Genomic DNA, 144,179 nt, shown 5'->3' on the forward strand with positions numbered 1-144,179 from the left:
GAGTTGCTCTTCTCGTCTCCAGTTTAGATTCTGTCTGCTGCATCATGGAAAGAGACATATTATATGGTCTGAGCTCTGTGAAAGTGACTCGAAAGACCACATACCAGAGTTGAGGGGAAGCACGCCAAGTCTTGCATATGGTAACATTAGTGTTCTCCCACCCACCTCCCCTCTCCTCCCCTCCCACATAATGCATGTCTGAACAGCAGCCCTTCTCTACCAGATAATTTCACAAAAAACTCATCACTTTTCATTGTTAGAATCTCCTTTTTATGAGACACCTTCCTTCCATCCTGTATGGACACTGAACCAGTGTCGTGTGTTGAGGTCTGAGGATGGGAAGGCACTTTCTATTGAGCCCTGTCCCGCCTCAGACACTGTCTGTGTCAGGTCATGCTAGAACTAAATGCTGAGGAGCTGTCCAGGTGATTTGTCTTGTACCATTTGTGAACTGTACACTCCGACAAGACCAGCCTTAAGTACATGTCATATTTTGAAAGGCTCTCGTTTGCAGTTGTTGAACTTTTGTGACATTTTTTCAAATTTTAGGCAGTCCATTAAGCCAAGGAAATGAAGTTCACCAAGGTGGTAAAACCTGGCTCGCATCTGAACATTGATATTGTCCAGTATGTTGTAGTAGATTCTCCCCCTCTCTACTCTGATCGGCTGTTTACTATGAGTTTTGCGTTCTGCCATTCCCAGTTCATTGTATTTCTGATCAAATCGCTCATAGAAACTATCCAAGTCTTGTCACTGACATTCCAGTAATTTAATTATATCGCTGATACAGGTACGACAGAAACCAATATCCATCACTTCTTCTGCAGAACATGGAAGAGTGGTTTAATTGGAAATTCCTTCATAGGCCATGAGCAAAAAGCATGGTGGCGGCCTCTAGATGGGTTGTTTTCATCTGTTTTCAATTACAAACTCCTTCTGCAGCTGGATAAAAGCCAGTGTCCCTTTTGTTAGGAAAGTGAGCTTCTTGGTATGTATGTGCTGTGTTGGTTGCTGGTCTGGTAAAATTGTTGTAAAGTATTTTGTAGCTGGTCCTGCTGAGGTATGTGTATGCCAAAAGGACTGTTTGTGATTATTTAAATTGTTCACTTTAAGTTAGTAATTATTCTGTTTTTGTTCCTGAAGGGGAAGGCACCTTGGGGGTGTTTAGACAAGAGGCCTGCTGGCATACATATACCCGTAGTATGTACTCTGTCTATGCACACTAGGTAAGACCTGGGCGGACCATCCCCTGTATTTTTGTTAGTGCGCCAGGTGGCGTTAAGAATAAGTCAGTCGTGGATAGGTAGGTAAGGTAGGAGAGGGGGCTCTTTAACTTTAACTTTCTTTGCTTTGGTTCTGTCCAGCCCCTTTCCCCCAAATTACCGTGTGAAGGAAGAATAAATTCCCTGTTAAGGGTAATATTCTCTGCCTCTGTCATCCTTACCCACACCTACAGTCACATACCTGTTTCACTCCAGTGGAGTTCAGTGTTGCAGGGTGTTGCGTTCCCTCCTTCAAGAGGCGTGCGTAACCCAGTCACACGTCCAGTGGCAATGTGCCAGGGAGTCTAAGTCATTGGTCGTAGTCTGGATGCCAGATGTTTAGCTAACACTCAAAATATTATCAGATGAATAAGAGTAGCAAGGAATGGAATGACAGAGGCTTTAAAGCTCAACAGACTGGTACTACTTAGACTACTTTTGCTCTCGAGTGGCGCAGCGGTCTAAGGCACTGCATTTCAGTGCTAGAGGCATCACTACAGACTCCGGTTCTCCGATTAATTCTTAACTGACTTAAATTCATTCTTAACTGACTTGCCTAGTTAAATAAAAAAATGTATAAAACATTCAGGAGTCATTGAATTTCCTTGAGTTTCAGAGGGATGTTGCAATGCTGTTCTCTACTTCTAAACACTTCTGAACCAGTGTGTTGTAATTGAAATATCTACATTCCACCATGTGGGAAAGAAAAGCCCTGGCATTATTAAATCATGGTTTGTTTAAAGACTCCCAAAACAAACTATAATGAGGGTAATTTATCAGTCTGTGTGTGTGTGCCTTGCGAGGAAAATCCACTGACTGTCCCTGTGACTCAATAAATAGTTTTAGTTTAGTTTAGTTTATTTTATTTTTACAGGGACAGTGCACATTAATCAACGTTTCAGTAAAAGTGCCGGTTTTAGCCAGCCGGCTAATTTTCAACCGCAGTCCCTGGGCAGGTTATTAAAAACAATTACAATATAGACAATAGCACCATAGACATAGCAACATAGCAACATAGGACAAGCAAGACATAGCATACAGACAGAGCAACATAGGACAAGCAAGACGTAGCATACAGACAGAGCAACATAGAACAAAAAGCAGCAAGACAAAATTCATAAAAGCAACAGAGTGTTTCCACACCTCACAAGCTACAGACAACAGACAACATGGAAAGCGGCAACACACAGCTAGGGACCATGTTCACAAATCTGATTGACCTTTAGCCATGTCTTCAAGCATTTTGTGAAAGTGTGATATGTGGTGCAGTCATGTGTGTCTGATGGCAGTGTATTCCAGACATGGGAAGCTCTCACAGAGAATGCAGATTTACTAAAGGTGCTTTTCCTTAGGGGAACTATACAGTCACCTCTCATGGCAGACCTTGTGGATCTGCTGCCATATGTCTGGGTTTTCTGTTTAACAAAAATATTGAGTGGAGGGGGAGCCAGGCCATTAAGGATCTTGAATACAAGACATGCGTCGGTGTATTGCACAAGATTTTCCCAACTCAAGAGCTCATGTTTTCTAAGGATGTGACAATGATGATGGCTATTGGGCTTCCTATCAAGCACTTTGAGAGCCTGTTTGTAGACAGACTGAATAGGTTTTAATGTTGTACAGCAAGCTTGGGCTCAACTAGTCAAGCAGTATGTTAAGTGGGGGAGTATCATAGATTTGAAGTACAGTTTTGCTACCTCTGTAGTCAAACAATTTCGTATAAATCGGAAATTAGCTAGATTGAATTTAGTTATTTGAATTACCATTTTCACATGCTTTTTAAAAGAGAGGTTGGAATCAAGTATGATGCCAAGGTACTTAAAATCGGATACCACCTGGAGCTTCTCCCCTGACACATAGACATCTGGCTCTGTAGCATCTGTTGCCCTCTTTGTGAAGAACATGCAAACAGTTTTTTTCACATTGAGATGCAAACACGAGTCACTGAGCCACTTTGTAACCTGGACCATTACAGTAGTGAGTTCTTGTGCAGCTTGTTGTTTGCTCTCGGGTCAATGAAAGGAAGCAACTCAGGTCAATGAAAGGAAGAGTGTTATAACACTAAATTATTTCACTGTGTTACTGAGCAGATGTGATTCCTAATAATGCATTTCCTATTGGGCTAACAATTAAGACGTTGGCTTCTTCTGTGAGAGACCTGGGTTCAAATCCCGCCGGTGACATCCCTGTGACTGTCAATGGGTGGGTGTAGCTGGTGCCTAGAAGTCAGGTGCGGGAGAGCAGAGAGTGGACAAAGCACTTTACTAAGGCAATCATTTGCACAGAACGCAACTGCTTCACAAAACAAATGTCCAACGAACAAGTGAGGCAGCACAAAGTACAAAAACCTAAGTACCAAGTACCGGCTGCCACAAACCACTGGTAATAAAACAAAACCTGGCGCAAACCAGCCGGAAGTGTGCCAACCTTGACAATAAACAATTTCACACACAGACATGGGGGGGGGGGGACAGACGGTTAAATACACAACAAGTAATGAGGGAAATGTAAACCAGGTGTGTGGGAAAACAAGACAAAACAAATGTTAAATGAAAGGTGGATCGGCGATGGCTAGAAGACCGGTGAAGTTGACGAACGCCGCCAGAACAAGGAGAGGAACCGACTTCGGTGGAAGTCGTGACAGTGCCTCAAACAATACCTATGGATAACACTGATATTTCTTATTTGCAAGGACAAATTGGTTATTAGTCTTTCATTGGAAGCATTTCTAAACCACCCACTACTTTCAAGCATGGTTGAGATGCTTGTCCTTGATGGCTTAACAAAGTCTTCAGAGCTGCCAAACTGACAAGGGTCTTATGTTAGGGAAGTGTGTGTTCGTTTGTTTGTGTGTGTCTGTGTGCAGGCAAACACTCTTGTTCATTGACGCTTGTAGAATCTATGCCTGTCAGGATTTGGCCAGGGTTGTTCCGGTTTTTGGTCACTAGACGCCCCCATTGTGCCTTTTGACCTTTTGTTTTCCCTTGATCCCCATTATTATTTGCACCTGTGCCTCGTTTCCCCTGATTGTATTTAAACCCTTTGTTTTCCTCAGTCCTTTGCTCTGTGTTTGTATGTTAGCACCCAGCCCTAGTACTCTGTGAACTCTTTTTGATCCCGGTGGAATTCTGTTTTTTTTGTTCTTGTTTGTTTGTTTTTGAATATCTTTTGAGGCTTTTTGTGCTTTACCTTCCACCTTGTGGATTTACCTTTTTGTCTTGGAGGATTACCTTTGTTCTTGTGGAATTCCTTTTGAGGTTGTGGAGTTACATGTTTTCCTGAAGAACTTCACTTTTTACTTCATTAAATACACCGTCTCAAGTATTGCTGTGTCTGCCTCATCTTCTGGGTTCTGCCGACTATTCGTGGCTCAGTTGGTTTAGTGACTGTTTCTCACTCCGGAGACCCGGTTTCGTAACCGGGTCCTGACAATGCCCTGATGCATCGAAGACACTTGTTTTTTTTTACATTTATTTAACCTTTATTTATACAGGTTTTTCTCATTGAGATAAAATCTATTTTTCAAGAGAGACCTGGTCCAACAGCAGCAGGGGGAATACAGTTTCAGACAAAATAACTTACATACACTAACACAACATTAAACAAAGCACACATACAGTGCAACAATTATATATCAGTCAAAAAAACAGGAATATCATAACTAAAAAACAGCTGTCCTAATGACAATTACAGTCCTCTATGATATTTACATTGATCAAGTGTTTAAACTCCATCAATGTGACTACATCATCACATTTTAAAATGTTCAGGAGAGAGTCCCAGGACCATGAAGCTGAGGAACTAAAACTATTTCTACCATGACCTGTTCTAATTCTTGGTACTGTTAAAGCAAATGAGAATGGGACAGGAATTTATATGTATTTACTGACCTGATTTAAAAAATAACAGAGATAAAGTGGCATTTTACCCAGTATGGCCTTATAAACCAGTGTTTAAGCCTACGCAAGGTCCGTAGAGATAAGTATGGATTTTTGATTGGTAATGAACCTGAGGGCTGCATGATATACTGAATCAAGTACACTCAGTGTAGTGGTTGAGGCCTGCATATATACAGTATATATATATATATATATATATATATATATATATATATTTATATATATATATATTTACTCAAATCTGCAACCACCAGTAATGTACATCGTACCAGCTCCTTCCTCGCCTCCAGGGAAATAAATGCCTTATGCCGGTAATAAAAACCTATCCACATGAATAGTGAAGCTCAGCTTGTCATCAGCCAGCACTCCCAAATATTTGTACACTTTGACTTGGTCTATAGTTAAAATTCACTCAGGCGCCGACAGAGATGGCCGCCTCACTTCGCGTTCCTAGGAAACAATGCAGAATTTAGTTTTTTTATGTGTTATTTCTTACATTGGTACCCCAGGTAATCTTAGGTTTCATTAAATACAGTCGGGAAGAACTACTGAATATAAGAGCAACGTCAACTCACCATCAGTACGACCAGGAATATGACTTTCCCGAAGCGGATCCTGTGTTCTGCCTTCCACCCAGAACAACAGAATGGATCCCAGCCTGTAAACCAAAACAAAGACGTCGTAAAAGAGGGAAATGAAGCGGTCTTCTGGTCAGGCTCCGGAGACGGGCACATCGCGCACCACTCCCTAGCATACTACTCGCCAATGTCCAGTCTCTTGACAACAAGGTTGATGAAATCCGAGCAAGGGTAGCATTCCAGAGGGACATCAGAGACTGTAACGTTCTTTGCTTCACGGAAACATGGCTCACTCGAAAAACGCTAATGGAATCGGTGCAGCCAGCTGGTCTCTTCACGCATCGCGCCGACAGAAACAAACATCTTTCTGGTAAGAAGAGGGGTGGGGGCGTACACCTTATGATTAACGAGACGTGGTATAATCACAACAACATACAGGAACTCAAGTCCTTCTGTTCACCTGATTTAGAATTCCTCACAATCAAATGTCGACCGCATTATCTACCAAGGGAATTCTCTTCGATTATCATCACAGCCATATATATTCCGCCCCAAGCAGACACATCGATGGCCCTGAACTAACTTTATTTGACTCTTTGCAAACTGGAAACCACATATCCTGAGGCTGCATTCATTGTAGCTGGGGATTTTAACAAGGCTAATCTGAAAACAAGACTCCCTAAATTGTATCAGCATATCGATTGCGCAACCAGGGCTGGTAAAACCTTGGATCATTGCTATTCTAACTTCCGCGACGCATATAAGGCCCTCCCCCGCCCTCCTTTCGGAAAAGCTGACCACGACTCCATTTTGTTTTCTCCCTGCCTACAGACAGAAACTAAAAACAAGAAGCTCCCGTGCTCAGGTCTGTTCAACACTGGTCCGACCAATCTGATTCCACGCTTCAAGACTGCTTCGGTCACGTGGACTGGGATATGTTCCGCATTGCGTCAAATAACAACATTGACGAATATGCTGATTCGGTGAGCGAGGTCATTAGAAAGTGCATTGATGATGTCGTTCCCATAGCAACGATTAAAACATTCCCAAACCAGAAACCGTGGATTGATGGCAACATTCGAGTGAAACTGAAAGCACGAACCACTGCTTTTAACCAGGGAAAGGTGACCAGAAACATGACCGAATACAAACAGTGTAGCTATTCCCTCCGCAAGACAATCAAACAAGCTAAGCGTCAGTATAGAGACAAAGTAGAGTCACAATTCAACGGCTCAGACACAAGAGGTATGTGGAAGTGTCTACAGTCAATCACTAACTAACTTTTTTGCCCGCTTTGAGGACAATACATTACCACTGACACGGCCCGCAACCAAAACCTGCAGACTCTCCTTCACTGCAGCCGAAGTGAGTAAAACATTTAAACGTGTTAACCCTCGCAAGGATGCGAGACAAGCTGGCTGGTGAGTTGACGGACATATTCAATCAATCCTTATCCCAGTCCGCTGTTCCCACATGCTTCAAGAGGGCCACCATTGTCCCTGTTCCCAAGAAAGCTAAGGTAACTGAGCTAAACGACTACCGCCCCGTAGCACTCATTTCCGTCATCATGAAGTGCTTTGAGAGACTAGTCAAGGACCATATCACCGCCACCCTAACTGACACCCTAGACCCACTCCAATTTGCTTACCGCCCAAATACAGTGGGGCAAAAAAGTATTTAGTCAGCCACCAATTGTGCAAGTTTTCCCACTTAAAAATATGAGAGAGGCCTGTTATTTTCATCATAGGTACACTTCAACTATGACAGACAAAATGAGAAAAATAATCCAGAAAATCACATTGTAGGATTTTTAACGATTTTACTTGCAAATTATGGTGGAAAATAAGTATTTGGTCACCTACAAACAAGCAAGATTTCTGGCTCTCACAGACCTCTTTAAGAGGCTCCTCTGTCCTCCACTCGTTACCTGTATTAATGGCACCTGTTTCAACTTGTTATCAGTATAAAATACACCTGTCCACAACCTCAAACAGTCACACTCCAAACTCCACTATGGCCAAGACCAAAGAGCTGTCAAAGGACACCAGAAACAAAAGTGTAGACCTGCACCAGGCTGGGAAGACTTAATAGGTAAGCAAGTGGTCACCTGATGCTCCCAGAGAGATTCTCGTGTAAAATACAGAGGTAACCATTACTCCAATCGGTCCGACTGAAAAACGAATTGTCCCGATGGATATATTATCAAATAGATATTTGAAAAACACTTTGAGGATTGATTATAAACAACGTTTGCCATGTTTCTGTCGATATTAATTTAGAATATTTTTAGCCGTTTTCGTGATTGCAATTTCCGGGAGATTTCTCAGCCAAACGTGGAGAACAAACGGAACTATTTCGCCTACAAAAATAATATTTTTGGAAAAAAGGAACATTTGCTATCTAACTGGGAGTCTCGTGAGTGAAAACATCCAAAGCTCATCAAAGGTAAACGATTTATTTTGATTGCTTTTCTGATTTCCGTGACCAAGTTACCTGCTGCTAGCTGGACAAAATGCTATGCTAGGGTATCGATAAACTTACACAAATGCTTGTCTAGCTTTGGCTGTAAAGCATATTTTGAAAATCTGAGATGACAGGGTGATTAACAAAAGGCTAAGCTGTGTCTCAATATATTTCACTTGTGATTTTCACATATAGGAATATTTTCTAGTAATATTTATGTCTGTTGCGTTATGCTAATTAGTGTCCCGCTCACGGGATGGGGTGTCACTAGAGGTTACATGTCCAGGCCCGTCTGAAGTTTGCTAGAGAGCATTTGGATGATCCAGAAGAAGATTGGGAGAATTTCATATGGTCAGATGAAACCAAAATATAACTTTTTGGTAAAAACTCAACTCATCGTGTTTGGAGGACAAAGAATGCTGAGTTGCATCCAAAGAACACCATACCTACTGTGAAGCATGGGGCTGGAAACATCATGCTTTGGGGCTGTTTTTCTGCAAAGGGACCAGGACGACTGATCCATGTAAAGGAAAGAATGAATGGGGCCTTGTATCATGAGATTTTGAGTGAAAACGTCCTTTCATCAGCAAGGGCATTGAAGATGAAACGTGGCTGGGTCTTTCAGCATGACAATGATCCCAAACACACCGCCCGGGCAACGAAGGAGTGGCTTCGTAAGAAGCATTTCAAGGTCCTGGAGTGGCCTAGCCAGTCTCCAGATCTCAACCCCATAGAACATCTTTGGAGGGAGTTGAAAGTCTGTGTTGCCCAGCAACAACCCCAAAACATCACTGCTCTAGAGGAGATCTGCATGGAGGAATGGGCCAAAATACCAGCAACAGTGTGTGAAAACCTTGTGAAGACTTACAGAAAACTTTTGACCTCTGTCCTTGCCAACAAAGGGTATATAACAAAGTATTGAGAAACCTTTGTTATTGACCAAATACTTATTTTCCACCATAATTTGCAAATAAATTCATTAAAAATCCTACAATGTGATTTCTGGAATTATTTCTCATTTTGTCTGTCATAGTTAAAGTGTACCTATGATGAAAATTACAGGCCTCTCATCTTTTTAAGTGGGAGAACTTGCACAATTGGTGGCTGACTAAATACTTTTTTGCCCCACTGTATATACTTATTGTGGGAAGCTTGTGGAAGGATACACGAACCGTTTGAACCAAGTTGAACAATTTAAAGGCAATGCTATAAAATAATAATTGAGTGTATGTAAACTGAAAGAAATAAAATCTGAAATAAATCAGTAATATTTTTCTGATGTTTCACATTCTTAAAATAAAGTGGTGATCCTAACTGAACTAAGACAGGGAATTGTTACTAGGATTAAATGTCAGGAATTGTGAAAAACTGAGTATAAATGCATATATAATAGTGAGAGTTATAGGGATATTAGGGAGAGGGATATGTTGGTGCAGACCAAAGCGCAGTGTGGTACGTGTTCATGTTGTTTTATTTGAACAGAAACACTCAAAAAAATAACAAGGAGAGTGAATGTCACGCCTTGGTCTTAGTATTTTGTGTTTTCTTTCTTTATTTGGTCAGGCCAGGGTGTGACATGGGTTATTGTGGTGTGTTTTTTGTCTTGGGGTTTTGTGGGGTGTCTACGTAGTCTATGGCTGCCTAAGGCGGTTCTCAATCAGAGTCAGGTGATTATCGTTGTCTCTGATTGGGAACCATATTTAGGCAGCCATATTCTGTGAGTGTCGTGGGTGATTGTTCCTGTCTCAGTGTGTATGTATTCACCAGATAGGCTGTCTAGGTTGTCACATTCCGTTTCTTGTTTTTGTATTTGTCGTGTTTATTTCATTCATTAAACATGTATCGAACTAACCACGCTGCATTTTGGTCCGACTCTCCTTCGACGGAAGAAAGCCGTTACAGTGAAACTAAAACTAAACAGTCCTTAAGGTGCAGCAACACAAAACAAAAAAACAACAACTACCCACACCCATAGTGGGAAAACAGGCTGCCTAAGTATGGTTCTCAATCAGAGACAACGATAACCAGCTGCCTCTGATTAGGAACCATACCAGGCCTAAACATAGAAACACAACACCTAGACATACAACATAGAATACCCACCCACATCACACCCTGACCAAACGAAAAATAGAAACATACAAAGCAATCTACGTTCAGGGTGTGACCGTTGGCACAAGCAGACAACACAGTTTCAAAAAGTTAAACCACGCCCTTCCTTCGTCATAGCAGAACACCTTTAGACACAGCTGAACAGATTGTGCAGATGCATGTGGAATATCCGTCATAAAACATTGCTTTAAAAAAACGTCATGAAGTTTTGAGTTAATGTTCTGTTATAGTAGAGAATACTTGTCTCCATGAGAAGATGGCTTCATTGTCTGGTGAGTGCCTGTTAATTGTGTTAATTAAATAGAACATATCTGAAATTACATTATGGGGTGTTTTCCCAGACAGAGGGTGTTATTTTGTTGTTATATTGTCAACAAAGCATCATGAGAGAATTATTATGTCAAGTTTTCAAACTATCGGTTGTTTGTTTGGGAAGATGTATAAAGTGATCTGTGTATTTGAAAAACAGCATAAATACACCAATTTCCCTTTTGCATGTAGATTCACTACTGTATAGTTAGTTCTATTTTTAAAGGGATCCACTATGGCTCCAAGCCAAAGAACCATTATTTGGTACTATATACAGTAGAGCATTATTGTGTGTAAGAAGATGCAATGTGTGTGATCATTACAATGTAGAGGCAGCAGGAGGCTTAAAAGCATTGGGCCAGTAACCAAAAGGTTGCTGGTTAGAATCCCCGAGCCGACTAGGTGAAAAACAGATTTTCCCTTGAGGAAGTAACCTACCACTTCTAGCTGCTGTAAGTCATTCTGTATAAGAGTGTCTGCTAAAATGTAAACAACAACAAGTAGGTCTTTGTGTGTCGACCCAGGTCACCGTCAAGCCCTGAGCAACACAGGAGACAGGCCAGCAAGCAACGTTTTAGAGATTGGGGTTGTTTTTGTTAACTTTAGTAAATGGATCATGTACTGTAGCTTCACAAGATAGGCAATATTTTCGAACTATGCAACTTTAGTGTTGTTCAATATAATTGTTTTGTTTTCACTGTTATACTTGTAAAATAAGAATTGTGCACAGACATGTTTTTTTTGTCCTACTAGATCTGCAAGAAAGTTCTAGTGTATTCCCTCTATCCTTCGACTGATGTTGAATGTAGACAAAGATTTCTTTTTAAGTCTATGGATGAAAATAGATTTTCCTAGTGTTTAATCTTCATAAAAACATTTAACTCAATAGGTTAACACATTTTTAATGTACTGTAGATATTTTGAAAATGTTCCATGCAACAAACATCTTCCAGCATTTAATCTCAAGGGTATTTCATCTCAACAGTATGTTATCATACAACTCTAACCTTTCTGTTTGGTTTTATGGCTGTCATGTAACCAAGGTACTGTATGACAAGTCATGTAATTAAGTGGTTCTACAGAGAGAACAAGAGAGACAATGGCTGTGTTTCATTCCAGGAAGATGTTCCCTCCCTTATTGTTATGCAGGTGAGTGAGGACCCAAAAGCGACTTAACAGAAACAGAGTTTATTCAAGTCCAAACAGAAAACGACAAATCCTGAATCCTTAACAGGAAATGTCCAAACGGGGAATAACAGAAATCCTCTAGTCTGTAGAGGGGAATAACAGGAGAAGCGGCCACAGACTGCAGGTCGCTTCGGGTAGGCGCAGGCCGTAGCAGACAGAGACACCTGCTCACTCGCAGCATCTGATGAAGGCAAAAACATGACGGAACAAGAACACAGCACAGCAAACATCAAACAAGGATCCGACAAGGACAGAAGCAGACACAGAGAGAGAAATAGGGACTTAATCAGAGGGCAAAATAGGGGACAGGTGTGAAAGAGTAAACGAGGTAGTTAGGAGAATGAGGAACAGCTGGGAGCAGGAACGAAACGATAGAGAGAGAGGGATAGAGAGAGAGGGATAGAGAGAGAGGGATAGAGAGAGAGGGAAAGAACCCTAATAAGACCAGCAGGGGGAAACGAATAGAATAGAAAGCACAGGGACAAGACATGACAATATATGACAAAACATGACAGTACCCCCCCACTCACCGAGCGCCTCCTGGCGCACTCGAGGAGGAACCCTGGCGGCAACGGAGGAAATCATTGATCAACGAATGGTCCAGCACGTCCCGAGAAAGAACCCAACTCCTCTCCTCAGGACCGTAACGGGAAACTATGAAGAGGGAATCTAGGGCAATTACTATTATAAAAATGAGACACGGGTAGAGAACTGTAAGAGTTAGAGCAATCAGGACCAAACAGGCCAGGAGAGTAACAACTAGGGACAGACTGAGACACAGCAAGGCTAAGACCAGGAACAGGAGAGAGGCGGTGGCTGTGGACAGACTGAGACGCAGGAACAGGACCAGGAGAGATGCGGTGGCTGGGGACAGACTGAGACACAGCAAGGGCAGGAGCAGAAGCAGGAAGAGAGTTACCGGACTTAGTCTGCGCGCAGTCCGAACAAGCAGCCACGAAACGGCGCGTGTCACGCTCCTGATTAGGCCACCAAATACGCTGGCGAATAGAAGCAAGCGTACCCCGAACGCCGGGTTGGCCAGCTAACTGGGCAGAGTGAGCCCACTGAAGAACGGCCAGACGAGTAGAAACGGGAACGAAAAGAAGGTTACTAGGACAAGCGCGCGGCGACGGAGTGTGAGTGAGAGCTTGCTTTACCTGTCTCTCAATCCCCCAGACAGTCAACCCGACAACACGCCCTTCAGGGAGAATCCCCTCGGGGTCGGTAGAGGCTACAGAAGAACTGAAGAGACGGGATAAAGCATCAGGCTTGGTGTTCTTAGTGCCAGGACGATAAGAAATCACGAACTCGAAATGAGCGAAATACAGCGCCCAACGAGCCTGACGCGCATTAAGTCGTTTGGCAGAACGGATGTACTCAAGGTTCTTATGGTCAGTCCAAATGACAAAAGGAACGGTCGCCCCCTCCAACCACTGTCGCCATTCGCCTAGGGCTAAACGGATGGCGAGCAGTTCGCGGTTAGCCACATCATAGTTACGTTCCGACGGCGACAGGCGATGAGAAAAATACGCGCAAGGGTGGACCTTATCGTCAGTATGGGAGCGCTGGGACAGAATGGCTCCCACGCCCACCTCTGACGCGTCTACCTCGACAATGAACTGTTTAGTGACGTCAGGTGTAACAAGGATAGGAGCGGATGTTAAACGCTTCTTGAGGAGAGCAGTACAACAATTATACGACCGGTGAGGAGGAAGGGAGGTGGCTCTGGACCGACTGAAGACCATGCGCAGATCATGATATTCCTCCGGCAATCCTGTCAAATCACCAGGCTCCTCCTGTGAAGAGGGGGCAGAAGAAACAGGAGGAAAAGCAGACATTAAACATTTCACATGACAAGAAACGTTCCAGGAAAGGATAGAATTACTAGACCAATCAAAAGAAGGATTATGACACACTAGCCAGGGATGACCCAAAACAACAGGTGTAAAAGGTGAACGAAAAATCAAAAAATAAATGGTCTCACTATGGTTACCAGATACTGTGAGGGTTAAAGGTAGTGTTTCACATAATATACTGGGGAGAGGACTACCATCCAAGGCGAACATGACCGTGGGCTCCCCTAACTGTCTGAGAGGAATGTCATGTTCCCGAGCCCAGGCTTCGTCCATAAAACAGCCCTCCGCCCCAGAGTCTATTAATGCACTGCAGGAAGCTGCCGAACCGGTCCAGCGTAGATGGACCGGCAAGGTAGTACAGGAACTTGACGGAGAGGACAGAGTAGTAGCGCTTATCAGTAGCCCTCCGCTTACTGATGAGCTCTGGCCTTTAACTGGACATGAAATGACAAAATGACCAGCGGAACCGCAATAGAGACAGAGGCGGTTGGTGATTCTCCGTTCCCTCTCCTTAGTCGAGATGCGAATACCCCCCAACTGCATGGGCTCAACACCTGAGTCAGTGGGGAAAGATGGTAGTGTCGGGGAGAGGGGGGACACAGTTAACGCGAGCTCTCTTCCATGAGCTCGGTGACGAAGATCTACCCGTCGTTCTATGCGAATAGCGAGTTCAATCAAAGAATCCACGCTGGATGGAACCTCCCGGGAGAGAATCTCATCCTTAACCTTAGCGTGGAGTCCCTCCAGAAAACGAGTGAGCAACGCCTGCTCGTTCCAGTTACTGGAGGCAGCAAGAGTGCGAAACTCTATAGAGTAATCCGTTATGGATCGATTACCTTGACATAGGGAAGACAGGGACCAGGAAGCTTCTTTCCCAAAAACAGAATGATCAAAAACCTGTATCATCTCCTCAAAGTTCTGATACTGGTTAGTACACTCAGCCCTTGCCTCCCAGATAGCCGTGCCCCACTCCCGAGCCCGTCCAGTAAGGAGAGATATGACGTAGGCGATACGAGCAATACCCCTGGAGTACGTGTGGGGCTGGAGAGAGAACACTATATCACAATGGGTAAGGAACGAGCGACATTCAGTGGGCTCCCCAGAGTAGCACGGTGGGTTATTAATTCTGGGCTCCGGAGACCCGGAAGCCCAGGAGGTAACCGGTGGATCGAGGCGGAGATTGTGAATCTCCTCCGAGAGGCCGGAGACTTGGGCGGCCAGGGTCTCAACGGCATGTCGAGCAGCAGACAATTCCTGTTCGTGTCTGCCTAGCATCGCTCCCTGGAACTCGACAGCAGAGTAGAGAGAATCCGTAGTCGCTGGGTCCATTCTTGGTCGGATCCTTCTGTTATGCAGGTGAGTGAGGACCCAAAAGCGACTTAACAGAAACAGAGTTTATTCAAGTCCAAACAGAAAACGACAAATCCTGAATCCTTAACAGGAAATGTCCAAACGGGGAATAACAGAAATCCTCTAGTCTGTAGAGGGGAATAACAGGAGAAGCGGCCACAGACTGCAGGTCGCTTCGGGTAGGCGCAGGCCGTAGCAGACAGAGACACCTGCTCACTCGCAGCATCTGATGAAGGCAAAAACACGACGGAACAAGAACACAGCACAGCAAACATCAAACAAGGATCCGGCAAGGACAGAAGCAAAAACAGAGAGAGAAATAGGGACTTAATCAGAGGGCAAAATAGGGGACAGGTGTGAAAGAGTAAACGAGGTAGTTAGGAGAATGAGGAACAGCTGGGAGCAGGAACGAAACGATAGAGAGAGAGAGGGATAGAGAGAGAGGGATAGAGAGAGAGGGAAAGAAACCTAATAAGACCAGCAGGGGGAAACGAATAGAAGAGAAAGCACAGGGACAAGACATGACAATATATGACAAAACATGACACTTATGCTCTCATCACCTCCTCTTCACAGACTGGATATGCCAAAACAATGTGGCAGTTTGTCTCAGATCTGTGAAGTGGAGTGAAGAACGAGGGCATAGTGAAGTGAAGATTTTCCTGGAATGAAACACAGCCAACACCTGCATGGAACACTGACAATCTAAACATACTTTGTTTACATACTTCAGTACTAGTTGAGTTCAAACTCTAATGGAAAGGATGTATGATGTCTACGAGGACCATCCCAGAGGGAAATCTGAACAAAACTATATATGTAGAGAGAGAGAGAGAGAGAGAGAGAGAGAGAGAGAGAGAGAGAGAGAGAGAGAGAGAGAGAGAGAGAGAGAGAGAGAGAGAGAGAGAGAGAGAGAGAGAGAGAGAGAGAGAGAGAGAGAGAGAGAGAGAGAGAGATTTCATTTTGGAACATGCAGACACATTACATTTTCAAAAGCCACGCCAATCCTACCTCATAACAGACAACCTTTAGACACAGCTGACCAGATTGTAGCTCACTGTGGAATATCCATCATAAAAATCGAATTCAGTTTTACGTTCACGTTCTGTCATTTGAGGAGAGGATACTGACTTCTAGACTATGGAGTCCTTGACTAGAGGAACCAGGTTTAGATGGTTATCACCTGAGTTTTTTTTTAGAAGTCTGGGATGGACGACAAATATTTAATTTTCAGAAAGCTGAAAAATAGGCTTTTTAGGTGAGCACTGATGCCGCCCTATGATAAGTAGTCCCCACTTTGTCAAAGGCAGGGACACTGTCAAGCCCTGACCTTTAGTTATCTTTATTTTCTTTATTATTTTGGTTAGGTCAGGGTGTGACGAGGGTGGTGTCTAGGGTTTTTTGTATTTCTATGGGGTTTTGTTATGTCTAGGTAAATTTACAATAACCCAAAAAAGATTGTATCCTCGTTTTGAGAAACCTGGATAAGATGCCTGGCATATGATGATCTTAGACGGGATACTGTTGCATGTAAACATCTTATCCCGTTTACTGTTGTTTTTCGTGGTCTACGCAGTTTCAGTTTCACATATCATGGGTGTGTGTAATCTTGTTTTCATCTAATTTTCAAACAAATCACTTCAAAATGTAGGTTACTTGCGCAGTTCAATCCATCATAATTTATTCATTTATTTTGCTGATACTCTGTACTGGACCGTATAGCCTACTGGCTTCATTCACCCCTAATTTAGACAACTTTCTGCTTATAACTTCTGCAGTGTCAACAAACACAAACATACCTGTACAACTGAGGATATAGAATGTTCTGTTTTTTCCGTTTTGAGCCAAAACAGCTGAGAGGAGATTGTTTATCGTCCAATTCCATGGCACAAGGTTGTACAGTATGGGCTAATACTGTATAAAAACAACGCAAGTTTCAACACTTTGTGCTTTTTGTCTTAAATTATTCTTGCCACAAACCATTTAGTTTAATAAACCCCTTAATTACATGACTTGTCATACAGTACCAATGACCTTGGTTATGGTTATATGACAGCCATAAAACCAAACATAATGGTTAGAGTTGTGTGATAAAATGAAGTTTACAGCTGTTGAGATTAAAACCTGTTATAGCTAGCGTTCCCCTAGGGGAACACCCCCCCCCCCTTTCACACATTAACAAGTCCAATACAGCAAATGAAAGATAAACATCTTATTAATCTACCCATCATGTCCAATTTTTTTTACAGTGAAAACACAACATATATTTATGTTAGATCACCACCAAATTCAGAAACACACACAGCCATTTTTCACAGTCACAAAAGCAGAAATATAGATCAAATGAGTCACTAACCTTTGATTATCTCCATCAGATGACACTCATAGGACATCATATTATACATGTATTGTGTGTTAAGTTCGATAATATGCATATATATATATATATATATATATATAAAATCTCAGTTTACATTGGGGCATTACGTGCAGTAATGTTTTGATTCCAAAACATCCGGTGATTTTGCAGAAATACTCACAATAAACATTGATAAAATATGCAAGTGTTATTCACAGAATTAAAGATAAACGTATCCTCTATGCAACCGCTGTGTCAGATTTCCAAAAAACTTTACGGAAAAATAATAATCTGAGAACGGCGCTCAGAACCCAAATTAGCCAAAGAAATAGCAGCCATTTTGGCGTCAACAGAAGCTACAAAAAACACTAAATATTCACTTACCTTTGAATATATTCATCAGAAGGCAGTTCCAGGAATCCCAGTTCAACAATAAATGACTGATTTGTTACATAAAGCCCATCATTTAGCCATTTGTTGTTAGCTTGTTCAGCCCAGCATTCAATCCTCAAAAAGCACGAGCAATTCCTCCAGACAAAACTCAAAAAGTTCCGTTACAGGTCCTAGAAACAAGTCAAATGATGTATGCAATCCATATTTAGGATGTTTTAAACATTAACCAGCAATAAGGTTCCAACCGGAGAATTTCATTGTCTGAAGAAACGCATTGGAACGAAAGAACACTCTCTCGTGACCGAGCGCAATGAGACCGAGGCTTTCTGCCAGACCACCCACTCAAAGAGCTATTATGAGCCCCTCCTTTATAGTAGAATCATACAACCAGAATCTAAAGATGGTGACATCTTGTGGAAGCCCTAGATAGTGCATGCTCATCCATATCTAAGATGGACATCAAATGGCACTGTTTTCAAAATTAAGTTCTCACTTCCTGTTTGGATTTCTTTTCAGGTTTTTGTCTGCCATATGAGTTCTGTTATACTCACATACATAATTCAAACAGTTTTAGAAACTTCAGAGTGTTTTCTATCCACCAGTAATAATAATATGCATAAATTCCAATCTGGGAAAGAGTAGGAGGCAGTTTACTCTGGGCACGCCTTTCATCCAAAAGTGAAAATGCTGCCCCCTAGCCCCAACAAGTTTTAAATACCCTTGAGATTAAATTCTGGAAGATGTTGCATGGAAAATTGTAAAAGTATCTACAGTACATTAAAAATGAACCTATTGAGTTAAATGTATATAAAGAGTAAACACTAGGAAAATCTATTTTCATCCATTTCAAAGATAAAAAAAATCTTTGTCTACTTTCAACATCAGTCGAAGGACAGAGGGAATACACTAGAACCTTCTCGCAGATCTGGTTGGACAAAAAAACATTTCTCTGTGCCCAATTCACCCCCCCCTGCCGTGTGAGGGCTAGATGCTAACATATTTGCTAGTGGACACTAGCTACCGGCAAGCTAGCTATCGGTAGCTAGCTTGCTACTTTGCATGCCAATTTCATAGATATAGCGAGCTCGTGACATCATTATGCTAGCTAGTTATCCACAGTGGGATAATTTGTTTTCCCTTGTCGCATCTGTGCTTCTTCTGTTTTCCCTGTGCTTATTGCACCAATAGACCCGTGAGCTGGCTGTGTGCTGCTTGTTCTAAATATAAAACAGTTGTCACGGCCCCTCCTCTGCAGTGCAGGGGCGGTTCCTCCTGCAGGCAGAGGAGGGTCGTTAGTGATTGGAGTCACCTGGGCTCAGGGTATTTAAATGGCTTCACAAATCACTCTTGTCTCTCTCTCTCTCTCTCTCTCTCTCTCTGCTCCTCCAGGTATGATCCTGTTTTGTTTGTTCCTTTGTAGATTTGCATAGTTTTCACTCAGTCATATTCACACACACAGATTCATGCATTCCTGCACTTTACATACAGCTTACATTATGATACTTTCACACCTCATTCCTTTTCTTTGTTTAAATGTAATTGTTTTGGTTTACAATAAAGAACCTTTTTTGATTGGCCTGTACCTGTTGTTCGTGTCCCCTCATTTGTGCCACAGGCTATGAGCCGGCCTGTGACACAGTACAGTGGTGTGTTTATTCTTTTTTTTCAAATGCACAGACCACTTTATACATCTTCCCAAAGAAAAAATTGGTCATTTAAAAATGTGAAAAATCTTTATGCAATGAAACATTTTTACCCTAGTTCTCTTTGTCATTCCACGTACTCAAGTGACTTCAAGTGACATTTAGTGGTTTGCCTGAACACAGAAACAGTTGCTACAGTCTGTACAGTTTCTTTGCTTTCACTCTGATCATAAACCTGCACTTAGGGCACATATGAATGACTTTTTACTGAATATAATATAAGACAATTGTTTCACAAATAGATGTATTGGATTATACGTATTGGAGTATTATTTTGTATAAGCCTTCATTATAAAAAAAACAGGAATAGTGTAATCTGATTAAGTTTATATTTGATTAGTTGTTCATTATTGCTTTAACTGACTTAAATAAATGGGTTTTGAGAAGGAAGTGAAGAGAGATTAGGGGTAACATTTCTCTCCCTGACTGAGATTCAACCACGTCACAGAACCTAGTAACACAGGGGAAGTAGCCCTCTTGAACGCAGCTCTGTTTGATAACTGATCACTTTCAGTTCGGTTGAGAGACTGAGTGTGAATCGAGAAGTGAATTGAGTAAAGTTTACAATGAATGGAGCAAAAAGAAAGCTGAAAGAATGGAGCAAAAATAAAGCTGAATGAATGGAGCAAAAAGAAAGCTGGAAGAATGGAGCAAAAATAAAGCTGAATGAATGGAGCAAAAAGAAAGCTGGAAGAATGGAGCAAAAAGAAAGCTGAATGGATGGAGCAAAAAGAAATCTGGAAGAATGGAGCAAAAAGAAAGCTGAAAGAATGGAGCAAAAAGAAAGCTGAAAGAATGGAGCAAAAACAAAGCTGGAAGAATGGAGCAAAAAGAAAGCTGAAAGAATGGAGCAAAAACAAAGCTGGAAGAATGGAGCAAAAAGAAAGCTGAAAGAATGGAGCAAAAACAAAGCTGGAAGAATGGAGCAAAAAGAAAGCTGAAAGAATGGAGCAAAAAGAAAGCTGTCTGAAATTGGAGTGGATGATGAAAGTAGGCCTTTGGATAAGGATTTGTTTCTTATTGGGCTGTTTTTTTAATAGGGAATGTTTTTTGGGAAATCTGAGTAATTACTGTTATATGGGAGATCTGAATAAGGAATTATCTAGGCAATCCATTTGAGGTCTCAAAGGAGGTGAAGTACTTGGAAAAGTGGAGTCAGAGTGACCAGGAGTGGGCTCGTTCTGATTAGTTGTATTTCTGAAAAACCGAAGGAAATTGCATTAGGACTCACAAGAATCGCGAATTCCAAAGTAAGATGCTTTGAATTTTGAGTTAGGGCCCCTATTAAAGGAGTAATCTCTGAAGTCCCTAAGGAAGTTGGGGCTGAATACCTAAAGAAAATAATCCAAAGAGTGGTTTGTGCCTATCGCCTGATCCAAATTGCACATACCTACATATGTGAAGCTAGACTACAATATGTAAGGTGTGCAGTAAGAGCATCCGTCCCCAAACTACAGTGCAAAAACTGCAAAGACTTTGGCCATGTTGCAATTGTTTGTAGAAGGATGGTGAACACTGAAGATCGGTGTATAGGGTGTTGCAACTATCGTGGGGATCATGAATTCATGGAGTGCCCTATAAGTGTGAAAGAGGTGGAAGTGACAAAAGTCGGGGCGATACATCGGATACCTTATGTAGAGGACATTAAATGGGGGGGGGGGTCTTATCTTCTTGCGTTGACAAGGGACGTACTGTATAATATTGGCTTAGTTAAACAATACAATCAGTGTGCAGTTGCCTCATTTCAATGTCTTCATTTCGATGGATTGTCCCCTCATTTGTTCTGCACTGTGTTTGGGAAACGCTTCCATTTGTGTCCTTTCTCCCATTCATGTTCACTGGTTTTGAAATGGTACCATAGCCAGCTTTCTTTTTCAACTTTTCTATCTCTTTATTTCTCTTCTTCGTCTCTTCCATCCAGTATTTTCTCTCCACATTTGTTTCCTCATTGCTTTCCTTTTCTAGCAGAGTTTTCTGTTTGTCTTCTGGAGATTCTGGACAATCGGTTGGGATCTGACCGTCTACTTTTGGCTGACTAAGAAGAAACTTTACTCTTGCTATTTCCTCATGCTTCTGTTTATTGATCTCCTCCAGTTCTGTGATCTCCTGATAGGACTCCTACTATTCATCATTGATACATGCTAAAAGGCGTGACTTCATGTTTTGAATTGTTGTCAAAATGTCAAAGTGTTATCTTATTGTTCAATCTCTTCGATGTTATAATCTCAGGATCGATGGCTTCTTGCTCCATGTAGAAATTCTCACATGGGTTTAAAAAATGTTTCTCCCCAATAAAATCTTTTTCTCCCCAATTTCGATCTTGTCTCATTGCTGCAACTCCCCAACGTGCCCGAGAGGCGAAGGTTGGGTCATCAAATCAAATCAAATCAAATCAAATGTATTTATATAGCCCTTCGTACATCAGCTGATATCTCAAAGTGCTGTACAGAAACCCAGCCTAAAACCCCAAACAGCAAGCAATGCAGGTGTAGAAGCACGGTGGCTAGGAAAAACTCCCTAGAAAGGCCAAAACCTAGGAAGAAACCGAGAGAGGAACCAGGCTATGTGGGGTGGCCAGTCCTCTTCTGGCTGTGCCGGGTGGAGATTATAACAAAACATGGCCAAGATGTACAAATGTTCATAAATGACCAGCATGGTCGAATAATAATAAGGCAGAACAGTTGAAACTGGAGCAGCAGCACGGTCAGGTGGACTGGGGACAGCAAGGAGTCATCATGTCAGGTAGTCCTGGGGCATGGTCCTAGGGCTCAGGTCCTCCGAGAGAGAGAAAGAAAGAGAGGAGAGAATTAGAGAAGTCACACTTAGATTCACACAGGACACCGAATAGGACAGGAGAAGTACTCCAGATATAACGAACTAACCCTAGCCCCCCGACACATAAACTACTGCAGCATAAATACTGGAGGCTGAGACAGGAGGGGTCAGGAGACACTGTGGCCCCATCCGAGGACACCCCCGGACAGGGCCAAACAGGAAGGATATAACCCCACCCACTGTGCCAAAGCACAGCCCCCACACCACTAGAGGGATATCTTCAACCACCAACTTACCATCCTGAGACAAGGCTGAGTATAGCCCACAAAGATCTCCGCCATGGCACAACCCAAGGGGGGGCGCCCACCCAGACAGGATGACCACATCAGTGAATCAACCCACATCAGTGAATCAACCCACTCAGGTGACGCACCCCTTCCAGGGATGGCATGAGAGAGCCCCAGCAAGCCAGTGACTCAGCCCCTGTAATAGGGTTAGAGGCAGAGAATCCCAGTGAAAAGAGGGGAACCAGCCAGGCAGAGACAACAAGGGCGGTTCGTTGCTCCAGAGCCTTTCTGTTCACCTTCCCACTCCTGGGCCAGACGACACTCAATCGTATGACCCACTGAAGAGATAAGTCTTCAGTAAAGACTTACGTAAAGGTTGAGACCGAGTTTGCGTCTCTGACATGGGTAGGCAGACCGTTCCATAAAAATGGAGCTCTATAGGAGAAAGCCCTACCTCCAGCTGTTTGCTTAGAAATTCTAGGAACAATTAGGAGGCCTGTGTCTTATGACCGTAGCGTACGTGTAGGTATGTACGGCAGGACCAAATCAGAGAGATAGGTAGGAGCAAGCCCATGTAATGCTTTGTAGGTTAGCAGTAAAACCTTGAAATCAGCCCTTGCTTTGACAGGAAGCCAGGGTAGAGAGGCTAGCACTGGAGTAATATGATCAAATTTGTTGGTTCTAGTCAGGATTCTAGCAGCCGTATTTAGCACTAACTGAAGTTTATTTAGTGCTTTATGCGTCCTCCGAAACATGACCCGCCAAACCGTGTATCTTAACACCTGCCCGCTTAACCCAGAAGCCAGCCACTTTGTTTAACTAAGCCAACGTACAATACAAAAAGTTTGGTGAATTTTGGCCCATTCCTCCTGACAGAGCTGGTGTAACTGTGTTAGGTTTGTAGACCTCCTTTATTGCACACGCTTTTTAAGTTCTGACAACAAATTTTCTATGGGATTGAGGTCAGGGCTTTGTGATGGCCACTCCAGTACCTTGACTTTGTTGTCCTTAAGCCATTTTGCCACAACGTGATGGTGCCAGTGATAGTTTTTGCAACTGCACTTGCAGAAACTTTCAATGTTCTTGAAACTTTCCAGATTGACTGACCCTCATGTCTTAAAGTAATGATAGACTGCCGTTTCTCTTCGCTTATTTGAGCTGTTCTTGCCATAATATGGACATGGTCTTTTACCAAATAGGGCTATCTTCTGTATACCCCCCTACCTCGTCACAACACAACTGATTGGCTCAAACGCATTAAGAAGGAAATAAATTCCACAAGAAGTAACACCTGTTAATTGAAATGTATTCCAGGTGACTACCTCATGAAACTGGTTGAGAGATTGCCAAGAGTGTGCAAAGCTGTCATCAAGGCAAAGGGTGGCTATTTGAATAATCTCAAATATAATAATTGGTTACTGCATGATTCCATGTGTTATTTCATAGTTTTGATGTCTTCACTATTATTCTACAATGTAGAACATAGTAAAAAATAAAGAAAAATACTTCAATGAGTTGGTGTTCTAATGTCACGCCTTGGTCATTGTATTTTGTGTTTTTGTTATATGTTTGGGTAGGCCAGGGTGTGACATGGGTTTATATGTTGTGTTTCGTATTGGGGTTTGTATTATTTGGGATCGCGGCTGATTAGGGGTGTTGTTAGGCTTGGCTGCCTGAAGCGATTCTCAATTAGAGTCAGGTGCTTATCGTTGTCTCTGATTGGGAACCGTATTTAGGCAGCCTGAGTTTCGCTTTGTATTTCGTGGGTGATTGTTCCTGTCTTTGTGTAGTTTCACCAGATAGGCTGTAATTAGTTTCACGTTCCGTTTGTTGTTTTTGTATTTAGTTATTTCATGTATCGTTTCGTTTTCTTCATTAAAGATCATGAGTAACAAACACGCTGCATTTCGGTCCGACTCTCTTCTTTCAACAGACAAACGCTGTTACAGCTCTCCCTCTTCCACCCTCTGTCTCTCACTCTCCCGCCCTCTCTCTCTTTCTCTCGGACAGACAGAGGGGAGAGAGAGAGAGATTAGTATCAAAGAATACTGTTTTCCCTTTTGAATGGTGAGCTCAACCATTGCAAAGTATGTAAACAAAGTGTTCCTTTAGATTTTCAGAGGTTTTGACACCGTATTGTGTCTGCAAGCACCTCTCTCTCTCCCTGCCTTTGTTCACTCCCCTTCACCGATCTGAAACAACTGGGTAGGTTTACATGTGTTCACACCTCCAGTCATATCAGATCTGTGAAGCGGAGTCAATGAGAGCAGATCCTCCTGAATAGAAACTAAGCAACGCCACAACGCATATTTTTCCACGTACACCGCAGCAGAAGGTAACTTTCTTCTGATACTCTTTCGTCCGTGTGAGGTTACAGTAATTTGTATTAAACGGGGATGCCCATCAGCTTGGTTGGTCCCACCCTAAGGAGGTGGAAACACTGTCCACCACATCAGAGACGAGCCAGCCAGGATCAGACTTGTTTGTGTGTGCGCACGCGCCTGTATGTGTGCGCGTGCGTGTGCAGGGAAACACTTTATCCTTTCAGATGGTCCTGGGTAAATCTGGTCCTCATTCTAATCTTCTTATGACATCTAGTGGACTATTTGGGCATAGGACATACATGTGTGTTGTACTTATTACTGACCAGAGATAAGGGGCAATCAGACAGACAAAACACTTTGACAAAACAAAACACACAGCCAGACAGAACACTTTGACAAACAGAACACAGAGCCAGACGGAACACTTTGACAAACAGAACACAGAGCCAGACGGAACACTGACAAACAGAACACAGAGGCAGACAGAACACTTAGATGATTAAAGAGCCAGATGAAATACTGAACCTAATAAGTAGAACACAGAGAGACAAAACTGTATTCAGACTGGGTTCATGGTCCTGTCATAAATGTACTATAATAATTTATACTTTACTAAATGTAGTCAACAACAACAAAAAAATAGCACATTTTTTAGGGATAATTTTTGCATACCAGAATTGATAGAGATACTTTATTGATCACTAAGAAGTCATTCAGTGTCCCAGCAGAATAGGCTATGGTGGGAAATACAGGGCTGTGAAAAGTATTTGCCCCTTTCTAATTTTCTCTAGTTTTGCATATTTCTGATACTGAATGTTATCAGATCTTCAACCAAAACCTAATCTTATATAAAGGGAAACTGAGTGAACAGATAACACAACAATTCCATACTTATTTCATTTGTTTCATAAAAAAAGTTATGCAACACCCAATGCCCCTGTGTGAAAAAGTAATTGCCCCCTTACACTCAATAACTGGTTGTGCCACCTTTAGCTGCAATGACTCCAACCAAATTCTTCCTAGTTGTTGATCAGTCTCTCACATCACTGTGGAGGAATTCTGGTCCACTCTTCCGCGCAGAACTGCTTTAACTCAGCGACATTTGTGGGTTTTCAAGCATGAACTGCTCATCCACAACATCTCAATTGGGATTAGGTCTGGTGTCACGCCTTGGTCATTGTATTTTGTGTTTTGTTATATGTTTGGGTAGGCCAGGGTGTGACATGGGTTTATGTGTTGTATTCGTATTGGGGTTTGTATTATTTGGGATTGCGGCTGATTAGGGGTGTGTCTAGTTAGGCTTGGTTGCCTGAGGCGATTCTCAATCAGAGTCAGGTGCTTGTCCTTGTCTCTGATTGGGAACCGTATTTAGGTAGCCTGAGTTTGCGTTGTATTTTGTGGGTGTTTGTTCCTATCTCTGTGTAGTAGTCACCAGATAGGTTGTAATTAGTTTCACGTTCCGTTTGTTGTTTTTGTATTTATTCAGTTATTTCATGTACCGTTTTCATTTATTAAAGTCATGAGTAACCTACACGCTGCATTTCGGTCTGACTCTCTTCTTACAACAGATGAACTTCGTCGCACAGACCGAGCAGTGTGTAAACTGGCAGGAGCTAATGGAGGACGTTATGGACAGCAGAAGCATGGATTATACGACGCAAAAACCGAAAGTGGCTGAGTCAGGAGTCAGACCTGAGCCTACTCTCCCTGTTAATTGTGAGGAGCAGCAATATAAGGACTTCTGGTCTTGGGAAATTATATTAGACGGTAAAGGACCCTGGGCGCAGCCGGGAGAATATCGCCGTCCCAAGGAAGAAATAGACGCGGCTAAAGCAGAGAGGCGCAGGTATGAGGAGGCAGCACGGCGACGTGGTTGGAAACCGGAAAAACAGCCCCAAAAAATTATTGGGGGGTGGCTAGAAGGGAGAATAGTTATGCCAGGTAGGAGACCTGCACAAACTCTCTGTGCTCACCGTTGGGCTAGAGAGACCGGGCAGGCACCGTGTTATGCTATGGAGCACACGGTGTTTCCAGTGCGGGTGCAGAGCCAGCTGCGGCACATACCAGCCCTTCCTATTGGCCGGGCTAGAGTGGGCATCGAGCCAGGTAAGCTTGGGCAGGCTCGGTGCTCAAGAGCTCCAGTGCGCCTGCACAGTCCGGTCTATCCAGAGCCACCTCTACACACCAGTCCTCCGGTAGCAGCTCCCCGCACCAGGCTTCCTGTGCATGTCCTCGAGCCAGTACCACCACTTCCAGCACCATGCACCAGGCCTCCAGTGCGCCTCGCCTGTTCAGCGCAGCCAGCGCTTTTCTCCTCTCCTGCGCTGTTGGAGTCTCCCGCCTGTTTAGCACAGCCAGAGCCTTTCTCCTCTCCTGCGCTGCCGGAGTCTCCAGTCTGCCCAGCGCCGCCAGTGCTCCCAGTAGGCCCAGCGCGGCCAGTGCTCCCAGTCGGCCCAGCGATGCCAGTGCTCCTAGTCGTCCCAGCGCGGCCAGTGCTCCCAGTCTGCCCAGTGCCGCCAGTGCTCCCTGTCTGCCCAGCGCCGCCAGTCTGCCCAGCGCCGCCAGTCTGCCAGGATCCGCCAGAAGTGCCAGTCTGCCAAGATCCGCCAGAAGTGCCAGTCTGCCAAGATCTTCTAGATCGGCCAGACAACCTGAATCATCCAGTTCCACCAGCCAGCCAGGATTTACCGGAGCCTACTACCTGCCTGAGCTTCCTCTCAGTACTGAGCTTCCTCTCAGTACTGGGCTTCCTCTCAGTACTGGGCTTCCTCTCAGTACCGTGCTTCCCCTCAGTACCGGGTTGCCTCAGTCCCGGGCTGCCCCTCTGTCCCGAGCTGCCCCTCTGTCCCGAGCTGCCCCTCTGTCACGAGCTGCTCCTCAGTTATGTGGGGATCTGGGTGAGGACTATTAGGCCATGGTCGGCGGAGAAGGTGGATTATCCCAGGACGCGAAGGGGAGGAAATAGGACATTAATGGAGTGGGGTCCACGTCCCGAGCCAGAACCGCCACCATGGACAGACGCCCACCCGGACCCTCCCTTAGGGGGGGGGGGGGGTTCTGTCACGCCTTGGTCATTGTATTTTGTGTTTTTGTTATGTGTTTGGGTAGGCCAGGGTGTGACATGGGTTTATATGTTGTATTCGTATTGGGGTTTGTATTATTTGGGATTGCGGATAATTAGGGGTGTGTCTAGTTAGGCTTGGCTGCCTGAGGCGATTCTCAATCAGAGTCAGGTGCTTGTCGTTGTCTCTGATTGGGAACCGTATTTAGGTAGCCTGAGTTCGCGTTGTATTTTGTGGGTGTTTGTTCCTGTCTCTGTGTTGTAGTCACCAGATAGGCTGTAATAGGTTTCACGTTCCGTTTGTTGTTTTTGTATTTAGTTCAGTTATTTCATGTACCGCGATACTTTCATTAAAGTCATGAGTAACCTACACGCTGCATTTTGGTCTGACTCTCTTCTTACAACAGACAAACGTCGTTACAATAGCAGGTTGACGTTTATTGTCATGAATCTTGCCCTCGGGACATAATTTAGAGATTTCCGCTAGATGGGCCAATTGCAAAATCAAAACTGGCTATTGTAAAAATGTATGACAATTATTTAATTATTTTGCTTTTTTGGTCTTAATTTAAGGTTATGGTTAAGCATTAGGGTTAGAAGTGTGGCTAAGGTTAGGTTTAAAATGTGATTTTATAACATTGTGGCTGTGCCAGCTAGTAACCACTCTGCAGACCTTCTCTCCAGAACAAGATTCATGGCGAAAAACACTAACCTGCCAGGAAATAGCATAATTAATTAAAAATGCATCTTATCAACAATGGCATTATTTTTTATAAACTATTTTACAGATTTGTCATTCTATTTTTTATTTTAAAATATTTGACCTATTTGATCCCATTTTAAATTACATTCAGATTACAAAGGCTTCATAATGCATTCATAGGCACTACATAAATGTGTTACAAAGCATCGATAACTGTATGTCAAGCTTTATAAATGTTCATGATATTATCCCCATAACCCACTATGTCAAATGACATAAACCTGTTCATTTTATGTATTTATTGGCCCATCCATCCTCTTTGGAGGACAATTATTATTTTAATTTGACAGCTTTTTGTTTTCATATTCATTTACATTCTGTACATTTGACAGACATGCTACTTTTTTTACACAGTAGTTGCATAACAATTTTGCTATTTGATATACATTACATCTGGATAGATAGTACTTAAACACATCAGGTATACATTATATATATATATATATATATATATATATATATATATATAGTGTTTTAAATCAACCTGTTCTCTGTTCTTTATTAATAGGTGGCATTAGCACTGCTTAATAAATGCTTTATAAAACATTGAATTGAGGCTTCACAAAGCATGTATGTCATGCATCTTGGTAGAGCATCGCAACACCAGGATAGTAGGTTAGGTTACATTATCTACATTGCTCTAAAACCTTTCTATGATGGCCCAACATCTTTCCCTCTTGGGTGCACAGTCAATATTGGACCTGACCTCAAATTTCCCAAAATGCTGTGCTGCAGGATGATGCAGGCTCTAAAGTGCAGTCATGCACAGCAAAATACATTTGTAGGGCCCTTTTAAAATCATTTAAAATTCAGTTTTCTCGGTTTTGTTTTTTCAGGTTTCAGATTTCCCCCAGTTTTCTTTCACACATTTTAATAAAACAAACACATGATTTATTTTCGGTTTTCACAGCAATGCTTAAACACCAGGGGACCACATTTGAGGTCTGGGAAAAATATAAGAAACTTTTTGAGTGTAGTTACCTTTAATTCAGTTTTCATGCACTGTTTGGTTAGTGTAATGGTTGGTGGTGCCACTGGACAGCGGAAAATGAGTACGTTGTTGTAATTTAAATTAGTTTACAGTAGTTATATTGGTGTCGAGTTCGATTACATAGCTACCTCAATGTCACGCCTTGGTCATTGTATCTTGTGTTTTTGTTATATGTTTGGGTAGGCCAGGGTGTGACATGGGTTTATATGTTGTATTTCGTATTGGGGTTGTATTAATTGGGAGTGTGTATTATTAGGGGTGTGTCTAGTTAGGCTTGGCTGCCTGAGGCGATTCCTAATTGGAGTCAGCTGATTCTCGTTGTCTCGGATTGGGAACCGTATTTAGGCAGCCTGAGTGCGCGTTGTATTTCGTGGGTGATTGTACCTGTCTTTGTGTTAGTCACCAGATAGGCTGTAAGTAGTTTCACTCGTTTGTTGTTTTGTATTCTCAGTTATTTCATGTACAGCATTTTCTTCATTAAAAGTCATGAGTAACCTACACGCTGCATTTCGGTCTGACTCACTTCAAACAACAGACGAATATCATTACACTCAATCGTTATTTAAAATAATCTTGGTGACTTCATAGCAATTGCTAGCTACCTAACAGACCTGCTAACTTTCTTTGTTGTTACTTAAGGTTGGAACCAACATATAGTACCTCTTAATGTATCTGTATTGTTTTAAAAATGTAAAAATAAAAGGAAAATGTATGGTTTAAACATGTCTTTAATGTTTGTTTATTTGTTTTAGCTATTCATGATGCTTCCTTTAGAGTTAGTACACTTGTGTTTACATCATTGTGTATGTGTTATGAATGACTGAAGGTGTCTGAAAGTAAATACCGCGTCATGCGATATAGACTCTTTATGGATGTGTTATGAATGACTGAAGGTGTCTGAAAGTAAATACAGCGTCATGCGATATAGACTCTTTATGGATGTGTTATGAATGACTGAAGGTGTCTGAAAGTAAATACCGCGTCATGCGATATAGACTCTTTATGGATGTGTTATGAATGACTGAAGGTGTCTGAAAGTAAATACCGCGTCATGCGATATAGACTCTTTATGGATGTGTTATGAATGACCGAAGGGGTCTGAAAGTAAATACCGCGTCATGCGATATAGACTCTTTATGGATGTGTTATGAATGACTGAAGGTGTCTGAAAGTAAATACCGCGTTATGCGATATAGACTCTTTATGGATGTGTTATGAATGACTGAAGGTGTCTGAAAGTAAATACAGCGTCATGCGATATAGACTCTTTATGGATGTGTTATGAATGACCAAAGGGGTCTGAAAGTAAATACAGCGTCATGCGATATAGACTCTTTATGGATGTGTTATGAATGACCAAAGGGGTCTGAAAGTAAATACCGCGTCATGCGATATAGACTCTTTATGGATGTGTTATGAATGACCAAAGGGGTCTGAAAGTAAATACAGCGTCATGCGATATAGACTCTTTATGGATGTGTTATGAATGACTGAAGGTGTCTGAAAGTAAATACCGCGTCATGCGATATAGACTCTTTATGGATGTGTTATGAATGACCAAAGGTGTCTGAAAGTAAATACCGCGTCATGCGATATAGACTCTTTATGGATGTGTTATGAATGACTGAAGGTGTCTGAAAGTAAATACCGCGTCATGCGATATAGACTCTTTATGGATGTGTTATGAATGAGCAAAGGGGTCTGAAAGTAAATACCGCGTCATGCGATATAGACTCTTTATGGATGTGTTATGAATGACTGAAGGTGTCTGAAAGTAAATACAGCGTCATGCGATATAGACTCTTTATGGATGTGTTATGAATGACCAAAGGGGTCTGAAAGTAAATACAGCGTCATGCGATATAGACTCTTTATGGATGTGTTATGAATGACTGAAGGTGTCTGAAAGTAAATACAGCGTCATGCGATATAGACTCTTTATGGATGTGTTATGAATGACTGAAGGTGTCTGAAAGTAAATACAGCGTCATGCGATATAGACTCTTTATGGATGTGTTATGAATGACTGAAGGTGTCTGAAAGTAAATACCGCGTCATGCGATATAGACTCTTTATGGATGTGTTATGAATGACCAAAGGTGTCTGAAAGTAAATACCGCGTCATGCGATATAGACTCTTTATGGATGTGTTATGAATGACTGAAGGTGTCTGAAAGTAAATACCGCGTCATGCGATATAGACTCTTTATGGATGTGTTATGAATGACCAAAGGGGTCTGAAAGTAAATACCGCGTCATGCGATATAGACTCTTTATGGATGTGTTATGAATGACCAAAGGGGTCTGAAAGTAAATACCGCGTCATGCGATATAGACTCTTTATGGATGTGTTATGAATGACTGAAGGTGTCTGAAAGTAAATACAGCGTCATGCGATATAGACTCTTTATGGATGTGTTATGAATGACTGAAGGTGTCTGAAAGTAAATACCGCGTCATGCGATATAGACTCTTTATGGATGTGTTATGAATGACCGAAGGTGTCTGAAAGTAAATACCGCGTCATGCGATATAGACTCTTTATGGATGTGTTATGAATGACCAAAGGGGTCTGAAAGTAAATACCGCGTCATGCGATATAGACTCTTTATGGATGTGTTATGAATGACTGAAGGTGTCTGAAAGTAAATACCGCGTCATGCGATATAGACTCTTTATGGATGTGTTATGAATGACCAAAGGGGTCTGAAAGTAAATACCGCGTCATGCGATATAGACTCTTTATGGATGTGTTACGAATGACTGAAGGTGTCTCACTTCAACTAAGCATTACAGGGAACTACAAAGTGTCAATAAATAGGTAATAAACGTTCTGCTGATTTATGAAGGTTCTCTCATGACTCACAGGTTACTGTGGGTTTAAATGGGTTGATGGGCCTGCAAAGCTTGTGTTTGTGTGTGTCAGAGCCAAGATGATTTGGAGTAGGCATAGTCCTACCTGGAGGGCTTGATAACAACCTGTTACAATTGGTGAATTTGTCAAAGACCTGACTTGGCCCAGCACCACACGGTATGGCTCGTTATATTCGTGTGTGTGTGTGTGTGTGTTTGTGTACTGAGGAAGCTTTAACTTGGTTCCAGAAGAAAGCCACTTTCAGTTTCCTGATGTTGGGGACTTTCATCAAGGTCAGTGTTTCTTGGGTGTAATGTAATCCTGCAGCACGCCATGTCACCCTTTATAAAGCACATGTTTATGTCACATTCGACATAGTGTGTTATGTCACATTTGACATTGGTGATTATGGCACACAGTTAAGCCACATCTGTGAACCCTTTTATAAAGCATGATACATACAGTTATAATAATTTGAAGTGCTCAAGAAGGCCACTAGATGTCATCTAATAAAATGAAAGTTACCAACATTCTGTTAGTTTAGTGGCTAACTTAGAAAGTTACCAGTAATATACCCTCCCTTTGCAATCTTAGTAATACCATACATTAAGTCAACTGAAATTGATGAGAGAGCAAGATAAATGTGTGTCCGCATGTTGTGTTAAGACGTTGTTTGGTACACATTAGGCCTTGCTCAGTCACGTCATCTTGCCTGAGACCTGGGGGCCTATTTTTGACAATTGCACAGGTCCTCCACAAACATAAGGTCTCATTCTCCCAGGGCTTGGTAAAAGTACTCTTGGGCGCGAGCTCCCTTCCGCACGACTATGTTGAGCAAGGCTATATTCTGTTTGGACTTGGTGTCTTTACTTTCCACCTCCTCCTTCTCCTCACAACTCAGAACTCCTCGAACATAGAGACGCAAGTATGGGCTGCAAGAGTCCCAGTCGATTCATCAACTCCATCCTGTGTTTGGTGATGAAGGCTTGACCAGTGGGGGTAGATGGGTTGGCTATAAACTGTTGCTAGCTGGGCTGTAAACAAGGCTATAACTAGAGTCGTGGCTGAATCAGAATTAGTTAGGTAACATTGATAAATAAGTTAATAATATGTTTTATTTACATAATAATGCTTATGTGAGATATGTCATTAGAATATCTTCTTTTGCATGATAATACTGTTGGCAGTTTGCAGTTCTCCCTTCTCTACTAGGGCTTAGTCACTAGGGGCCCAGAGAGGGAAGAGGTCAGGCTTGTCTTCTTATGGGAATGTGTCTGTAACTATTGTATGTCCCCTCTGCGGTTGCCCTTATCTTGATCTAGTATATGACCTAAGAGGCTCACTGTCTCCGTGACCTTGTCCAGGAGGGCTTGTATTTGAGATGGGAGTATCTAGAATTGACCATTGATATATGCCATTGGATGAGGTAATGTTTTGGTACTATGTTGTACCAAGAATGGGATAGGAGCTTTGTTTAGGAGACCAAATTGAACAATAATTTATAGCTAATGCTATCTGGCTATGGGCTACTCCTCTTTCAAGTAAAGTCTTCCTTTGTAATGTTCCTAAGATCTGTGTTTCGTCATGTGAGTTGAGATGGGTGTGTCTTGGCTATAAATGATACTAAGAACTGTTTTGTAAGGACTCTCAGAGAATTCATTTATAAGACACTGAATTGATCTGAGTGTCACAGGGCTATGCTGAAGCTCATATAATTAAAGATGAACTTTATGATATAACTCTGACTTGTGTGTGGTTTTCTCTCTCATGATTTGGTAATACAGGATATTTCCACAACACTAGGCAGAAACTACACTCTTAAAAAAAAGGTGCTAAGTAGAACCATACAGGGTTCTTAGGTATGTCCCTATAGGGAAATATTTTTGGTGCCGAGTGAGCTGGACCTGTGACGGTGAGCTGGATCCGCACACACACACACACACACACACACACACACACACACACACACACACACACACACACACACACACACACACACACACACACACACACACACACACACACACACACACACACACACACACACACACACACACACACACACACACACACACACACACACACACACATCTACACACACACGTGCACGCCCTCTACTAATGAAGACAAGTATCCTCTACTTGTTATGCACGTGAGTGAGGACCCAAAAGCGGTTTAACAAATACAGAGTCCTTTAATGTCAAAACACAGGGAAGACATAGATCCTCTTCAGATGTATATAATGGCAAAATAGACAACCCGCAGAGAGGGCGACAAATGAATAATAAAGTCCTTCTGATATTTTCAGAAGAGTCCCCTTCTTAGCAGCAGAGGAGAATAGCTGGGTTAGCGGCGACAGACTGCTGGTCTCTCTGGGTAGGCGTGGGTCGTAGAGGACAGAGGTACCTGATCACACATAGCATCAGATGAACAGGCAGATTCCGACAGGACGGGACAAGGGTGAAGCAAGCGAGACGATAGTTTTGTTCTGGCATGAGAAACTCAAACGAGAATCTGACAAAGACAGAAGCAGGAACAGAGAGAGAAATAGAGACCTAATCAGAGGGAAAAAGGGAACAGGTGGGAAAAGGGTGAACGAGGTAGTTAGAGAAGATGTGGAACAGCTGGGGGAAGGAGAGGAAGAGAAGGTAACCTAATATGACCAGCAGAGGGAGACGGAGTGAAGAGAAAGAACAGGAACAAGACATAATATGACAATACATGACACTACTATAACAGAACATGAACTTTAAACTGTTTTCCAAATTCAATGTTTTATAACCGGTATTACACAGTAGTGTGTAAAATCTTACCGTCTTCTAATACAGAAATAGCTGCAAAAGTCTGCAAATCATCTTTGTGCAGGTGCACGGAAACACATCAACCAACAGTCTCACCACATTGTAGGGTATGTTTCATGAAGACAGAGACAGTGCTGTGCTACTTGTGTAACAAACTGCCACTTATTTTCATCATGCCTCATTTTCTAGATAGAAAATAAATTCACTCAGAGGGGACAAGAGGATATTGTTAGAGTAGGTTACTTTTAGAATAAGGATTAAGCATTAGGTTTTGAATAAGGGTTAGGTTTAGAATGAGGGTTAGGTTTAGAATGAGGATTAGGTTTAGAATGAGGGTTAGGTTTAGAATGAGGGTTAGGTTTAAAATGAGGGTTAGGTTTAGAATGAGGGTTAGGTTTAGAATAAGGGTTAGGTTTAGAATGAGGGTTAGGTTTAGAATGAGGGTTAGGTTTAGAATGAGGATTAGGTTTAGAATGAGGGTTAGGTTTAGAATGAGGGTTAGGTTTAGAATAAGGGTTAGATTTAGAATAAGGGTTAGGTTTAGAATAAGGGTTAGGTTTAGGGCCTTTGATGGGGAAAAGAGAATACTGTTAGCCTGGCTGACACGCAGACCACATGACACAGAGAGAGGAGAGAGTCTGGAGGACTTTGAGTTTGGTATCAGCCAGACTACTTTTAGGGAGACTCTCTCACCACAAGGTGTGTAAAGAGGGCAGATGTGCAGCTCTGTGCTAGTTTCCTAACTAAGAACAGTATGGTCAGAGAATGATCATTTTGACAGCATGCATCAATCCATTTTAATGAACAGAAATCAAAGTAGGCATACAAGATAAAGCAATAAGAAATTATTTGATTTCACAAGACATTTACAAAAAAGTATATACTGTATATGTTGGTTTTGTTAACTTTAATCTTTTTAATTTGGGTTATTTAAGTATTTTTCTTGCATAGAAGTCAAAAGAGAAAGGACATTTAACCTTTCATCAACATTGATAAAAGTTGCATATTGTGGTTAAAAATGTAAATATATTGTAATGCAACATGATTATATATTGAACCATGCATTAATGTTCAAGCCCATTCTATAAACTGTTGGTTACATTGAACTACACTCATATTTAGAAAATGTTGACTCTTTTGTGAAGCTACATGATCCATGTATAATAACAAAAACAACAAAACAAGCCCGATCTCTAAACTGTTGCCAGCTTGGTTTTAATTGGGCTGTAGATGTTCTGTCTCCTGTGTTGCTCAAGGCTTGACAGTGAGCTGGGCCTGTCCATACACCTGTCTGAAGCCTCGTTTATACCTGGCGCTAATGGTCACGTGATGAGGTAGCCCCGGCTGCAAACTTCAAAACCAGTGTCTGGTTAAGACATATTGATGCCATAAGTCAGTGGGGCCACCTGTCAATGATTTTTAGAAGGCTGGTAATTATGATTTAAATGGTTTCACCGTCCAAATCAGTCTACACTTGAGAGATATCCAGACACAATGCGTTCCTGATTACAGAAAGATGTGATCACAATGGGTCATTTAATCTTCTACACCTGTATAAAAATGGACACAATCAGAATGGGGAAAAAGTGTGGGGAAAGCATTTAACCCAACCCTGCTGAATCAGAGGGCCCCCACCCTACGAGATTGAAATGCTCCATCCACATCAGGGACGAGCCTGCCGTGATCAGACTGGAACACACCACGTGTGTCTGTGTGCAGGGAAACACACTTTTTCCTCTTAGATGGTCCTGGTGAAATCTGATCCTCATTCCAATTTTCTGATATCTAGTGGCCTGTTTAGGTATTGAACTTACATGCATACTGAACTTACTACTGCTTAGGGAGCCAAGGAGGGTAATCAGACAGAAGGAACACTTTGACAAACACAAAGAGAGAGACGAGGGCTGAATTCAGCTGGGTTGGGGTCGATTTGAATTGAAGGCAGTCAATTCAGGAAGTTAACTGAAAATCGGGTATCTATTTTTAATGACTTCTCAAGAAACTGAAAAGTAGAGGTTATTTATTTCAAAAGTTGTTCCATTTTATTTGAAATTCAAATCACATCCTGAATTGACTGCCAATGACGAGATGGTCTTAATGGGATTTCTTGTTGTCGCAACAGTGGAAAGGCAGGCAGGAGGAAGAGCGATCAGGTGGAAACATTATAGCCAATGATAGGGCAGATATGCGTGTGAACAACAGACTCAACTCTGATATAAAGCCGGTTTTCTTAAAGTTGCCCAGATGCCAGGTACGTTCACTTGTATCAATACATTCTAAAAACCTAACCATTATGAAACTTAAATTATATCAAATAAGACTCCCTTAGCAAATTAGCAATCCCATTTTCTGCTGACCAAATCCGACACTCTCATAGACCTATATTCAAAAAATCCCTACTTGGTCTACTTATTGCTGTATTCTTGCGTGAATAGATTTTAAAGGGGGGGGGGGGGCTCTCGCTTCTCTTCTTCCTCTCTGCTTCAATTCAGAATGACCCCAACCCATGTATTCAAAATGGTTTCATGACCCATAATCCCTGTCCAAAATGTTCAGTCCAAAATTATTGAAAATAATTTTAGCATACCTGAATGGTTAATTAAGTAAATATATAATGCTTTATTAATCACACAAAAAGTAATTCAGTGTGAAACAGCAGAATAGGCTATGGAAGGAAATACATAATACAACAAAATATAAAAGTGACAAAACTGACCAACATTTACTGTAATTGTTTGTTTTTTAAATGGCATACCTAAACGGTTCAATATATACTGTATAATGATATATTGAACACTGAGAAATAATTTAGTTTCACACAGCAGAATAGGCTATGGTAGGAAAATACATGATAAAATAAAATACAAAATGAAGTGACAGAACTATAACATGCAGTGTTTTGGATTGAGGCTCACAAGATGATACAGTGTAAAGTATAATTTTCAAAGCCCAACAATTTCCATCCTCCACTATGACACCAGGGGGTGTCAAGCTTCAACCACAGACTTTCCTGATCAGCGTATTTACTTTTACCTGAGCTTGTTGTGTGCAGTTAGTACACCTGTGTAGTAGAGGCTGTTAAACGTTAGCCTTACATGGTCACATCACCTTTCCTGAGACCTGGGGGCCTATTCAAGACAGTTAAAAGATACATTTTACATGGAGTAGGCTAAGACATCATTAACTTGTGATGTAATGTGAAGAATATCCTTTCTGAACAGTATATTTTGAAAAACGCTTTACCCCTCTGAATGCATGTAATTCCCAGTAAAATGAATGCATGTAAATCCCAGTAAATCCCAGTGATTAGAAATCGACAGGTTCCTAATCTGGTAGGCAGCACAGATAATGTCAAACATAACTGGAGAGTGGTCTCCTATTCTGGTTGGGGTCGGAATCCTTAACTACACACCAGCCTGCTCTTGTCAACTTGTCTTCTCTTCCAGGGCCTTTACCAGGAAAGGGTCTACTTCTCTCAGTACCTGGTAGAACTGCTCTTGGGCACAAGGTCCCTTCAACAAAACCATTTCCAGCAGGGCCTGGTTCTTCAATGTCTTGTTTGTTTTGTTGTCCACCTCCTGCCTTTCCTCGTCATTCAAAACCCCTCGCTCCTGGAGAAGCCGAAGTATGGGTCGCAACAATCCCATACGGTCCTCCAACGCCAACTTGTGTTTCTTGAAGAATTTACCATTTGTGTCCTGTCTCCCATTCATGTTCACTGGTTTTGCAATGGTACCATAGCTGGCTTGCTTTCCCAACTTAGTCTTTAACTGTTCTATCTCTATATCCCTCTCCTTCACCTCATTCATCCAGTATTTTCTCTCCACTTTTGTGTCCTCATTGCTATCTTCTCCCATCAAGGGATGTTTCTGTTGGTTTTCTTCGGGGAGTCCTGGACAGTCTGTCTGTGTCTGTCTGTCTTTATTTGACGGACTGAGAAAGTCTGTCTGTGTCTGTCTGTCTTTATTTGACAGACTGAGAAAGTCTGTCTGTGCCTGTCTGTCTATATTTGACAGACTGAGAAAGTCTGTCTCTGAATGCTGATTAAGATAAGACTGTAGTCTTGTTATATCCTCATCCTTCTGTTTAAGGATCTCTTGCAGTTTTTTGATTTCATTCTGAAGGGACTCGTTGGATCTGCCATTTTCAATTGATAGACGTGAATAAAGTTTTCTAATTTTGTTCAAAATGTTTCCTTTCAGAGCGATCTTCTTCATCAACCTCTTGGTTGATATCCTTACAGGATCGGTGGCTTCTTGCTCCACGTAGAAATTCTCATATTTGTTTTTAAGAGACATGTCCTCTAATGTCTTGATCACCTCCCTGTTCTGTTGCTTGCGTGGCTTGTTGTCATAGAGAACATGACACCGGTTTCCACATTTTCTTATCAAATGTTCAAATGTATCTTTGGTTTTCTGCTCACTGAGGTCAAATTCAGCCAGTTTTTCCCCTTTTGTGAACAACACCACAGTATGATCCCATACTTTCTTGGTAAGCAGATCTTCCAGTATATTCTGCTCACACACATTAAAACTAGACTCTTTAGAGGTGGATTCAATGACCAAGATGACAGCATTAGGTCCGTCTTTAAATGACTTAACAGAGTCTTGGATCTGTCGCTTTATCTTCTTTTGACTGCTATAGAGTCCAGACTGACTCCAGCCAGGAGTGCGGATCACAGTTATTTTCTGATTTATTTTCTTCACACGTTGTTTATTACTGAATATCCAGAAAGAGGACTTCTTGTCAAGGATTATGTTTCCTACGGTACTCTTTCCAGCACCCTTACCTCCAATAAGCACAAAATCCAAACGATTAAACAGGACCTCTGGTGGTGGTTTAGTAGAGAAAAGACAAACAGAAAAACAGTGAGGTTTTATTTTGTGAAGTTATATGATAACAGACAGTATGATAACTAATGGCATTATTTTTTTCCTCCAAATCTGCAAACAGCAAACAGTATATGCAGTACATGTACAGCATTTGTTTATTCCTAGATTATAATGAAACGATTTAACATCTGCTGATTTAGACATAGTAGAAAGTATGCATGGTTTAGGCCCCAATTCAATCAGATAAAGACAAACCACACTGCAGGTTCAATCAAAATAGTATTTGTATCAAAATCGACACACTCTGCAAATGTTGGATACATTGGCTATTGACTCAACAACACACCTGTCTCTAAAATACAACATTAATATTCTAAGTGAATACGCAGTATGTTATTATTTGTCTGTAATTGAGTGAATTGGGGCCACAGGCATGATCCTTTCTTAAAGGAGTAACATACCCTCTTCATCTAACACTTCATTTGTAATTAATGGATCCTCATCAGTGTCTGGGAGAGGACACAGAGATGCATGGTTATTTATTATTTCATATGAATTCAACAATTATTTTGGTTAAAAGTTTTGATTGATGGTTGCAAATAATGATAGAAATCTAGTTCTGTCTGAGACGTACCTGTACATGTTTTACTGTGTTTGGCTCCCATACTGCATGTTATGTAAGACTTTTGTTTAAAATCCACTGGATCCACAGGAAACACTGCAACTACAGTTGACAATGGCAACCGGGATCTTTATGTCAAACTATGGAGAGAGGACACATTGGGAGTTAGTCATAAACTAAATGTAAAGAAAAGGTCAACTTTAACATATTTCTCCCTAGTGCTTCACAAGGGCTACAGAACCTGTGTTGTTTGGAAACCGCCAATCTGGCACTTGTTGCAGTTTAATATTTAATCTTTATTTTCAATAATAGAATAGGTTGTTATCAGTGCACGAATTGGACTGAATTAGTGTCAGGACAGTAAGAACAAGAAAGAATAAGGCTGTGACCTCAGCGATTTCCATTTGAAATAAACTCTCTGTAATGTAAATGGTAAAATAATTTGTTAACAGCATCAAGAGTAATGACTACTAGATATTTTTTAAGATGGTAACAATAATAAAATGTTTATAATAATACTACTACTACTACTTATTAAACTAATTATAATGACAGTATAATGATCAACTTTAGAAAATACATAGCAAACACATTATTTGAACGGGGCGGCGGGTAGCCTAGCTGTTAAGAGCAATGGGCTATTAAATGTTGCTGTTCACCTAGTGGTCTTAGGGATTCAAACCAATCTGCTGATGTGCCCTTGAGCAAGGCACTTAACTATAATTGCTTCTGTGAATCGCTCTGGATAAGACTGCCAAAATGTCAAATGTACTGCATGTAGACCGTTCATATTAAACTACACATTATCTGTCCATTGTGTCACAATATAAATGGGGTTCATTCTACTCAAGACAACATTCTATTCAAATCTATAGAGATGACACACCCAATTCTACAGAGAGTACATTCACTATTATTTCAGCCCTTTATTTGATATGTAGAATTAGCTGAAATGCAGTCAGATGTGTGTATAGAATATACTTAAGAAAGGCCCGAGGGTTGTGGTATATGGCCTTACCACGGCTAAGGGCTGTACTGATGCACGACGCAACGTGCATTGCCTGGATACATCACTTAGCCATGGTATATTGGCCATATAATGTACCACAAACCCCCGAGGGGCATTACTAACATAATGACAACATTAAACATAAATATTTTGTCATACCAGTAGTATACGGCATTCAGCCAATATATATATATCGCTTTTAAAGGACCCAAAGTCGCTTCGCATTAGTTTAAAAGAAACACAAGAAGAAGATAAAACAGTCCTCGAACCTCCCAGTTTATAAATGTACATACATCACTGTACACTGTACATTGTCTTGCAGAAAAAGGGGGGTCCATTCTACTCAGGAGCACCAATAGTCTCCAAATCATATATGTACTGTCGCATTCACAGGTAGTATCACATTTTCATTTCATTTCATTACAGTACAACGGTTTGATTTGTTTGATCGTAGCTAGCTACATAGCTAGCTACATAGCCGTCTTTGTATCAAAGATAATTGTGTAGTCTAGAGCGATTTTCTAGGTTAGCTAGCCAGCTATTGTCATTCTTTTAACGCAACGTAACGTAATCAACACTGCTAGCTAGCCAGCTAGCCCCCGAATAGCAGCACTGTCGAAACTATTACACTCAACGGAACGACTTGATTAGTGTAGTGTCAACAACGCACCCACTGCCAGCTAGCCTACTTCAGCAGTACTGTATCATTTTAATCATTTTAGTCAATAAGATTCTTGCTACGTAAGCTTAACTTTCTGAACATTCGAGACGTGTAGTCCACTTGTCATTCCAATCTCCTTTGCATTAGCGTAGCCTCTTCTGTAGCCTGTCAACTATGTGTCTGTCTATCCCTGTTCTCTCCTCTCTGGACAGACCATACAAACGCTCCACACCGCGTGGCCGCGGCCACCCTAATCTGGTGGTCCCAGCGCGCACGACCCACGTGGAGTTCCAGGTCTCCGGTAGCCTCTGGAACTGCCGATCTGCGGCCAACAAGGCAGAGTTCATCTCAGCCTATGCCTCCCTCCAGTCCCTCGACTTCTTGGCACTGACGGAAACATGGATCACCACAGACAACACTGCTACTCCTACTGCTCTCTTCGTCCGCCCACGTGTTCTCGCACACCCCGAGAGCTTCTGGTCAGCGGGGTGGTGGCACCTGGATCCTCATCTCTCCCAAGTGGTCATTCTCTCTTTCTCCCCTTACCCATCTGTCTATCGCCTCCTTTGAATTCCATGCTGTCACAGTTACCAGCCCTTTCAAGCTTAACATCCTTATCATTTATCGCCCTCCAGGTTCCCTCTGAGAGTTCATCAATGAGCTTGATGCCTTGATAAGCTCCTTTCCTGAGGACGGCTCACCTCTCACAGTTCTGGGCGACTTTAACCTCCCCACGTCTACCTTTGACTCATTCCTCTCTGCCTCCTTCTTTCCACTCCTCTCCTCTTTTGACCTCACCCTCTCACCTTCCCCCTACTCACAAGGCAGGCAATACGCTCGACCTCATCTTTACTAGATGCTGTTCTTCCACTAACCTCATTGCAACTCCCTCCAAGTCTCCGACCACTACCTTGTATCCTTTTCCCTCTCGCTCTCATCCAACACCTCCCACACTGCCCCTACTCGGATGGTATCGCGCCGTCCCAACCTTCGCTCTCTATCCCCCGCTACTCTCTCCTCTTCCATCCTATCATCTCTTCCCTCTGCTCAAACCTTCTCCAACCTATCTCCTGATTCTGCCTCCTCAACCCTCCTCTCCTCCCTCTCTGCATCCTTTGACTCTCTATGTCCCCTATCCTCCAGGCCGGCTCGGTCCTCCCCTCCCGCTCCGTGGCTCGATGACTCATTGCGAGCTCACAGAACAGGGCTCCGGGCAGCCGAGCGGAAATGGAGGAAAACTCTGCTCCCTGTGGACCTGGCATCCTTTCACTCCCTCCTCTCTACATTTTCCTCCTCTGTCTCTGCTGCTAAAGCCACTTTCTACCACTCTAAATTCCAAGCATCTGCCTCTAACCCTAGGAAGCTCTTTGCCACCTTCTCCTCCCTCCTGAATCCTCCCCCCCCCCTCCTCCCTCTCTGCAGATGACTTCGTCAACCATTTTGAAAAGAAGGTCGACGACATCCGATCCTCGTTTGCTAAGTCAAACGACACCGCTGGTTCTGCTCACACTGCCCTACCCTGTGCTCTGACCTCTTTCTCCCCTCTCTCTCCAGATTAAATCTCGCGTCTTGTGACGGCCGGCCGCCCAACAACCTGCCCGCTTGACCCTATCCCCTCCTCTCTTCTCCAGACCATTTCCGGAGACCTTCTCCCTTACCTCACCTCGCTCATCAACTCATCCCTGACCGCTGGCTACGTCCCTTCCATCTTCAAGAGAGCGAGAGTTGCACCCCTTCTGAAAAAACATACACTCGATCCCTCCGATGTCAACAATTACAGACCAGTATCCCTTCTTTCTTTTCTCTCCAAAACTCTTGAACGTGCCGTCCTTGGCCAGCTCTCCCGCTATCTCTCTCTGAATGACCTTCTTGATCCAAATCAGTCAGGTTTCAAGACTAGTCATTCAACTGAGACTGCTCTCCTCTGTATCACGGAGGCGCTCCGCACTGCTAAAGCTAACTCTCTCCTCTGCTCTCATCCTTCTAGATCTATCGGCTGCCTTCGATACTGTGAACCATCAGATCCTCCTCTCCACCCTCTCAGAGTTGGGCATCTCCGGCGCGGCCCACGCTTGGATTGCGTCCTACCTGACAGGTCGCTCCTACCAGGTGGCGTGGCGAGAATCTGTCTCCTCACCACGCGCTCTCACCACTGGTGTCCCCCAGGGCTCTGTTCTAGGCCCTCTCCTATTCTCGCTATACACCAAGTCACTTGGCTCTGTCATAACCTCACATGGTCTCTCCTATCATTGCTATGCAGACGACACACAATTAATCTTCTCCATTCCCCCTTCTGATGACCAGGTGGCGAATCGCATCTCTGCATGTCTGGCAGACATATCAGTGTGGATGACGGATCACCACCTCAAGCTGAACCTCGGCAAGACGGAGCTGCTCTTCCTCCCGGGGAAGGACAGCCCGTTCCATGATCTCGCCATCACGGTTGACAACTCCATTGTGTCCTCCTCCCAGAGCGCTAAGAACCTTGGCGTGATCCTGGACAACACCCTGTCGTTCTCAACTAACATCAAGGCGGTGGCCTGCCTCACACAGGAAGCGGCGCAGGTCCTAATCCAGGCACTTGTCATCTCCCGTCTGGATTACTGCAACTCGCTGTTGGCTGGGCTCCCTGCCTGTGCCATTAAACCCCTACAACTCATCCAGAACGCCGCAGCCCGTCTGGTGTTCAACCTTCCCAAGTTCTCTCACGTCACCCCGCTCCTCCGCTCTCTCCACTGGCTTCCAGTTGAAGCTCGCATCCGCTACAAGACCATGGTGCTTGCCTACGGAGCTGTGAGGGGAACGGCACCTCAGTACCTCCAGGCTCTGATCAGGCCCTACACCCAAACAAGGGCACTGCGTTCATCCACCTCTGGCCTGCTCGCCTCCCTACCACTGAGGAAGTACAGCTCCCGCTCAGCCCAGTCAAAACTGTTCGCTGCTCTGGCCCCCCCAATGGAGGAACAAACTCCCTCATGACGCCAGGACAGCGGAGTCAATCACCACCTTCCGGAGACACCTGAAACCCCACCTCTTTAAGGAATACCTAGGATAGGATAAGTAATCCCTCTCACCCCCCCCCCTTTAAGATTTAGATGCACTATTGTAAAGTGACTGTTCCACTGGATGTCATAAGGTGAATGCACCAATTTGTAAGTCGCTCTGGATAAGAGCGTCTGCTAAATGACTTAAATGTAAATGTAAATGTAAATAACAAGTCCGGACAGGGCAGAAACAAGACGTCCACAAGGCGTCAGCGTCGGTCCGTGATTACTGAGGTATATAGCAAGGATGGGCAACTACAGTCCTCGGGGGGCCGGAGTGGTGTCACACTTTTTCCCCATCCCTAATCAACATAGCTGATTAAACTGATTGCATTCTCAACTGAAGATCATGATTAGTTGATTATTGGTTTTAGATGTGTTAGTGTGACACCAATCAGCCCCCAGAGGACAGTGAAATGTAATTTTAGGAATGCCCATCAATGTGGTAGGCCTACCATTTGTAAAACACCCCCAAAAAATATGTCCGGTCTGGACACAAATAAAACGGACCGACGTCAGCGTGCTTACTGGGGTGTAGCCAACCATGCCACCTGGAACTTTATGTATTCTCATCCATGTTGTAGGCCCACCGTTTGTAAAACAGGCTGTTGTGTTGGTTTTGTTAGTCCTGATTCCTGTGACTAATCATTTAGGTTATTTAAGCTCTAAATATCAGCTACCTATCTTTATCAGGAGGAGCCTATTTGCAATGTGTTACACAGCGGGGAATGGAGAAGTATTTGACTTTTCACTATGATCAGCTCGTAAATAATTGACAGACACCAACTTGAAACCACTGATCATGACAATTTAGCCCATGAGATGTAACTCTTACACAGCAGTTGTGAGTAGCCTAATTGTCCATTCCATATTGTCCATTTTACTTCGTCCTGTTTTTAGCATATGTTGTTTGTGAACATGTCAGCACGTTTTTTATTTGATTGGGCACCATTTAGGTTAGCCTATTTAATCAGAAACCTGCATGATGTAAAAGGTTTGTCTCATTACATTGCCATACATTTTTATCTCCAGCCCGTAGTCTACAGAAAAGGCCACATACTCTTTCTACCATATCCTCTATCTGCTACATGATTTATGTTGGTGGAGCGCTGCAGACATGTGTCTCTCTAACAGCACCCTGGAGAGGCGCTGGGAATGGACAAGATAATTATTTTGTGTCTGTCACATTCGTCATAACGAGGAGACCAAGGAGCAGCATGAGATGAATACATTCTTCTTTATTTAAACGAAGACCACTAAACAAAATAACAAAAGTGAAGCTATAAACACGAGTGCTGACATGCAACTACACATAGACAATAACCCACGAAACCAACATGGGAAATGGCAACCTAAATAGGATCCCCAATCAGGGACAACGATAAACAGCTGCCTCTGATTGGGAACCAATTCAGTTCACCATAGACCTAAATTTACCTAGACATAACAAAACCCCATAGAAATACAAAAACCCTAGACAGGACAAAAACATACATACCACCCTCGTCACACCCTGACCTAACCAAAATAATAAAGAAAACAAAGATAACTAAAGGTCAGGGCTTGACAGTGTCCCTGCCTTTGACAAAGTGGGGACTACTTATCATAGGGCGGCATCAGTGCTCACCTAAAAAGCCTATTTTTCAGCTTTCTGAAAATTAAATATTTGTCGTCCATCCCAGACTTCTAAAAAAAAAAAACTCAGGTGATAACCATCTAGACCTGGTTCCTCTAGTCAAGGACTCCATAGTCTAGAAGTCAGTATCCTCTCCTCAAATGACAGAACGTGAACGTAAAACTGAATTAGATTTTTATGGATATTCCACAGTGAGCTACAATCTGGTCAGCTGTGTATAAAGGTTGTCTGTTATGAGGTAGGATTGGCGTGGCTTTTGAAAATGTAATGTGTCTGCATGTTCCAAAATGAAAAATAAATATCTCTCTCTCTCTCTCTCTCTCTCTCTCTCTCTCTCCATATATAGTGTTGTTCAGATTTCCCTCTGGGATGGTCCTCGTAGACATCATACATCCTTTCCATTAGAGTTTGAACTCAACTAGTACTGAAGTATGTAAACAAAGTATGTTTAGATTGTCAGTGTTCCATGCAGGTGTTGGCTGTGTTTCATTCCAGGAAAATCTTCACTTCACTTCACAGATCTGAGACAAACTGCCACATTGTTTTGGCATATCCAGTCTGTGAAGAGGAGGTGATGAGAGCATAAGGGAGGGAACATCTTCCTGGAATGAAACACAGCCATTGTCTCTCTTGTTCTCTCTGTAGAAACCCGTAACTACATGACTTGTCATACAGTACCACTGACCGTGTTTACATGACAGTCATAAAACCAAACAGAATGGTTAGTTGTGTGATAAAATTTAGTTTATAGCTGTTGAGATGAAATACCCTTGAGATTAAATGCTGGAAGATGTTGCATGGAACATTTTCAAAGTATCTACAGTACATTAAAAATGTATTAAACCTATTGAGTTAAATGTTTTTATAAAGAGTAAATACTAGGAAAATCTATTTTCATCCATATCAAATAATTTAAAAAATCTTTGTCTGCATTCAACATCAGTCGAAGGATAGAGGGAATACACTAGAACTTTCTTGCAGATCTGGTATTACGAAAAATAAACATGTCTCTGTGTCCAATATTTTTTGCAGATATACTTATTCATAGATAACTATTAAACACAGATACACATAATTATATTAATGTATTATTTAATGATTTGATATAGTTTTGATGATATAAGCATATAAGTCTTTTTTTGCCTTAGCGTCAAGAGACAACAAAAAATAACATTTAACTAATTTAATAAATGATGCATATTGTGGTTAATGTTCTTATTTTACAGGTCTAAAAGTGAAAACTAAACGATTACATTGAACAACACTAAAGTTGCATAGTTAGAAATTATTTCCTATTTTGTGAAGCTACAGTACATGATCCATTTACTAAAGTTAACAAAAACAACCCCAATCTCTAAAACGTTGCTTGCTGGCCTTTCTCCTGTGTTGCTCAGGGCTTGACGGTGACCTGGGTCGACATACACACAAAGACGTGCTTGTTTTTGTTTACATTTTAGCAGACACTCTTATACAGAATGACTTCCTTAAGTTACTTCCTCAAGAGAAAATCTATTTTTCACCTAGTCGGCTCGGGGATTCTAACCAGCAACCTTTTGGTTACTGGCCCAATGCTTTTAAGCCTCCTGCTGTCTCTACATTGTAATTATCACACACATTACATCTTCTTAAACACAATAATGCTCGACTGTATATAGTACCAAATAATGGTTCTTTGGCTTGGAGCCATAGTGGATCCCTTTAAAAATAGAACTAACTACACAGTAGTGAAACTACATGCAAAAGGGAAATTGGTGTATTTATGCTGTTTTTCAAATACACAGATCACTTTATACATCTTTATACATCTTCCCAAAGAAAGAACCAGTAGTTTGAAAACTTGACATCATAATTCTCTCATGATGCTTTGTTGACAATATAACAACAAAATAACACCCTCTGTCTGGGAAAACACCCCATAATGTTATATAAGATATGTTCTATTTAATTATCTATTCAACACAATTAACAGGCACTCACCAGACAATGAAGCCATCTTCTCATGGAGACAAGTATTCTCTACTATAACAGAACATTAACTCAAAACTTCATGACGTTTTTTAAAGCAATGATGGATATTCCACACGCATCCGCACAATCTGTTCAACTGTGTCTGATGGTGTTCTGCTATGACGAAGGAATGGCGTGTTGAAACCTCCATGTTAAAATCTCTCTCTCTCACCCTCCACCACCCATCTCGGGTCTCTCTCTTGTCTTTTGGCTGCACGTTTCATTCCAGGGACATGTTCCTTTCACTTTGCCTTTGTTCACTCCACTTCACAGATCTGAGATTACTGGTAAGGTGTAAGCAATAGCTCCATCTAGTTTCCGACACATTGCTTTCACATATCCAGTCCTAACAGATCTGTGAAGGGAGAAAATGAGAGCAGAGGGGAGGGAATAACATTCACAATAATGATGAAGTGTGCAGAAACGTTGTATTCTTATTTACAATAAAGGTGACTCCAAAATGACACTATATTAACTATTTCTATTTCTATTTCTATCATATGATGGAAGATGCATCATGCGGGTCAGATTTCTATATTTTGAAAGTTACATATCTTGAAAACTTGATTGCTGACATGCAAAACATTTTGGGGCAATGTCAACAAAGGACTAATGAAACAAATACCAAAATAGTTTTTGGGTGGAGTTTTCCTTTAACATTTAGAATGAATACACAGTACCATTAGTCTTTGTCTGTAATTGATTGAATTGGGACCATAGGCATTATCATTTCTTAAATGATTAACCTATCGTCTTTATCTAACTCTTCATTTTTTATTATTAAAACCTTATCAGTGACTGGGAAGAGGACACAGCGATGCAGGGTAATTTATTATTTCATATGAATTCAAAAATGATTTTGATAAAGAAATGTGAATTATTTTTGGGGGGGGCAAGTAATGATCTGAAACATATCATTTTTACTGTGTCTGCCTCCCATACCGCAATGTCATATAAGATTCGTGTTTAAAATCCACTAGATCCAAGGAACTACGGCAGATTCCATTTGATAGAAGACAATGGCCGGGTTCTTTATATCATTCTATGGAGAGAAGACACTTTGGGAGTTAGGTCAGGCAAGGAAAATGGCAACCTTTAGATATAACTCCCGAGGGCTTTCACAAGTGATGCAGAAGCTGCATGGTTTGGAGACTGCCAATCTGCCATTTCTTGCAATTTAATATGATTGTTTTAGAACTGCTTATATTTCAAGCTTATATACGTCATGTTATTTGTAACTTTAGCCATTCTTACCTCACCTGGTCAGTTTTTGACATAAAGGGGAAGTTCAGTATTTTAAAACCTTAATTGGTTTCTCACCCTCAACTATGGGCTAGGAGAAACTCTAGTCCTTGGTCCAGTTCTTTAGAAAAGCCACTACAAACTTCAGCCAAGTTCAGCCACTGCTATCTAAAATAAATCCATGGGAGTGATAGGTGAATACTAATCGCCGCGTGAAATCAAATATCATGTCAAACCACATAATATACACTACCGGTCAAAAGTTTTAGAACACCTACTCATTCAAGGGTTTTTCTGTTTAAAATAAAAACTATTTTCTACATTGTAGAATAATAGTGAAGACATCAAAACTATGAAATTAACACTTAAGGAATAATGTAGTAACCAAAAAAGTGTGAAACAAATCAAAATATATTTTATATTTGAGATTCTTCAAATAGCCACCCTTTGCCTTGATGACAGCTTTGCACACTCTTGGCATTCTCTCAATTAGCTTCACGAGGTTGTCACCTGTAATGCATTTCAATTAACAGGTGTGTCTTAAAAGTTCATTTGTGGAATTTCTTTCCTTCTTAATGTATTTGAGCCAATCACTTGTGTTAAAGATAGCCCTATTTGGTAAAAGACCAAGTCCATATTATGGCAAGAACAGCTCAAATAAGGAAAGAGAAACAACAGTCCATCATTACTTTAAGACATAAAGGTCAGACAATACGAAAAATGTCAAGAACATCAAGTGCAGTCGCAAAAACCGTCAAGTGCTATGATGAAACTGGCTCTCATGAGAACCGCCACAGGAATACAAGATCCAGAGTTACCTCTGCTGCAGAGGAAATTGCAGCCCAAGTAAATGCTTCACAGAAGTAACAGACCCATCTCGACATCAACTGTTCAGAAGAGACTGAGTGAATCAGGCCTTCATGGTTGAATTGCGGCAAAGAAACCACTACTAAAGGACACCAATAATAAGAAGAGACTTGCTTGGGCCAGGAAACACGAGCAATTGGACCGCTGGAAATCTGTCCTTTCTTCTGGAGTCCAAATTTTATATTTTTGGTTCCACCCACCGTGTCTTCGTGAGACGGTGTGGGTGAATGGATGATCTCTGGATGATCTCTGCATGTGTATTTCCCACCGTAAAGCATGGAGGAGGAGGTGTTATGGTGTGGGGGTGCTTTGCTGGTGACACGGTCTGTGACTTATTTAGATTTCAAGGCACTCTTAACCAGCATGGCTACCATTGCATTCTGCAGTGATAATGCATCCCATGTGGTTTGCGCTTAGTGGGACAATCATTTATCAACAGGAAAATAACCCAACATTCTTCCAGGTTGTGTAAGGGCTATTTTACCATGAAGGAAAGTGATGGAGTGCTGCATCAGATGACCTGGCCTCCACAATCCCCCGACCTCAACCAAATTGAGATGGTTTGGGATGAGTCGGGCTATAGAGTAAAGGAAAAGTAGCCAACAAATGCTCAGTATATGTGTGAACTCTTTCAAGACTGTTGGAAAAGCATTCCAGGTGAAGCTGGTTGAGAGAATTCCAAGAGTGTGCAAAGCTGTCATCAAGGAAAAGAGTGGCTATTTGAAGAATCTCAAGTATAAAATATATTTTATAATATAATATATTTTATGGGTACTATGATTCCATATGTGTTATTTCATAGTTTTAATGTCTCCACTGTTATTCTACAATGTAGAACATAGTAAAGAAAAACCCTTGAATGAGTTGGTGTTCTAAAACTTTTGACCAGTAGTGTAGTTGATTTGAGTCGATGTCTTTTAAAAATGGTACACTCTGCCTTTTTATGAACAATGTTAGATGAACTCTCCAAATGGTTACAATAGTAGTTTAAACTAACTGAAAGTAGACTATGGTAAGCTTTAGTTTAAGTTCTATAATTATTTAAATAATTATGTTCAATAATTATATTATATGCATATTGTCTATGGGTAACATCCTTAAACACTTTTGGTTTGGTTCTTTTCTCTTAACATGATTCGTTTTGTTATTAACTAAGCTCGTTTCTCTTAACATGATTCGTTTTGTTATTAACTAAGCTCGTTTCTCTTAACATGATTCGTTTTGTTATTAACTAAGCTCGTTTCTCTTAACATGATTCGTTTTGTTATTAACTAAGCCCGTTTCTCTTAATATGATATAGTTTTGTTATTAACTAAGCTTGTAAATGAACCAAGAAGAGTGAAAAGACTCCTCGGTCATTACAGCATCGGTTCTCCAAAAGACAGTTATATATAATGTGTTGTACTTAATTATGTGGTGATCAACAGGCACTCACCAGACAGTGAAGCCATCTTCTCATGAAGATAAGTGTCCTCTACTATAACAGAACATCAACATGAAAACTTCATGAGGTTTTTGAAAGCAATGTTTTATATCCGGTATTCTACAGTCATCTGTTCAATCCATTCAGCTGTGCCAAAAGCTTTGTTTTAACTTGGTGCTGTTATGCTTCCCTGGTCCTGATCTTTTAGACATTCTGAATTAGACCACATTTTCAGGTCTGTGTTTACACACGCTATTAAAGTGTCTCTTACCCACCCACTGTGTCTGCATTGTGACCAGATATCCTTGTTGTCCCTCCCTGTATGCAAATTATTTGACAGATATTCCTTTAAAATCCTTTTAAGACACATATTGATGTCATAAGCCAATGGTGCCACCTGTCAATGTTTTTATAGTTGCGGGATAATGATGATTTCAATGGTTTCATTGTCCAGATCTGTCTGCTGGCAGGTAGCCTACCGGTGAGAGCGTTTGAATGCAAGTTCGAATCCCGAGCCAACTAGGTGAAAATTCTGTCAATCTGCCCTTGAGCAAGGCATTTAACCCTAATTGTTCCAAGGTCGATGTCAATAATGGCACATCCCTGGCTGTGACCCAACTCTCTGAGGGCATTTCAGGGAGAGTGGGTTATGCAAAAAACACATTTCCATTTCACACCACACACTCGTACATTTTACACAATTGTACATGTGTCAAACAGGACAAATACAAGTATCTATTCACACTAGTCACACTTGTGAGATACCCATACAGGATGTGTGCATTTCTGATCCTAATCATCTCAAAAGGTGCCTTTTTGATCAACTACACTAGTTTACACATGTGGGCACAATCAGGATAAGGGTCACATCTTAGCACCATGTATAAACAGAGCTCAAATGTTTTCTCTATGAGGAAGGAAGGGTGTGGTTGTTGTTGAGCCTTTTGAAACTGTGTTGTCTGCATGTGCCTTTCTCTACTGTTGCCTGCTTTCACTCCTCTTCACCGACTTGAGACAACTGGTAAGGTGTAAGCAGCTCCATCTAGTTTCCGCCACATTGTTTTTACATCTCCAGTCCTATCAGATCTGTGAAGGGAGGAAATGAGAGCAGAGGGGAGGGAACATTTTCGAGTAATAGAACACAGCCATCTTCTATATCGTTCTCTCTGTAGTTCCCCGTAATCACATGACTTCTCATATCCTCCCAGACACATATTGTGGTTTGTATCATCATGAACTTAGAAACAGTTGCTAGAGTCTGTAAAACATATTTGCTTTCACTTCCCTTCCCTTCATAAAACTGCACGTTGCTCCAACACCATCATTAAGTTTGCTGACAACACAAGTGGTAGGCCCAATCACCGACAACGTTGAGACAGCCTATAGGGAGGAGGTCAAAGACCTGGCCGTGGGGTGCCAGGACAACAACCTCTCTCTCAATGTGAGCAAGACAAAGGAGCTGATCGTGGACTACAGGAAATGGCAGGCCGAACAGGCCCCCATTAAAATCAATGGGGCTGACGTAGAGTGGTTCGAGAGTTTCAAGTTCCTTGGTGTCCACATCACCAACAATCTATCATGATCCAAACACACACAGTTGTGAAGAGGGCATGACAAAACCTTTTACCCCTCAGGAGTCTGAAAAGATTTGGCATGGGTCCCCAGATCCTCAAACAGTTATAAAGCTGCACCATCGAGAGCATTTTGACTGGTTGCATCACCGCCTGGTATGGAAACTGTTCGGCATCTGACCGTAAGGCACTATAGAGGGTAGTGCGTATAGCCCAGTACATCACTGGGGCCAAGCTTCCTGCCATCAGAGGAAAACCCATACAATTGTTATAGACTCCAGTCACCCAAGACATAGACTGTTTTCTATTCTACTGCACGTCAAGCGGTCCTGGAGCGCCAAGACTATGACCAAAAGGCTCCTTAACAGCTTCTACCCCCAAGCCATAAGACCGCTGAACAATTTATCAAATGGCCAACAGACTATTACACGGACCCCACCCCCTACCTCCTCCATTTGATTTGTATACTGCTGCTACTCGCTGTTTGTTATCCATATGCATAGTCCCTTCATCCCTACCTACATGTATATATTACCTATAACCTGTACCCCCGCACACTGACTCAGTACCGGTTCCCCCTGTGTATAGCCTCGACATTGTTATGCTATTGTTACTTTTTATTATTTTTTACTTTTAGTTTATTTGGAAAAAATTTCTTAACTCTTCTTGAACTGCATTGTTGGATAATGGCTTGTAAGTAAGGATATCACTGTAAGGTCTACACCTGTTGTATTCGGCGCATGTGACAAACAACGTTTGGTTTGATTTATTGTAATATTTTATCACCCACAGCCTGCACTCGGAATGACTGCTATGGGGAAGGACTTCACAAGCAAGACTACCTAAACCATCTAAATTGGAACATCCATCTCAGGAATGAGTATAGTAAGTACAACCCCTTACAGATTGGATTAGTTTAGAAAAATGTCAGTTGTTTATCTTTGTATAGTATAAGCAAAATGAATCAATCAATGTGCATTGGTTGTAAAACTCACTGGAAAAATCTGACTATCCTGTTTAATCTTACATTCTAAATGCCTGTGTTTAAGATGAGAACACTTATTGGCAAATCTAAATGCTTCAGTTTTAAACACTGTTGTTTAGGTTATAAACATGTCACATGTTTCATGGTTTCACCTAGTATACTGCATACACTCAGTGTACAAAACATTAAGAACACCTTCCTAATTTTGATTTTGCACCCCCTTTTGCCCTCAGAACAGTCTCAATTCGTCAGGGCATAGACTTGAAATGGTTTTGAAAGTGTTCCACAGGGATGCTGTCCCATGTTGACTCCAATACTTCCCACAGTTATCAAGTTGGCTGGATACCCTTTGGGTGTTGGACCATTCTTGATACACATGGTGAACTGTTATGCGTGAAAAACCCAGCAGCGTTGCAGTTCTTGACCAAAATCGGTGTGCCTGGCCCCTACTACCATACCCCGTTCAAAGGGACTTAAAAATTGTGTCTCTCACTCTCTGAATGGCACACATACTGTACACAATCCATCTATGAATTTTTTCAATGCTTAAAAATCCTTCTTTAAACTGTTTCCTCCCCTTCATCTACATTGAGTATGGTTACATGCACACAATATTGAGATAATTGTGAATAGTCTGATTAATATAATAGTTTGTTTACATGCTTTGCAAGAAAAATGATTTCCCTAACAATCTTGTTTACATGGACACATCGGAAATCAGGCTACCTGACGGCACTCTGATAAATGGAGAAAATCGGCAATCAAAATAATGATACCTGTCAGCACAGGTGTCAGCTAGATATGACGTGCAGGAGCTTGCAGGGATTTGTAGTTTTGGGAAAAATCACTTTGGGAAAAATCTATAGTTGAAAAACTATTGTAACCATTTCCCTGTTTGACCGCTAGGTTTTATGGATATTACGACACCTCCACTGTGTGGCTCCATACTGTACCTAAGAGCCAATCCCTTTGATGCGAGCTCACCCACCTTAAGCACATGGCAGTCTTCCTGAAGCCCTCATTCACTCTCTGATACTCTGTGTAGTCTGGTACAAATCCAAAATAGATTCATTAGTTGTCAATGGACACTTCCAGACGTATGAAAATAAAGAGGATGTGTGAAGAAATGCTTTAATTTTGTATCGACAGAATGCTCAAAGACAAAATGTTTATGTTTCCCATTGCCAAAGTAACATTGTAAGTACTGTTAGACATTTGTTTGGACAATAATAATCTAATGGCTAAAGGTGTGTGTGGGAAGTGATAAAGCACTTTTAGAGAAGAATATTGAGCAGAGGTCAGAGATTTAAATAATTTAGCTCCTCACCGACAAGGTTCTCCGGGTGTTTCAGCTTGATGATGTGTTTCGAACCCTGAGCAGTGGTAGTCGCCTCCATCCTCCTCACAACCACGGCTCACCAGCCTCTCTGTCCATCCAACCTGTCAATGGTCTCCTTGGGAGCCTCTCCTTGTCTCCCCACCTTCCCAGGATGCACCATGACACGCGGGCGTACACCTCTTCCAGTTCCCTCTCCCTCAGCAGTGACCCCTGGAGGCACCCCTGGACAAGGTCAAATTGAACGGTTCAAGATTATAGAATGAAATGACTGAAAACGCAGTCATTTAAGATATAAAGTATGTCATATTATATTTGAATTTACTTCTACCCGATGCCTTTTATGATGGATTTTGATTGGGTTCTCATAATCCTGAGAGGAACATGATGTTTGTACTGGTTAGTTAGTGTTTTTTCTCACACACACACACACACACACACACACACACACACACACACACACACACACACACACACACACACACACACACACACACACACACACACACACACACACACACACACACACACACACACACACACACACACACACACACACACACACACACACACACACACACACACACAATTAAATTGAACTCCTTACCGTCTTTATCCCTGAAGCGACCTCCACCAGAGTTGATCCTTATCTGAAAATGCCTCTTGATCTTCTCCATGTCTTTGTCAGAGTTAATTTTCCTCATCTCTCCTCAATCCACTGTGGCAACCCTGGCACCATTGTATTATACCATTGTCTCTGAACAGTTGCTTGAGTTTCTTATCTTAAATCAAAGTCATCCATAACATTTTTACTTGTTTTCTTTTTTTCTTTTTTGTCTAATTTTCTTTTTTGTCTCTGGCCTGTTATTCTGGAACACTTATACACAAACAGTGACACATATTTGTGTTTAGAAAACTATCAAAGGGCTAATATAATACAATATCAAAATTGAATACGGAAAAGGAAACTGATATTGCTTATAGTTACAATATTAACAAGAAAAGGGTTCATTTACATATATGACTATAAACAAAACTAACCGAAAAGATGACAAAGATCCATGACATTGACTGTTGCCAATAATGAACTGAGTCTGAAGTGAGTAGCACATACACTACAAAGTCTGTGGACATCCCCTCAAATTAGTGGATTTGGCTATTTCAGCCACACCTGTTGCTGACAAGTTTATAAAATCGAGCACACCACCATGCAATCTCCATAGACAAACATTGGCAGTAGAATGGCCTGTACTGAAGAGCTCAGTGACTTTCAACGTGGCACTGACATAGGATGACACATTTCCAAGAAGTCAGTTCATCAAATTTCTGGTCTTCTCGAGGTCAACTGTAAGTGCTGTTATTGTAAAGTGGAAATGTTTAGGAGCAACAACAGCTCAGCTGCAAAGTGGTAGCCCACACAACCTCACAGAACTGGATCGCCAACTGTTGAAGCACGTAGTGTGTAAAAATCATCTGTCCTCAGTTGCAATACTCACTACGAGTTCAAAACTGCCTCTGGAAGCAACGTCAGCACAAGAACTGTTCGTCAGGAGCTTAATGAAATGGGTTTCCATGGCAGAGCAGCCACACACAAGCCTAAAATCACCATGTGCAATGCCAAGCGTCAGCTGGAGTGGTGTAAAGCTCGTCTACATTGGACTCTGGAGCAGTGGAAATTAGTTCTCTGAAGTGATCAATCATACTTCATCTGGCAGTCTGACAGACAAATCTGAGTTTGACGGATGCCAGGAGAACGCTACCTGCCCGAATGCATAGTGCCAACTGTAAAGTTTGGTGGAGCAGTAATAATTGTCTAGAGCTGTTTTTCATGGTTCAAGCTAGGCCCCTTAGTTCCAGTGAAGGGAAATCTTAACACCACAGCTTACAATGACATTCCAGACAATCCTGTGCTTCCAACATCGTGGTAACAGTTTGGGGAAGGGCCTTTCCTGTTTCAGCAGGACAATGCCCCCGTACACAAAGCGAGGTCCGTACAGAAATGGTTTGTTGAGATTGGTGTGGAAGAACTTGACTGAACTGCGCAGAGCCTTGACCTCAACTTCAACACTTTTGGGATGAATTGCAACGCCGACTGTGAGCCAGGCCTAATCACCCAACATCAGTGCCCAACATCCTCACTAATGGTCTCGTGGCTGAATGGAAGCAAGTCCCTGCAGCAATGTTCCAAAATCTAGTGGAAAGCCTTTCCAGAAGAGTAGAGGCTGTTAAAGCAGCAAGGGGGGGACCAACTCCATATTAATGCCCATGATTTTGTAATGAGATGTTCAACGAGCATGTAGTGTATTAATTCATTATGTTTAAATCACCATGCTTCTCCTATTGCTGACAGGAAGGGCTCCAGCATGTCTTGCACAGCTGGGTCATTGCGTGGTATCTTCTTCATGAGGTCTCGTGTTTTTGTGATTGATTCATTAAATCCAAAGGCTTTTATCATCATATCTGTTACATCCAGTTGTTTTGCATGTTCCAGTTTTCCGCTGGGGATTTCAGTCAAAAAGTGCTTCAGTTTTTTAAATTCATCTTCAAGGAGTTCACACAAGATGTTGCTAAGTGTGTTCTGCCACTTCCCCTTTTTGGTGATTCCTAATATGATAGAAATATAGGATTATAATTTTGAACTCTATATTATGTTTTTGTTTGACTAAAATAACAGCATCAAATACTTTTTGTGTATAACTAGGCCTCCTGTACAATAACTGTATTGTATTATTTGATGTAATCTTCTCAAAAAATACAGTGGTGTAAAGTACTTAGGTAAAAAAAATGTAAAGTACTAGTTAACTCGTTTTTAGGGTATTTGTATTGTACTTTACTATTTATATTTTCGACAACTTTTACTTTTACTTCACTAGATTCCCAATGAAAATAATGTACTTTTTACTCCATACATTTTCCCTGACACCCAAATGCTTAGCAGGACAGGACAATGGTACAATTCACACACATCAAGAGAACATCCTGGTCATCTCTACTGCCTCTTATCTGACAGACTCAGTAAACACATATGCTTTGTTTATAAATGATGTCTGAGTGTTGGAGCATGCCCTTGGCTATCCATAATAAAATACATTTTAAAAATCGTGCCATCTGATTTGTTTAATATAAGGAATGTGAAATGCTTTTTTACTTTTGATACTTAATTAAGTATATTTAAAACCAAATACTTTTAGACTTTTACTCAAGTAGTATTTTACTGGGTGACTCACTTTTACTTGAGTCATTTTCTATTAAGGTATGTTTACTGTTAGTCAAGAATGACAATTTCCACCACTGGAAAAATACATTATAACGGTAAAGCACAATATGTTTATTCCTCCTATTATGACACTAACCTACATGTTTCAACACTAGCCTCTAGCAATTTCAACTTCTAAACTTCTTCCACGGGCGTAAAAATACTGTGGGCAGCTGAAGCAAGTACAAACTATTCTTGTTTTTAACAATACCAAATGACCCAAGATTTTAGTTGTGGGTTAAGTAAACATTTATGAATGGAGCTATTAAAAGTGAGCAAGCTCCATTCATCAGCTTCATAGCAAACCAATAAGCATACTTACTATTAGTGGACATTTCTTCAGTTGATGTCAACTTGTCTTGTGTTTGCTTCAACGTTTCTTGTGTTTGCTTCAACGTTTCTTGTGTTTGCTTCAACGTTTCTTTTGTTTGCTTCAACTCTTCTTTTGTTTGCTTCAACTCTTCTTTTGTTTGCTTCGACTCTTCTTTTGTTTGCTTCGACTCTTTTGTTTGCTTCGACTCTTCTTTTGCTTGCTTCGACTCTTTTGTTTGCATCGACTCTTCTTTTGTTTGCTTCGACTCTTCTTTTGTTTGCTTCAACTCTTCTTTTGTTTGCTTCAACTCTTCTTTTGTTTGCTTCAACTCTTCTTTTGTTTGCTTCAACTCTTCTTTTGTTTGCTTCAACTCTTCTTTTGTTTGCTTCAACTCTTCTCTTGTTTCTTTGTCCTCTTCTGTCTGTTTCTTTACTTCTGAACTTAACTGATCAATTTGAGCCTGTAACTCTTGTATTTCTTCTGTCTTCTGTTTAATGATCTTCTCCAGTTTTTCTATCTTAATCTCAATGGATTCACATTTTTTCTTATTCTTCCTATAGCTTGGCAGATGTGTTTTAAGTTGGTTGTACTTCTTTTCAAGGTTTTTTTTCAGAGATGTCTTTTTCTTCAGTTTATTCTCTGTGGCAATATCTTCTATGTTGAAATTCTCATTTTTGTTCTCAGCTATATTTACCTCTAAATTGTAGATCAGCTCCCTACTCTGAACCTTCCATGAATTTATGTCGGAAAGACAAAAATACCTTCCTTCACATTTCTCTATCAACCAGTCAAGTTTAAGTTTAGTAATGTATTCGTCAATAGGCATATTTTCTTTCATCAATCCTTTCTCATTTGTGAACAGCATTATTATATTTTCTCATACATTTTCAGTGAACATTTCTTCAAACATGCTTTTTCCTTCTTCATTTGTGAAAATAGCAAGAGAGTCTGTACAACCGATTTTAATAACCAAGAGGAGAGCGTTAGGTCCATCTGTAAATGACGACTGGACAGATTTTAGAATCTGCTGTTTTGTCTCCGTACTTAATTTCCCAGACCAACCTGGAGTGCGGATCACAGTAATTTTATGATTGCCTGAGTTGGACTCTTTCTTCACAGCTTGTTTGCTCCATGATGTCCAGTAACTGAATTCCTTTTTGTTCAGGATGATGTTTCCTGCTTTATTCTTTCCAGCACCATGGTAGCCAATAATCACAAAATCCAGTTTTTCAAAAAGTGCAACTGTTGGTGACAGGGTAATGACAAACAAACAAAAATAGTGTTAGATTCTTTTTTTATTATGTTTTTTTCTAAAGAGATTAAGAATTTAATGATTTAAACAATATAACAAGTTCATACCATCCTCTTTTGACTCATCATTTTCAACCAATGGAATATTATCAGAAGCTATGGTGAGGACAGAGTATGGTTAAGTATATTTAAAAAAAATTAATGAACATGTTGGTGGCAACTAAGTAAAGAAACCTACCACTTGACCCGGATCCCATGTTAAGCCACTGCGATACCATGTAGGACTCCCATTGCTTTCAAAAGCACTGTGTTCACTATTTGCTGCAGTGTCTACCGGTATTTGAATCCATCACAATGCCATCCTGTTCTTCTCCATGTTATGTTAATCCTGGGAGAGAATATAAATAATAATTGACAGTTAGTCAAGAAAGCTTTAGAATTATAGTTGTTTATCTCCTTGGTGTCTTGATATGTGATACAGTACCTACCCACTGGGCACAGACGTCAGTTCACCTTATAGTTTTGAATTACATTTGGTTGAGTTGTCAACTAGCCGTTGATGACTTGCAAATCTAATCAGTTTTCCATGTTGATTCAATGTCACCACATAGAAATTTGGGGAATTAAATGTGTAAACAACGTTGATTCAACCAGCTATTGCCCACTGATATTTTCCCCACAGCAGTTACAGTGCCTTGCGAAAGTATTCGGCCCCCTTGAACTTTGCGACCTTTTGCCACATTTCAGGCTTCAAACATAAAGATATAAAACTGTATTTTTTTGTGAAGAATCAACAATAAGTGGGACACAATCATGAAGTGGAACGACTATTATTGGATATTTCAAACTTTTTTAACAAATCAAAAACTGAAAAATTGGGCGTGCAAAAATGATTCAGCCCCTTTACTTTCAGTGCAGCAAACTCTCTCCAGAAGTTCAGTGAGGATCTCTGAATGATCCAATGTTGACCTAAATGACTAATGATGATAAATACAATCCACCTGTGTGTAATCAAGTCTCCGTATAAATGCACCTGCACTGTGATAGTCTCAGAGGTCTGTTAAAAGCGCAGAGAGCATCATGAAGAACAAGGAACACACCAGGCAGGTCCGAGATACTGTTGTGAAGAGGTTTAAAGCCGTATTTGGATACAAAAAGATTTCCCAAGCTTTAAACATCCCAAGGAGCACTGTGCAAGCGATAATATTGAAATGGAAGGAGTATCAGACCACTGCAAATCTACCAAGACCTGGCCGTCCCTCTAAACTTTCAGCTCATACAAGGAGAAGACTGATCAGAGATGCAGCCAAGCGGCCCATGATCACTCTGGATGAACTGCAGAGATCTACAGCTGAGGTGGGAGACTCTGTCCATAGGACAACAATCAGTCGTATATTGCACAAATCTGGCCTTTATGGAAGAGTGGCAAGAAGAAAGCCATTTCTTAAAGATATCCATAAAAAGTGTTGTTTAAAGTTTGCCACAAGCCACCTGGGAGACACACCAAACATGTGGAAGAAGGTGCTCTGGTCAGATGAAACCAAAATTGATCTTTTTGGCAACAATGCAAAACGTTATGTTTGGCATAAAAGCAACACAGTTCATCACCCTGAACACACCATCCCCACTGTCAAACATGGTGGTGGCAGCATCACGGTTTGGGCCTGCTTTTCTTAGGCAGGGACAGGGAAGATGGTTAAAATTGATGGGAAGATGGATGGAGCCAAATACAGGACCATTCTGGAAGAAAACCTGATGTAGTCTGCAAAAGACCTGAGATTGGGACAGAGATTTGTCTTCCAACAAGACAATTATACAAAACATAAAGCAAAATCTACAATGGAATGGTTCAAAAATAAACATATCCAGGTGTTAGAATGGCCAAGTCAAAGTCCAGACCTGAATCCAATCGAGAATCTGTGGAAAGAACTGAAAACTGCTGTTCACAAATGCTCTCCATCCAACCTCACTGAGCTCGAGCTGTTTTGCAAGGAGGAATGGGAAAAAATGTCAGTCTCTCGATGTGCAAAACTGATAGAGACATACCCCAAGCGACTTGCAGCTGTAATTGCAGCAAAAGGTGGCACTACAAAGTATTAACTTAAGGGGGCTGAATAATTTTGCATGTCCAATTTTTCAGTTTTTGATTTGTTAAAAAAGTTTGAAATATCCAATAAATGTCGTTCCACTTCATGATTGTGTCCCACTTGTTGTTGATTCTTCACAAAAAAATACAGTTTTATATCTTTATGTTTCAAGCCTGAAATGTGGCAAAAGGTCGCAAGGTTCAATGTGGCCGAATACTTTCGCAAGGCACTGTAAATGTTGTTGCATAATCATTGTCTCTTACATTACCTTGCCTAGTAAGTCCAAGGGCGTGGTTTGGTTTTATAGTTCAGTTGATAAGAAACTGCATGATGACTGTGTACAACACAAACATACATGTACAACTGAGGATATAGTATTTTCTAGTTTTGTTTTGAATTGTCTGTTAAGATCAAATTAAATATTGTATGAAATATATTTTTTTGAATCTACATTCATGAAGTACTGAAGATAAATACTGAGTTATATGTTTATAAAGAGTAAAAATGTCAAGGTTTACATTCAAGAAGGATACCAGGTTTTGTCTGAGCATGTAACAGTTTGTCTGAGCACCTTCAGTTGATGAGAGCACATGGCTAATGGAGTTTGTTTGAGCTGAAGTGAGACCTTTAAGAAAATGGACAAATCACTTCCTCTGCCCTTTTAATTTCCTGGTTTGGGTTTGGATGTTTGTCTGATATCAAATAGCGTGGTTTTTAGAATAAAAAGAGACAATTATATTTATGAACGAAAGCAATTGAACGGAATTGTGTTGAAACGGAATTGTCAAAAAATATGGCTAACTAAATATGATCCCCAATCATAGACAACGATAAACAGCTGCCTCTGATTGGGAACCATATCAGGCCACCATAAACATACAAATCACCTAGACTTACAAAACTCTAGACATACAAAAACCCTAGAAAATATAAAAACCCCTAGACAATACAAAAACTAGCATACCCACCCTAGTCACAGGATGTGACAGAACCCCCCCCCCCCCCCCAAAACAAAAGGTGCGGACTCCTGGGCCGCAAACCTGAACTTTTGATTTTCTGTATTTTCTGTAAATAGTCATGACCGCCATTGAGCCTGGGACATAAACCGAACATCCATATCAATAAAAAAAGTCACATTCATCAACAGTCGAAGCCTCTTGGACCTAGAATTGGCGCTCCGGTACTGCTTGCCATGCGGTAGCAGAAAGAACAGTTTATGACTAAAGTCACAACATTATACTGAAAGAAAACACAACAAAGACATACATTTTTGGCCTAATTCGCATTCTTCTGAAAACCTAACCCTAGGATGTAGTTTCATTTTTCAGAGAGACAATTGCACATATTTTTATGCCAAAGACACACCAGAATTTCTTTGGAACTTTTTCACTTTGAAAATGTAGAGAAGGTAGTGTAAATCTGTAGGGAAAGAAATCCAACTTAAACTCTTTTTCGATTTAATTTGAAGGCAGCAAAATATGATGACAATGCAAGGGGCGTGTAGACTTACTAGGCATTGTAAAGTTTTCCAGTTTATTTGAGCTCAACCATACCAAATGATTGTCAAATATCAGATTATCGCTCTTCCATTTAGGAAATCTGTTTTGTCCTTTCTGTATTTCACCATAATAACGTTGCTTCTCAAAACCCTCTGCACAACATGTATGGTTTGTGTTATGAAAACAGCAACAGTAGCTTGAAGCTGTAAAGGTTTATGCTTTTATCATAAAACTGAACTTTGCACATTTACAAATCACTTTGTTGCTTGATCTGTATTTGCATGAGTATATCATTGTTTTATAAATAGAAGTGATGCAATGAATAGCTAAAGATTCTAGAATACTGTAGTTGAAATCTGATTTTAAGTTTATATTTTGGCTAGCTTTTAAATTGTTGTTTCATACATTGGGGACACGATACAACAGATTGAAAATCAGTTGCTATACCTGTCGTTTTATGGTGTCCTTGGCTTCCTAGATAAAAAGAGGCAGTAAAACACACACACACGATGATGTGCATACACGCACTCGCTCACTCATGCACTCACACTTTCACGTTTTGTTTAGATTTTGTGTTTCTTGTGTTTCTTTTTAACTAATGTAAAGCATCTTTGGGTTTTTGAAGATCGCTATATAAATCCCATGTAGAAGTAGTAGTAGTTTATAAAGTCTAAAATGCCACAGCCATCTTGTTGTTACAGTGGAAAAATATTTGAACCGACAGAGGTAGCCTATGCTTTTGGATTGAACATAGAAGGATAACACAATAAACAGGCACTCACCATAGAAGGTCACCTTAAGTCTTCTTCTCAGAATTGCAAGAATCCACAACTATTCTTAACTTAAATCACAGAGTTACTCAAAAGTTGCCGACGGGGCACACTATGCTTAGACCTAAATCTCATATCACCTTCCTCCCAACCAAATACAAATACAGGAAATAGCAGAGGTGAGTTGCAATAACCATTGAAACCGGAGACGTCAAGAATTCCTAATGAGTTCAAAGAGCTCTCAGCGATATTGATCTGGAGGAAGAGCGTGCACAACAGAAAATAATACATAAGCATATCAGACAAAATCAAGGAATGCTTCAACAGTGAAGACCCTAGTCAAGCTACTGCACTTGATTTGTGAAAAACATATGTCATATATTGTTGCTGTTTTTAGCCCTTTATGAACAGGGGTTTAAGATATCCTTAAGAGTCTTGACGCACCCATGCATCAATCTAGGTAACATCATAAAAACCTACCCATCCAAACGCGTCAGTTTAAGCTAGAGGTGTGTTTTTTTTCATGGGCTCCGTCTCAATCCACTGCATCTGCCTATGTTGGCCCCCTCTTCTGCGTTGGAAGGTGGCCAAGCTACAGCGGTGTTTGTCAGATCATGAGATATCCTGAAAATCTGTCTTTTCACAAAAACGCTTGTTGCGTTTGGAAAGATGAGACTCTCCCGAACATGATGGTGTTCTCCGTTTTGCTCTACGATCCCCACAAGCCCCATGGGACTCATCTAAAGTCGGTAACGCTGATGTGCCAACTTCTGTCTGTAGTGTCCTAACCATTTGGGCTACAAACAAAACACCCCACCCCAAACACAATGGTGTTTTCCGGTTTGCTCTACCCACAAGTGTCACGGGACTCGTCTTACGGTAAACAATATAAGGGAATGGAAGTATGGAGGTAGTTTTGTGCCAATAAAAATGAGGGGTTCAATATGTGTAAAAAAAAAAGAAGATGTATATACAGTGCCTTGCGAAAGTATTCGGCCCCCTTGAACTTTGCGACCTTTTGCCACATTTCAGGCTTCAAACATAAAGATATAAAACTTTATTTTTTTTGTGAAGAATGAACAACAAGTGGGACACAATCATGAAGTGGAACGACATTTATTGGATATTTCAAACTTAAAAAATACAGTTTTATATCTTTATGTTTGAAGCCTGAAATGTGGCAAAAGGTCGCAAAGTTCAAGGGGGCCGAATACTTTCGCAAGGCACTGTATCATTGTTTTATAAATAGAAGTGCTGCAATGAATAGCTAAAGATTCTAGAATACTGTAGTTTAAATCTGATTAAGTTTATATTTTGGCTAGCTTTTAAATTGTTGTTTCATACATTGGGGACACTATACAACAGATTGAAAAGCAGTTGCTATACCTGTCGTTTTATGGTGTCCTTGGCTTCCTAGATAAAAAGTGGCAGTAAAACACACACACACGATGATGCGCGTACACACACTCGCTCACTCATGCACTCATACTTTCAATATTTGTTTAGATTTTTTGTTTCTTGTGTTTCTTTTTAACTAATGTAAAGCATCATTGGGTTTTTGAAGATCGCTATATAAATCCCATGTAGAAGTAGTAGTAGTTTATAAAGTCTAAAATGCTGCCGCCATCTTGTTGTTACATTGGAAAAATATTTTAACCGACAGAGGTAGCCTATGCTACACTATTGTTTTCACTATATATTTTACCTCTTGGGGATGTTATTCGAAAACATAATGTTAACTTTCACTGCTATGCGGATGACGCACAGCTGTACATTTCAATGAAACATGGTGAAGCCCCAAAATTGCCCTTGCTAGAAGCATGTGTTTCAGACATAAGGAAGTGGATGGCTGCAAACTTTCTACTTTTAAACTCAGACAAAACAGAGATGCTTGTTCTAGGTCCCAAGAAACAAAGATATCTTCTGTTGAATCTGACAATTAATCTTAATGGTTGTACAGTCGTCTCAAATAAAACTGTGAAGGACCTCAGCGTTACTCTGGGACCCCGATCTCTCTTTTGACGAACATATCAAGACCATTTCATGGACAGCTTTTTTCCATCTTCGTAACATTGCTAAAATCAGAAACTTTCTGTCCAAAAATGATGCAGAAAAATTAATCCATGCTTTTGTCACTTCTAGGTTAAACTACTGCAATGCTCTACTTTCCGGCTACCCGGATAAAGCACTAAATAAACTTCAGTTGGTGCTAAATACGGCTGCTAGAATCCTGACTAGAACCAAAAGATTTGATCATATTACTCCAGTGCTAGCCTCTCTACACTGGCTTCCTGTCAAAGCAAGGGCTGATTTCAAGGTTTTACTGCTAACCTACAAAGCATTACATGGGCTTGCTTCTACCTATCTCTCTGATTTGGTCCTGCCGTACATACCTACACGTACGCTACGGTCACAAGACGCAGGCCTCCTAATTGTCCCTAGAATTTCTAAGCAAACAGCTGGAGGCAGGGCTTTCTCCTATAGAGCTCCATTTTTATGGAACGGTCTGCCTACCCATGTCAGAGACGCAAACTCGGTCTCAACCTTTAAGTCCTTACTGAAGACTCATCTCTTCAGTGGGTCATATGATTTAGTGTAGTCTGGCCCAGGAGTGGGAAGGTGAACGGAAAGGCTGTGGAGCAACGAACCGCCCTTGCTGTCTCTGCCTGGCCGGTTCCCCTCTTTCCACTGGGATTCTCTGCCTCTAACCCTATTACAGGGGTCACTGGCTTACTGGGGCTCTCTCATGCCGTCCCTGGAAGGTGTGCGTCACCTGAGTGGGTTGATTCACTGATGTGGTCATCCTGTCTGGGTTGGCGCCCCCCCTTGGGTTGTGCCATGGCGGAGATCTTTGTGGGCTATACTCAGCCTTGTCTCAGGATGGTAAGTTGGTGGTTGAAGATATCCCTCTAGTGGTGTGGGGGCTGTGCTTTGGCAAAGTGGGTGGGGTTATATCCTTCTTGTTTGGCCCTGTCCGGGGGTGTCCTCGGATGGGACCACAGTGTCTCATGACCCCTCCTGTCTCAGCCTCCAGTATTTATGCTGCAGTAGTTTATGTGTCGGTGGGCTAGGGTCAGTTTGTTATATCTGGAGTACTTCTCCTGTCCTATTCGGTGTCCTGTGTGAATCTAAGTGTGACTTCTCTAATTCTCTCCTTCTCTCTTTCTTTCTCTCTCTCGGAGGACCTGAGCCCTAGGACCATGCCCCAGGACTACCTGACATGATGACTCCTTGCTGTCCCCAGTCCACCTGACTGTGCTGCTGCTCCAGTTTCAACTGTTCTGCCTTATTATTATTCAATCATGCTGGTCATTTATGAACATTTGAATATCTTGGCCATGTTCTGTTATAATCTACACCCGGCACAGCCAGAAGAGGACTGGCCACCCCACATAGCCTGGTTCCTCTCTAGGTTTCCTCCTAGGTTTGGCCTTTCTAGGGAGTTTTTCCTAGCCACCATGCTTCTACACCTGCATTGCTTGCTGTTTGGGGTTTTAGGCTGGGTTTCTGTACAGCACTTTGAGATATCAGCTGATGTAAGAAGGGCTATATAAATACATTTGATTTGATTTGATATGCTTTCGGATTGAACATAGAAGGATAACACAATAAACAGGCACTCACCATAGAAAGTCACCTGAAGTCTTCTTCTCATAATTGCAAGAATCCATTGTGATCAAAATAATGGACAACTATTCTTAATTTAGTTTTTCTAGTTGCTAGAGTTTGTAAAGGATCTTTCACTTTGCCTCCCATCATAAAACTTCACTTTACACTATGATGAATCACTTTGTTGCTTCATTTACATGTGTACATCACTGTTTTACAGATAGAAGTGCACAGAATATTTCCAAACCATCGTGTATTATTTTATTTGGGTGATATTAAAAGAATTGTGCTAGAAGTCAAAAGTAAAAACAAAACAATGACACTTAACTTGTCCTTAAAGTCATTACATTACATACTGTAGTTCTATTTTGTGAAACAACATGACCATAGATGCATTCACTAATATTTAACAACAAAGCAACCCCATCTCTAAACTGTTGGTAAATGGGTTATAGTAGCTACATGTAAAGATGTAGATGTATTTTACTTGAAGGCTATAGAAGTCATGTGAAAACAAAACAACTGCATTGAATTACAGTAAATGTTGCAGAGTTAGAAAATATATATATTTTGTGAAGCTACATGATCAGTGTACTACAGTTAACAAAAGCAACAATTCAACCCTAGAGCTCTATTCAATTTGTATTGCTGAAGCGATATAGATTCCGGGATAAGGTCATTTCCGATTGAGCCGACTTGAAGCGTTTAACGTGATTGCAGACTCCACTAAAAGGGTAACATTGCCTTTAAATTTTAATCACGCAGTAAAGCTGAATTTCCGAGATGCGGATTGAATAGAGCCCCTAATCTCTAAACTGTTGCTAGTTGGGCTGTAACAAGGCTGTAACAGGGCTGTAGATGTGTTGTCTTCTGTGTTGCTCAGGGCTTGACGGTGAGCTGGGCCTGTCCGTACACCTGTCTGAGGGCAGCACAGTCCAGACTGGCCATCAGTTTAGTTGGCCCCGCCCTACGGGGGGTGACACCCTCGGTCCATGTCAGGGACGAGCCTGCCGTGATCAGACTGGAATAGAAACATACATACAGTACATGAGTGCAATCCCACACAAGTGCACACATACACACACCCACGTAAGCTAAGGACCCTGGGACTAAACACCTCCTTCTGCAACTGGATCCTGGACTTCCTGATCGGCCGCCTCCAGGTGGTAAGGGTAGGCAACAACACATCTGCCACATTGATCCTCAACACTGGGGCCCCTCAGGGGTGTATGCTTAGTACCCTCCTGTTCTCCCTGTTCATCCACGACTGCATGGCCAAACATGACTCCAACACCATCATTAAGTTTGCTGATGACACAACAGTGGTAGGCCTGATCACCGACAACGATGAGACAGCCTATAGGGAGAAGGGCAGAGAACTGGCAATATGGTGCCAGGACAACAACCTCTCCCTCAATGTGAGCCAGACGAAGGAGCTGATCGTGGACTACAAGAAAAGGTGGCCCAACAGGCCCCCTCTTAACATCAACGAGGCTGTAGTGGAGCGGGTCAAGAGTTTCAAATTCCTTGGTGTTAACGAACTAGTTCTAGACACTTTAATGTACTTGTCCTCTTGCTCTTGCTCTTGCTCCAGATACTCAACTAGTCTAAAGAAGGTCAATTTTATTGCTTCTTTAATCAGGACAACAGTTTTCAGTTGTGCTAACATAATTGCAAAAGGTTTTTCTAATGATCAATTAACCTTGTAAAATGATAAACTTGGATTAGCCAACACAACGTGCCATTGGAACACAGGACTGATGGTTGCGGATAATGGGCCTCTGTACACCACCTAAGCATTTCACGTTAAGGTCTACACTTGTTGTATTTAGCGCATGTGACAAATAACGTTTGATTTGATATACACGCAACACACACACACACACAGATACCCACACACACACATACACTGCTCACCTGTAATGTTTATACTTGGGTGGCATGACTCCTGGCCCCTCCACACGAACATACACATCCTCCAGATTAAACTTGAATGGGTTTGTGAACTCCACGGTCACCATCATCTCCTCACTCACCTTGGCCAGACCAGACACCTACAGGGAGGCGGATGACAGTTTAGAACGGTCCTGAACCTAGCCGTGAAGACCCAGCTAGGATCGAGAAATGCAGCATATTTGTAAAATCCAGTGTACTTTGTATACAGTATAAATTGATTCATTTTGTGCTTTCCACGATGTTCACAAAGTTACCACCAGGTGACCAGACCAGGAAAAAGTCCATCAAACCAGGTCAGGTCACAACAAAAAATTCTCAGCCTCAGATGACTGTCAGCAAAAATGTCCCCTATGTGGATTAATACGTTTTCTTTATTGAATGTAATTTAATCCAATATAAATTAATTGTTGAACATTGGTTGGATGGAGAGTTTGACGTATGTAGCATTATATTACCTATCTCTAGAGAGTTTGGGGTATGTAGCATTAAATTACCTACCTCTACAGAGAGTTTGGGGTATGTAGCATTATATGATCTATCTACATTTACATTTTTACATTTAAGTCATTTAGCAGACGCTCTTATCCAGAGCGACTTACAAATTGGTGCATTCACCTTATGACATCCAGTGGAACAGCCACTTTACAATAGTGCATCTAAATCTTTTAAGGGGGGTGAGAAGGATTACTTTATCATATCCTAGGTATTCCTTAAAGAGGTGGGGTTTCAGGTGTCTCCGGAAGGTGGTGATTGACTCCGCTGTCCTGGCGTCGTGAGGGAGTTTGTTCCACCATTGGGGAGCCAGAGCAGCGAACAGTTTTGACTGGGCTGAGCGGGAACTGTACTTCCTCAGTGGTAGGGAGGCGAGCAGGCCAGAGGTGGATGAACGCAGTGCCCTTATTTGGGTGTAGGGCCTGATCAGAGCCTGGAGGTACTGAGGTGCCGTTCCCCTCACAGCTCCGTAGGTAAGCACCATGGTCTTGTAGCGGATGCGAGCTTCAACTGGAAGCCAGTGGAGAGAGCGGAGGAGCGGGGTGACGTGAGAGAACTTGGGAAGGTTGAACACTAGACGGGCTGTGGCGTTCTGGATGAGTTGTAGGGGTTTAATGGCACAGGCAGGGAGCCCAGCCAACAGCGAGTTGCAGTAATCCAGATGGGAGATGACAAGTGCCTGGATTAGGACCTGCGCCGCTTCCTGTGTGAGGCAGGGTCGTACTCTGCGGATGTTGTAGAGCATGAACCTACAGGAACGGGGCACCGCCTTGATGTTAGTTGAGAACGACAGGGTGTTGTCCAGGATCACGCCAAGGTTCTTAGCGCTCTGGGAGGAGGACACAATGGAGTTGTCAACCGTGATGGCGAGATCATGGAACGGGCAGTGCTTCCCCGGGAGGAAGAGCAGCTCCGTCTTGCCGAAGTTCAGCTTGAGGTGGTGATCCGTCATCCACACTGATATGTCTGCCAGACATGCAGAGATGCGATTCGCCACCTGGTCATCAGAAGGGGGAAAGGAGAAGATTAATTGTGTGTCGTCTGCATAGCAATGATAGGAGAGACATGTGAGGTTATGACAGAACCAAGTGACTTGGTGTATAGCGAGAATAGGAGAGGGCCTAGAACAGAGCCCTGGGGGATACCAGTGGTGAGAGCGCGTGGTGAGGAGACAGATTCTCGCCACGCCACCTGGTAGGAGCGACCTGTCAGGTAGGATGCAATCCAAGCGTGGACCGCGCCGGAGATGCCCAACTCGGAGAGGGTGGAGAGGAGGATCTGATGGTTCACAGTATCGAAGGCAGCCGATAGGTCTAGAAGGATGAGAGCAGAGGAGAGAGAGTTAGCTTTAGCGGTGCGGAGCGCCTCCGTGATACAGAGAAGAGCAGTCTCAGTTGAATGACTAGTCTTGAAACCTGACTGATTTGGATCAAGAAGGTCATTCTGAGAGAGATAGCGGGAGAGCTGACCAAGGACGGCACGTTCAAGAGTTTTGGAGAGAAAAGAAAGAAGGGATACTGGTCTGTAGTTGTTGACATCGGAGGGATCGAGTGTAGGTTTTTTCAGAAGGGGTGCAACTCTCGCTCTCTTGAAGACGGAAGGGACGTAGCCAGCAGTCAGGGATAAGTTGATGAGCGAGGTGAGGTAAGGGAGAAGGTCTCCGGAAATGGTCTGGAGAAGAGAGGAGGGGATAGGGTCGAGCGGGCAGGTTGTTGGGCGGCCGGCCGTCACAAGACGCGAGATTTCATCTGGAGAGAGAGGGGAGAAAGAGGTCAGAGCACAGGGTAGGGCAGTGTGAGCAGAACCAGCGGTGTCGTTTGACTTAGCAAACGAGGATCGGATGTCGTCGACCTTCTTTTCAAAATGGTTGACGAAGTCATCTGCAGAGAGGGAGGAGGGGGGGGGGATTCAGGAGGGAGGAGAAGGTGGCAAAGAGCTTCCTAGGGTTAGAGGCAGATGCTTGGAATTTAGAGTGGTAGAAAGTGGCTTTAGCAGCAGAGACAGAGGAGGAAAATGTAGAGAAGAGGGAGTGAAAGGATGCCAGGTCCGCAGGGAGGCGAGTTTTCCTCCATTTCCGCTCGGCTGCCCGGAGCCCTGTGCTGTGAGCTCGCAATGAGTCGCCAAGCCACGGAGCGGGAGGGGAGGACCGAGCCGGCCTGGAAGATAGGGGACATAGAGAGTCAAAGGATGCAGAAAGGGAGGAGAGGAGGGTTGAGGAGGCAGAATCAGGAGATAGGTTGGAGAAGGTTTGAGCAGAGGGAAGAGATGATAGGATCTATCTCTAGAGAGTTTGGGGTATGTAGCATTAAATTACCTACCTCTACAGAGAGTTTGGGGTATGTAGCATTATATGATCTATCTCTAGAGAGTTTGGGGTATGTAGCATTAAATTACCTACCTCTACAGTGTGTTTGGGGTATGTAGCATTATATGACCTACCTCTACAGAGAGTTTGGGGTATGTAGCATTATATGATCTACCTCTAGAGAGTTTGGCGAATGTAGCATTATATGACCTACCTCTACAGAGAGTTTGGGGGTGTGTAGGGTGACGACCCTCATGCTGGTGATGATCTGGCCGGTCTCCTTGACCTTCCCGGTGGCGATGAAGTGGAGGTTGGCCTGCTCCACCAGCTTTCTCATGTAGTCCTGGGAACGCACCTCCATCACCTGCTTCTCAGCTGGGAAAACACAGAGATGACTTAGGATATGCTTTGTCTCCATGAGTTTTATTTTCATTTTCATGTATTTTCTGGGGCACCTGCTTAAGAAATATTGTAGATCAACTAGCGTGCTAATAGTAGAGAATGTTGATCTTACATGCACCCTTTAACCTCACTAGGGTAGGGGCCACTAATTTCACCTCTGGATGTAAAGCGTGCCAAAAGTAAACTGCCTGCTACTCAGGCCCAGAAGTTAGGATATGCATATAATTAGACATATTTGAAGATTTGGATAGAAAACACTCTACATTTTCCAAAACGGTTAACCTCTAATGACTCCCCATCCCGGGTTCGGGAGCGTAATCATCGACTGACACTAATTAGCATAACGCGGACATAAATATTCCTAGAAAATATTCCTATTCATGAAAATCACAAGTGAAATATATTGAGACACAGCTTAGCCTTTTGTTAATCACCCAGTCATCTCAGTTTTTCAAAATATGCTTTACAGCCAAAGCTAGACAAGCATTTGTATAAGTTCATCGATAGCCTTGCATAGCATTTTGTCCAGCTAGCAGCAGGTAACTTGGTCACGGAAATTAGAAAAGCAATCAAATTAAATTGTTTACCTTTGATGAGCTGTAGGCGAAATAGCTCCGTTTGTTGTTCACGTTTGGCTGAGAAATCGACTGGAAATTGCAGTCACAAAAACACCAAAAAAGATTCCAAATGAGCTCCATAATATCGACAGAAACATGGCAAACGTTGTTTATAATCAATCCTCAAGGTGTTTTACAAATATCTATTCGATAATATATCCACCGGAACAAATTGGTTTTTCAGTAGGACCGATTGGAATAATGGCTACCTCTGTATTACGCGAGAATCACTCTGAGAGCCATCAGGTGACCACTTGCGCAATGTAGCCGCTTACGGGTATTCTTCAGCATAAATGCGTAAAACTACGTCACAATGCTGTAGACACCTTGGGGAATACGGAGGAAAAGTAATCTGGTTGATAGCCCATTCACTGCTCAATAGGGACGCAGGGGAACGCAGAGCTTTCAAAACATGAGTCACTTCCGGATTGGATTTTTCTCAGGCTTTCGCCTGCAATATCAGTTCTGTTGTACTCACATACAATATTTTTACAGTTTTGGAAACTTTAGATTGTTTTCTATCCTAAGCTGTCAATTACTGTATATGCATATTCTAGCATCTTGTCCTGACAAAATATCCTGTTTACTACGGGAACGTTATTTTTCCAAAAATGAAAATACTGCCCCCTAGTCACAAAAGGTTAAATAATGTCTGTGAGTATAACAGAACTGATATGGCAGGCGAAAACCTGAGAAAAATCCATCCAGGGGGTGGGATTTTTTTTATGTTTGTAGTTTTCTATTGAATGCCATTACAGTATCCATTGATTTAGGACTCAAATTGCACTTCCTATGGCTTCCACTAGATATCAACAGTCTTTAGAAATTGTTTCAGGCTTGTATTCTGAAAAATGAGGGTGTAAAACCACTTTGAATGAGTGGACACTGCAGTGTCCCGCCTTTCTTGTTTTTTTCTTGTTTTCCTTTAATATTGATGAAGCTATTGTCCGGTTGAAATGTTATTGACTATTATGACTAAAAACAACCTGAGGATTGATTATAAATATAATTTGACATGTTTCTATGAACTTTACTGATACTTTTCGGATTTTTCGTCTGTCTGTTGTGACTGCCTTTGAGCCTGTGGATTACTGAACAAAATGCGTGAACAAAACTGAGGTTTTTGGATATAAAGAGGGACTTTATCGTACAAAATGAACATTTATTGAGTAAATGGGAGTCATGTGAGTGCAAACTTATGAAGATCATCAAAGGTAAGTGATTCATTTTATCACTATTTCTGACTTGTGTAACACCTCTACTTGGCTGGTAACTGTTTGTAATGATTTGTCTGCTGGGCGCTGTTCTCAGATAATCACATGGTATGCGTTCGCCGTAAAGCCTTTTTGAAATCTGACACCGTGTTTGGAATAATTAAGTTCATCTTTAAACCGATGTATAACACTTATATGTTTTATGAATTTTTATAATGAGTATTTCTGTTTTTGAATTTGGTGCTCTGCAATTTCACTGGATGTTGGCCAGGTGGAACAGTAGCGTCCCACACCCCCTAGAGCGGTTAACACATACGGACATACACACACCCTCCTCAGCCCCTCCTCCTCCCTCAACCCGCCTACCTTTCTTGGGATCCAGAATCACTCTAGGTGTTTTGAAGAGGAACTCAGAACTGGTGACTCCAGTGTAATACACCACATTGCCACTGACGTACACGTCCACGGTACGCGCCTGGCCACTCGTGTTGTTGAACTCCAGCTTCAGCTCAAAGTCATCCCCCACCCTCACCTCCATCAGGGGCATGTCCAGCTCCACGTCAGCCTCCGGAGGGGTGGCCTTCTCACGATGACAGCCGTACTCCTCTGCCTTCTCCAGCACCGTGCGCTCCTCGGGACTACCTGTTGATGTGACGAGAGGGAGAGAGTATAAGGCCTCGCACAGAAGTTTCTAGAGTGGTGGTACCCCATTTGCAAAGAGACAAAACCCCTTGTTTTTCCATTTTGTTACCTTCTTTAGTGGGTGTCAGAACAGAAATTACAAGATTATGTTATAATGCTGTTATTGCATCAAATGGTTGTTTTATGCAGCAGAATAGGGGTTGTTAGAACACTGATCTGTGTGTGTTCTACTGAGGATGGGAGTCTGTAAGATTTACGATGTCTTTGGGTGATACCGCATTCCAGAGCATTATGTTAATGTTTCTGTTCTATAAGGTAACAGGGAGAGATGACTCCAGGGCCAGACCTTGCTCTCAACACAATGAGAACTGTTTTTGCAGCAGCTGGGAAGCTGTGAATTATAAGTATCTTTCATACAAATTTGAACCTTGTGACCCATTTCATACATCTGTTGTTCGTCATGTAGCCTGAAGAGAGTGTATCTTGGCTTTAAAAGACCTTTGTACATTTGTCTCGGGGCTCTCAACGAATGATTCATTGACCAGCCGTCGGTAACGTATAGCACTCAATCGATTGACTTTATATGTGTGCGTTGTATTGACTTGTTCCCTTATTAATAAGTAAATAAAGATTTAGTTTAAGTATAACTCTGACTTGTGTGATAAGTTTGTCTTTCCTCATTTGATAGTAAAGAAATTAACCACCATGGGGGTAAGATTCCCGTGATGGAAAGACAGATATGGCAGGGTGTTAATACTTTTTATGACACAGGAGTAAGCAGGAACTGACAAAGACTGACACTTTTTGCGCAGGTATCCCGGACCTAGACAAAGCCTAGTCCTAGGCTTAATCTGTGTCTGGGAAACCGTCCCTTTAAATGTTTGCTCTGTGACTCTCCCTCCATCCCTCCACTCCTCCTCTCCTACCCTCAGGGAACTTGTACTGATCAGTGATGTCACGGCGAGCATCCTGGCCGGGCACTTTGGTCACCACCATCCTGCCAACATGGCTGCTGTTGACCTTTACCGGCTCCAGAGTTCCGTCTCTGGGGTTCCGTGAGTAGAACACCACATCACTGTTCACCTACAGAACAGGAAGAATGGAACACGTTCATCATGTAAAACCAGTCATTAGTCAATTAGTCATATATTTAGTCATATATTTAGTCATTATTGTAATAATGTAATATATGGTAATATACAGTGCATTCGGAAAATATTCAGACCCCCTTTTCCACATTTTGTTATGTTACAGCCTTATTCTAAAATCTATTAAATATTTTTTGGGAAGAAGTTTGGAACCACCATGACTCCTAGAGCTGGCCGCCTGGCCAAACTCAGCAATCGGGGAAGAAGGGCATTGGTCAGGGAGGTGACCAAGAACCCGATAGTCACTTTGACAAAGCTCCAGAGTTCCTCTGTGGAGATGGGAGAACCTTCCAGAAGGACAACCATCTCTGCAACACTCCATCAATCAGGCCTTACGGTAGAATGGCCAGACGAAAGCCACTCCTCAGTAAAAGGAACATGACAGTATGTTTGGAGTTTGCCAAAAGGCACCTAAATGACTTCTCAGACCATGAGAAACAAGATTCTCTGGTCTGATGAAACCAAGATTGAACTATTTGGCCTGAATGCCAAGCGTCACTTCTGGAGGAAACATTACACCATCCCTACGGTGAAGCATGGTGGTGGCAGCATCATGCTGTGGGGTGGTGCACAATTGGCACAGCATTGTCCAGGTTAGGGGTAGGTTTGACCCGGGGTAGGCCATCATTGTAAAATAAGACTTGGTTCTTAACTGACTTGCCTAGTTAAATAAAGGTTCAATTAAAAAATAAATCTAAATTCAAACGGCAGGGACTGGGAGACTAGTCAGGATCAAGGGAAAGATGAACGGAGCAAAGTACAGAGAGATCCTTGATGAAAACCTGCTCCAGAGTGCTCAGGACCTCAGACCGGGGCAACGGTTCACCTTCCAACAGGACAACGACCCTAAGCACACAGCCAAGACAATGCAGGAGTGGCTTCGGGAGAAGTCTCTGAATGTCCTTGAGTTGCCCAGACAGAGGCCTCACCATCCAACCTGACAGAGCTTGAGAGGATCTGCAGAGAAGAATGTTTGAAAGTCCCCAAATACAGGCGTGCCAAGCTTGTAGTGTCATACCCAAGAAGACTAAAGGCTGTAATCTCTGCCAAAGGTGCTTAACAAAGTACTGAGTAAATGGTCTGGATACTTATGTAAATGTGATATTTCAGTTGTTGCTTTTTTATACATTTGCCCATTATGCGGTAGTGTGTGCAGATTGATGAGAAACCCCCCCCCCCAGATTTAATCCAGTGTAGAATACAGCTGTAACATCACAAAATGTGGAAAATGTCAAGGGGTCTGAATACTTTTTGAATGCACTGAATATTACCATATGCATTTCCATATATATAACCATATGTATTACCATATATATAACCATACGTGTTACCATATATATATATATATATAAAACCATATGTATTACCATATATATATAAAACCGTATGTATTACCATATATATAACCATATGTATTACCATATATATAACCATATGTATTATCATATAGAATATAACATGATATGTATTACATATATATAACCATATGTATTACCATATATATATATATATACAACCATATGTATTATATAACCATATGTATTACCATATATAACCATATATATATATCTATATATGTTGCACCCTCGACAATCACTGTGATTATTATTATTTGACCCTGCAGGTCATTAATGAACATTTGGACATCTTGGCCATGTTCTGTTATAATCTCCACCCGACACAGCCAGAAAAGGACTGGCCACCCCTCATAGCCTGGTTCCTCTCTAGGTTTCTTCCTAGGTTCTTTCTACAGAGTTTTTCCTAGCCACCGTGCTTCTACACCTGCATTGCTTGCTGGTTGGGGTTTTAGGCTGGGTTTCTGTACAGCACTTTGATATATCAGCTGATGTAAGGCCTTTATAAATACATTTGATTGATTGATTACCATATACATAACCATATGTATTACCATATATATACAGTGGGGCAAAAAAGTATTTAGTCAGCCACCAATTGTGCAAGTTCTCCCACTTAAAAAGATGAGAGAGGCCTGTAATTTTCATCATAGGTTCACTTCAACTATGACAGACATAGTTGAACAGCCCCAAAACATCACTGCTCTAGAGGAGATCTGCATGGAGGAATGGGCCAAAATACCAGCAACAGTGTGTGAAAACCTTGTGAAGACTTACAGAAAACATTTGACCTCTGTCATTGCCAACAAAGGGTATATAACAAAGTATTGAGGTAAACCTTTGTTATTGACCAAATACTTATTTTCCACCATAATTTGCAAATAAATTCATAAAAAATCCTACAATGTGATTTTCTGGATTTTTTTCTCCATTTTGTCTGTCATAGTTGAAGTGTACCTATGTTGAAAATTACAGGCATCTTTCATCTTTTTAAGTGGGAGAACTTGCACAATTGGTGGCTGACTAAATACTTTTTTGCCCCACTGTATATATATATTACCATAGTAATAACCCCCCAAATATGTATAGTTACTGTATATTCACTGTTAGACTAACAGTTCACTAATTCTATCTTTAAATTAGCTTTCTTGGTAAGTGGTCAGTAAGGGTAACATTTTGTATACTGTCCTGTGCAGTTAGTGCCCTGCTCCACTAGGGTGGCTCATCGTTGTAGTCTTTACCTCAGCAAACAGGAATGGTGCATCGAACGGGAAGCAGATCTGTCCGTGTTTGATGGCCTGGACAGAGGCAGGACCACACCTGTACATCCCTATGGAAAGACACATTAGGTATTGTATTACAAATACGTATTAGTACAGTATAACATTGTTACTACCTCTTAAACATGGTCAGCAAGATCAGTAAAAGTGTACACGCGCATGTGTGTGTGTGCGCATCTCACCATCGCTGGTCTCCTGGGGTGTAGCATCCACAGCCTGCCAGCCCCCAAACCCTTGAGGAAGGTCCGGCCTGCTCATGTAGCACTCGTTCCAGCAATGGTAATTCCTATGTCAACATAACCATCCCATCATTTCACTGTAACATCCAATGATTGTAAATGCAGTGTATGTAGCCTTTAAATGCAGTGCATGTAGTTTTTAAATGCAGTGTATGTAGTCTTTAAACACAGTGTATGTACTCTTTAAACGCAGTGTATGTAGTCCCTTTAAACGCAGTGTATGTAGTATTTAAATGAAGTGTATGTACCCTTTAAACGCAGTGTATGTAGTCTTTAAATGCAGTGTATGTACTCTAAATGCAGTGTATGTAGTCTTGTGGATTAATTATGTTTTTAAATGGTCCATTCAAATCAGAAGGTGATTTCAAGCATTGTCTGTCATTGAATCAGTTCTACCAAATGAAGTAGTGTTGAGCGATTCACCAAAATGTTGTTTTTTGGGAGGGTTACTTTCTTCCATTTACAATAGTTCACAACAACAAAAAAGTTGAACTATGTGGGATGCTGGCTGAAGGGAGTTGTAGTGTTCATTAAGCAAATATTCAAGCTAGTTCAGCGCAGAAACATGGTAATGAACTACTTAATTAAGCAATAAAACATGAGGCGGTGTGTTATGACATTTTATCATGACTGTGATGTGGTCATAGCCACGAGGCTATGTTATTTTATTGGGATCCCCATTAGCTGTTGCAAAAGCAGCAGCTAGACCACCACAGCCATGATAAAATGCCATAACACAAGGCCTCAAGTGTATTATTGCTTTTATACAACGGGTTACCAGCATTAAAAATCAAGATTATTTTCCAAACTATCAATTGTTACACAAAATATGATGTTACATTCAATAACACTGATTGTCAAATGATTTCAATTGTCGTCTGTCACTCTGAATCAGTTCTACCAGATGGAGTCCTTGGTGCGGTGCTTGTCAATTCTGCCATTCTCATCCAGGATAACATCAGTCTTCAGGTTGCCGTCGTTGTCGTGGGCAGAGAAGAAGTTGGTGACAACCCTGGCGGGGATGCCCAGACAGCGCAGGACTGGAGAGTGGGAAGGGAAGGAAAATGATTTCATCAGCAAATACAAAATAAATATAAGGAATTCTGCACATCAAAGAGGGGAATAAGTTATTTCAATTATGTTTGTTACAATAAACTAAACAGCAGCAGCTTGTCACTCCAAACCGTAGACTACTACTGAACCCCAACCCTATTCTAACACTCTTCATTCTCTAATAATGGGTGGTATAGCCATTCATACTAAGGCAATGTCTCCAAATCCTGGTCCTGGGGACCCAAAGCGGTGGACATTTTAGTTTTTGATCGAGTACTAAAACAGCTGATTCCACTAATCATCTCATCATCAAGCCTTTGATTAGAATCAGGTGTATTAGTGCTAGTTGCAAAACCAAAAATGTGCACCCCTTTTGGGTCCCCTGGACCAGGATACCTTAGTATGAATGTCTTGGAAAACACTGTACTAAGGGATGAACGGTGGTGTTGCGAGTCTCACAGGTGTTGAAGACTGCTGCATAGACCCAGCACTGGGCGTAGCAGACGGGTGTCTTGCTGCTGGAGTAGTTGAGGAGGATCTCAGTACTTCCTGTCCAGGAGGTGGGTGCCACTCCGTAGGTGTAATCACCACTCCAGTTCCCCACCAGCACCCCATCGTCGTCATGAGAGTTCAGCTGTGAGAAAGAGAGGTAAATATGCTGTAGTTTGAGTCCGAAATAGCACCCAATTCCTTCTGTACAAATCTGTCTTCAGTACAAATCTCTGTTCTGTACAACTCTCTCTTCCGTACAAATCACTCTTCTGTACAAATCTGTCTTCAGTACAAATCTCTGTTCTGTACAACTCTCTCTTCCGTACAAATCTCTCTTCTGTACAAATCTCTCTTCTGTTCAAATCTCTATTCTGTTCAAATCTCTCTTCTGTACAAATCTCTCTTCTGTTCAAATCTCTCTTCTGTACAAATCTCTCTTCTGTACAAATCTCTCTTCTGTACAAATCTCTCTTCTGTTCAAATCTCTCTTCTGTTCAAATCTGTCTTCTAATATGGCTTTGTCATTTTTCCATTGAGTTTTACTTGTACTATGTGAAAAGGTTGTAAGAATGTTATCTGCATTGGTTCTCTGTATTGTATTGACTGGTGGTAACCACGTAACTCTCACCATGGCAGAGGCCTTCCGGGCTACTTTGATGGCGTCGCCCCGGTTGGTGATGGGCATGGCAGCTTTATCCATGATGAACAGACAGGCATCCAGCACCCCATAGTCAAACTGCAACAAGCAACGTTTAAAATTGAGGATTAACTTGTAAATATGCGTCTGAGGATTTGATGGTCAGTCTTTGTATTCAAAGTAATACATGCGTGGAAAACATCTTGTGTGGAACATCTGTGGGAATTGTCTGTTACACGTCGGGCCAACCAACCCAATTTATCTTCTGTGACTATATTCACAACACAGCATGGCTTCTTGGGCTTTATTAACAGACATACACTATGAAATTGTGTTTTGAAATGATTGTCCAAACAATGTAAAATGATGTGTACCTGACCAAAGTTCCAGGGCCGCTCAGACATGTCGTCATATGCCCCGTGGTAGATGACCCCCACCTCGTTGAGAACACACTCCTCCCTCTCATCGGCATCATCCAGGAACACAGAATCACCTGATGGAAGGAAAACAGAACTTTAGAATGGAATTCAAAATTCTATGTTCAGAATGTATAGTTGAAGTCGGAAGTTTACATGCACTTAGGTTGGAGTCATTAAAACTTGTTTTTCAACCACTCCACAAATTTCTTGTTAACAAACTATAGTTTTGGCAAGTCGGTTAGGACATCTACTTTGTGCATGACACAAGTAATTTTTCCAACAATTGTTTACAGACAGATTATTTCACTCATAATTCACTGTATCACAATTCCAGTGGGTCAGAAGTTTACATACACTGTTGACTGTGCCTTTAAACAACTGGCAAAATTCCAGAAAATTATGTCATAGCTTTAGAAGCTTCTGATAGGCTAATTGACATCATTTAAGTCAATTGTAGGTGTACCTTTGGATGTATATCAAGGCCCACCTTCCACCTCAGTGCCTCTTTGCTTGACATCATGGGGAAATCAAAAGAAATCAGCCAATACCTCAGAAAAGAAATTGTAGACCTCCACAAGTCTGGTTCATCCTTGGGAGCAATATCCAAGTGCCTGAAGGTACCATGTTCATATGTACAAACAATACTACGCAAGTATAAACACCATGGGACCACACAGCCGTCATACCGCACAGGAAGGAGATGCGTTCTGTCGCCTGGAGATGAATGTACTTTGGTGCGAAAAATGCAAATCAATCGCAGAACAACAGTAAAGGACCTAGTGAAGATGGAGGAAACGGGTACAAAAGTACCTATATCCACAGTAAAATGAGTCCTATATCGACATAACCTGAAATGCCGCTCAGCAAGGAAGAAGCCACTGCTCCAAAACCGCCATAAAAAAGCCAGACTACGGTTTGCAACTGCACATGAAGACAAAGATCGTACTTTTTGGAGAAATGTCCTCCGGTCTGATGAAACAAAAATATAACTATTTGGCCATAATGACCATCATTATGTTTGGAGGAAAAAGTGGGAGGCTTGTAAGCTGAAGAACAAAATCCCAACCAGGAAGCACTGGGGTGGCAGCATCATGTTATGGGGATGCTTTGCTGCAGGAGGGACTGGTGCACTTAACAAAATAGCTGTTATCATGACGGAAGAAAATTATGTGGATATATTGAAGAAACATCTCTCAAGACATCAGTCAGGAAGTTAAAGCTTGGCCGCAAATGGGTCTTCCAAATGGACAATGACCCCAAGCATATTTTACCTTTATTTAACTAGGCAAGTCAGTAAAGAACAAATTCTTATTTTCGATGATGGCCTAGGAACAGTGGGTTAAATGCCTTGTTCAGGGGCAGAACAACAGATTTGTACCTTGTCAGCTCAGGGATTCAATCTTGCAACCTTTCGGTTACTAGTCCAACACTCTAACCACTAGGCTACCTGCCACCCCAAGCATACTTTCAAAGTTGTGGCAAAATGGCTTAAGGACAACAAATTCAAGGAATTGGAGTGGCCATCACAAAGCCCTGACCTCAATCCTATAGAAAATTTGTGGGCAGAACTGAAAAACCGTGTGTGAGCAAGGAGGCCTACAAACCTCACTCAGTTACATCAGCTCTGTCAGGAGGAATGGGCCAAAATTCACCCAACGTATTGTGGGAAGCTTGTGTTTGACCCAAGTTAAACAAGGCAATGCTACCAAATACTAATTGAGTGTATCTAAACTTCTGGCCCACAGGGAAGGTGATGAAAGAAATCAAATCTGACATAAATTATTCTCTCTACTATTATCCTGACATTTCACATTCTTAAAATAAAGTCGTGATCCTAACTGACCTAAAACAGGGAATTTTTACTAAGATTAAATGTCAGGAATTGTGAAAAAACTGAGTTTAAATGTATTTGGGTATGTAAACTTCCGACTTCAACTGTATGTTTTTAAACAAGATAGAGGTAGTTGATCAATCAATCAATCAATCAATCAATCAATCAATTAATCAATCAGCACAAACAACTGATGTGGGACCAGACTAGTGGAATAGCTGTCATCCGTCAGTGTCGATCACAGACCTGTTGCCCAGGCGTTGAAGAGAACGTAGAGGTCTCGACTCTTGTCCCTCCTGGTCCTGCGGATTCCGTAGGGCGTCACCACCGCCACGTACGTGCGCCACTTTCCCACAATGCAGTCTGGCGCGGGGGTGATGCCCACTGTGACTACGTTGTCGGTGCTGTCCACCACCCGGCCAGCCCACGGGCTCTGGCGGTCCTTGGCCACAGACACGGGGATGTAGGTGCCCTTACTGTACTGGGGACTGCCCCCTGGTGGATTGGTGGAACAAGAGGAATGACATGTCTTGCTAGCTTGCGAACACTGAGAATTCCGCTCTGGGGGTGAAGTTTCATCTAGGATCAGCTCCCCCTTCCCCAATTTTAACCTTAAAGGCCCAATGCAGTCAAAAACTAGATTTTATTGCATTTTATACATATTTCCATGCTATGAGGTTGGAATAATACTGTGAAATTGTGAAAATTATGATAATGTCCTTTTAGTGTAAGAACTGTTTGAAAATGTTTTACATTTCTGCCTGTTTTGCTGGGATGGAGTTTTGGCTTTCCATGGCAGCATCACCATGTGGTAAATGAGTTAATAGACCACTAAGAAAGAGAGTTCCAAACCTCTCTACCAATAACAGCTCATTTTCAGTTTTCCCCTCCCCACTCAGACCACTCCCAGACAGTTCTAGCAAAATTCTTGTTTGAGAAATTATTCTTTGCTGAGAAGCTATTTTGTAGTTTTTAAAAAACATTTTTAATTGAAAACAATCATAGTATGGTACTTCATTGTTACCCAGAAATGATTTGATATTGAGATACAAATGGCTGCTTTGGACCTTTAACCATTAGTGGGGAGTATGCAAAACTGACCCCAGATCAGCAACTTCACCTTACACCGAGCCTTCGCATTAAGCTATGGTAACACCCTGGACTAGAGATGTGGTACTAGAGACATGGTAACACCCTGGACTAGAGATGTGGTACTAGAGACATGGTAACACCCTGGACTAAAGCCATGGCAATACCCTGGACTAGAGATATGGTAACACCCTCGACAAGAGCTAGGGTATTACCCTGGACTAGAGCTATGGTAACACCCTGGACTAGAGCTACGGTAACACCCTGGACTAGAGCTATGGTAACACCCTGGACTAGAGCAACGGTAACACCCTGGACTAGAGATATGGTAACACCCTCGACAAGAGCTAGGGTATTACCCTGGACTAGAGCTACGGTAACACCCTGGACTAGAGACATGGTAACACCCTGGACTAGAGATGTGGTACTAGAGACATGGTAACACCCTGGACTAAAGCCATGGCAATACCCTGGACTAGAGATATGGTAACACCCTCGACAAGAGCTAGGGTATTACCCTGGACTAGAGCTACGGTAACACCCTGGACTAGAGACATGGTAACACCCTGGACTAGAGATGTGGTACTAGAGACATGGTAACACCCTGGACTAAAGCCATGGCAATACCCTGGACTAGAGATATGGTAACACCCTCGACAAGAGCTAGGGTATTACCCTGGACTAGAGCTACGGTAACACCCTGGACAAGAGCTAAGGTATTACCCTGGACTAGAGCTACGGTAACACCCTGGACTAGAGCTATGGTAACACCCTGGACTAGAGCAACGGTAACACCCTGGACTAGAGATATGGTAACACCCTGGACAAGAGATATGGTAACACCCTCGACAAGAGCTAGGGTATTACCCTGGACTAGAGCTATGGTAACACCCTGGACTAGAGCAACGGTAACACCCTGGACTAGAGCTACGGTAACACCCTCGACAAGAGCTAAGGTATTACCCTGGACTAGAGCTACGGTAACACCCTGGACTAGAGCTATGGTAACACCCTGGACTAGAGCAACGGTAACACCCTGGACTAGAGATATGGTAACACCCTGGACAAGAGCAACGGTAACACCCTGGACTAGAGATATGGTAACACCCTCGACAAGAGCTAGGGTATTACCCTGGACTAGAGCTATGGTAACACCCTGGACTAGAGCAACGGTAACACCCTGGACTAGAGCTACGGTAACACCCTGGACTAGAGCTAGGGTATTACCCTGGACTAGAGCTACGGTAACACCCTGGACTAGAGCTATGGTAACACCCTGGACTAGAGCAACGGTAACACCCTGGACTAGAGATATGGTAACACCCTGGACAAGAGCTAAGGTATTACCCTGGACTAGAGCTATGGTAACACCCTGGACTAGAGCTATGGTAACACCCTGGACTAGAGCTATGGTAACACCCTGGACTAGAGCAACGGTAACACCCTGGACTAGAGATATGGTAACACCCTGGACAAGAGCTAAGGTATTACCCTGGACTAGAGCTATGGTAACACCCTGGACTAGAGCTATGGTAAACCCTGGACGAGAGCTACAGTAACACCCTGGACTAGAGCTACGGTAAACCCTGGACTAGAGCTATGGTAAACCCTGGACGAGAGCTATGGTAAACCCTGGACGAGAGCTACAGTAACACCCTGGACTAGAGCTACGGTAAACCCTGGACTAGAGCTATGGTAAACCCTGGACGAGAGCTATGGTAACACCCTGGACTAGAGCTACGGTAAACCCTGGACTAGAGCTATGGTAAACCCTGGACGAGAGCTATGGTAACACCCTGGACTAGAGCTACGGTAAACCCTGGACTAGAGCTATGGTAACACCCTGGACTAGAGCTACGGTAAACCCTGGACTAGAGCTATGGTAAACCCTGGACGAGAGCTATGGTAAACCCTGGACGAGAGCTACGGTAAACCCTGGACTAGAGCTACGGTAACACCCTGGACTAGAGCTACGGTAAACCCTGGACGAGAGCTATGGTAAACCCTGGACGAGAGCTATGGTAAGCCTAACCACTGATTCAAGAAAGAAAGATAAATACAGTACTACATGCACACTGTTGAATCCCTCCTTAGTTTGATTATGTTTCAAACTGTTAGATTAAAAACTGCAGGAGCATTTAAAAGTGTATATTTATTTCATGACATTACTTTTGAACCGCTTCTAAACTAGTAACTATGCATACAGAGTGAGATGTTTTTGATTCTGGGAAGCTTTTTAGGTGGGGGTTTATTTATCTCACCAATGACGAACTCCACAGCAAACTGATCATCGGAGGGTTTGTAAGGACGGTCAAAGGTCACCTTGAGCTGGAACTCCTGGCCCCTACGGATGATGAGGTGGTCACTGGCATACAGGTGTGTGCTGTGCTGTGGCGTATTGACCTCATCTGGCCTCCGCAGCATGTTCACGTCCCAGATGTCCAAGAACTCTGGAGGGAGGGAGAAGGGGAGGGAGGGAGCGAGAGAGAGAGGGAGAGTGAGAGAGAGATGGGAAAGAGAGAGAGAGATGGGCGAGAGAGAGAGAGAAAGGGCGCAGGAGAGTGGGAGAGAGGTGGCGGGAGTGAGACCGAGGGGGCGGGAGAGAGGGGTGGGAGAACGGGTGAGAAAGAGAGAGGAGCGGGAGAGCGGGTGAGAGAGAGAGAGAGAGGGGGCGGGAGAGCGGAGGAGAGAGAGAGCGGGAGAGAGGGGGTGGGAGAGCGGGGGTGAGAGAGCGGGGGGCAGGAGAGAGAGAGATGGCACGGGCGGGAGAGATAGAGGGGGGTGGGAGAGAGAGAGGGTGGTGGGAGAGGGGGGGACGGAGAGAGAGGGAGAGAATATATAAGTGTATAAGGGAAGAGGAGAGACTTGAAGAAGACCGAAATTACTGTCTTTTGTCATAATAACTTGGGCCTGAGTTTTTCCTGGTCAAGTTAGGTGGTCATGGAAAATTCTGGGCCCTACATTTATGGCTATATGGGATACAGTTGAAACACAGACGCAGGATGCGTGGGAAATGTCAAATGTGGTAGCGTTTATAATGTTACCTCATAAGCATAGCAGGTATTTATATGGGAGTGTTCATGTTGATTCACTAGCATAGGGCAACCTGTCATCATTATCTGGCTCCAAGGAGCATTCCTGTGAGACGAGGCCATACCCCAAACTATTCAATCTTTGTTGTCATTCGGTTAAGCCTGTAATCGATTGAAGTGTATTTGAGATTTAAAAAGGCTTCTGAAAGTTTGTAATTTCCAAAATGTCAATTATTTATAATCCACATAATTCACATTTCCTGTTGCTGCAGGATTATTTTCTTGCAGTAGCAAATTTACTCAAATTAAGACCCCACATTAAGAGTGGGAACTATTGTTCGAAGTGGTCCGAATGTGGGGCTATGCCACCCCACATCCATAAATTTGAGAATTTTGCATTTTTCAAACACCTGAAACAGCTCATTCCTGTAATCTAGAGCCATAATCGTTATTGTCATGTTTGTCATTTATTATCATGTCTTGTCCCTGTGCTCCCCATGCTATTCGTTTCCCTCTGCTGGTCTTATTTGGTTCTTTCCCTCCTTCTATCCCTCTCTCTCCCCCTCCCTCTCTCACTCTCTCGCTCTCTCTTCTCTCTATCGTTCCGTCCCTGCTCCCAGCTGTTCCTATTCCCCTAATCATCATTTAGTCTTCCCACACCTGTTCCCGATCCTTTCCCCTGATTAGAGTCCCTATTTATTCCTTTGTGATCCGTTCCTGTCCCGTCGGTTCCTTGTATTGTATTCACCATGCTGTGATTGCGTTTCGCCCTGTCCTGTCGTGTTTTTGCCGTGATTGTGTATCGCCCTGTCCTGTCGTGTTTTTTGCCTTCATCAGATGCTGCGTGTGAGCAGGTGTCTCTGTCGGCTACGGCCTGCGCCTACCCAGGCGACCTGCAGTCTGTGGCCGCTTCTCCAGTTGTTTCCCTCTACAAGTCTAGAGGATTTCTGTTATTCCGTTTTGGACTGAAATAAACTCTGTTTCTGTTAAGTCGCTTTTGGGTCCTCTTTCACCCGCATGACAGAAGGAACCGACCAAGGAATGGACCCAGCGACTTCAGACGCTCGTTACACTGCCGTCGAGATCCAAGGAGCCATGCTCGGCAGACACGAGCAGGAATTGTCTGCTGCTCGCCATGCCGTGGAGAACCTGGCTGCTCAGGTTTCCGACCTCTCTGGACAGTTCCAGAGTCTACGTCTCGTGCCACCTGTTACTTCCTGGCCTGCCGAGCCTCCAGAACCTAGGGTTAATAACCCACCTTGCTACTCCGGGCAGCCCACTGAGTGCCGCTCCTTTCTCACGCAGTGTGAGATTGTGTTCTCTCTCCAACCCAACACATACTCTAGAGAGAGAGCTCGGGTTGCTTACGTCATTTCACTCCTTACTGGCCGGGCTCGAGAATGGGGCACAGCTATCTGGGAGGCAAGGGCTGATTGCTCTAACAAATTCCAGAACTTTAAAGAGGAGATGATTCGGGTTTTTGACCGTTCAGTTTTTGGTGGGGAGGCTTCTAGGGCCCTGGCTTCCTTATGCCAAGGTGAACGGTCCATAACGGATTATTCCATTGAGTTTCGCACTCTTGCTGCCTCTAGTGAGTGGAACGAGCCGGCGCTGCTCGCTCGTTTTCTGGAGGGACTCCACGCAGTGGTTAAGGATGAGATTCTCTCCCGGGAGGTTCCATCAGATGTGGATTCTTTGATTGCTCTCGCCATCCGCATAGAACGACGGGTAGATCTTCGTCACCGGGCTCGTGGAAGAGAGCTCGCATCAACGGTGTTTCCCTGCTCCGCATCGCAACCATCTCCCCTCTCTGGCTTTGAGACTGAGCCCATGCAGCTGGGAGGGATTCGCATCTCGAATAAGGAGAGGGAACGGAGGATCACCAACCGCCTGTGCCTCTATTGCGGAGTTGCTGGACATTTTGTTAATTCATGTCCAGTAAGAGGCCAGAGCCCATCAGTAAGCGGAGGGCTACTGGTGAGCGCTACTACTCAGGTCCCTTCATCTAGATCTTGTACTACTATGTCGGTCCATCTACGCTGGACCGGTTCGGGTGCTACATGCAGTGCTTTGATCGACTCTGGGGCTGAGGGTTGTTTCATGGACGAAGCATGGGTTCGGAAACATAGCATTCCTTTCAGACCGTTAGACAGGCCTACGCCCATGTTTGCCTTAGATGGTAGTCATCTTCCCAGTATCAAATTTGAGACACTACCTTTAACTCTCACAGTATCTGGTAACCACAGTGAGACTATTTCTTTTTTGATTTTCCGTTCACCGTTTACACCTGTTGTTTTGGGTCATCCCTGGCTAGTATGTCATAATCCTTCTATTAATTGGTCTAGTAATTCTATCCTATCCTGGAACGTTTCTTGTCATGTGAAGTGTTTAATGTCTGCCATCCCTCCCGTTTCTTCTGTCCCTACTTCTCAGGAGGAACCTGGCGATTTGACAGGAGTGCCGGAGGAATATCATGATCTGCGCACGGTCTTCAGTCGGTCCCGAGCCAACTCCCTTCCTCCTCACCGGTCGTATGATTGTAGTATTGATCTCCTTCCGGGGACCACTCCTCCTCGAGGTAGACTATACTCTCTGTCGGCTCCCGAACGTAAGGCTCTCGAGGATTATTTGTCTGTGTCTCTTGACGCCGGTACCATAGTGCCTTCTTCTTCTCCGGCCGGGGCGGGGTTCTTTTTGTTAAAAAGAAGGACGGTACTCTGCGCCCCTGCGTGGATTATCGAGGGCTGAATGACATAACGGTTAAGAATCGTTATCCGCTTCCCCTTATGTCATCAGCCTTCGAGATTCTGCAGGGAGCCAGGTGCTTTACTAAGTTGGACCTTCGTAACGCTTACCATCTCGTGCGCATCAGAGAGGGGGACGAGTGGAAAACGGCGTTTAACACTCCGTTAGGGCATTTTGAGTACCGGGTTCTGCCGTTCGGTCTCGCCAATGCGCCAGCTGTTTTTCAGGCATTAGTTAATGATGTTCTGAGAGACATGCTGAACATTTTTGTTTTTGTCTATCTTGACGATATCCTGATTTTTTCTCCGTCACTCGAGATTCATGTTCAGCACGTTCGACGTGTTCTACAGCGCCTTTTAGAGAATTGTCTCTACGTAAAGGCTGAGAAGTGCTCTTTTCATGTCTCCTCCGTTACTTTTCTCGGTTCCGTTATTTCCGCTGAAGGCATTCAGATGGATTCCGCTAAGGTCCAAGCTGTCAGTGATTGGCCCGTTCCAAGGTCACGTGTCGAGTTGCAGCGCTTTTTAGGTTTCGCTAATTTCTATCGGCGTTTCATTCGTAATTTCGGTCAAGTTGCTGCCCCTCTCACAGCTCTTACTTCTGTCAAGACGTGTTTTAAGTGGTCCGGTTCCGCCCAGGGAGCTTTTGATCTTCTAAAAGAACGTTTTACGTCCGCTCCTATCCTCGTTACTCCTGACGTCACTAGACAATTCATTGTCGAGGTTGACGCTTCAGAGGTAGGCGTGGGAGCCATTCTATCCCAGCGCTTTCAGTCTGACGATAAGGTTCATCCTTGCGCTTATTTTTCTCATCGCCTGTCGCCATCTGAGCGCAACTATGATGTGGGTAACCGTGAACTGCTCGCCATCCGCTTAGCCCTAGGCGAATGGCGACAGTGGTTGGAGGGGGCGACCGTTCCTTTTGTCGTTTGGACAGACCATAAGAACCTTGAGTACATCCGTTCTGCCAAACGACTTAATGCCCGTCAAGCTCGTTGGGCGTTGTTTTTCGCTCGTTTCGAGTTTGTGATTTCTTACCGTCCGGGTAGCAAGAACACCAAGCCTGATGCCTTATCCCGTCTGTTTAGTTCTTCTGTGGCTTCTACTGATCCCGAGGGGATTCTTCCTTATGGGCGTGTTGTCGGGTTAACAGTCTGGGGAATTGAAAGACAGGTTAAGCAAGCACTCACGCACACTGCGTCGCCGCGCGCTTGTCCTAGTAACCTCCTTTTCGTTCCTGTTTCCACTCGTCTGGCTGTTCTTCAGTGGGCTCACTCTGCCAAGTTAGCGGGTCATCCCGGTGTTCGAGGCACTCTTGCGTCTATTCGCCAGCGCTTTTGGTGGCCGACTCAGGAGCGTGACACGCGCCGTTTCGTGGCTGCTTGTTCGGACTGCGCGCAGACTAAGTCGGGTAACTCTCCTCCTGCCGGTCGTCTCAGACCGCTCCCCATTCCTTCTCGACCATGGTCTCACATTGCCTTAGACTTCATTACCGGTCTGCCTTTGTCTGCGGGGAAGACTGTGATTCTGACGGTTGTCGATAGGTTCTCTAAGGCGGCACATTTCATTCCCCTCGCTAAACTTCCTTCCGCTAAGGAGACGGCACAAATCATTATTGAGAATGTATTCAGAATTCATGGCCTCCCGTTAGACGCCGTTTCAGACAGAGGCCCGCAATTCACGTCACAGTTTTGGAGGGAGTTCTGTCGTTTGATTGGTGCGTCCGTCAGTCTCTCTTCCGGGTTTCATCCCCAGTCTAACGGTCAAGCAGAGAGGGCCAATCAGACGATTGGTCGCATACTACGCAGCCTTTCTTTCAGAAACCCTGCGTCTTGGGCAGAACAGCTCCCCTGGGCAGAATACGCTCACAATTCGCTTCCTTCGTCTGCTACCGGGTTATCTCCGTTTCAGAGTAGTCTGGGTTACCAGCCTCCTCTGTTCTCATCCCAGCTTGCCGAGTCCAGCGTTCCCTCCGCTCAAGCGTTTGTCCAACGTTGTGAGCGCACCTGGAGGAGGGTGAGGTCTGCACTTTGCCGTTACAGGGCACAGACGGTGAGAGCCGCCAATAAACGCAGGATTAAGAGTCCAAGGTATTGTTGCGGCCAGAGAGTGTGGCTTTCCACTCGCAACCTTCCTCTTACGACAGCTTCTCGTAAGTTGACTCCGCGGTTCATTGGTCCGTTCCGTGTCTCCCAGGTCGTCAATCCTGTCGCTGTGCGACTGCTTCTTCCGCGACATCTTCGTCGCGTCCATCCTGTCTTCCATGTCTCCTGTGTTAAGCCCTTTCTTCGCACCCCCGTTCGTCTTCCCTCCCCCCTCCCGTCCTTGTCGAGAGCGCACCTATTTACAAGGTACATAAGATTATGGACATGCGTTCTCGGGGACGGGGTCACCAATACCTAGTGGATTGGGAGGGTTACGGTCCTGAGGAGAGGAGTTGGGTTCCGTCTCGGGACGTGCTGGACCGTTCACTCATCGATGATTTCCTCCGTTGCCGCCAGGATTCCTCCTCGAGTGCGCCAGGAGGCGCTCGGTGAGTGGGGGGTACTGTCATGTTTGTCATTTATTATCATGTCTTGTCCCTGTGCTCCCCATGCTATTCGTTTCCCTCTGCTGGTCTTATTTGGTTCTTTCCCTCCTTCTATCCCTCTCTCTCCCCCTCCCTCTCTCACTCTCTCGCTCTCTCTTCTCTCTATCGTTCCGTCCCTGCTCCCAGCTGTTCCTATTCCCCTAATCATCATTTAGTCTTCCCACACCTGTTCCCGATCCTTTCCCCTGATTAGAGTCCCTATTTATTCCTTTGTGATCCGTTCCTGTCCCGTCGGTTCCTTGTATTGTATTCACCATGCTGTGATTGCGTTTCGCCCTGTCCTGTCGTGTTTTTGCCGTGATTGTGTATCGCCCTGTCCTGTCGTGTTTTTTGCCTTCATCAGATGCTGCGTGTGAGCAGGTGTCTCTGTCGGCTACGGCCTGCGCCTACCCGAAGCGACCTGCAGTCTGTGGCCGCTTCTCCAGTTGTTTCCCCTCTACAAGTCTAGAGGATTTCTGTTATTCCGTTTTGGACTGAAATAAACTCTGTTTCTGTTAAGTCGCTTTTGGGTCCTCTTTCACCCGCATGACAGTTATGCTTAATTTTAAGTAAATAATATGTATATATTTCAGAATATCTATGCATACCTCTTGTGCTGTCTGTGTCCTCCTGACTGTTGGTTCTTTAAAAATATATATATATAATATATAAAAAAGAAAAGGGTTTTCTGCATCTCTGCTCAAATCTGGGTAAAATATTGAAAGGAATGTGACTCTTGTTCAGTACATTTATTTATTGCTTTCTTTTCTAAAGTCTACCAACCTTGCCAGCAGGCATGCCAGCTAAGATAGTTAGACAAGCTAGCTACTCTAACTTGATTGATAGCCTGAAATGTCTTCTTGGTAGCTAGTTAGGAGATTGGGAACCTATCTGGGCTAGCTAAAGCAAACTTCATAAAATTGCTAGGTGGCTATAGTATTTGTTTTAAAACCGCACACATCTGAGGGGGCACACACACAGTGCCTCCTAATCCTCCTCACACACACACACACACACACACACACACACACACACACACACACACACACACACACACACACACACACACACACACACACACACACACACACACACACACACACACACACACACACACACACACACACACACACGAGCTCATTCTCCTCCTCACCCCTGAGTGGAGGAGGTCCTCGGGGTCCAATTATGCCGAAAGAATCGAACTCAGGCACCTCCTCCCCCTCTGCATTGGAGCTGGCGATGGGGGCAGCGCTGCGGCCGCGGTGGGACACCTGGGGTGGTGGCTGGGCTGCGGGCTCCGGGTTAGACATGGTACAAGCGCTGAAATGTCACCTCACAGGCCTGGGACACATTCAGATGGACGGACGGACAGACAGACAGGCAGACACACAGGCAGACAGGCAGGCAGACAGACAGACAGAGTGATAATGTTATAATATACCGCAGAACAGTTCAGAAGTTCATAAAGAATAATATTAAATGGGCAGGAGGGGATCTGATCCCAGATCAGCAATCTGAGATGCTTAATGAACACCGGTCCTGAATTCCATCCATGGTAGCATATCACTGACAACTCCATTCATATTCAGCTAACCCTTTGAGAGGACAGTTGTACTGTGGATGCTAAGGGATTAACTGTTCCGACAACCATCTGTTTCACATTGAGTTATGGCAGCTGTAGTGAACGTGAGTACAGAGCTGGACGAGACACACGCAAACTTTAACACAAGCCACGTGTATATATATATATAAAAATATTTGCATATCAGTGAGTAGATCAGCAAACTTAGGTATGAAATGCTTTGTGGTTTCACTGAGAGGAGCCTGTGTTTGTTTTTGTCTTGTTGTTTATTTATGTGCTGTATAAATAAAACGGGGGCGCAATTCCAAAAAGCGGTTGGCAAAGTCAAACATTTTTGTGTTGTTTGTTTTGGCGTTCTGTTATTCTGAGTTCCATCTAATAGGGACTAACATCAAAACCATGGAAGTAAATTAAGTCTCTCATCCACAGATGATGCAATCTCTATTGCACTCCACACTGCGCTTTCACACCTGGACAAAAGGAACACCTATGTGAGAATGCTATTCGTTGACTACAGCTCAGCATTTAACACCATAGTGCCCTCAAAGCTCATCACGAAGCTAAGGACCCTGGGACTAAACACCTCCCTCTGCAACTGGATGCTGGACTTCCTGACGAGCCGACCCCAGGTGGTAAGGGAAGGTGACAACACATCCACCATGCTGATCCTCAACACGGGGGCCCCACAGGGGTGCGTGCTCAGTAACCTCCTGTACTCCCTGTTCACTCATGACATGCACATCCAGGCACGACTCCAACACCATCCTTAAGTTTGCCAATGACACAACAGTGGTACGCCTAATCACCGACAATGACGAGAGAGCCCATAGGGAGGAAGTCAGAGATCTGGCCATGTGGTGCCTCAACGACATCAAGACAAGGAGATGATTGTGGTCGACAGGAAAAGGATGACCGAGCACGTCCCCATTCTCATCGACAGGGCTGTAGTGGAGCAGGTTGAGAGCTTCAAGTTCCTTGGTGTCCACATCACCAACAAACTAACATGGTCCAAGCACACCAAGACAGTCGTGAAGAGGGCACGACAAAACCTATTCCCCCTCAGGAGACTGAAATGATTTGGCATGAGTTCTCAGATCCTCAAAAGGTTCTACAGCTGCACCATCGAGAGCATCCTGACTGGTTGCATCACTACCTGGTATGGCAACTGCTCGGCCTCCGACTGAAAGACACTATAGAGGGTAGTGCGTACGGCCCAGTACATCACTGGGGCCAAGCTTCCAGCCATCCAGGACCTCTATACCAGGCGGTGTCAGAGGAAGACCCTAAAAATGGTCAAAGACTCCAGCCACCCTAGTCATAAACTGTTCTGTCTGCTACCACACGGCAAGCTGTACCAGAGCGCCAAGTCTAGGTCCAAGAGGCTTCTAAACAGCTTCTGCCCCCAAGCCAGGGTAGTGGGTTCGATTCCCGGGACCACCCATACGTAGAATGTATGCACACATGACTGTAAGTCGCTTTGGATAAAAGCGTCTGCTAAATGGCATATATTATTATTATTATTATAAGCCATAAGACTCCTGAACATCTAATCAAATGGCTACCCACACTATTTACGCTGCTGCTACTCTCTGTTATTATCTGTGCATAGTCACTTTAATAACTCTACCTACATGTACATATTACCTCAATTACCTACTAACTAGTTCCCCCCACACACATTGACTCTGTACCCCCTTTCATATAGCCTTGCTATTGTTATTTTACTGCTGCTCTTTAATTATTTGTTACTTTTATTTATTTATTTTTAATGTATTTTTTCTTAAAACTGCATGGTTGGTTTAGGGCTTGTAAAGTAAGCATTTCACTGTAAGGTTGTATTCGGCACATGTGACAAATAACATTTGATTTGATAAAGCAGCATTAAGATAAAGATCCCCCTCACCCAACCCCCCCCCCCCCCTGGGGGTCTTTACTTTCACAGCCTGTTTATTATAGATTGGGAGGAGGGGGGGTGGGTTTTATTGAAACGAGTATGCAAGAGTTTTAATAATTCAATACACAATGGTTGTTTTCATAAAATGTTAGTATGGCACAGCATACGCCATGCAGCTTTGTGGCACAAACACCTATTTGAGAATGGAGTCGTTATGTCATGGGCGTGTGCTGTGCTTGTCCAGGAGACAGGTTTGGGGTTTATGTCAACCGAACAGCATTTGTGTCAACCAAACAACCCAGCATTTTTGTGTGCATTTAGAGTGCATTCTGTAGAAACAACATCACCACAGGTTTTAGAGATGTTCTTTGGGACTATGCCTATTTGTTGTGGAAATGCTGCAGGATATTACTATTTTCAGCCATAAATCAATGGATTATACCATAGATATACTGTATATATACTATATACTATATATATATATATATATATATATACTATATACTGGGCTACATTTTTAAAAAAATACCGTGAACCTCATTATAATCTCACAGTGTGATTTAGTTTGAAACTTTTCTTCAACAATGTGTGTTATAAGGAGCTGATTATTTTTAAAAAATAAACTAAGCAATACATCAAGTTCTCTTTATGAAGCACATTGTTGAGGACATTTTTCAAATGTAGTCATGCTGTCAGATCATAACCAGCTTTATATAATTTTTTCCACTTCGCGCCATGCCTTTGAACTACAAAAAGGTCCCCATACAGTTGTATGTAGTGTGGTGTGTACATGCATTAAATATACACACTTGTGCAAACGTGACTCCTGCATTAATAGTGTAACAGCATTTTATAACCAAATGCCAAAGTAAAGGAAAAGAAAAAGATGCAGAAGCATCAAATAATCCTGATTCTGAACCAGATCACAGTGTGGAATAAACTGAACCAGATCACAGTGTGGAATAAACTGAACCAGATCACAGTGTGGAATAAACTGAACCAGATCACAGTGTGGAATAAACTGAACCAGATCACAGTGTGGAATAAACTGAACCAGATCACAGTGTGGAATAAACTGAACCAGATCACAGTGTGGAATAAACTGAACCAGATCACAGTGTGGAATAAACTGAACCAGATCACAGTGTGGAATAAACTGAACCAGATCACAGTGTGGAATAAACTGAACCAGATCACAGTGTGGAATAAACTGAACCAGATCACAGTGTGGAATAAACTGAACCAGATCACAGTGTGGAATAAACTGAACCAGATCACAGTGTGGAATAAACTGAACCAGATCACAGTGTGGAATAAACTGAACCAGATCACAGTGTGGAATAAACTGAACCAGATCACAGTGTGGAATAAACTGAACCAGATCACGGTGTGGAATAAACTGAACCAGATCACAGTGTGGAATAAACTGAACCAGATCACAGTGTGGAATAAACTGAACCAGATCACAGTGTGGAATAAACTGAACCAGATCACAGTGTGGAATAAACTGAACCAGATCACAGTGTGGAATAAACTGAACCAGATCACGGTGTGGAATAAACTGAACCAGATCACAGTGTGGAATAAACTGAACCAGATCACAGTGTGGAATAAACTGAACCAGATCACGGTGTGGAATAAACTGAACCAGATCACAGTGTGGAATAAACTGAACCAGATCACAGTGTGGAATAAACTGAACCAGATCACAGTGTGGAATAAACTGAACCAGATCACGGTGTGGAATAAACTGAACCAGATCACAGTGTGGAATAAACTGAACCAGATCACAGTGTGGAATAAACTGAACCAGATCACAGTGTGGAATAAACTGAACCAGATCACAGTGTGGAATAAACTGAACCAGATCACAGTGTGGAATAAACTGAACCAGATCACAGTGTGGAATAAACTGAACCAGATCACGGTGTGGAATAAACTGAACCAGATCACAGTGTGGAATAAACTGAACCAGATCACAGTGTGGAATAAACTGAACCAGATCACAGTGTGGAATAAACTGAACCAGATCACGGTGTGGAATAAACTGAACCAGATCACAGTGTGGAATAAACTGAACCAGATCACAGTGTGGAATAAACTGAACCAGATCACAGTGTGGAACCAGATCACAGTGTGGAATAAACTGAACCAGATCACAGTGTGGAATAAACTGAACCAGATCACAGTGTGGAATAAACTGAACCAGATCACAGTGTGGAATAAACTGAACCAGATCACAGTGTGGAATAAACTGAACCAGATCACGGTGTGGAATAAACTGAACCAGATCACGGTGTGGAATAAACTGAACCAGATCACGGTGTGGAATAAACTGAACCAGATCACAGTGTGGAATAAACTGAACCAGATCACAGTGTGGAATAAACTGAACCAGATCACAGTGTGGAATAAACTGAACCAGATCACAGTGTGGAATAAACTGAACCAGATCACAGTGTGGAATAAACTGAACCAGATCACGGTGTGGAATAAACTGAACCAGATCACAGTGTGGAATAAACTGAACCAGATCACAATGTGGAATAAACTGAACCAGATCACGGTGTGGAATAAACTGAACCAGATCACAGTGTGGAATAAACTGAACCAGATCACAATGTGGAATAAACTGAACCAGATCACTGTGCGGAATAAACTGAACCAGATCACAGTGTGGAATAAACTGAACCAGATCACAGTGTGGAATAAACTGAACCAGATCACAGTGTGGAATAAACTGAACCAGATCACGGTGTGGAATAAACTGAACCAGATCATGGTGTGGAATAAACTGAACCAGATCGCAGTGTGGAATAAACTGAACCAGATCATGGTGTGGAATAAACTGAACCAGATCGCAGTGTGGAATAAACTGAACCAGATCGCAGTGTGGAATAAAGAACAATTCAAACCAGCACTCTGTTCTCATGCTGGAACTGGAACATTCCATTTAGGACTTTCATAAGCCCCCAGGTCCCCACATTAAAATGGGCTTTTATTAGCATTTAGAAAAACATGTAAAGGTGCTGTAGTATGTAACAAAATCGAGAGATGGAGACACGGGCCGAATTAAAGGTCTTGCAGTGACCAGTGAATACTAAACTCACCTCTGTAGAAGTTGAAGAGGGGAAGGTTGCAGTAGACTGGTAGAATTATTCCTCAGTCGGCTGAGTGTGTCTCTCTCACACAGAAATCTGCTACTGGCTCTCTGTATGGGGACCCTCTGCATCCACTTATATACAGGGGAGGGAAGGGCCCTCTCCATGGCAGAGATAGTGTGTGTGTGTGTGTGTGTGTGTGTGTGTGTGTGTGTGTGTGTGTGTGTGTGTGTGTGTGTGTGTGTGTGTGTGTGTGTGTGTGTGTGTGTGTGTGTGTGTGTGTGTGTGCGTGTGCGTGTGCGTGTGCGAGAGAGACAGTCTCAGTGTTAGTGGTGGGATGGGCTGTGTGTATAAGGAGTTTATGTTGCAATGGGCTCTTTGGGTAGGCGGTTCGGCCAACTTGGGATGAAGGTGTGGAATGTGTCATCTCTGTTTGACAGACAGTGAAAGATGGGCAAGTACTGGAGACAAGCCAACTTGACTCATAATCAGAGTGTTAATGTCACCCTGATGTTTTGTTGTGAGACTGTCAAAGATAAAATAGAATGACGTAAACTAAACACACGTTTACACTGTAGCCTCAGCATACACAATTAGTTACATTATCTACTGTGCATTATATACATTACCTACATCTACATTACCTACTTCTATATTACCTACATAATCTATATTATTATACTTTATAACATTATGGGGTCACAGTGTAACGTTCGTCATTGGGAGAAAGAGAGGAGGACCAATGCGCAGCGTGGTAAGTGTTCATAGCTTTTAATGACGTACTAGAACACTGAACAAAACAATAAATAACAAACGAAAAGTCCCGTAAGGTGAAAGACAAAAACACTAAACAGGAAATAAGCACCCACAACTCAAAAGTGAAACCAGGCTACATAAGTATGGTTCTCAATCAGGGACAATGATAAACAGCTGCCTCTAATTGAGAACCATACCAGGCCAAACACAGAAATCCCAAATCATAGAAAAAAGAACATAGACAACCCACCCAACTCACGCCCTGACCATACTAAAACAAAGACATAACAAAAGAACTAAGGTGAGAACGTGACACACAGTGATATTGAGGAAATAGAGTCACACTAAAACGCTGGGCTGCAGGCTTTGGGTCACTTAGTTAGGTTGTTTTCTTTCATTAAAGTGCAGATTTTCAGCTTTAATTTGGAAATTACAGTACTTTTTGTACATTGTCCCCCCATTTTAGGAGACCAAAAGTATTGGTCGAAATTCACTTATGTGTATTAAAGTAGTAGAACATTTAGTATTTGGTTCCATATTCATAGCATGCAATGGCCACATCAAGCTTGTGACTATGAATTTGTTGTATGCATTTGCTGTTTTGTTTTGGTTGTGTTTCAGATTATTCTTTGCCTAATAGAAATTAAACGGTAAATAATGTATTGTGTCATTTTGGAGTCACTTTCATTGTAAATTCGTTTCAGTGACTGGCTCAGTAACAATCTAATGTTGGACAAATTATGATAGCTTTTGTGCCCATTGTCAAACTTCAGAAATACAACTAATTGAAGCACAGGCCTGCTTTGCTGGATGTGAGATGATGCGAATACGAAATTCCTAACCAAAACAGGTCAACATTATTTACAGTTTTATCATTTTGGCTCTGGCCCCCCCAATGGTGGAACAAACTCCCTCACGACGCCAGGACAGCGGAGTCAATCACCACCTTCCGGAGACACCTGAAACCCCACCTCTTTAAGGAATACCTAGGATAGGATAAGTAATCCCTCTCACCCCCCCCCCCCCCCCTCTTTAAGATTTAGATGCACTATTGTAAAGTGACTGTTCCACTGGATGTCATAAGGTGAATGCACCAATTTGTAAGTCGCTCTGGATAAGAGCGTCTGCTAAATGACTTAAATGTAAATGTAATGTAAATGATTAATTCAGCATGTTTTGAGGATGAAATGGGGTTCAGCAGACAATGTCACCTAGGTAGTATTTTCGAATGTTACGGCAGCCCATTGCAGCTGGACTACTTTTGATCTATCCCATTACCCTTAGCGAGATACGAGACAGATCAGTGAAGGCGGAATCGATGCTCTATCAACGCATGCGCCGACTACAACAGGTGTAGATCTTACTGTGAAATACTTAGTTACAAGCCATTAACCAACAATGCAGAGTTAAGAAAAGATTTGCTAAATGAACAAACAAAAAAAGTGACACTATATAATAACTATATCAACTAACGGAGGGGGGGGGCTGGCACACATCAGAATCATTTTGGTGACTTATCATGCCCTCTGATGTGTGCCACAGGAAGTATTAGACTCTTGTCACAAAAGGAAGTGGTTATTTCAGCAATAATAGTTTACAGGGCCCGCTACTGTTCTCTCTACCCATCCCTCAATCACCCATCCCATCGTGCTTTTCCCTCTTATGGCTTTTCATGCATTTTTTAAACACTTTTTCTGTTTTAGTTTTTAAGAATGTAGGTACAGTAGTAATAATAAAATAATAATAAAAAATAAAAAATATATAAGTCAACATGAGTGCATATCCATAATCACAGTAAACTGTTATAATAATATATTTTTTAAATAAGAAAAAAAATGTAAATAATATAATAAACAAAACTATGACTGAATGTTTCTCCATGAAGAATACCCTCCCAATAGGTCCCTTCGCCCTCAATAGGGCACCCCCACCACCTCCATCGTCCCCATCAATCTTCCCCCACCCACCACCCCTCAACCACAAAACACATATAATGATAATAATAATTGAAATTAAAAAATATATATCTACAAAATATATTTATACACATACACACACGTGTACAGTACATATACATATTCACAGGACACTCAACTTATTTCTTATCTCTTTTCATACATCAGGTATACAGGTGACATTTCCACCTAGATGACAGCACATAATCAGCAAGACAGAGATGCTCTTCATCCGAGGGAATGCCTGCCCTTTCTCAGATGTTAGATAATCCCAGAAGATCATATGTCATTTACATTCCAGCCCAAACCTGAACATTCTGCTTCTTCCTCCACACCATCCAGCGATGCCCCAAGATGCTGTCAGAGCTCCAGATTTGACTACTTCATCTCACACCCTGCTGGAATCCCTGCATTCTCATATTCCCCTCTGATATTCATATCTTATATTGTAATCAATAAAGTGTTTCAAAATGCTGTACTTTTAGTAACATATATGTTCAGATCATTCCTGAGAGAGAAGGGGTGTAATATCTACAGATGGGCGTGTGGTACCCTTCCTCACACATGCCAACAACATCTTACTTCTTGTGGGGTCTTTGCCTTGAAAGTAAGTATGAGAGTATAAGTAATGTTCAATTAACTTACTGAAAGTACAGACTAAAAGGAAAAACAGAACTGTCAAATTATATTATAGCTGTGTCGTTGTTTACTTGCAAATTATAATCTTAAGTGTAACTTCATTTTGTTGGGGAAAACTGAAATGCCCATCACATTTTTTTCCCAGTTTGCTGAATGTGTTCTGAAGGAGGAGTCGATTGTCTTTTCAAATACGGAGAAAGATGTTAACATCATGAGATATGAAATAGCAGTGACTCTCCACCAAAACACGTGTAAGTTCAATTTCTAATTTAATATAATTATAGATTTAAAAAGAACATTTATATGGATCTTTCAAGGTGGACAATAATGAGGAAGACACTAACTGGGTAATTGCTTGTCGCTTCTAAAGGCACATTATTAGGAGAACAAGTTTGTATAAGCAGTAATATTTCTAGAGGCAGTATCATCCACTTTGTCTGATAATGAAATAATTGTAATTCAAAAAAAGGATTTAAGGTTTTAAATATATTAAACATTTTCAGCATAAATGTCAGTTATTTTCAGAGTTTCTCCCATTCTTCTCTGCAGATCCCCAACCTCTGTCAGGTTGGATGGGGAGCTGCACAGCCATTTTCAGGTCTCTCCAAAGATGTTCGATCCGGTTCAATTCCAGGCTCTGGCTGGGCCGCTCAAGGCCATTCAGAGACTTGTCCCGAAGCCACTCCTACGCTGTCCTGGCTGTGTGCTTAGGGTCTTTGTCCTGTTGGAAGGTGAACCTTTTCCCCAGTCTGAGGCCCTGAGCTCTCTGGAGCAGGTTTTCATCAAGGATCTCTCTGTACTTTGCTATGTTCATCTCTGCCTCGATCCTGACAAGTCTCCCAGTCCCTGCTGCTGGAAAACACCCCCACGGCATGATGCTGCCACCATTACGCTTCACCGTAGGGATGGTGCCAAGTTTCCTCCAGACGTGATGCTTGGCATTCAGGCCAAAGTGTTCAATCTTGGTTTCATCAGACCAGAGATTATTGTTTCTCATGGTCTGAGAGTCTTTAGGTGCCTTTTGGAGTGGAAAAGAGTGGAAAACAGTAATAAAGGAAAATGGAACGAAAAGGGCTAAAGTTCTTCATGAGTATAGTTTTGGGTTGGAATAAGTTTCACTGACAATGATGCTTTTTTTGGGAGATCCGTTTGAAGTATCTAGGATGGTAAGGGATGCATTGGGAAAGGTAGAGTAGGTTAGAGTGACCAGAAGTGGTTTTGTTTCTCATTTTTGTGTGTCGAAAGAGCAGAAGGAAAAGGCATTAAGGATCGACAAACTATCGACTTGTGAAGTGGAGATTTTTGTAACAGAGCATCGTTAAAAGGTGTCTTCTCTGGTGTCGCATTGGATGTGGATGCCTTGTGGTTTACGAGGCGCATACCAGGAAGAGTTGGAGCACGTCGGCTGAACCGTGTAGTGGATGGGGTAAAAGAAGAAAGCCTGTCTGTATCTCACATGTGAAGATGGGATATGTTTTAAAAAATTACATTTAACTAGGCAAGTCAGTTAAGAACTAATTCTTCTTTACAATGACGGCCTACCCTGGGCCAATTGTGCGCCACCCTATGGGACTCCCAATTACGGTCAGATGTGATACAGCCCGGATTCAAACCAGGTACTGCATTGACACCTCTTGCACTGAGATACAGTGTCTTAGACCACTGCGCCACTTGGGAGCCTAAATATGTGACGAGAGCTTTTGTGTCCAAGAAGTTATTTTGCCGTAATTACAGAAGTTTTGGAGATGTATCAAGTGTGTGATTTACCGGAGTGCCCAGTTAGGGTAAAGGAGTATGAAGAGGCAAGGGTCAGGGATATACAGCAGGTCTCCTACACAGTGGCACGTGAAATAGGTGAAGGAGCGAGGGGAGCTGAAAATATGGCAGTGGATGCCATATTTGCCATAACACACTGTGGAAATTCAGTGTTGTTCAACTGTTGAAGGAAACTGATATGCTGATTGTGAAGAAAGTGGATTGTATGGTGTTTATTGCGCATGTGTTTAATTGTACAGCACAAACAAACAAAAAAGGCCAAGAAACTGGACATACTAGTACTTGCTGCTGAATGTTTTTTGGGGTTTCCAGAACTTCACTGTCGAAACATTGCAAAGAATCGTTTCCAAAGATGTTCTTCCTTCTCAGGCAGTTGGGCGTTGGCAGTTGAATCTGAATAAAGAAGTACATTCCGTTTTGTTTTTGTTTATTTTGTTAAGTTTTATTTGGTTAATTACAGTATTTGGGCAGATATACAGCCAGGGCAGTGGGTGGCGGCATACAACTGTGGCATTTCTTTATGGACTGCCATAATATAAAAGAAGAAGACCCAGTACAGTAGGTGGTGGCCATAAAACTGTAAAGAAGTAGAAGTTATCTGATCGTGTCTACCTTATTTTTGCCACTTGCTGATTTGTGGAAAGGGAGTAGACACCCAACGCCTGCCTCCCCACTACAACTCTCTCTGTTGATGTTGTAGGGCACCGGTCACTGTCAACACTGTTTGTGTTCTTAGGGTGCAAGTTAACACATAATATTATTTGATTACTGATAGAATGTCCTAATATATATTTTTATTAATTATCTACATACAGTGCATGTTCATTTAAGTACAAATAACACTACAGTAATGTCATAAGGAATCTGGTATGGAAGCCCAGTAGAGGGCACAATTTACCCAAAATGGAGGAGCCACCCTTGCTACCACGGGGCAGTATGGTAGCAGTCCCTGCTCTATACTTCCTATAACTGCAAATAGAAAACATACTTACAGTATATGTATGCAATATAGTTGATTAATCATCAAGATAGACAGATTCACAACAAAATGAAATAAAAAAATCTTCAACTTTCTATTCATCATCTCCAGCACTACTCCAACATCATATGTTAAAATGACACGTTTCTATGTTTTGTAGTAAAAGAAAATTGAGAAAAACAAGTGTTTTTGATGACATCATCTGGTGTGTATTGTGTGATTTTAACAATTGAGGAAGAGGAGGAGAATTATAAAGACATTTAAGACATTAAGAAGTTACCTCCAAGAGGCAGGTAGCCTAGTGGTTAGAGGCAGGTAGCCTAGTGGTTAGAGTCAGGTAGCCTAGTGGTTAGAGGCAGGTAGCCTAGTGGTTAGAGGCAGGTAGCCTAGTGGTTAGAGCGTTGGGACAGGAACTGAAAGGTTGCTAAATTGAATCCCGATCCTAGGCCGTCGTTGTAAATAAGAATTTGTTCTTAACTGACTTGCCTGGTTTTAAAAAAGTCAGGGACCTCCAGTGGCTCCTGGGACAACTTGGGGGTATATATAGTACTATGTTCTGGCCAGCAAGGAGACCAAGTCCCAAACAGCAGAGCTAATGGAGAAGATAGAGGACCAGTGACTATCAATACAACGGAGACTGATCCTCAGTTTGGATGAGAGGGTGGACTGGGATGAGAGAAAATCCTCACAAGCTGTTTGGAAAGAAACCTTTGTGAAGAGATCAATGGTGGGATGAGTTTTATTGATTGTTTCTTTTTTAATGAGATTTTAAAAAATAATTCACTGATTAACAGATATGTTACAGTTACCAAATACAGAGCCAAACAACAGAAAGAAAGGAAACACAGATTTTTCGTGTGGGTCGTTCACAAATGTCACAAATATTCCAAATGTAATTATTAATTCCTCAACAATCCTTTTACATACAAGTGTCAAATATGTAGGCTAACAAACAATCTTGCTCCAAAATATGTTTTCATGTAAAAAATTAAAAAACATAAATAAAGCCTTTTTTTTCCAGTTTCATGCAAAATTACCCCTATAGTTTATAGTTTATAGTTTTACCACAAGATGGAGATCTTGTGTCACTTTCTGTAGATGACAGACCTGAGCCCAGACCTGGGCCCAGTTTCCCAAAAGGATCTTGAGGCTAAGTCCATAGGATCCTATGAATCTAACGATGAACGTAGCCTTAAGCCTTAAGATGCCTTTGGGAAACTGGGCCTAGTACATTTCATGAGTGTTGAAATGTGTCCAGCACCAGTACAGGTGTATAAATGTTTGACATGGACATATATAAGGTAGTATAACAGGGTTCAATATAAAGTAGTATACATGGGCATAGAGGGCCCGTATGCACAAAGTGCAAAGGTGGAGTGCTGATCAAGGATCGGGTTCCCCCTCTCCATGACATCTTCTTCATTATGATCGAAAAGGTTAAACTGATTCTAGATCAGCACTCATACACTGAGCTGCTTTGTGAGTACAGGCACAGACATCCAATGTTTTTTTAAAGCATTTAGAAAAATATAAGAAACTGTACAATCATAAGATGTGAATTATTAAATATTACTGAATTGCTGCAGTGAATCTTTTGAGATGTTATTCTACTGTGCTTTGTTGGTGTTGAAGCAAACGAGGCACTGTTGCCGTATTTACAGACAGGATTGATAGGCCTATAACTTGTGAGCTACATCGATCTTTATTTGATAGGCCTACCAGAGAATTGAACATGTTTCCACAGAAATAAAAGCTACATATTGGTCGGGGAGAGCGTTAGACAGGCTTTCATAGAATTTCAATTGCTCTCTATAAAGAATGTTGACTAATATTTTGTCATGAGGAGGGCAGGGGAGCCAACCCTTCCGCCGCAATTATCACCGCAGGGAATCGCCCTCTCACTGAAGACAGCTCTGCCATTGACAGGTAAATTATGAGGCTAGAAAAGGAGGTTCTAGTCTATATGGCTTTTAAAAGCATCAAGCTTTTATGCCAAAGTAAAAGATATGGAAACAAACTGCTTTTCTAGCTCACAGACCGCTAGGAGAGCCAAAACACTCGCGCGCAATCAGAGGTAATTGTGGAGTGGTCGACTCGTCATTGCTGCGAATGTTGCCATTTCTGTAACCAATCATCGTACAATGCCAGCTGTCTGTCATGGCGCAAGGAGTGGACGCGGGAAATGCTCTTTCAAAGAAGTCAATTTGTGTTTGAACATCACTGCAGGGGGCAACCATCTTTCAGATAAATGTTTTGTTTTAAATCAACCACTTATTGAAGATTTTTAAAAAGATACATGGCTTGTCCTCGTCTTCCCACTCTTTCAAGTTCCAATTGAAATGTATGTAGTGGCTAATACAGGCCTACACTGTAATTGCTCACTAAACTTGCAAATATTGAATGTGTGGTGAAAACAATGCTTGTGTATGTCGAAATGTCCACTTTGAATCATTTACTTAAAGTCCACTCACCATTGCAACAATGTGGGATAGCCAAGTCACCCACTCATAGTTCACCGCCTTGGTCAAAAAAAAGTACAGCTGATGCTAGCTTAGCATAGCTAGAATCGCTGTCACCAGCGGTCTCTAACCCTCATTTATATGTGTAATTATCTATCACCTTCTCTGATGATAAAGAGTCAGGTTACAATAAAGTGCCTTTCTACAGTTTTAATGCGTCCAAGTAGCAGCAGCGCAAACAATGGCACAGCAGGGCCCGGTTTCCCAAAGGTATCTGGAGGTTAATTCACTGATAGAACTGGATCATATGGTTCTAACAATTAACTTAGATGTAAATATGCTTTGGGGAAACCTCTAACGATGAATTAATTAGCCTTAAGATGCTTTTGGGAAACCTCTAACGATGAATTAGCCTTAAGATGCTTTGGGGAAACCTCTAACGATGAATTAGCCTTAAGATGCTTTGGGGAAACCTCTAACGATGAATTAGCCTTAAGATGCTTTGGGGAAACCTCTAACGATGAATGAGCCTTAAGATGCTTTGGGGAAACCGGGCCCAGGTTATTTCCAATTTTCCATCACTTCACGTATCTGTCACTGGCACATCCCAACATGAATGATCAATGGCGATACCACAATGAAAGTCTTAGATATAGGCCTACATTACAGATGTTTACTTAACATATAGTGTACGGTATTTCTTATTCAGAACTATGGCAATACTACCTTGGAGCTTTTCAGCTACACATTAGCTTTGACTGTATTCAGAGAAACATTAGAACCATAGCATGGGCTACTATCGTTTTGCACCAAAATGCGTTTTTTTTTGATAACCTCATGTAGTGACTCATGTTATGCGATAGAATCCCATTGCACTATATGATATCGCTTTCTCCCTGCCTTCTATCCATTCAGGCTTACTCTCATGGCTTGCATACCCAAATAGCACCCACATCCCTTTACAGTGCACTACTTTTGACCAGAGTCCTATGCTCTATATGAGGAATAGGGTGCCATTTGGGACACCACCGTGATGTTAATGCAGGGAGACAAAGATCATCTTTACTCACATCAGCGTAGGCCTACTTGTACCTGTATCCCTGGTGTGGTGGGAACAATGGTGGCTGATGGAACCATAGTCTGCTTCCCAAATGGCTCTCCAAATAGCTCCCTATTCCCTATTTAGTGCAGTACTGTTGACCAGAGCCCAGGGAATTAGGGTGCCATTTGGGATGCCCAAATAGAAATAGATGGAGCCACTTTGAGGCAACCTCTTACTGGTTCCAGGTGGACTGAGCTTAGATTGGTCTACAATGACCTTTCACCTTTTTTAGAGCTTGTGTGATTGTAAAGCTTCATTTACATAGACTAGATCAGAACAGTGCACCCAATGAACACTCACTAGCCTACCTACCATCCACAAGTGGTGCTGTAGTAAAAAAATATCTATCTATGTTTGTGTCCTAAATGGTTTCCTTTGTAGTGAATAACTTTTGACCTGAGCGATTTGGGAGGTAGTGAAACTATGTAGGGAATAAGGTGCCATTTGGGATGTATTTTATGGCTTTGTTAACACAGGAGTTAATGGGTTGGTTGATTTCTATTAAAGAAAATGCACACAAAAAAAAAGAATTTGAATAATGGCTTTTGGAACAATGGAGTTTTTCCTCCACTCGACCCAAGAGAAGAAACATTGTGTTGTGTTCCAATTGGCACCCTATTCCCTATGTAGTGCACTACTTTTGAACAGAGCCAACAGGGAACAAGGGAATAGGATGCCATTTGGGATGTGGACAGTGATGCTGCTTCAACGTTCCCATTAATATTCAAGTGGTTTTAATAGCTTATATTCCAACACAATTAGCATACCTTTCACCGTGTTCACCACATGCATTATTCAAAACCATGTAGCTTTCCAAAGAAATAGCTAGTAGCTTACTGTACAACATGATAGACAGTAAAGATAATAAAGCCTACTTAGTCTGTTGGATGCTCAACGACAAAGAACAGATGGCAGATTTTGATGAGCCTTTTGGAATGGCGAATTAAAGTACATTTTAGCCATGGTCGATATATTTTAGTTTTTAACTAACAACATCTATAAAATAAAATAAAATGCAAACACTTTTTCAGCAATTGATTAAATATATGCTTTTGAAAGCCTTTGAAGTGTGGAAGTTGTGACGAAGTAGTATTCTAATACACCCCCCCCCCAAAAAAAAGGCAAGCTATTGATTATATCTTGTTTTGAAACCCCTAGTTTTGGGCATTGGAGAGTTAATTGTTTTGAAAGCCCTAGTTTTGGGCATTGGAGAGTTAATTGTTTTGAAAGCCCTAGGTTTGGGCATTGGAGAGTTAAATGTTTTGAAAGCCCTAGTTTTGGGCATTGGAGAGTTAAATGTTTTGAAAGCCCTAGTTTTGGGCATTGGAGAGTTAAATGTTTTGAAAGCCCTAGTTTTGGGCATTGGAGAGTTAAATGTTTTGAAAGCCCTAGTTTTGAGCATTGGAGAGTTAAATGTTTTGAAAGCCCTAGTTTTGAGCATTGGAGAGTTAAATGTTTTGAAAGCCCTAGTTTTGGGCATTGGAGAGTTAATTGTTTTGAAAGCCCTAGTTTTGGGCATTGGAGAGTTAATTGTTTTGAAAGCCCTAGTTTTGGGCATTGGAGAGTTAATTGTTTTGAAAGCCCTAGTTTTGGGCATTGGAGAGTTAATTGTTTTGAAAGCCCTAGGTTTGGGCATTGGATAGTTAATTGTTTTGAAAGCCCTAGGTTTGGGCATTGGAGAGTTAATTGTTTTGAAAGCACTAGTTTTGGGCATTGGAGAGTTAATTGTTTTGAAAGCCCTAGTTTTGGGCATTTGAGAGTTAATTGTTTTAAAAGCCCTAGTTTTGGGCATTGGATAGTTAATTGTTTTGAAAGCCCTAGGTTTGGGCATTGGAGAGTTAATTGTTTTGAAAGCCCTAGTTTTGGGCATTGGATAGTTAATTGTTTTGAAAGCCCTAGTTTTGGGCATTGGAAAGTTAATTGTTTTGAAAGCCCTAGTTTTGGGCATTGGAGAGTTAATTGTTTTGAAAGCCCTAGTTTTGGGCATTGGATAGTTAATTGTTTTGAAAGCCCTAGTTTTGGGCATTGGAGAGTTAATTGTTTTGAAAGTCCTAGTTTTGGGCATTGGAGAGTTAATTGTTTTGAAAGCCCTAGTTTTGGGCATTGGAGAGTTAAATGTTTTGAAAGCCCTAGTTTTGGGCATTGGAGAGTTAAATGTTTTGAAAGCCCTAGTTTTGGGCATTGGAGAGTTAAATGTTTTGAAAGCCCTAGTTTTGGGCATTGGAGAGTTAAATGTTTTGAAAGCCCTAGTTTTGAGCATTGGAGAGTTAAATGTTTTGAAAGCCCTAGTTTTGGGCATTGGAGAGTTAATTGTTTTGAAAGCCCTAGTTTTGGGCATTGGATAGTTAATTGTTTTGAAAGCCCTAGTTTTGGGCATTGGAGAGTTAATTGTTTTGAAAGCCCTAGTTTTGGGCATTGGAGAGTTAATTGTTTTGAAAGCCCTAGGTTTGGGCATTGGAGAGTTAAATGTTTTGAAAGCCCTAGTTTGGGGCATTGGAGAGTTAAATGTTTTGAAAGCCCTAGTTTTGGGCATTGGAGAGTTAAATGTTTTGAAAGCCCTAGTTTTGGGCATTGGAGAGTTAAATGTTTTGAAAGCCCTAGTTTTAAGCATTGGAGAGTTAAATGTTTTGAAAGCCCTAGTTTTGAGCATTGGAGAGTTAAATGTTTTGAAAGCCCTAGTTTTGGGCATTGGAGAGTTAATTGTTTTGAAAGCCCTAGTTTTGGGCATTGGAGAGGTAATTGTTTTGAAAGCCCTAGTTTTGGGCATTGGAGAGTTAATTGTTTTGAAAGCCCTAGTTTTGGGCATTGGAGAGTTAATTGTTTTGAAAGCCCTAGGTTTGAGCATTGGAGAGTTAATTGTTTTGAAAGCCCTAGGTTTGGGCATTGGAGAGTTAATTGTTTTGAAAGACCTAGTTTTGGGCATTGGAGAGTTAATTGTTTTGAAAGCCCTAGGTTTGAGCATTGGAGAGTTAATTGTTTTGAAAGACCTAGTTTTGGGCATTGGATAGTTCATTGTTTTGAAAGCATTGGTGGAAGTATATTGGATGGAAAGATGGGAGATTTCTGGTGAGAAAGGTCAGGTCTCATGGGGGTACAGGATGTTTTAAAGCTGATGGACCATCTCCCCTATCCCCCCCCCCCCCCCACCTACCTTTGCCACCGCCCAGGGGCATCTCTGAATTAGGTACCTCGCTTGGCTTGGGCTACAGGCGGCTTTCTTCATGGCTATTTAAACACACTCACCAAGCCCTGTCTTCTCTGTCCTCTCTTCTCCTGCCAGGTCTTAGGGTTGGTCCTATCGAAAAGCTCAGAGTAGAGCATCCCAAAAAATATATATATACATCCGCTGTGTACAACGTAAAACACCAAATAATGCATGCAGAGCAGAATTAGGCAGATACCTGCTAATTATCAAAATCCTGACAACCTTTCATAACAAATCATCACCTACAGCGAAATGAACCTGGAGAAAAGCCCCCTAAGCAAGCTGGTCCTGGGGCTCTGTTCACAAACACGAACAGAACCCACAGAGCCCGAGAACAGCAGCACAATTAGACCAAACCAAATCATTAGAAAACAAAAACTTGACACGGAATTTACAAAAAAACAGAGCAGACTATTTGGCCCTAAACAGAGAATGCACAGTGGCAGAATACGTGACCACTGTGAATGACCCAAAACTAAGGAAATCTTTGACTATATACAGACTCAGTGAGCATAACCTTGCTATTGAGAAATTGAAGGCAGACAAGGCTCTGAAGAGAAGACATGCTACGTGCACACTGCCCACAAAATGATGTGGAAACTGAGCTGCACTGCCTAACCTCCTGCCAAATGTATGATCATATTTGAGACACATATTTCCCTAATATTACACAGACCCACAAATAATTCAAAAACAAATCCAATTTTGATAAACTCCCATATCTATTGGGTGAAATACCACATTGTGTCATCACAGCAGCAAGATTTGTGACCTGTTGCTACAAGAAGAGGGCAACCAGTGAAGAACAAACACCATTGTAAATGAACCTATATTTATGTTTATTTCTTTTCCCTTTTGCACGTCATTACAACACAGTATATAGACATTATATGACTTTTAAAATGTCTTTATTCTTTTTAAACTTTTTTGAGTGTAATGTCTAATGTACATTTTTTATTGTTAATTTCACTTTTGTTTATTATTTATTTCACTTGCTTTGGCAATGTAAATATATGTTTCCCATGCCAGTAAAGCCCCTTAAATTGAAATTGAGAGAGAGATGGACATGAATAAACAGCGAGTGTTTGACCTGGATGGCAGAACTTCTCTTATCTCTTCTGCCCTCCTCCCCTTTCCTATCCTCCCTCTCCTCTCCTCCCCGCTCCTCTACTTTCCTATCTTCCCTCTCCTCTCCTCCCCGATCCTCTACTTTCCTATCCTCCCTCTCCTTTCCTCCCCTCTCCTCTCCTCCACTCTCCTCTCCTGCCGTTTCCATCTCCTCTCCTGCCGTTTCCATCTCCTCTCCTGCCGTTTCCAACAGAAGGAGATGATGCAGATGATGTCGGCCCCTCTGGAGCGCATCTCTTCCGACTGAGCGCGTGCAGTGGGACAGAGCCAGGTCCTGGAATCTAGCTAATGAGACACACCCCTGAGGGTCTGCCGAGCTCCCATTGGCTGAGAGGGCCGAGAGGGGGCGGATGGGGTGGGCAGGGAGACCGTATTGTATGTCCAGCTCCAATACAGCTTGCATCTAAATCAGAGAGAAATTATACTCTGACTATCTCAAAATATAGTAGGCATTTTAACAATGAAAAGCTACATCTGTCTGGATTTGTCCATGTTGATATACAGGTTGGAGTGACTACTAAAATCTTGTGTGCAATTGTCTGTGAGCCTAATTCATATCTAATGAATACTATTGGATTGGTTTGATCTGATAGCAAAGAATGGCTTAGTTTATTTTTAGTCAACAATATTTGCCTGTTTTCAAACAGATCTGTGAAAGGGGTTGGAGGAGATTATTTTGGGTTTCATGGTTTGAAATGCAGTGACTGTTGTTGTCCATAAGATTGTGTCATGGAGATGGTTTGAAATGCAGTGACTGTTGTTGTCCATAAGATTGTGTCGTGGAGATGGTTTGAAATGCAGTGACTGTTGTTGTCCATAAGATTGTGTCGTGGAGATGGTTTGAAATGCAGTGACTGTTGTTGTCCATAAGATGGTGTCATGGAGATGGTTTGAAATGCAGTGACTGTTGTTGTCCATAAGATTGTGTCGTGGAGATGGTTTGAAATGCAGTGACTGTTGTTGTCCATAAGATGGTGTCATGGAGATGGTTTGAAATGCAGTGACTGTTGTTGTCCATAAGATTGTGTCGTGGAGATGGTTTGAAATGCAGTGACTGTTGTTGTCCATAAGATGGTGTCATGGAGATGGTTTGAAATGCAGTGACTGTTGATGTCCATAAGATGGTGTCATGGAGATGGTTTTGAAATGCAGTGACTGTTGTTGTCCATAAGATTGTGTCGTGGAGATGGTTTGAAATGCAGTGACTGTTGTTGTCCATAAGATTGTGTCGTGGAGATGGTTTGAAATGCAGTGACTGTTGTTGTCCATAAGATGGTGTCATGGAGATGGTTTGAAATGCAGTGACTGTTGTTGTCCATAAGATGGTGTCATGGAGATGGTTTGAAATGCAGTGACTGTTGTTGTCCATAAGATTGTGTCGTGGAGATGGTTTGAAATGCAGTGACTGTTGTTGTCCATAAGATGGTGTCATGGAGATGGTTTGAAATGCAGTGACTGTTGTTGTCCATAAGATTGTGTCATGGAGATGGTTTGAAATGCAGTGACTGTTGTTGTCCATAAGATGGTGTCATGGAGATGGTTTGAAATGCAGTGACTGTTGATGTCCATAAGATGGTGTCATGGAGATGGTTTTGAAATGCAGTGACTGTTGTTGTCCATAAGATGGTGTCGTGGAGATGGTTTGAAATGCAGTGACTGTTGTTGTTGTCGTGGAGATGGTTTGAAAAGACTGTTGTTGTCATAAGATTGTGTCATGGAGATGGTTTGAAATGCAGTGACTGTTGTTGTCCATAAGATGGTGTCGTGGAGATGGTTTGAAATGCAGTGACTGTTGTTGTCCATAAGATTGTGTCATGGAGATGGTTTGAAATGCAGTGACTGTTGTTGTCCATAAGATGGTGTCGTGGAGATGGTTTGAAATGCAGTGACTGTTGTTGTCCATAAGATTGTGTTGGAGATGGTTTGAAATGCAGTGACTGTTGTTGTCCATAAGATATGGAGATGGTTTGAAATGCAGTGACTGTTGAGATGGTTTGAAATGCAGTGACTGTTGTTGTCCATAAGATTGTGTGTGGAGATGGTTTGAAATGCAGTGACTGTTGTTGTCCATAAGATGGTGTCGTGGAGATGGTTTGAAATGCAGTGACTGTTGTTGTCCATAAGATTGTGTCGTGGAGATGGTTTGAAATGCAGTGACTGTTGTTGTCCATAAGATGGTGTCGTGGAGATGGATTTTTCCCTTCACTGTCACTTCTCTCTTGAATATATTGTTCAGCTTGCTCTTGAATCTAGAATTTTTTTTCAACACTTTTTACTTCATTTTATTCCCCTCTTCTGTTCATTCTTGTAATGAGATTCCATTCATTGTATTAAAAAAACAACTGTGCTTTAAATACTTCAAATGTTTATTTCAGGACGAGTGCCTCTGTCCCATACAGCGCCACTGTATTTTTGTATTTTTTTTAATGACCATGAATATTTCCCAGTTCATCAACCCAAAACCCAATACACTCTTAGAACGTGTTTGACCCCATTGTATCCACAGCGACTGCTTGTGGAAGAAGAAGAAGAAGAAGAAGAAGAAGAAGAAGAAGAAGAAGAAGAAGAAGAAGAAGAAGAAGGAGGAGGAAGGGTGCTGTTGCTCATCGCTCGTCCTCGCCTCCCGATCGGGATGTTACCCCTGGCGACAACGCTACGGTTGACGGAGAGGTCAGGTGGCAGGGCGGGAGGGGCGGTTACGCAACGTGACAAGTGTGACATCACACCGTCGGGTCCCAGGTGAGCTTCCCCAAATGAACAAACAATGTCATCGCCACAGACCCCTCTAAAACCTTGAGAGGGGGCGCTGGAACAAGGAAGCTAATGAGGGGACCCAAGGCTAGATAGAGAGGTCAACAGAACTCACATGGCTGGGTATTTAAAATATAGATATTTAACTAGGCAAGTCAGTTATTAAGGACAAATTCTTATTTACAATGACAGCCGACCGGGAACAGTGGCTTAACTGCCTAGTTCAGGGGCAGAACGACAGATTTTTACCTTGTCAGCTTGGTGATTCGATCCAGCAACTTTTCGGTTACTTGCCCAACACTCTAACCACTAGGCTACCTGCCACCCCATAACCCTAACCCAGAGAGAGAGGGGGAAAGGGGAAGGAAAGAAGAATTCATCAGACCTACCTGGGTTCAAATCAGTTGAGGTTTTTTTACATTACTTTGAGGATTTTATTGAGCTTGTTCTCGAGTGCCAGATAGACAAGATTGATTTGCACTTATAGGAGTATTAAATTGGTTATATTGCACCAAGCAAGCACCTCTTATGTATTTTAACCTGTTTCATATACTGTTTGAACCCAGGCATGGAATGCATAGGGGTCAGGTCAAAGCCAGGCAGGCATTGCGATTCTCAATTCAGATTTAGCGCTTCTCTCAATGTCAGGCTGGATCAACAGACGAACACATTGGCATCTATAACCGCCCTTTTCCCCCGATGTCTGTATGTATCTCTCTCATCCTCTCTATCTCTGTTTATCCCTCTGTCTTTTTCAAATTTGTGCATAATTTCTTTCCTTTTAATGATTGTTTGTCCCTGTGCATGGTGGAGTCGATCCCAATTTGATGTAGTCATTTGCCTAATTAATAGAAACAGCTCACCTGACGGCTGTTACCCGAGGCCCTAGGGTTGTCCAACTGCTGGAAACATCTAAAAACAGCCTCTGCCACACCTAGATAACCTATCTGCACACTCCCTCAAATAGAGATCTGTATAGTTAGATATAAATTAGACAAACTCACACGCAAAACACACAAAGAAGCATTGGGCACTAATTATTTAGATGTATTTGTCTCAATTACTTGTATTTGTCCCTCTCTCTCTCATACACACACGCACATACACACACACACACACAACAATTCCAAACAGGGGGGCTGATCCTATTTCTCTGTCACTAAAGAATGATGCAGCTCAGCACAGCGCTTTGGAAAACAAATACCGATGACAGACTAACAGAGAATTAGATAGACACACACACACACACACACACACACACACACACACACACACACACACACACACACACACACACACACACACACACACACACACACACACACACACACACACACACACACACACACACACACACACACACACACACACACACACACACACACACACACACACACTGACACACACAGACACACATAGACGCACGCACACTTGGACACACATAAGCACACACATGGATGCACATACACACACACAGATGGACACTCATAAGCACACACATGCATGGATGCACACACACACGCACACACCACAGTGCCCTCAAACCTAGATCTGAACATGATTTACTCTGTATGTTTTTCTGTGTGTAAAATAGTCCAAACATTAACAAAATATTTATTGAATATTTATCTGCAGTTCTTGGAGGGATGTCCGTTTGTGAGAATCCAAGACAGAATCTTAGAACATTAGAATATTCTAGAGACAGGAAAATTCTGTTCAGAACAATGAATTTCACAGTGGTGTGTTTCTGTGCCAGAGTGCAGCTTATGAATGCGTTATGTATGGGTTGTGAACGTGTTATGAAGCTCTTATGTAGGTACTCTTCAAATATTAACAAGTTTTACCAAAAAATCCTAACTCTAAGAGTGCTGTCTGGCACTGTCTGACACCCTGTGAAAGTTCTCTCTCTCTCTCTTTCTTGGTGGGTTATAGAAGGGAAAGTTATTCAATTTTGGTTTTATCTCGATTACCGCCATTAAAATGTAATGCTTGTGCAGAGAGTGTGAAAAGCAACGTCAAGTTCAGGAGAGGAGATTAAACATTGATTATGTATAATGAAGGTACTCTTGCCTGGTCTGGCCTGGCAGCCTGGTCTCATAGACTAGACGTAACATAGTAAATATACTGTAATTCCGGGACAATCAAATTAGTATGACGTGGTACGTTTAATATGATTAAATAAGACCGATGGTTAGTAGGATGGTTGGTCGGGGTGGATGGGTGGGCGTGTAATGTGAATGTCTAGCAAATCTCATCTCAACACGGACAACTTTAGCATTTTTGCTAATTAGCAACTTTTCAATCACTTACTACTTTTTTGTTACTTTGCAAATACTTAGCATGTCAGGTAACCCTTCCCCTAACATTAACCATTTTAGCTAATCCTTCCGCTAACCCAAATTTAAACCTTTTAGTGGACCCTAACCCTATCCTAACCCTTTAACCTAACTCCTAAAGTTAACCTTAACCCTAATCCCTAATCTTAACCCCTAACCTAGCTAATGTTAGCCAGCTAGCTATCATTAGTCACCTAGCTAGAATTTGTAATATATCATACGCTTTGAAAAGTCATAACATATTGTATGTTTTGCAAAATCGGAACATATTTTACATTTAGCAAATTCTTAACATATAATACTAATTGTATTTCATAACATATCTTACGAAATGGGTGATGGACATCCACAAATTAATACATACCATAAGAAACGTAACATATGCTAAATAGAATGACTCGGATTGACATACAGAATAATACAACATTTTCTGAGAGTAGTCTTCCTTTACCTTGGGACTGGGTGAAGTCGGAGAGGGGGAGAGAGAGAGAGAGAGAGAGAGAGAGAGAGAGAGAGAGAGAGAGAGAGAGAGAGAGAGAGAGAGAGAGAGAGAGAGAGAGAGAGAGAGAGAGAGAGAGAGAGAGAGAGAGAGAGAGAGAGACAGAGAGAGAAAGCAGCAATGAGCAAACGGACCAGAGGCAAATACAGTAGGCTAACGGAGAGGGAGGGGGATGGAGGGATGTCATTGGCTCGGTGGCCAGGCCGTGAAGAAGGATCTGAGTGTGTCTGCTCTGGTTGTGTTTGTTTTGATGTATCGGTGGCAGGGCTTGTATTGCCTAGCCTATAGCCTGGCAGAAAGTAGAGTAGAGTGGAGTAGAGTAGAGTAGAGTAAGAGGCTTGGCGGCTTGGGGCTCCAGCCGGCCAGGGCAGAAATGGCTTTTGGCAGTGAGTACCCCCTAGCTCCCTCCACCACAGTGGATTTTCATTAGTGATTTCACAACACATAGTCCCAGTGAAAACAGACTAATGGACTACACTCTTAGACAAAAGGGTTCCAAAGCGGTTTCTTCGGCTGTCCGCATAGGATATCCATTTTTGGTTCCAGGTAGAACCCTTTTTGGTTCCATGTAGAACCCTCTGTGGAAAGGGTTCTACATGGAACCCAAAAGCATTCTAACTGGAACAAAAATAGGTTCTTCAAAGGGTTCTCATATGGGGACAGCCAAAGAACTTTAGGTTCTAAATAGCACACAGTGAAGGGAAGAGGAATCTAGTGCAGAGAAGAGCAGAGCAATATCCCAGTCAAGTCAATTTAAGAGTTATAGGAAGATGGTGCCTATAGGAAGATGTTCTCCAAACTACAGTGAGTGTACCGACACACTACAATGGCCTGTAGGTTATTTTCTCTATAGCTTACTTAGACAAAAATTATATGCCTGCTTGAATACTATATCATAGTCACAGTTAGATAAAATTATTGTTTTCTGTCTATGAAGTAAGCTAGTAAGGGATAGGTCTATAGTCCATATCATCCTGTCCCTGCTTGGAAAGAGATCTCATGTAAAATAGACACAGCGACATATGGTGGTGCCAAGCTGTGGCCAGGAGAATAGTCATATACTCATAAACCAGATCCATTACTGGGGGGGTTTTAACAGCGAGGTCAAGAGTTCACATCGCATCACATGAAGAGAGAGAGAGAGGGAGAGAGAGAGCTTGACATTTGCTGCTGTTACCATGGTGACTGCTGCCTAGCCTAGGGGCTGGTCTGGTCTGGTGAGAGAGTGTGAGAGAGAGAGAGAGAGAGAGAGAGAGAGAGAGAGAGAGAGAGAGAGAGAGAGAGAGAGAGAGAGAGAGAGAGCGAGAGTGAGAGATGTATAGCATAGCTATCTTCCAGCCCATGTCCCAGCCCAGGTGCAGATCATGTGCTCTGACGGAAAACGTGCATATTCTAAAAACTCCTGGGTTGTTTGGTTGACCCACCTGCTGTGCTGGGTTGCAGGCATTGAGTCACTTAGTTGGGTTGTTTTCTTTCAAAACTGCTGGGTTATTGATGATGGGTCCTGGGTTATTGGTGCTAGGTTATTAAGATATGACCCAGCAGGTCAGATCAGAAGACTGGAGGCGTATGTTTAGTAGGGGAGTGTCTTTCAGATAGTTATTTTTTAGTCACCCATGAGAATAAATGTAATTCCTGTTCATCTGTTCTGTTTTATAGTTATCACATGTTAACGTTGAACATTGACATTTTTATAGCTTCAATGAGGCGTACAGATGTGTAGGATTTCCCTAAAAGTCTGTGCCTTATCAGGCAACAAGATGGTATACCTTATTATAATATTTAATAAATAATATTATAGAAGAATGTGTAAATTTAATATGATGAACAAGAATGACATTTACTCTCATGGGTAGCCAATAATATCTAGCTGAAAGACAACCTCTAATAAGCCCCGCCTCCGGAAATTAACCTAAGGATTATATCAAAAAGACCCAGCTGCTTCGTCAACCAATCTTGAGAGTAAAAAATAAACCATGTTTGGGTTATCCCAACCTGGTCTACTACTATTGTTTTCACAACATTTCAAAACACGTTTCATGTCTGCAGGCGAAATGGGGGGAATGCACTTCACAGTCTGCACTTCACAGTCTGCACTTCACGGTCTGCATTCTAAACGCTCTGTGCTGTTGTTGAGTTTATACCTTCCCTATTGGAATACAATGGTGCATTCATTTTGCCTGCATCATGCTAGGAAAAATGAAGACATTCAATATAAGTGTGTGTGTGTGTGTGTGTGTGTGTGTGTGTGTGTGTGTGTGTGTGTGTGTGTGTGTGTGTGTGTGTGTGTGTGTGTGTGTGTGTGTGTGTGTGTGTGTGTGTGTGTGTGTGTGTGTGTGTGTGTGTGTGTGTGTGTGTGTGTGTGTGTGCTGTTGCCCTCGTTATTCCATCACATAGACCGAGGTCTGATAACAATAGGAGACAGATGCATGAATAGTGACTATGCTTGTCGCCATGAATGTTCAATGTAGTGAAGCTAACATTAAAATGTGTATTCATCTTTGCACCAATGTGCAAACTCGCCCTCCCCGGGCCTAAATATTTTGGCAATATGTGTTTATGAAGTATATAATCCTCCAGGAGGTTAGGATGACTATTGTGCTGTGTTGTAACAACATGTAGCCTCGGTTTCAACGTTTTGGGACAACTGCCATCAGCTGTTTAAAGTGGAAAGGTGACATGAAATTTTAGGGGCCAAACATGTTTCTCCTCCACGCGCATTCTGTCTCTAGGCTCGGCTGAACCCAAGTATGTCCAGTCATTCTATATTATGTTACTCTAGCCTACTCGTGTGAGGAAACTACTTCATTAGAAAGACAGATTCAATTATAGACTATACTATCATGAAAATAATATAAAATTAGCCCATATTAGCTCCATATCACAATTGTAAAATATCTCAATATTACAGTTCAATAAAAAAACATATATTGTAAAAACAGAGGTTAGGGAAAGAAATTAAAAATGTATTTTGTGTTACTTGACATTTTAGAATTACACTTTGGGAAGTGGATTGTGGTTTTGTAATTATAATAATTATTAGCTACTAAATAAACAGATGCAGTTTTTCCTGTTAGATAGTCAATTGATAAGGTATAGAGTATATATGTTACTATAGTAGCCTATAAAATAGTACAATGTCTGCACAATAATATTTTTATAAAAGCTCTTGAGTAAATCAATGGTTAAATAACCGTTGAAAGAGATAATCTACCGATATTCTCCCTATACACAATTTGAAATATGCTACAATTGTAGGCCTAATGTTAAAACTGCAATATAATTGTATCATTATTTTTAGCTCATACAATACTGTACAATTCAATTTCATTTGCAATAAATTCCTGTTTTCATAGACTATGAAATGAATGCAATAGCATACATATTTATTTACCAGGTATTTTACATGCTTCTTTTGAGATGGATTAGATTCCATTAGTTTGATTAGGATTCGAGGACAGGGATACATTTGAATCATTTATTACATCAGATTAAAATAGAAAGGAGAATGAAATGAAACCTGCGCACTACTCAAGAAGGACTGCCACGAGACTCCAGCCTGGCTTCGTTCTTCCTAGAATGCGTTCGGACAATCAACCACGTGCGGGCGCGCTACTTACATGCTGATCAAACTTGCAGTCTGTTGGGCGGACAAAACCGCAGAAAACCAGGTAATTTTAATAATAATGACAATAGAACGTGTATTTTATTATTGTAATGTTTTTTAAATAAATACAAATATATAGGCTATTGAAATGTATGAAATAAATTCAGACTTCAATCAATTTGATTGTTGAGTGTGCTGAGATGAATAGCCTTGTTGCATGCATACAGATGTATGTCCTATACTTTGTGACAATATCTATATTGGATTAATCACAATATCCCTTTAGATGCAATTTGACTAAACCTATGTTAATTGACTAGCCTACATAATTATATTTTATTTAGGTTATTATTATTTTCACATTTATATTTGGGTAACTAATTAACTATTAATTCAGCTGGTTTTGTTTTATGTTTTACATTCATCCATACAGTCGTTCGAAAAGAAAGGAGAACGTTTCGAAATATAATACGAGGGAATCACTTGAATCCGACGGAGCCAAGGACCCAGGGCGCGATGCAAGGCAGGCACCTTTGCACAACCCATGTCCCTGCGCGCGGTGCATTCACAGTTCACGGAGTCCTCGACCTAAATGTGATGTGACGGGAGAACCTTTACTGAAACTAACGGGAATATAGTATCGTGGAAGGCTGACCGAGCTGTGAACCGAGGCCCTAACACGGAGCAAATTAACATCAACGAAAATAGCACTGCGTTTTAAGATCGCTATATGCGCGATGCAGCAAATGCAGCCAGCGGTGTCAGGTCTCCTTAGCGCGCGGATGCATAGCAAATAGCCTCCCCGCTTCAAGTTACAGGGCGCGGGCGGGCAACTCAGTGAACGTCCTCTGGCCTCGGTCTTCGAACACCAGACACAGAGATAGAACTGGAAGAAGTGGTTCTGGAAATAATATTTGCTCAGCCTGCGTCCTTTTGGCAAGCAAACAGTACAATAGCAGTCTACGACATTATCTCATTATGGCATCGGCTGAACTAGTAGCCAGGATGATAACGCTGTCTATGCCACTTTCTGGTTTCTGTCCAAGCCCCTGTCATCCTTGGCACATAGCCTGCCAATGCAACGGCTGTCCAGTTCCATAGGACAAGTCAGGAAATATATATATGATAGCACACTATAGCCTACATGTGTTACCTGTTCACAAGGTCGCCTATACACCTGTTTAGATGGAATGCACAATAAAAACCAGTTTGGGACCAATACTATCCAACATCACCATATTCAACCCTGTCACAGATATTCAGTCACAATTCAGAGGTCTGGATACAGCTACAGGGACCTCACAGGAGTAGTGAGCAGAGACTGGGTCTGAGACAGATTACTATCATGCTGTACGAATGGCGGAGGCAGAAATGTATTTTCCGGTTCAATGGAATATCTAGGCTGAAATGGTACCCCAACCCACTACATAATGCACTACTTTGAGCAGGGCCATGTACAATATTAAGGCTGATTCTAAAATGGTTCTGGTGAAAAGTAGCTCATTACATCTGGAATAGGGTTGCATTTGGGACATAACCCTAGTGTGCTTGACCTCTCCTTGACCTGCATCAGGCAACAGCAGCTAAGAAGCAGCAGCTTATACACCACGGTGTCCGATGTGGGTTCAGTTACTATTTAAAATCTTTCAAATACTTTTGCTATAGGCTGCCTAAAGTGCCGGTGGGATATACAGACTTGGAACTTTTCTATTGGTCCATTAAGCCAGACAAACTCAATCAAGCACAGATAAATTACTTGAAATAATTTCAAATAGTATTTGAACCCAGGTTGAACGTTAGAGGCCTGCAGCTGAACAAAGTTGGTTCGACATTCATGATCATCAGAAGGAGTTACATACAGCTGACTGTCATTAAGAAAATGCCTTGAAGTGCTTTTAAACCAATTATGTATGCCATCAGCTAATTAATTCCACTGCTGGCAATCCAGGCTGGGGCATAGGAGGAGGAGGGGGGGTGAACTGTTGACTGTTGTTCATCCTTTCAATAACTTGCCCCCAGGCCTATGTGTGTGTGTGCGTGCGCGTGTGTGCGTGCGTCTGTGTGAGCGTGTGCGTGTGTGAGCACATGAGTGCTCCACTGAACCCTGCCACCCAAACTGCAGGATGGCTTCATCCCAACATGTAGCTTCAGTCCATTAGCTAGAGTCAGTTCAGTCAGACTCTAACACAACAGGGCTGTTACAACTCCTCAATGGAAAGGTTGAACGCTTTCGCAATCAAGTTGGATAGATTACACAGGATTCACCTTTGTTACACATAATTTGAATACACAAAACTATATTTTACTTGAATTAAAATTTGCTTGACTAAGTGGTAGTAATCAAAGGGAGGAATTTGAAGATAAAAGACTAAACGAGAGGGAGGAATATGGAGAGTGTGAGGTGAGGAGCATCTCTTAAAAGCAGGGATGGGTAACTGGCAGCCCCCTTTTGAAGGTCCTTGGATCAATTTCACCTCCCACCCCAACAAAAAACAACAACTGTGGCCCGTCATGATGAGTTCAGATTTTTTTGTGGCCCCCACCCTAATCAAGTCGCCCATCCCTGCTTTAAAACAAGTCAAAAGCAAAAGGGAGGGCGGGAGAGAAGTCATTCATCATCTGCCGTAAAACAGAAAGCAAGAGGGAGGGGTATGAGAGAGAGGTCCCCTTCACTTGCATGCTTTAAAGGTCCAATGCAGACATTTGTATCTAAATATCAAATCATTTCTGGGTAATAATTAAGTACCTTACTGTGATTGTTTTCAATAAAAAAAAAAATGTAAATGCTTCTTAGCAAAGAGAAATTCCTTGATTTTGTCCCCCCACACCAGACGGGATCAGGACACGCATGTTGATTATGTCCCCCCACACCAGATGGGATCAGGACACGCATGTTGATTTTGTCCCCCCACACCAGACGGGATCAGGACACGCATGTTGATTATGTCCCCCCACACCAGATGGGATCAGGACACGCATGTTGATTTTGTCCCCCCACACCAGACGGGATCAGGACACGCATGTTGATTATGTCCCCCCACACCAGATGGGATCAGGACACGCATGTTGATTTTGTCCCCCACACCAGACGGGATCAGGACATGCATGTTGATTTTGTCCCCCCACACCAGACGGGATCAGGACACACATGTTGATTTTGTCCCCCCACACCAGACGGGATCAGGACATGCAGGTTGATTATGTCCCCCCACACCAGACGGGATCAGGACACGCATGTTGATTATGTCCCCCACACCAGATGGGATCAGGACACGCATGTTGATTTTGTCCCCCACACCAGACGGGATCAGGACATGCATGTTGATTTTGTCCCCCCACACCAGACGGGATCAGGACACACATGTTGATTTTGTCCCCCCACACCAGACGGGATCAGGACATGCAGGTTGATTATGTCCCCCCACACCAGACGGGATCAGGACACACATGTTGCAATATCAAAACAAACTCTGAACCAAATATATTAATTTGGGGACAGGTCGAAAAGCATTAAACCTTCATGGTAATTTAGCCAACTAGCTTGCTGTTGCTAGCTAATTTGTCCTGGGATATAACCACTGGGTTGTTATTTTACCTGAAATGTCACAACCGACAGGAGTGTGGACCTCAGTTCATCTTTCAATCACCCACGTGGGTATATGCTCCTAAAAACCAATGAGGAGATGGGAGAGGCAGGACTTGCAGCGTGTTGAGCATCACAAATAGAACTAGGTTCAAGAGAGCAGTGTGGTGCAATGATTGAATAACATGTATGTGTAAATGTAGTTTTGCAACACTCACACATCTGAGCTGGTCAGCATGTTACACTAAAATGGCATTATCAGAATTTCACAGTATTATCCCAACCTCAGTGTAGAAATATATATAAAAGACAAAAAAATACATGTTTTTGACTGCACTGGTCCTTTAAACCAAACAACACGGGTCAAAAGCAAAAGGAATGTCATAGCAGAGGAAAGTGATAGATGTTTTCTACCGTGAAATAGAAAGAAAGAGGGATGGGTGTGAGATAGTGAGAGAGAGTGTGAAATAGAGGTTCCCCCAAGATTTATCCAGCTGGCTAATGGGGGGGGGGAAGGGGTCTTCAAACCCAGTCACCTGACAGCTAATAAGAACCCTGATGTCACCACAGATTAGAGGTCAAGTCAACAGTCAGTCAGTACTGTCACACAGACTACAGCAAGAATAAGCTCACACAGTAAAAGCATAAACATACAAAACAGTTCCTTGCAATATTATACTGTCCTTAGCATATGGTGATATGAGGATGGGTGGGGTGGGGTGGGGTGGAGAGGAGGTAGGTGGAGAAGGAGAATATGAGAGGGAAAGGGGTGAGTCTGGAGGAGGGAAAAGAAGGGAGGAGAGGAGAGAGACGAGGCACTTTGTCCTCCTATGTCGCACTTCTGCAGTGAAAGGTGACAGAGCTAGGGTGTCTGACAGACCATGAGACATCATGGAAATGGGCCAAACGGAAAAATGAGCCTCTCATGAACATGTACATGTCGGTTGTTTTGCTCTAGGACACGCCTCACAAGCATCTTGGGAATCGTCATTACAGCCGATCTGCCGACTAGTCTGTAGCGTCTGAACAGTTTGGGCTACACACTAATATGAAACCTCTGTGGAAAGGTGAGACAGGTTGTTTTGCTCTAGGACACGCCTCACAAGACTCGTCTGAAGGTGCCCCGGTACCAATAGCAAAAATGTATGGAAGTATATATGGAGACTGTTTAATGCCAAAAAGAAAGGGTTAAATCCATTAAAAGGACAGACACTTCAGAACAAACTTACTCTATATTGTTTTTGATACGTCAAAAGGGTCTTGAAATTCAAAATCAAACAGCAAAATGATCCTTGTTTATGACCCTCATAAAACAATTCCATATAGCTTAGTAGAACCCCCCCATCCCCTGGCTTAGACAGGGCTTAGACTCTTATGTGTTTTTGAAGAGCTAGTCTTGTAAACCTCCGAATGTTTTCACACTTGCCTCGTGTTTCTCAGATGAGCACCTCTCAGAAGACTGAAGAGCAATTACCTGACAGTCAGAGTACAGGGCATGCTTAGTTACTGGTAAAATGTCTTTCTCTTGGGGGTAGACACACACACACACACACACTGACATGAGCCCATATGTGAACTTTCAAAATGATGTCTGTGCATATATATGTTCTATCACCATATGTCTCTGTGTGCATGTTTATCTTACACACCAATGCACAGTGTGTGTATGAATATTTTCAACATGAGTATATATGTATATCTGACAAAGAATACATCTACCACACGTGTATGTGTAAGAGTGTATATGGGATCAACCCTGAAATACATCAACCCTGATATGGTTGTGTAGCCTCCACTATGACGTCTACAACGTCTACAGAGGTCACAGCTGTGTCAGGGCTAGTACTGTATATTTAGCCCGGTTGCCAGATTCTGGTTGCCAGATAATGAGATGATGGCAACCATAAAGATTAGTACAGAAGCCCCCCCCCCCCTTATGTGCCACATTCAATTACAATCTCATGTCTCTCTGAGGCCCCCTGCCCCTACCGGGAGGGTTAAGGGACACACCAGCCGGGTTAGGATGAATCATAAGGGGACACACCTGCATTAGTTACAGATCCCTGTGACCTTTAAACATGGCTGTCATCGGATTGATTCAAGCTCACCTTTTAACATTTTTTTAGGGAAGAATAGAGTAGGAGTCCTCAAAGTGTTTTTAGGGGGAGTTCAGTATAAGGAGACAGAGTAATGTATTGATCCAACTGTCATCACATTTCAACATTTTTATAAAATACAACATTTTAAGGACATGAAAGACCCGATCCCTTTTCATATTTTTTGTTTGTTTGAAAGTACAGTGGGGAAAAGAGAGAGGGAGGATTTAGAGGGGCACAGACACAGTTACACCAGACTCCAGCTCCTGTAATGATTTGTTGGGTTGAAGGGTTGATTCCAATTTGATTCAGTTCAGTTTCAATTCAAGAACTGAAAAATCAGCATTGAAAGTTGTCTCTCAAGATCCAAACACTCCCACACCCACATCCTGGGAAGAGAAGGAGAGATGGTCATTTATGAACATTTGAACATCTTGGCCATGTTCTGTTATAATCTCCACCCGGCACAGCCAGAAGAGGACTGGCCACCCCACATAGCCTGGTTCCTCTCTAGGTTTCTTCCTAGGTTTTGGCCTTTCTAGGGAGTTTTTCCTAGCTACCGTGCTTCTACACCTGCATTGCTTGCTGTTTGGGGTTTTAGGCTGGGTTTCTGTACAGCACTTTGAGATATCAGCTGATGTACGAAGGGCTATATAAATAAATAAAATTTGAATTTAGATGCCGCCACACTAAATTATTAAAGTGGCTAATTAGATGACTGAGGTGGCTGAGTACTCTAGAGACACGCACAGAACACACACACACTAGTAATTCAGTTCCACTAGTAAAGTTTCAGTAGCTTGGAGGTAGTTTAACTAAATTCAAATCTTGGTAGAGTTTTCAGCTGGAACTACACACTACTTTTCAGGCAAGAATAAAATATGCATCAGACCTGACAAATTCACACTAAAAGATATGTTTGTGTTTGATAGACTAAATAACACATTCTGTTAAATCTGACTCCAGAGTGATCTGTCTTGCAATGTGTAATCATTTCAGATTGAAATATGATACATTTATCACAAAGTAGTTTGGATATAGTGAACTACTTTTTCAAAGTAACTTTAGATGAGTAAACTATATATTTCTTAAGGGTAGCTTCAGAGTAGCTTAACTTCTTCCAGTGTGAAGTAATTGGTATATTGTTAAACTAAATCTTCAGAGTATCTTGCCCATCCCTGCACACACAGAGAGAGAGAGAGAAACACACACACACAGAGAGAGAGAGAAACACACACACACACACACACACACACACACACACACACACACACACACACACACACACACACACACACACACACACACACACACACACACACACACACACACACACACACACACACACACACACACACACACACACACACACACACACACAGCGAGAGAGAGAGAAACACACCCATGCACGCACACACGCACACACACACACAGAGCTACTAGCCTTTTAGTCCACTGTGTCTGGAGACAAAACCCAGCTGGTATGTAGTTGTTCTTGGCTCCTCTCCATGTTCCAACCCCTCAGGCTCAACAGTCAATCCCCCGAGACAGACACACTCTTTGGGGGGACCCTCTCCATCCCATCCCACCCCACCCGTCCTGTGGTTTTGAGTGTTTTCTTTTTTGGGGGGGGGGGGTTGCACTTTCGGGAATGTATATTGATCCCATGGCAACAGGCTCAATCAAGCACAGCTAAAGCTTTTGAAATGACTGACCCCAGGTCTGCATTCACAGCATCATGTTGACTCTATAACTTCCATGTGTTTAACATAATTCTCTCTCCTCTCCCTACAGTATATACATGGGACCCATAACCCCATGCGAGAGCTATTTTGCCTCTAGTGTAACAGAACAAGTGAAAACATCCCTAGACAGACAATATTTACACAACACATTAAATTAGCACAAACGGGCTCCTACAGTGTACAACCCATTATATGGAGACAATCAATGATGTTTATAAACACTAGATTGCTGATGCCATTTATTGGCCAATGAGAGACTCTGATACCACCATCCAACATATTGCTAATCCCACTATATGGATACTAGGATGTTTTGCATCCATCCACACACTATTCAGCAGCGCCATGGTGTCTGTGTTCACACACACATTTGCACGCGCACACATAGACAGACAGACAGACACGCACGCACGCATACAGACATCTTCAACTGTCTTTATAAGCCAGAGGACATTTCGGGGTCTGGCCTTGCTCAAAGTGGTGTAACCTAACTTCCTTGATCTACAAATTTACATGTGAAGTCTACTAATAAGACTAGAGTATCGTTTGATGTCATCATCAAATTACATCATTCATGATGTCATACTAGAGCTACAGTACAGTAGATTGACAGAACAGCCTTCGAGCATATCAGCCTTGACATCATATCACAATAGGACACAAACGAGAGGACAGAGAGAGAGAAGAGAGAGAAAGAGAGAGAGGAGAGACAGAGAGAGAGGAGAGAAAGAGAGAGAGAGAAGGAGAGACAGAGAGAGAAAGAGAGAGAGGAGAGACAGAGAGAGAGAAGAGAGAGAAAGAGAGAGAGAGAAGGAGAGACAGAGAGAGAAAGAGAGAGAAGAGAGAGACAGAGAGAGAGAAGAGAGAGAAAGAGAGAGAGAGAAGGAGAGTGAGAGAGAGGAGAGAGAAAGAGAGGAGAGAGAGAGAGTCATGACTCTCTTGTACAACACAACGAATCCCCCAACAAATAAATGGCAAGCGACAGTTCTGCCATGAGCCAGTTTTAACTTGCCTCTCTCTCTCTCCTTCTCTCTCTCTCTCCTTCTCTCTCTCTCTCGCACCTGCCCTGTCACACATGACACAAATCACCTCGGAAATTGTCATGACAATGCCAGTGCTCATAAAGAACCGCGAACATCAACAATCAAAAAGCTGTTGCACAGGATAAGCCATGTCAGATTGACATTACACAAAAAACTACTGAGGTGTCTGGGTAAGGAGAGGAGTAAAGGGTTGAGACGAGATGGAAGACAGCCTGTAGTTTACGCTACAGTGCAGATTGGATTTATTCTGTGTGGATTTTTATGCTACTGACTGCACAATGAATGACTCTGCCTGCAGGGACAATAAAGCTTTGAATTGGAAATGTTGGGCCTGGTTAAAGGTTAGCATTGCTGGTGTTACTGTTCTGCTGTCTGTTACTGTGCCTCGCCCCCCCCCCCCCCGGCACAGAGAGGCTGTAGTGCGTCTGTCTAAGGGTGTGTGTGTGTGTGTGTGTGTGTGTGTGTGTGTGTGTGTGTGTGTGTGTGTGTGTGTGTGTGCGTGTGCGTGCGTGCGTGCGTGCGTGCGTGCGTGCGTGCGTGCGTGCGTGCTGCAGGTTGCCCATCAACCGGTAGGACGATTGGTAGATGAGTCACTCCTCCTTCAACCTTCGGACATTGTGCATGCCACTCACCTGAGGGGCAAGGGACCCACATGCAATATAGTACAAACACACACACACTGTGGTCGACTGCGGGGGGCCAGGAACTGGCATGTCACTCTCTCTCACCCCTCCCTCTTTCATCCATATTATCACACTCTTCATTTACTCCATAAATTCTTCATCAACCCAGCGCCAGCTGCCATTCTCTTTAAATCTGAATCTCCTCAGCTATTATCTTATTTATCACTCTCTCTCCCTTCTGGTGCTACAATTGAGGCAGGCTAAGAGGATGAGGAGAGGAGAGGAGAGGAGAGAAGAGGAACAGGGAAGAGAAGAGAGGAGATGGGATGAGAAGAGAGGAGAAGAGAAGAGAGGAGAAGAGAGGAGAAGAGAAGAGATGGGATGAGAAGAGGAACAGGGAAGAGCGGAGATGGGATGAGAAGAGATGAGAAGAGAGGAGAGGAGATGGGATGAGAAGAGAGGAGAAGAGAAGAGAGGAGATGGGATGAGAAGAGAGGAGAAGAGAAGAGAGGAGATGGGATGAGAAGAGAGGAGAAGAGAAGAGAGGAGATGGGATGAGAAGAGAGGAGAAGAGAGAGAGATGGGAGAAGAGAGGAGATGGGAGAGATGGGATGAGAAGAGAGGAGAAGAGAAGAGAGGAGATGGGATGAGAAGAGAGGAGAAGAGAAGAGAGGAGATGGGATGAGAAGAGAGGAGAAGAGAGGAAAAGACAAGAGAGGAGATGGGGGAAAGAAGGGAGAGAGAAGAGAGAGAAGAGAACAGAGGAGATGGGATGAGAAGAGAGGAGAAGGGAGGGATGGGATGAGAAGAGAGGAGAAGAGAGAGAGGAGATGGGATGAGAAGAGAGGAGAAGAGAAGAGAGGAGATGGGATGAGAAGAGAGGGAGAGAGAGGAAGAGAAGAGAGGAGAAGAGAAGAGAGGGAAGAAGGGGAGGAGAAGAGAGATGAAGAGAACAGAGGAGAAGGGAGGAGAAGAGAGAAGGGAGGGGAAGAGAAGAGAGGAGAAGAGAGAAGGGGGGAGGAGAAGAGAGGAGAAGATAGAAGGGAGGGAAGATAGAAGGGAGAAGAGAGGAGAAGAGAGAGGGAGGGAGGAGAAGAGAGGAGAAGAGAGAAGGGAGAGAGAGGAGAAGGGAGAAGATAGAAGGGAGGGGAGAGAAGAGAGGGGAGGAGAAGAGGAGAAGAGAGAAGGGAGGGGAGGAGAAGAGAGGAGAAGAGAGAAGAGAGGAGAAGAGAGAAGAGAGGGGAGGAGAAGAGAGAAGGGAGGGGAGGAGAAGAGAGGAGAAGAGGAGAAGAATGGAGGAGATGGGAGTGTGATGGCAGGATCTCCACAGGGAGCAGGGCCCAACAGATGAGCTGTTTATCCTACGAGGGCTGAGAGAGACACTGCATTAAAGATGCATCTCATGGGACAGCAGCAGAGGCCCCCGCTTTTCTCTTCTATGACGGCTCACAGTGTGTACTATAGTATACACATCACTCATACTGAAAAAACATACTACTCACAATGTATACTATACACACTACTCACTGGGAACAAATACAGTGCATCTCAGTTGGATGAGACGTTTGATCATCAACGGTTCAACATATTTGTTGGTCCAAATCATCTTTCTTAAAAAATATACAATTCCACTACCAACTCTACAATTGAAACATTATCTGCAGTAAATTCATCCAAAACAGCGTCCATTATATTCCATGTCTTTAGCTCATCTAACTAATGTAATGTTGAACACTCATTAAAATACATGGTTACACAAACCACCCCATCCCATCACATCACACGTTGACTTTATTCTCAATATCTCCATTCGTGGTCCTTCATTTGTCTCACTGGCACTGTCTTAGATAGTACCCGCCGGTTGACAGAGACAATGTCCCCTGCATCTTCCTGCCATCCCTCCCCTTCCCTTTCTCACTCCCCTCACACCTCCTCTCCATCGCCCCTCCCTCCACTCACTGCCATCCCTCCCCTTCCCTTTCTCACTCCCCTCACACCTCCTCTCCATCGCCCCTCCCTCCACTCACTGCCATCCCTCCCCTTCCCTTTCTCACTCCCCTCACACCTCCTCTCCATCGCCCCTCCCTCCACTCACTGCCATCCCTCCCCTTCCCTTTCTCACTCCCCTCACACCTCCTCTCCATCGCCCCTCCCTCCACTCACTGCCATCCCTCCCCTTCCCTTTCTCACTCCCCTCACACCTCCTCTCCATCGCCCCTCCCTCCACTCACTGCCATCCCTCCCCTTCCCTTTCTCACTCCCCTCACACCTCCTCTCCATCACCCCTCCCTCCACTCACTGCCATCCCTCCCCTTCCCTTTCTCACTCCCCTCACACCTCCTCTCCATCGCCCCTCCCTCCACTCACTGCCATCCCTCCCCTTCCCTTTCTCACTCCCCTCACACCTCCTCTCCATCGCCCCTCCCTCCACTCACTGCCATCCCTCCCCTTCCCTTTCTCACTCCCCTCACACCTCCTCTCCATCGCCCCTCCCTCCACTCACTGCCATCACTCCTCACGCCCTCTCTCTCCTCTCGTCACCCCCCACCCTGTCATCCTCTGACCTGTGTACTGTCCCCTCTCTTCCTTCTCTCACCCCTCCCTCCTTTGCTCCACCCTAACCCCTCTTCACCCTGCCTCACCCCCCTTGCCCCTTGCCCCACGCCCCTGCCCTTTCTCATACAGTGACAGTGCGTGAGTGGGAGCTGAGGGAGGTCGTGGTGTGGTCAATGCTTAAAGCCCGAGCTGCAGAATGTGCCATGATGCATTAACACACTGCCGCCTGGCTGAGCAGAGAGGGAGAGAGAGAGGGGGGGGTAGAGAGAGCGCTAGAGACACAGAGAGAGAGAGAGTGGGGGCATAGAGACAGAGAGGGATGGATGGGGAGAGAAAGAGGAAGGGGGATAGAGAGAGAGCAATAGAGAGAGGGTAGAGATAGAGATAGATGGAGGGGAGCGAGAGAAAGAGGAGGAGAGAAGCAAGGGCATCAGCGCACTTACACTAACATATCTCAGAGGCCCCCAGGGCATGAGATCCTCATGACGTGGCTCATCAAATATGAAGGTGCTGCGAGGCCCTTTAGGTCTCTCTCTCCGTCTCCGTCTCCGTCTCTCTCTCTCTCTCTCTCTCTCTCTCTCTCTCTCTCTCTCTCTCTCTCTCTCTCTCTCTCTCTCTCTCTCTCTCTCTCTCTCTCTCTCTCTCTCTCTCTCTCTCTCTCTCTCTCTCTCTCTCTCTCTCTCTCTATATATATATATTTATGTAGATATATATAAATTAGGCTCTATGTTATCATGTCATGAGCAGAAACCATACTTAACAAACACACACCACTCAAGCATCTGATTTGCGAAGCCAAATGGACAACGGGTCTCTGTCCACTGTGTGTGCATATACACACTCACCCACACACACACACACACACATTTTTCCCCATATACAGGCACTTTTGGAACCACACAAACACACACACAGAGTAACTCATACCATAGGAATAGAATGTGGATTCTACTATAGGAATAGAATGTGGATTCTACTATAGGAATAGAATGTGGATTCTACTATAGGAATAGAATGTGGATTCTACCATAGGAATCGAATGTGGATTCTACTATAGTGTCATGCCCTGGCCATAGAGAGGCTTTTATTCTCTATTTTAGTTAGGCCAGAGTGTGACTAGGGTGGGCATTCTATGTTCATTTTCTATGTTTTGTATTTCTTTGTTGTTTGGCCGGGTGTGGTTCTCAATCAGAGGCTGCTGTCTATCGTTGTCTCTGATTGAGAACCATACTTATGTAGCCTTTTCCCACCTGGGTTTTGTGGGTAGTTGCTTTCTGTTTTTGTGTCTGCACCAGACAGAACTGTTTCGGTTGTTCTCTTGTCATTCAGTGTTCAGTTCAACTAATAAAAGAGGAACACGTACCACGCTGCACATTGGTCCTCACCTTCTTCCACCAACAGCCGTTACATATAGGAATTGAATGTGGATTCTACTATAGGAATAGAATTGTGAGAATTCCTCAAACGGGTATCCGAATTCCATTTAGTATGGCCTCTCCTGTCCAAGCATGAGGAGGGAGGGGAGTCTTTCTTCTGAATGGCCCTGGGATTTAAAAAAATATATATTAAAGAAAATATATACTGAATATATTATTTAAGTCGTATATATTTTAGCATATTTTTTTTTGCCTAAACCCCTTTCAACGAGTGTAGACAGCCTGCTGCTGCTGGGGCTATGATGTCTTAATCTGGCCCTGCACCCATCTCTCATGGGTTCAGGCAGGGTACACTCATTCAATAATCAATGGTCAGACTATGATAACTCACTGATGAGAGCATTGATCACATAGACCCACAGGGACGTGGAGGATATCACCACACACACAGGCACTGCTCTCTCTGGTCACGCACTCAGCTGGTTTCAGTGAAGCAGGCCTCCAATCCAACAGTTTCACACTTTGCTCTGAACACTCAGGCTGGTGCACTGTCCATGACAACACACACACACATACACGGGATCCGGCCGAGGCAGTCAATGCTTCTGCCCAGGGCTTTGACCTGAGCTATAGGAACCCATTGGTTCTATGGAAGTATCCATTCCCCAGTGTCATGACAGCAGTCACACTCCGTCCTGCCCAACAACGGCCTTAGATTAGATTGACCAGGATGTAAATCAATGTTGTTAATTAGGCAAGTAATTAGACAAATGCCATGTGGGGCAAAGTGCCAGATTTGTGTATCATGTCATAGGCTATTGTAGCGAGAAAGAAAAAATAAGCTGTAGAATGATTGCCACATTGATGGGAAAATTGGTGTGGAAATTACCATCACTTTGATAGGAAAGATGCTTTATAATTTCAGCATGTGTTACTGATAATGACTTGAAGAATTCTAGAAGTGTCTTTGCTTTGAACTTTCTGTTCGATTCAAGACATTTTATGAAACCAAGCTGTCTTCTGTAGGCTGCTGTATGTGCTGACCCCTCCAGGGAGTTCTCAACCACGCCTCTATACACACACCATGCTTGTAATTCTACTGCGGTAAAATGGACATCGTCTATTTGCCTTCCACAATGGTCTGTGATTATAGGCTTTATCGAGCTTGTCTTTACATTGCGCGCCAAAGATGAGAAAGGAATTGACCATGAAAGTCATTCCTTTTGCACCCTGAAACCCTTTCCCAAGTACAAGTTTCTCAATCCTGGAAAACTCGAGTAAGTGTTCAAATCAAATGTATTCTAGATAGGAGCACTCAACACGTTGATATCACATCTCTCTGCCTTTATGTTCTGATTTGGGTTGTTGGGGTGTTGCATGGAAAGAGGAACAATGTGGAGAATTACCATAGCAACCACAGAGCACACCAACAAACGCATCCGATGAGCTAGATGGTGACTGCGTGGTAAAGTTGTATCCTAATTTGCAAGACTACTTTGTGGCTATGAATTCGCCTGGCTGTAACACCGTGATGTGTGCCTGCACTTTGCCTGCACTTGATCAGAAGTTAGAGCACACTGAGACGGCACACATTCGGCACAGCTCAAAACCTGTTTCGGAACCTGAAGCGGTGGCGCACCGCCCAAGAGCAAGGAGGCGCCTAGACGCAAGCAGACATTCAGGCTAAGAGCAAACTAGTTTATTTCAGACTATCAAACCATATGTCTAAAAACAATAACAGATGACATGCTTTCTTATTATTACCATTCTCAACATGTTCCTGGACTGTAACTGTTGTTATTGACCGACTGGATAATATTCACCTCCAATAAGCCCGGGGTAGGTGGTGGTGGGGCGGTGCTGGTGCGGTGGGTAGGGAAGGCTCCGCTGGACAGCGGTGTGTTCCAGGCAGCCACCTCGGGGGACCGTGAGGGCCTCCACCTCAGCCTGAAGCGGTCACTGCTCCAACGCCCGGAAAACAGGTGAGCATAAAGCACTATCTGTGGCTTAACTCGATGTCAATTCAATAACTCTGTCTCTTGAAGATCGAGCTATTTGTTGATGTTCATGTATTCTAACATGGTATCTGCGGCTGTACTGTGTAGGAAAAAATTAGCCGGTGTGGGGGCCTTGAGTGTGGGGACGCCAGCGTCACCCTGGGCTGCAGACCCATCCACATGGTCATCATGAGACAGAAACAGAGGTGTGTATGAGACAGAAACAGAGAGGTGTGTATGAGACAGAAACAGAGAGCTGTGTGAGACAGAAACAGAGAGGTGTGTATGAGACAGAAACAGAGAGGTGTGTATGAGACAGAAACAGAGAGGTGTGTATGAGACAGAAACAGAGAGGTGTGTATGAGACAGAAACAGAGGTGTGTATGAGACAGAAACAGAGAGGTGTGTATGAGACAGAAACAGAGAGCTGTGTGAGACAGAAACAGAGAGGTGTGTATGAGACAGAAACAGAGAGGTGTGTATGAGACAGAAACAGAGAGGTGTGTATGAGACAGAAACAGAGAGGTGTGTATGAGACAGAAACAGAGAGCTGTGTATGAGACAGAAACAGAGAGGTGTGTATGAGACAGAAACAGAGAGGTGTGTATGAGACAGAAACAGAGAGGTGTGTATGAGACAGAAACAGAGAGGTGTGTATGAGACAGAAACAGAGAGGTGTGTATGAGACAGAAACAGAGAGGTGTGTATGAGACAGAAACAGAGAGGTGTGTATGAGACAGAAACAGAGAGGTGTGTATGAGACAGAAACAGAGAGTGTGTATGAGACAGAAACAGAGAGGTGTGTATGAGACAGAAACAGAGAGGTGTGTATGAGACAGAAACAGAGAGCTGTGTATGAGACAGAAACAGAGAGGTGTGTATGAGACAGAAACAGAGAGGTGTGTATGAGACAGAAACAGAGAGCTGTGTATGAGACAGAAACAGAGAGCTGTGTATGAGACAGAAACAGAGAGGTGTGTATGAGACAGAAACAGAGAGCTGTGTATGAGACAGAAACAGAGAGCTGTGTATGAGACAGAAACAGATAGGTGTGTATGAGACAGAAACAGAGAGGTGTGTATGAGACAGAAACAGAGAGGTGTGTATGAGACAGAAACAGAGAGCTGTGTATGAGACAGAAACAGAGAGGTGTGTATGAGACAGAAACAGAGAGCTGTGTATGAGACAGAAACAGAGAGGTGTGTATGAGACAGAAACAGAGAGCTGTGTATGAGACAGAAACAGAGAGGTGTGTATGAGACAGAAACAGAGAGGTGTGTATGAGACAGAAACAGAGAGGTGTGTATGAGACAGAAACAGAGAGCTGTGTATGAGACAGAAACAGAGAGGTGTGTATGAGACAGAAACAGAGAGCTGTGTATGAGACAGAAACAGATAGGTGTGTATGAGACAGAAACAGAGAGCTGTGTATGAGACAGAAACAGAGAGGTGTGTATGAGACAGAAACAGAGAGGTGTGTATGAGACAGAAACAGAGAGCTGTGTATGAGACAGAAACAGAGAGCTGTGTATGAGACAGAAACAGAGAGGTGTGTATGAGACAGAAACAGAGAGGTGTGTATGAGACAGAAACAGAGAGCTGTGTATGAGACAGAAACAGATAGGTGTGTATGAGACAGAAACAGAGACAGAAACTGTGTATGAGACAGAAACAGAGAGCTGTGTATGAGACAGAAACAGAGAGGTGTGTATGAGACAGAAACAGAGAGGTGTGTATGAGACAGAAACAGAGAGGTGTGTATGAGACAGAAACAGAGAGCTGTGTATGAGACAGAAACAGAGAGGTGTGTATGAGACAGAAACAGAGAGGTGTGTATGAGACAGAAACAGAGAGGTGTGTATGAGACAGAAACAGAGAGGTGTGTATGAGACAGAAACAGAGGTGTGTATGAGACAGAAACAGAGCGAGATGTGCGTGTGTTCGTTGGGGTGTGGTAGTCGCGTACTTACCAGGTAGTACAGCCACGTCAGAGAGACGCTCGTTAGTAGATGTTGCTGATGTCATAATCCAAATCTGCTCTGCTGCAGTTTTGTAGAGAAGTGACATGCAGTGTGATTGGCTGTTTGCCACCAGCTTTCCCAAGGACTCTATGTGGCAGAAAGAGAATTAGAGAGGTGGAGAGACGCAGGGTGCTGCACAACCATCAGAGGTATCTGCTCAACATGCCCAGGAGGGCCGAGAGCATAGAGAAGATGTGGGAAACACTATGCATAGTTATTATTACTGTTACTAGAACTAATACTCTGTTGCTATTTTACAGATATATTACTGATATTATGTGTTGCACAGATCTAACATCGTCAACAATGTTCAAAAGTCCACTCTTGAATATATTAAAAAAGGAATCACTTTTTTCCATAAGATTATCACCTGTCTCTCCTCCATGTCTCTTGGTTTCTGTGGTGCTCAGGTTGTGAGACAGGAGATGATGGAAGAGAAGGTCACGGCTTGGGCAGATAAGAAGGGCCTCCCGCTCCTCTGAGCCTACGGCCACATGGAACCAGGCTCCTGGCCAGTGCCGCTCCATAGACGAGGGGCCACAAAGCCATGGGACCAAGGTCCGCCGCAGGCAATGTTCAGGGGCCCCACCCGGGGGTACGTCTGAGCATCCAGCCTTAGGTTCCCTCCGGAGCCGACCTGAGGTGCCACGTCACCCTCTACAGGGCCCGTTGGGATGGACATCCCCAGTACACTACCAAGTGGGACGGGTCCCCCAGTCAGTCCCCTCCCTGCACTGGAACGTCCTTCAGGATAGAGGTGGCCATGCAACTGGACGAGGAGCTGAAGCCTGGCCACTACTGACGAAGGAGAAGAGGTAAAGGTGCCCCTAATCACTGAACTGGAGTCAGATATCTTTCATCCCTCTTATGGTTAAAGCTAAGATGGGTAATCTGATCCTAGATCTGTCGTTGAAGATATCCTTTACCTGGAGAGACACGTCTCAAAACATCACAGGAAATCGGGTTAACATATTTTTTTGAATTAACATATCACAAGTTTTATTCAAGGGTGTGATATTTGAGACACATTACTGGTGGCATTAATACCGTAGACCGGAGTTTCCCAAACTCGGTCCCCGGGACCCCAAGGGTACATTTCTTTTTGCCCTTGCACTACACAGCTGATTCAAATAATAAATGAATCATCAAGCTTTGATAATTTGAATCAGCTGTGTAGTGTTAGGGCAACAACAAAAAAATGTTCACCCCTTGGGGTCCCGAGGACCGAGTTGGGGAAACGCTGCTGTAGATTCTTTGTTCAATAGAATTGCCATAAAGATTATGTCAGGCAGTACAAGGACTTCCAGAGCTAACAAAGGTTACCAATAGGTTGTTTATGAATATGTATGTTGTTGAATACAGGAGACTGTTCATTCCGGGCTCCCTAAAGACAATGTTCCAGTATCTCTCTACACCACACACTGTTATCCCTATGAAGCGCTGTTGTGTCATTGTGTCATTGTAAGTGTGATAACTCGTTCCCCCATGTCACACAGGCTATGCATGAGTGGAACTACAGTTCTGAGTTCACCAGTCTCCAGTCACTTTTTGGAGCTCCTCAGTCTCCTGTGTGAGGGTAAGGGAGCGGTGCAGGGGTGGTGGCGGGGTGAAGGAAGGGGTGACAGAGGGGTGAGATCGCTGTGACCTGGGTCACCTGTCACAAACGGAGGCTTAGTCTCTTGATGAAACTCCCTCAGGGTCTAGACTGGGTCTCCAGGTGAGAGCTAGACAAGAGAAGGTAGGGGGTGGAGGGGGAGCTGTGGTTGTCCTCTTAGACACACACACAGTTCCTGAGAAGCACTTCACACCTCTGGGATGGCATATTCTGACCTCTGCTTGACCTTTCACCCCTCTGTAACTGCTGCTAGCCAAAGAAGCTCATACACAGACAGTAAGCTCATACACAGACAGTAAGCTCATACACAGGCAGAAAGCTCATTCAGACAGAAAGCTCATTCAGACAGAAAGCTCATACACAGACAGTAAGCACACAATGCTCAGTGCCTTGTGGTAGCAGGGGTAGTGTTCAGTTCAGTAGTCCAATAAGAACACTCCTTTCTCGTTTTCTGTTTCAACGCGTTTCCCAATGCATACCTTCTGAACACAACCCGGCAATGCCATTCATCTGCAAAATGCTGAACATTCGGACCCAGCCAATCACATATCACAAACCATGTACAGTGCTTTCAGAAACGTATTCATACCCCTTGACTTATTTCATATTTTGTTGTTACAGCCTGAATTCAAAAATGATTTAATCAAACAATTATCTCAACATTTACACAAAATACCCCATAATGACAAAGTGAAAATGTTTTGAGATATTTCGGCTAATTTATTGAAAATGAAAGTATTCCCACCCCTGAGTCAATACATGTTATAATCACCTTTGGCAATGAATACAGCTGAGTCTTTCTGGGTAAGTCTCTAAGAGCTTTGCACACCTGGATTATACCATATTCCTTTTTAAATTCTTCAAGTTGTCAAGTTGGTTGTTGATCATTAC

The 144,179-nt window shown here is 42.7% G+C and overlaps 4 protein-coding genes across 11 annotated transcripts in view; all 4 read right to left on the minus strand.

Moving 5' to 3' along the window:
* LOC124008528 (interleukin-8-like) overlaps positions 1 to 103 on the minus strand; it is a 3,062-nt gene extending 2,959 nt beyond the window's left edge. Inside the window, exon 1 of the mRNA XM_046319863.1 lies at positions 1 to 103. This exon is cut by the window's left edge and continues 246 nt beyond it. The gene's annotated coding sequence lies outside the window, so the exon portion shown is untranslated.
* A 37,824-nt stretch (positions 104 to 37,927) lies between these two features.
* LOC124007807 lies at positions 37,928 to 58,387 on the minus strand. 8 transcript variants are annotated; one of them, XM_046318581.1, is made up of 8 exons: positions 57,171 to 58,387; positions 56,895 to 56,936; positions 56,555 to 56,788; positions 56,216 to 56,273; positions 52,684 to 53,757; positions 40,795 to 40,922; positions 40,622 to 40,669; positions 37,928 to 40,156 (listed from the first exon to the last, which is right to left on the minus strand). In XM_046318581.1, exons 6-8 carry the CDS (start codon positions 40,823 to 40,825, stop codon positions 38,754 to 38,756), a joined length of 1,482 nt encoding a protein of 493 aa, XP_046174537.1. In that variant the 5' UTR covers positions 40,826 to 40,922; positions 52,684 to 53,757; positions 56,216 to 56,273; positions 56,555 to 56,788; positions 56,895 to 56,936; positions 57,171 to 58,387; the 3' UTR covers positions 37,928 to 38,753. The 8 variants fall into 8 exon arrangements, with proteins under 8 accessions (XP_046174537.1, XP_046174535.1, XP_046174538.1 ...); XM_046318579.1 differs by having other exon boundaries at positions 56,889 to 56,936; XM_046318582.1 differs by lacking the exon at positions 56,895 to 56,936.
* A 344-nt stretch (positions 58,388 to 58,731) lies between these two features.
* On the minus strand, positions 58,732 to 65,908 carry LOC124008538 (uncharacterized protein PF11_0207-like). The gene is made up of 5 exons (XM_046319887.1): positions 65,752 to 65,908; positions 61,622 to 61,771; positions 61,492 to 61,539; positions 60,142 to 61,374; positions 58,732 to 59,167 (listed from the first exon to the last, which is right to left on the minus strand). Exons 4-5 carry the CDS (start codon positions 60,995 to 60,997, stop codon positions 58,887 to 58,889), a joined length of 1,137 nt encoding a protein of 378 aa, XP_046175843.1. The 5' UTR covers positions 60,998 to 61,374; positions 61,492 to 61,539; positions 61,622 to 61,771; positions 65,752 to 65,908; the 3' UTR covers positions 58,732 to 58,886.
* A 3,687-nt stretch (positions 65,909 to 69,595) lies between these two features.
* Positions 69,596 to 101,557, minus strand: LOC124008619 (coagulation factor XIII A chain-like). The gene is made up of 15 exons (XM_046320030.1): positions 101,451 to 101,557; positions 96,018 to 96,205; positions 88,781 to 88,969; positions 85,677 to 85,925; positions 83,555 to 83,673; positions 83,172 to 83,279; positions 82,511 to 82,685; positions 81,900 to 82,038; positions 80,942 to 81,045; positions 80,721 to 80,809; positions 77,903 to 78,059; positions 76,701 to 76,976; positions 74,316 to 74,476; positions 71,266 to 71,402; positions 69,596 to 70,369 (listed from the first exon to the last, which is right to left on the minus strand). Exons 2-15 carry the CDS (start codon positions 96,172 to 96,174, stop codon positions 70,228 to 70,230), a joined length of 2,202 nt encoding a protein of 733 aa, XP_046175986.1. The 5' UTR covers positions 96,175 to 96,205; positions 101,451 to 101,557; the 3' UTR covers positions 69,596 to 70,227.
* Positions 101,558 to 144,179: the final 42,622 nt, after the last annotated feature.

The sequence above is a fragment of the Oncorhynchus gorbuscha genome, linkage group LG21, assembly GCF_021184085.1.
Source record: "Oncorhynchus gorbuscha isolate QuinsamMale2020 ecotype Even-year linkage group LG21, OgorEven_v1.0, whole genome shotgun sequence".
Classification (NCBI taxonomy): Eukaryota; Metazoa; Chordata; class Actinopteri; order Salmoniformes; family Salmonidae; genus Oncorhynchus; species Oncorhynchus gorbuscha.

Bases quoted from the DNA above. Each gene is read 5' to 3' on its own strand.
- LOC124007807 (XM_046318582.1), bottom strand. From the start codon at position 40,825: ATGGGAGCCAAACACAGTAAAACATGTACAG. The intron at 40,670-40,794 runs GTACGTCTCAGA...GTCCTCTCCCAG, and splicing joins ACACAGTAAAACATGTACAG to ACACTGATGAGGATCCATTA. The intron at 40,157-40,621 runs GTATGTTACTCC...AACCACCACCAG, and splicing joins TGAAGTGTTAGATGAAGAGG to AGGTCCTGTTTAATCGTTTG.
- LOC124008538 (XM_046319887.1), bottom strand. From the start codon at position 60,997: ATGCTGTTCACAAATGAGAAAGGATTGATGAAAGAAAATATGCCTATT. The intron at 59,168-60,141 runs GTAAGTATGCTT...CTATCATATTAG, and splicing joins TGAAGAAATGTCCACTAATA to GAATCACCAAAAAGGGGAAG.
- LOC124008619 (XM_046320030.1), bottom strand. From the start codon at position 96,174: ATGTCTAACCCGGAGCCCGCAGCCCAGCCACCACCCCAGGTGTCCCAC. The intron at 83,674-85,676 runs GTCTGTGATCGA...TCCTTCCATCAG, and splicing joins CTTCAACGCCTGGGCAACAG to GTGATTCTGTGTTCCTGGAT. The intron at 76,977-77,902 runs GTAGGAGAGGAG...TCACATCAACAG, and splicing joins TCAGTACAAGTTCCCTGAGG to GTAGTCCCGAGGAGCGCACG.